Below are 108,679 nucleotides of genomic sequence, written 5' to 3'. Positions count from 1 at the left end.
AAACATTATTCAACATTATTTCCCTTTAAAAGAGCACTGAAAAAAATCAAGGCTTTATTTGAATAAATGTTACACAACATTCTTTATCATTTACTTCTCAGCAAACCTTAAAGGGTGAATCATATTTTCCTCATTCAAGTCTACAAAATGAAAGAGGCATAGTGACCATTCAATATACAGACAAGAAGGTAGCACGGAGCAAAGCTTAAATATTAAGCAACTAAAGCAAAAAAGTGAAACGCAATACATTACTGTAATTCTCTATCATTAGAATATCCCTGACAATTTCATTTCAAAATGAAAATCTGGTTTCAAACAAAATGGCTGCAATACTTTCTGTGAAAACAAACGCAAATACGGTTAGCTACCTTGTCTATTTTTATGCTATTTGCTTATATACCCATATTCTCCAATGCAGAGACCTGCATCTCTCTTAAGCGTATTTTTTTTATATTTCAGCTGCTGTGCACAAGTGCTCACAAAGGTGAGGAAATAAGAGCACTGGTTAAGAGTCAGATGTCACACAGGCAGGCACTACTGGCTTCTACTTACAACATCAATCAGTTTTCAATCCAATGTGCAATAACCCTGCTATTACAGTCCTGGGCCTTTTTCCTGAGCAGAAACTGGTTTGTGCCATGTTGTTTGGTGGCTCCTTTTTTGTTTGGGGTTTGTTGTTGGGTTTTTTTTTTTTGTGCGTGGATAAAACTGGAATTTGTTAGACTCATTCATTGCCAATACAATCGGGGTTTGGTCTCCGGAGGTGAAAGGCTAGTACATACACGACATCAAATCGCCTCTCCTTTCCTCAAACTGGATGTCTTAATTTTTCTAAGTTGTAGTCAAATCTCAGGCCACAAACAGGACCAGGCTGCTGATCCTCTTCGACTGGTGAAAAGGAAAAGTACCGTAGAACAAATATTAATCTCAAATGAAAAAAAAAAATATTTGTAGTTTATTATGAAAAATGGTACAATTTAAACCTGCTGTACAGCATTATACAGCTATTTTTTAAGAAGCAGGCAGTAAGTATTCGATTTCTGGCTTTATAAATCCTTTACCTCTGAAAAATAGAAACCGAACCAGCATGAAGCATGAACTGCCTCAGTATGCGTGTATCACCAATACACCCCTCCTGGATTTGGATGCCTGTCCCAGCCTCTCACTTCCCCCCTCTCCGATTGTTTAACAAGTATAAACCTGTTGCCAATATCAAAGCCAAACGATAGAGTTGTCCTAACTTCAAATTCTATGTGATTAGTTCAGGCTCCGTACACGAAGGCTGTGAAACTGTCTTTGTGCTGACACAGATGCCTCTCGGAAAGGTATCTCTGTTTTCTAATGATCTAGACAAAGACATTCAATTTTCTCCAATCGAATCAGGATATTAGTAAGGAGGAAAAAGAGTTTACTACAAGTCTTTTCACTTCTATAGAAACAAAAATTTGACTTTTAGTAAATTATGTGCACAAATATTTATTTTCCCAGGTTATATAATAAATCCCCTGCTAAGAACTTTGTAAGAAGTGATACTGCTGAGAAAGTGTGCACACAATGTCAAATAATTAGTGACAAATAAATTAATATTTCATAACTCGGTATTTCAGCAGTGTGTCCAGCATTCACAAGCTCCACTGAAATAAGTCTTACCAAACACCTTTGGGGGAGGGGAATAAAATGGATAAAACCCACTGGGTTTGGTTGGGTTTTTTTTTTGATTTACAGCTATTCAAAGAAGTCAATGCAACTCAGATCAACAACTATCAGAAACACTAATAAAACCTTTGCTCTACTAGTTACCTATCAGAAAAATATTTATGTCAAAAGGAAAAATTAACCCATGATTAGAAATAGAAATGCCATTCCATTTAATCACTCTCCATTCATGATTCCCATCTTGTTATAGGATTATAAGCAAAATGCTGCTTTCTGCGTTGTAGCCCTTTTTAACGTTATTCCACAATCCTCAATTCCCTAAGTGTTACAACAGCATAAATAAAATGCAACCATATTCACACAGAAGGAGCTTTCCCATAATACAGAGATACATGGAGTTTGTGGTCACTGTCCTTTGCATCACCTCTATGGGAAATATTGGTCTCATATCGCAGGACTGTTCATATTTTACAATACAATTGGTTTTGGACATGCTTTTGATCACAGATCACAGCTCTGCTAACACCTGCACTAAATACTAACTAAGCCTCATAGAATGGAAAATTGCAATGCTAAAGTTAAGAATTAAAATAAAAGTTCAAAAGTTACAGTCAACTTCCCAGGCAATTGGCTCCATCACTGGCACCTATCAAAACATACAAACGTGACTGTCACATTACCAAAAAACCCAGTTATTTGCAGTGATTCTTCATACTAATAATTCAAGTGGTTCCTTGCATGTAAGTGTCATATAGTCTTTAATAATTTCATGCGTCATTTATTGCAAAAAAGTTTTATAAAATATTTCCTAACATCTTTTTACATTTTAAAGAAAATGTACATTAGGTACAGGTGCCCTAACAGGGTGCGAGGGGGAGCTTTAACATATTTACCCCCTTGCCTCTTCAAAAAATGTTTACTACTTGGTGAAGATTTCAGAGGAAAAATAGGACAATTCAGTCTCAGATTTCTTTCAGTCCTGATGAGCTGGTGCTCTTCGTGGCAGTGTAGTGAGGTTCCATGAAAACAGCAGTTGACTAGTGTCTCTGAGCTGAAAAGGGGAGAGAAAGGGAAAATGGTTAAACGCCTTCCAGTATATATTGCAAAGGTAGGTGAGCAAAAGCTGAGGTGGCCAGAAAAGCTACCCGTTCACCTGCTTTGTGCACAGAGGACAAAAAAAATTATTTACATTATCACAAGACATACACAAGTGAACAAACTCCTCAGTTGATTGGAGTTTTAGGAGGAACTACCGTGCCAAACCATGTTATATCTCACCCTGTTTCAGCATCCAGAGAGAATTTCAATTCTTAAAAAAGTTTAAAGATAGCTAACCAAGGAGACAGATTAATATACAAAGTCTATACAATGATGTGTAATTCACAATACAAAGCTAAATCTGATACTGTAATGCCATTCCACATGCAAGACCTAAGTGTGCACGGCAGCACTGAAGTATAAAGCTGCTAATTGTGTTTCCTTTCCATTATTGCTTATGTTTTCCCATTTGCTCCAAAGAACTGGAATAAAATGATGATAAAGCAGATAGAAGCAGTCCAAGTCCAACTCTCTACGGCATGAGACCACCACCAGTCAGTAACCATTTCAGGTAGTGCAGAACCAGCACAGTCTGACCTGCCTCTTGAGGAGAAAACGTTGGTCTAGACTAACCAAAGTTGGAGAAGACCTCTGAAGATCATCTGCTCCAACCCCTTTGCTCAAAAAACACACAGGAGAACAGAAAAGGTTCCAACAGACCAGACCAGTCTTGTTGATTCCTTTTGAGGAATGGATTCAATTCATTCTGTTGAACTTTTGATTGCTAGGATTATTTGAGAGGTACATCTACATTTTCCAGTACTCACAACAGCATTGTGAATAACACAACTGAATTTTTAAAAAGAGACTCATAGCACGGACAGGAAAACTCTAAAGTTCTTTCTAAACAGGCAACTGTTCTAAATAATATCAAAAAGAAATATAAAAAATAAAAGAGAAGTACAGAGAGGAGTTTGTGGAAATGATCCTACCACAAGAGGAGTTGGAGAAGACAAAGGTGATAACTTTGGAGTTTCTCAATTGCTCAGTTACTCACCATGCCCCAAAAGGACAACATAAACACAGAAAAATAATTCATTTTATATCCTATAGAATGCAGTAGAATTAAAATAGGAATGAAATTTTGGGAAAGTTGAAACAGAAGCAATGAGAACTAATCATGAAATTTAACAGATCCAGGCAAAGATGCACTGAGCTGTTGATGCTGACAGTAGGCTAGCAGGCATGCATTCCAATACCCAATAGGTCCTCATTTGGGTATGATACTCAGAATTGATACATAATTAAACCTAATTTAGCTATGGTCCACTCCAAGATGCATGAGAGACACCTGCAGAGCCTCTACAAGAAGGATGCTAGACAAAGTACTGCTGTATTCAATAGTACTTACTGTTGGTGCAGGTAACTAAACACCACAGTATTCCAGGCTGCAAAACAACCGATATTGGGTATTAAAGCAGATGGCCAATAAGAAATTCTCCAAAATAAGATTAATATTAAATTAGCATCATGTATCCATGAAGTCTTGCAAAGAGAAGCTTTTGTAGTATATATATGAGAACCAAACTCTACTCAGAAATATTGAAAATCCCATAAAAAGTTGGATGACAGTTCAGCCAGTATGTCCAAACACCCGCACTTCCAAATTCAAGCCTTAGTGATGCTATTACTAGCCAGCAAACTTCTGTGATCTACAAAGAAATAAGCAGGATGACAATTTGGTTCAGTTATCTGAGCATGCATACAACTACTAGCAGGTCTAAGGAAACGGCCAGTTCGCTGTAACACTGGTGTTCCCTCATTCTGATGGCAGGCAGTTTTACTTTTCACACTCCATCTGCCAACTTAGCAATCGATGCAATTGCAGTGATTTTCAGAATCAATACTTGGCAAAGTCTGTTTGTTACAAACCTGCCTCTGGTGTTCCTGCCCATGTCAGGTCCTACGTCTCTCTTTTAGTCTTAAATTCTTACCGTTGAGAGACTCCTGAGGGCCCTTAGCGAGCACCAGGAGCTCCGCTTCTCTCACTGACATTTACACGCCATCCCTAGTGACTCCGGAAACGTTACCAATCTTATGCTCTGTTGGGGTCCAGTCTTCTGTTTTACCAGCAGCAAATCTCAGTTTATAAAAAACTGAAACCAATGCCTATCAAACTTCTAATCCCAGACCTAATGCAATAGTATAGTAGTGGATCATACTTTTTAATGTTAATAAAGTAAAAATTATGACTTCTTCATGTAAATCAAGCTCCCTTTACAGCAACTGTATGTTCTCCTCATGGCCCTATTTCCTCTCTCTGTCAAAAAAAAAAAGGTAGAAGAGATACACACACATCCATGACAGATCTAAGTCGTAAATACATATTTGAGATAGAATTCCCAACAATATTCAGAATCTGCTTGGCTTTCAACATGTGCTTTAAATCTCCTTATGGACGCAGGCACACACTGAAAATTAAGCATGCTTGTTAAGTGTTACTCCCTCACATCAGGGCTTTGGAAAGGAGAAAAAAAAACCCCAAACCCCAAACTTCACTTTCCTAGGAGAATGGCTCCCTAATTCTGGTCCATATGTCATCTGCGATTTTCTCACCAAGGTCTTCCTGCTCATGTTTTCAATTCTTTTCCTTGTTTCAGGTACTAAACTTCTTTAAAAAGACTAAAACGTTACTAAATTCTTTCCTGATTTTACTTGTACACGTCAGCAAAGGCAAGAAGCTGTGCCTACAATCACAGGCAGCAGATGAACTGCCCACAAGGTAGATCCTACTAAGATGGGATCCCCATAGCAAAAAAGTTTGAGGATTGCTGCTTTAGGGGCTAAAAAAATCTTTACTTTTTTCATATTTTTTTTTTAATGTTTACATTATACTCATCAAATTATTGCATCTGATCACGTAATGCAAACTTCAAGAGGCAAGCCTAAGGAGAAATTTAGTGTAGAGAAATTTAGTGTTTCAATAAAACCTATATCAATCCTGACATCAGGTTAGGTGAGGGAGAACAGCTGTATCTGAAATGTTCAAATAGAAGAGGGAAGTAAAGTAACAGGTAGCTCATTACCTCTGTTCTAACCTGCTCTACATATGATTAGTTGATAGCATAGTGCACCCTTCACTTAAGGCAGGGCTTAAACCAGACAGACCCGCCAATGTCACTGATAACTTCAGTGCCCCCAATGTGAATCCACAGAGGTCTGTCAGACACTGTAAGGGAGCAGCAGGACTCGTCAGTCTGATGTAAAATGCTGCCATTTGTTGAGACCTATGGTAGAAAAAATCCAGTTAACAGGAGTAAAGAATTGACGGTGGTTTAAAAAAGAAAACAATTAACCTCCTTGCCTGCCTGAATTCTTACTGGGTGTACTACTATTGCTTTTCAGAAAAGCGTATACCATGAAAAGATGCTAAAGACTCACAGAATACCAACTTTTTCGAGCTTCACTGGACTTCACAAGCAGAGTTAAAGGGAAATTACACATCATTTAGCAAACAAACTAGCAGAAAGCAAAACAAAGCATCTACCTATACAAACACCTACGCGAACACCGTACTGCCCACTGAAGAACTTGGTGCTGAAGCCAGAGTGATACTGTGAAATGGTGCTGGACAAAGTAACAACCTAGCATAAGTGGAAACTGAAGCAATGGGTTATAATTCACGGTGACCGTGACCTTTCTGTATTTTAGAGTAAAAAAAGCAAACTTAGAGCACTATCTATTCAACATTGATAGCATTTTACAGGCATTGTGCAACGCAGCCTGTGATAAAGCAGGTTTTTTCGTATACTGAAAAACGCAAACAAGTGTGACAGCGAGGCAGACAACTTGCCATTGCAGCGATACAACTGGTAGCCAAATCCAGTTAATCATTACTTTCTTCCATGTCTTAGATTTGTCCTGTTTTCTAAAACATTAAAACCACCAGCTCTTCCTCCCCTTTTTAGGACATGACTCGGATGAGACACCGGTTTTCCCCTCCCAGTAAAAACCATAAAGATGAGGTTGTGCCACCTTTTAGCTTTGTATCTTCACACAAAACTGTGTGTGTAGACTGTGTTTGTTATGGCCAAACTACTAAGAATTCCTTCATTATAGTAATTAAATTAGCTTAAAAGAGAAGCAGATGCAACTCTCACAGTTGCAGAGTATATTGGAGTTTCTCTGTATTTTGCTTGATTCTTTAGTCCAAGTATTATAAAAACTGTTCCTATTTGGTTGTTCACATAGTCTTTAAACTGAAATTCAAAGCCTTCTTGCCAGTGGCAACTGTTGAAGTGATTATACACTGGAAGAAAATGGAGATAACAGAAGGTGAAAAAGCAAATGGACCGGTTGCCTTCAAGGATGTTATGATTCGGAGGCAAAAATCCAGGGTAAAAAGTAGATTAAAAAAATAGAGGTTTATGAATTTCAAGAGAGTGTTTCCAACTATTGCAGAATCTCACAATTCCAATCTATGCATACTAACCATACACTTGTTACCTGCATGTTTGGCAAAATTAATGAAAATGAAATATTTTGTATGGGAACCTTTGAAGTCAGCCTCACTGGGACAATTCAGAGTGCTGCATGTGGATTTAGCCCAGAGCAGTGAGGAATAACCTTGGGCTGGATTGCTATAAGGTATGAAGACCAGCAGAGGATGACTGATCTGCCCAGTTAAAATATGACTTTTTGCATTGTTTTATTTGGATCAATAGCAGTGTTTTGTATAGAAAAGGTTTATGGCAGGAGCATACAAGATTAGGCTCCCCAGATACAGTGACTGAAAAAATAAAGCCCCACACGTGCAGTCACGTATCTTATTCTCCGTGGATTGTGGAGGAACATGTTGTACCCTGCGGATTTCCCTGGTGTGAGCCATGTGGCGCAGGACCAGAGAACAAAAGGTACAAAGAGCGGAATTGCCACAAAGGATGAAGTGTCCCTGAGTCCTCACAGGCAGCGCTTCCACACTCGCAAGCCGCCTCTGTCGGCTCAATATCCGCGTCATTAAATTCCCCAACCCTCACGAACACAGCCAGTTGTCTTTTTTTGCAATCATTCAGTGAGCTCGCGCACTTCATCGTGTAATCCACGATTTGTAGGCGAGTGATGGCAAAGCCTAATTCTGAGGGGACGGCTCTCCAGTGCTGTAGGGTATGCTCACAGCAGTCTGGACTCTGTTTTGAAGCAGTTTCATTCAACTGCTGGAGACTACGGAGGCATCATCAAAATTACCACCAGTAATAAACGTAAGCATGTGTGTCAGGACAAGCACTGATGTGGCTTACGGCCTTTCACCACTGATGTCGTGAACGTCTGCGCCACTCAACTGCATTTTACGCAGCCGCTTTCCTGGGAGTCTGTAATGTGGATTCTAATTTTTTTAATGTGAAAACTTTTGTGCTAACATCCAAAGAGAAGCACAGCCTTGGAGAGGATTTGTTTGTCTCTCCAAAGGAAAAGCAGAAAGACAACAGGCAGCCATTGAGAGGAAGGAAAGGCAACCCAGAAGGACAAGGAAAGTAAAACTCCCAGCAGCATCTCCCATCACATACTGTGAAGGAGAAGATACACAACTCTTTAAGAAGAGCACCCAAATTTAAAAATAGTTACAGTAACATATATGCAAATTCTTTAGGGGACTAATACTTTGTCTATATGCAAAACTATGTAACAGAAGAAGCAGCACATGTTATTTTACTGCTACAGATTCAAATTTTAACTTGTTAGGAAGAGTTAAAATCGGCTTCTCTTCCAGATAATGAATTACTAAAAAGCAAGCACAACTGTCGCATACCTCTACAGCCCAAGACAATCTTCAACAATAGGGCTTCAACTATGAGGAAAGCCAAGAGCAGTAACACATTCTTCAGTTTGCATGCCTAATTCCCTGAAATATATAGCACTGTATCAAGAATTTCTAAAACCTGGCCAAAACCAGCTTTTTCATATAAATGTATGAGAAGAGATTAGGTCCCAAAATCTCCCAACACTCGAGAAATCTCAAGAAAAGACTCCCCCCCCCCAAAAAAAAAAAACCCAAAATATTGCTAATGTGATATTCCAACCAAAAATTATTCAATGCTCAAAACCTTCAGCTATGATTTTTAACAGCAACTTGTATAGAGAAAAAAAAAACCACACAACCTAGTTTTGGTTTTGTTTGTTTTTCTTCTGATTTGGTTTGTTATTTTCCTTTGCAAAAATACAGGAAAACAGGGTTGCTTTTTTCTTTTTTTGGGAGCAAATGTGGAGAGAGGAACTATTTTTAGTACTAAACCTTCCTTCTCTTGTTTTTCTTGAAGGACTCAGGAATCTGGAGTGATTTGGGAGCTTTCACACACACATTCCCAATGTCTTTCATGATGTTCAAGTTAAGTGAGCATCATGAAACCATTAAGAGTAACCTGATATTATTCTTTTCCTATTGCTCAGATTTCAGCCACTTTTTATTACAACCCCTAGCAAACACATTTTTTTGTATTTTTACCAAAACAAAAAAGTTTGTGTGTCAGAATCAAAATCTCTCTCTACTACACAAAGATGGCCAAAAGAACACAACTTTGTCGTCAGTCACCTTCCAATTGATGTTCCACACGTGTCACCAACGGGAGAGCAAAAATAACTAGACCATTACTAGTACTAGCAAACGTAAGGACGTGTTCCTTACCACATTCATCTGCAATCCTGTATGAAGTACTAACTGGTTTTAGGGCTGATTTTAGTGGTTGATGATGTCTCTGAAAAGCTGACATGATATGCCCCTTACTAAAATCAGTATCAAGATGACTTCAGTTTTAGATGACTAAAGAACCAGATTCCAAGAAATGGCCCAGAATTACTTATGAAATGCCACTCATACAGATACTTATGTGTCAAATGAAGCATTTAATCAGGTCATACAGAGCAGCTTGAGGTTCCTAACTAAATTTCTTTGAAAAATCCAGTTTTTATGAATTAGTTCCTTTTCACCAGAGCTACTAATCACCAAACATGGCACCACATGCTTTAAAATTCTGAACCACTGCAGAAGTAAAATTAAACACTAGTGTTTCCTAAAGCCAAACAAAAATCCTAAAAGTTACTCAGTAAAAAATGATGCAAAATTAGCATTTAAGTAAATATTTGCTGGGAATTGTATCTGCTTCCTTTACTAACAAAGCAAGTACCTTCTTCCCCTTTAACCACTTGTTAAAAACAGGCAAAGACAATTCTGTCACCAGAATTATGCTGCGTTTTTGTTACAGAATCTTCTAGTGATGGTAACAAGCTAGTGAGAACACAGCTTGCCTTCTAAATCACAGATTCATAGCACATGGCTGGCACATATAAGAATATTTCTTATTCGTATTGCATATTTGACATCAAAACCATTAGTAAGCAAACATGAAAACTGACCTAGATCTATTTAAAAACAAACAAACAAAAAAAACAAACAAAAAACCCCCCTCTAATTTAAAATTGACATGCTATATAAATGATGTCATCCAAACATGATTTTGCATAGTAGAGGTCCCTGGCAGGAGATGCAGTGCAGTTTTACTACATGTGGAAGCTAAGACTGTTGTTAGAAGGCCATACTTCCGTTACACCAGGCGTGATTCCTGCATGATTGTGAACAGGACGTATGAAGCAGAATCCTTCATTACATGCCTATTTCTACAAAGATTCTGTTTTCCCAAAATCAGAATTGTTAATAACAAAATTACAGAAAACAGCACCATGACAGGGTGAGGATAGATCATCTACCCTATCCCATACCCAAATGCAGGATGAATTAAACCCATTCCTGACAGAGGTTAGCCTTATCTATTGTTTTCAAAAACCTGTGATTATTAAAACTATGCAACTCTCCAAACAACACCCAGGGTTTCACTCTAACAACTGGAATAAGTATTCTAGTGCCTGGCTTGTAATTTTAAATATTATTTCTTCTCCTAGTTGCAACTAAGCAGACGCATTTCCCCTTTGCCTCTGCACTCATTTGCAGACCCCGAATATGCTCAGCTCCAATAGCTCTTTCTTCCTTCTCTGGACTGAGGAATAAAATCATTAGGATAGAAGCTGCATTACAGTTCTTCAAAATATGCATGGTTCCGTTTTTAAAAATAACTTCTCAAACATGTAGCCCAAACAAACCCCACAGATTCATTTGTCTTCACACACTAAACGAGTAAAGTCCAAATTTAAACTCGCGACAGGGGATCCTGATTTGTTCCCTGTGTCAACTCATACCTGCAGCCTGTGTTGTTAACATCATTCCCTCGGACCACGGGTAGGTAGGTAGAGAAGATCAAAGCCCATACATCTCCATCGGCACAAGCGCAGGAAATCACAGCTTTCAGCCCTGTGCGTACAGAAACTATCTGGGAAGGTTATGCAGGCATGCAAGACCATCTCTTACTCCCATTTGTCTCACTGTGGGAGAGGTGCGAGGTGGCTCGGGTCTTCTCAGCTATAAAAGCCCTGGTCTTACCAATGACATTCATTTTCCACACTGCTGCTTATCCTACTTCACACATTGATTGCTTTTTCTTGGGGAAAAAAATGGAGCCCTGGATCTGAGTTCCCTTCAGGCACTGGTACCTGGCACTAAGCTTGGTTATCCCCAACTGCCCAATCTGGTACCAACAACAAAGCTGTGCAGGGAAAAAGCATGATAGCAAGCCAGTCACCAAATCACTGCCTCCACAGCCAGGCCTGGGAACTGCTCTTTTGCCTTGTGTTCACAGAAGGGCAGGTGTGTCACAGTTCAATTTAAGAAAAAAACATCATAAATAAATCTAAATTACAGTCTGGAAAGGTATACACATCCCAGGTATTACAGAAGAAAGATGGAAATGTATGAGTAAATCATAGGAAACTGCTGTTAGGATCTAACAACTAAAAACCAATAATCAGAGATATTTCTGATTTAGTGAAGAACCACTGCCGTTCAGTAAGTTTTGTAAAACCCCATCTACATTCCCGTAAACAGTTCTTGCCACCAATGTCAGAGAAAGATGAGTTCAAACTAGAACAGGTGCGTAGCAATGCCAGTAAGATGAGCAGGGAATAGAAAAGCCATCTTACAAGGGGATCTTACTTTATCTAGTTAAATGGCCACACTCTACAAATACACTCACAGGATGACACCATAGGAGGGAACTAGTTAAACTAAAATACAAAGTTGTCACAAAGAACAGGAGTTGAGGTATTTTGAATGTTGAATAGGAACTTGCTATCATAGTTGTTACGGACATGTATCAAAACAGAGGTTCTTCCCATTACAGATTAATTTGGAGCTGAATGCTTACATCCACATCTCACAAGCTTGGATCTAATGGATCTTTAGAGAGCTTGACAGCTACTACAAAAGTTTTCAATGCTACAGGCCTCTACCTGTCCTGACATTAAACATGGATGATCTCTGACCACTACAGTCATGTCAGAAGCAGCTTTAAGCAAGTTAGTTATGCAAAACCTCTGTTGTTAATTTATAGGTATAATTTCACTATATTTTTGCAAGTATAGCCTGTCTATATCCCCCAAAGGTATGCTACTATATCCTATCCTAAAAAAAGACACACACTCTTAATGTAAGCACAGCCTAAACTGACAAATACCTGTAGCAAGTCACTCCATTTCCATAAGCGTGAAGTAGATTCTAGATAAAGTTCAAACAGCTGACTGTGGGACAGTGACATACATTTCACCAAAATTCTCCTACAAACTCACTAAAATAGGAGAGCATTACTCCCTTCCACTAAACTCACAGAGTAACGTATTATTCTCAAACAGCCAACTCATAGTTCTCCTTCCAGTATCACATCTAGCTCACTACAACAAGTTTCCTCATTTCCCTACAAATGGAAAGCACCTCAACCTTTAACCACTATAGACTCTGGATGGCAAGATCATTTTCAAGTTTGTTTTTAAACAGTATACCTACACTTTTACCAAATGGCTTATGACACAAAATACTGCCATTTTACCGCCCTTTTAATCTTAAGCTCACTTGACTTGACTTCCAGTTCGCAGTCTTTATCTACAAATTAGTGTAGTGATCCCACTGCATTGACTGAATTTGCTTATTCTTGTAGACATTTACTAGAATACAATTATAAAGAACGAGATGAACTCAAACAGCCTTTCACTGATTGTCAGCCTCCTTCTTTCCAGAATTCTTCAGCCAAGAAGGCAGCTCTATTTTTTCACTGTACTTCACAGAACACACATGAGGACAGATGATAATACTACTGAGGACTAGCTACTAAGATTTATTTTCCAAAATTCATGTTCCTGTTCTACACTGACGACTTTAGCAAGATCTTAGAAGACATGAATGGAAATCGGTTTCAGTACGTAAGAGAGTGAACTAGAAACAAATCTAAGGCTAGCAATGCAAAAAGCAACTCTTACCGCTTCCTCGCTTCCACTGACGTGCTATTTCTTAAACCTGACCACATTCAGAAACTATTAAAAAAAAGTATTTTACAACATGCTGAAAAAAAATAAGTCTTCTCAACCTTGCACAGTGGACCTAAATCACCCCCACTAAACACACCTCTCCTGGTGACGCAGCTGTTAATTACATGGGTCTCAAAGTAAAGACAGCACTGTCTAAAAGAAAATACCATATAATCAGAGATGACTATCTCATTTAAGCGTTGACATAAAATTACAACTCTGATTAGAAAAATAACAAATATTTGTTCAATTTCCTGCAGAACTCCACTTCAGAGACATACAAGCATTTCACATTTGCTTCTAGCTTCACTCATGAAGGGATAACACCTTCAAACACTCTTGTTAAAGGAAATCTTTATAAGGTTTGGAATAACTACTCTCTCCCAAAACATTTTAACTGAACCTAGAGATCTTCAAAGGAAAAGCAGGCTTGTACTAAAAACTTATCACCACCTGTCAGGTTTTCCCCCTTAAATTCAAAGACCACATACATTCAACTACACTGTGGAATTTCATGAATTGAAAAAGACATCATTTGCCAGTTATTATACAAAGCTGATCGAAAACTAACACGCACTCTTTCCACTGGTGTTTCTCTTCTCAAGACACAGGCTACTTGCAACCATTGCAGAGCTTAGTTACAGAGAGGCACTATCCTGGCACTGTACGGGTGTGCTCCTGTCAGGAGTTGTTTGGTAAGTCATTTAAACTGCCAAGCTAACTCAGAGATGGTAGATGTGGCCCCAACTGCCAGAGCAGTAGTCCACACTCAAAGCGTAGGCATTGCTGCGAGCAGATAGGCACATAGAAGCGTTGGGGGGTTTTGCAGTTTATAGGTAAAACAGCACTAAGTTTTGTCTAAGTCTTCAAAGCTAATCTGCATGCAGCATCCATACTGCCACAACCAAGGTTACTTACTATAAATAGACTTTACATTAAGCCTAATTTTCTCCACTGTAAACTCTGTCTAGAGTGTTTGCTACTTCAGAGTGAAAGGAAGATCATGGACGATTATGAATAGGATATTTTCAACCTAACGTAACAAAAAAAAAGTCTACTTGAGAGTTGTTAAGTTTGAAGTGATAATGCACATTCACTACAAAACTTAAGACTTCTTAGAAGACTGATCAACTACAAATCAAAACTAAGACTCTTTAAATGCATAAACAGTTCTTTTGAACATAAAACCATCTAAAGAAATCCCTCTCATACTTGTTGCTCTCCCTTTTTACTATCGAACACCTGAGCAAACTTTGACTATGATATGCTTTAGTACTATTCTAACTTTATATAAGTTAAGAGTACAAGGCTTCCTGGTCTTTTAAAGAAAAATTAACTACGTAGATATTGGTTTTACCACTACTTGGCTCAGAACAACTAACTTATAGCCAGTTCACTTGAGCTTCTAAACCTCAAGGAACTAGTGTAGACATCTAAACCACGTTGTACGGGTTCTTGACTTCAAAAAGCAGTCTGCTTTAATAACAAAGTACGACTTATTTACTTAAATAAAGTAACTGTTTCTGTTTGCAGGAAAGAATACATAGAAGTGAAACAGGATTTTTTTTTCCCCAAAAAAGTTTTTTCACATTATTAAATTTATTGTGTGTTTATCACATTCAAAAAGCATTGACCAGTGGGTTTTTTTGGTAACTGTTAGAATGCCAAGGTAAAGCTGGTATATTTGGAAGCTTAATTAGCACCTAACAGAGATGACCGTAAACTTGAGGAAAATTTGAACGGCCATGTATTTGACACTTTAGACTTCCAATAGTTCTATGGGCACAAGAGAATAATTTTAAAAGGTAAAAAGAAACTGAATGCTTTGGAAAGACCAGACAGTATCAGGAACATAGGAAATTTAATCTTAAGTTAAAAACATTTTAAGGGTTTGATGATTAAATCCTTACCCCCATTTTCATGTCTGTTTAAAATCTAATTTCAGTCTAAGCTTAAATTTTTTACTTCTGTCATGATTGCCTATATGGGCAATTATGGAAAAAACAGGATGAAAACTGCTTTGGGATGAACGCTGAGAGATTCTTCACAAGGCATTGCAAGGCTGAAACAGGAGTGGGTTGGAGAAGAGACAGTAATTCACATGGTCAGATAAGGATCAAAACTAGAAGGGAAAAAAAAGTAAAGTGAGTTGCATGAAAATGCCCAACACTGAGCAAAAGACATGCAAGAAAAGCTGAAGTAGCAGTGCAGGGTGGGTCTGATTAGCTTTTGATAGATGGAGAAAACGGAAAACATTTCCCCACTGTGTGACATTATCCACAGTCTTTATTCAAATATATGGAACAAAATCTAATCAAGGGAAGAATTTGATAAACTTTACAGAAAGCCCTCTACAGAGCTAGTTTTGAAACAAAAGGGACAGATACTTGCTTAATCTCAAAATTAAGACTGAAGTATACCAATAGTACTTTACATCAAGCAGTTATCTTTAAGAATGCGTGAAAAAGGACAATTTACTTTTTAAAAGGATGTCCTCTAAATACGGCATACATATAAAGTACTCTAACATCCTGGGTTTTTTTTTTCAAAGCTTTTTGAGAAACACACACAAATAATTCAGATTTAGTCAATTTTATTTACAGTTTGTTTTTTTACATTTCAGAGCATTACACAATTACATATTCTCATTTTCTGACCTGCAAACAGATACCTTAAACGGAAATATTAAAAAAAATGAAGTTAGATACATCCAAAAATGCAACAATTACACATCTGACAATTCACAAAGTGTAATTTTCTAGGACGTATCCTAAGAATTTAGGAACAACCAGTCAGGAGAAAATCTGACCAATTTCAGCAATCAATTATTTACACATTCAAAACAAAGCCTCTCTTAATCTAAACCTCCAGGCAAATGGCCTGAAAGATTTCTTCAGGAAGAAAGACCAGAAGTTATGATTCACACCTATGCAGCATTAACAGCCCTTGATCCCAAATACTGAGCGACTTCTCAGCTTTGTCTTAGAGCTACAGGCATCCCTCTCAGCTTCTCAGACCCTGAAGTGTTATATTTGTGCCCCCATGTGCATAGAAAGGCTGAGTGTTTAAGTGGTCACTATGATAAAACCCCATTTAATCTGGTCTTTAAGTTACATGAATTCTTCTTCCTTAAAAATTTCAGCAAGTCGTCTAATGCCATTTAAACTGGCCTATGTGGATTGGGGCATGCCTCCTTAAGGTGTTTAAGCATGCTTTGAACCGATTTACGCTGGCCAGACTAAATACGTTAGAGACTATTTAAAATAATCTTTAAAGACCATTTAGACAAGGCTTACACTTCTACACTTCCCTGATGGGCCACCTAAAGAAAAAAAAAAAAAGTCACAGCTACTAACTTTCATCCCTTGTGTTAACCCTTCGCCACACAGCAACTAGTTATATACTGGGTAGAAACTACTAAAAAATTCCCTGCAAATAAGCTGCCTTTCAGCTGAGGCTATGGCTCCTATGCATTGGGTGTTTGAGGAGGTTTTTTTTCTTTAAAAAAAATTCTCACTTGAAAAATACTGAAGTTCTCACTTTAGGCTAATTTTGATTGCATGTTCAATTTGTTTAACTGTCAAGAAACCGCTACAAATGGAACAACTTTAGTATAAAAAGAGCAGTCAACCGAGTGCAACTTCTGACTTGGCAAGTCCTTCACGGTAGTTCTCTAACTAGGCTATGAATTTTGTGGAGCCTCCAGATTTCTTGCCTACCTTACTTTCCAAGTTCACGTTTCAAACTGTGTCAGCAGGGCCCGAACTTCGGGAGTCAGCTGCTTAGCAGCCTTAGCTGCCTCTGTGACGGCCTTGCGGTAAAGACCCTTTCTCTTCTTATTAAAGCGCAACTGGAAGCTTTCTAAAAAGGGGGACAGTTGTGCAAGAGCAAGAAAAGATGTTGTTGTGGAGCCAAACCATGAGATACGAGCCTCCTGTCGAACTAAAAGGCCATTATCTTTCCGGCTCACAGTTATGGTAAGAATACGGGCTGGCCACCAAGGGAAGCCATAAATCTTGGCCCAAACAATGTCCCCTACACATACGGTCCTGCCATCTGGTGTGACACATTTAGAGACGTTTTTGGAAAAGACTTCCGTTTTCAAGGAATTACTGAGCTTTTTCTCTTCCTTTGAAGAGGAGGAGGAGGAGGAGGAAGGTGCATGCATGCTGCCTGGAGGAAAATCAAAGCTTTCAGTAGAGCTACACTCAGAGTTGGTAGATTTCAAATCATCTGTGCTATCACTACTACAAACTGATGCACTGGAAGAGTCAGATTTCTTTTGATTAAGGGTCATGTAAACCGTTATATTGCTTTTGCTGCCTCTCTTGCCCAATGTCTGGTGTTCATCCTGATCAACAGTTACATGCACTTCACTTGTGTCCTGAACCTCACTGCCAGCCTCTTCAGGGCCTTCTGAGGGGCTCTGATTTTCTGAAGGGGCCTCACCTGCTGAGCGGGTGGAGGAGCAGCGAGACTGGGGCTTAGTTGCCATCTTGCCACTCCGTATTTTCTCAAGTCCTGTCTTGAGAGAAGAGTCATTTTCTTCATTCCGATACCTTTGTGGCTTTAAACGCAATCGGGGTGGGAGGGAACCTGAGCTGGTGTTCTGAAGACGCCGCGTGAAGTGGACCTTTGAATGTGCATTTTTGGAAGAGGAGGTTGCACTCTGCTTCTTTTGTGCCTTTTCTTTGGCCATTTTCAAGACTTCCCGAGCTTTTGCATGATCCATGTTTTTGCTCTGAAGAACTTTTTTTGTATTTAACTGCGCTTTTGAAGTATTTGCTTGTGCGGAAACTTTAACTACTCTGCTTCTGCTGTGGGCAATATTTGAAACCTTGACCACAGCATTCCTTTTCTGGCTTTCATTTTGGCTTTTTCCATCCACTTTATGATCAGTCTTAAGTTTTTTATTCACAGTAGTCACACTCTCATTTCTTCGTTTTTTATTATCCTCATATTTTGAAGAGTCACTTGCATTGCCACCTTTTTTAATTTCCTTTTTTTCTGCAACAACACTGTTTTTGCACTTGTCACATAAGACCTGCCGGGGTCGTAGTTTGATAGCATTCATGATAGAAGTGGGTTCCTCCCTGTACATTTTACGTTTGGGCCGCTTAATTTTCCGGGGTGGAGGCTGAGGTATTGACTGGTTATACGTGTCCCTGATAAACAAAGGAGGAGGATATGGCGCTCCCTCATGAAAGAGAGGAGGTGGTTTAGAAGTCCATAGGCTTTTAGCTATGCTAGGTTCTGACGGCTGCGCGAGGGAAGAGTCATCAGGGACTGCAGCATTAGATTCACACTTCACCTGTGCCTCGTCTTGGAATGGTTTGCTTTGGAGCTGCATGGCTTCAGGTTTATCCTTGTATTCCCTTTTAGGAAATATGGTCACAGGGATTCCATGGGGTCCAAACCTTAAAGAGAAAAAAAAATAAATTAAAGGTTTTGAGGGATCTTTTGCTGCATTTGTTAAAAAGCATTTGAAAACCTATCCACATTATGTAGCTGCCATTTGGAAGACATGAGTCCCAGGAAAATTAAAGCTTCATATCTAGCCTCGTGGCAAGCTTTGAAAAAGCAGGACACCAAAACCAAGTCAGCAGAGAACACGAAATAGACAACTTCCCTTATTGTTAGTTTCTCTTGCATCAACAAGTTGGCCTGAAAATGTAACAAAAAAAATATCACCTAGAGACAGCAGTAAAAGAATTAGCTTTATACTTTTAGAAAATGCTTATAAACATACAAACTACACACTCATCCCATCAACTCCAAATCTATCCAAGATTAATTTCCATAAGTCAACTTCTATTAAGAAGGCATCTTCAGTAACTTTCACAAAATTCTTCCATTTTTAGCATAGCACAAAAGGTCGAATATGTTTCAGATTTGATGCAAATATGGACAGCATAACTACTTGCACTGAATAGCGTGCCATCATTCTTCATCCACAAAACATTAGCACTTGATCATCTGATGCATTTCAGCCCAAACCTTGCTAGACTATTAGTTTGAGTTTCTTCCAGCAAAACTACCCTTATTACACCACAGTACAAGCCTTCCTCCCTGATTTGCGAGCAAGCAATATTTTAAACCTTTGCCTACTTTTCTCCAGACGGCTCTAGATCTCTGCTGCCCCATCTGACACACACAGACCTTCTCACCACCCTGATCAGCTCCAAGAGAAGAGAATGAAAAATCCCGGTACGACTTGGGCATTAGCTCAACTTTCCGAGATTAATTGAAGTAGCATGTTGCCCAAACAGGTAACCAAGGCTTTCTACAAAGGGTTGTGCTAAGGGAAACATTTTATCAGTTTGCAAGGTATTATGCCTGCCTTCTCCCCAGAGGAACTCAAACAATAAATACATTCATTTTACAACAATGTATCTTTCAATCCCCAGAACAGGGCAGGAGGGATTACAAAAGCTTGTTTAACCTTCCTTCTGTTCCACTCCACAATCCACCAGCTGAGGCACCAGCCTTGCACAGGGCTCTCACCAGGCTGCTCACTGCTCTGGAGCTCGGCCCAACTCCAGCTCCCATACACACACTAGCATTTGGCTTATATTAGTTGGTATTTTAATAGTTTGACCTTAATGCAGTAACAACACGATAGACAAGGTTGCAATTCAAATGCCAAGCCATCCATTTTGAATCACTAAACAATCACCATTATGTTTATCCCACCCACACCCAACCTGACAGAAGAATGAAGTAATTACCCAAGATTTGTCCTCAGGTTAACACTAGTTCATGTTGCACTGCAGCTGCTCAACTGCGACATCCTCTTAACTGACTGAACTGAAGCTTATATACAGTCTATGCTTGCCTCTCAACCTACGAGAAATGCTGAATATCGGTCTATTTTCCATTCACACTCCTGCAAGAAGCACGCAGTTTATACAAGCGTCTACATGTTGGCTTGCTTTCTTCAAAATCAGTTTTGAAAAAATGTCATCATATGTGTTAGAAGATTCTTTACACTGTCACCAACAAAAGCCGTCACTTGTTTGTCCTTTTGCTTATCTGCTAAGCCTCTTTTTACACTTAAAAGTTGCAGTTGAAGCAAACAACCCATCTAAGATTAAATTGTCCATCCCATTTGCACTTCATTACAAAAGGAGAACAGAAACAGCAGACAACATAAGCAAGAGGCAACCTAACGACTTTGTCATGATTAAAAAGAAGGGCAGTTGAACACAATTTACTATTTATTATCAACACAGGCACTGTTGTTACCCTGCACCTAGATGCTATTACATTCATACCTTTGAACTCCAGAGACAGAGGCAGGAGCCCAGGTGCACAGCTAGAGCAGGTCTGTCCTTATCCGCAGGCTGAGGAGGGCTCTTTACCACAACATATCCCACCACCCCACAAAAGTTCGTTTCTGAGGTTTGGACCCGCTCAGTTGAATTCCACATGTCCCTCCAGAAATGAGCGGCATCATTAAATGCAGTCTACTGCACTAGTGAAGGCTACAGTGAATTACAAACACTTAGCAGCTGATACAGGCATTTCTCCAGCCCACAGTCTGGCATTAAACCACAAGGGACTCACTCATAACCAAGTTTTAAGTTTTTTCAAGTGCCAGAAGTCCACCAGGTGTAAAGAAATTGCTTTTCCACAAACACTTTTCCTTCCACTAAGGATTAAGTTATTCAATTCCAAGTAGGGCTTTAAAAGAAACTATCAGCTGATAATAATTAAATTAGCAATATTTTCAGTGTTACTTGTATCAAGAAGTTCAGCTTCTTTAAGAGCAATAAGACCCAGATCCCATCTTTCACCACCCAACAAAGATTACAGGATTTGGGAAAGAGTTAGTTTAAGCGCTGAGAACAAGACAGGGCAAGATCTCCACTGTGCAGATTTCAATCCCTAACACCACAAAAGTAGAACCAGACAGGAGTGTGATATAAAATGGGCAAAACCCATGCAGATCATCATCACTTACATCTCTCTTCACTGTCTCAGGAACTGCATCTCCTAGCCCCACACAAGCCGTTTCCATAGTTCAATACACTAGCCTTTCTTCTAGAAGACATTTATGTTGACTCCATGTTAGGAAATGAAGCATTATTAGCAGTGACCAGGGAAGAAAGAAGTGGATAAAGAGAACAGCAACGAGGTTCTCCAGAATGATCCCATTTAAGTACTTCATCTTTCTTCCCTGGATTTTCATTCTACTGCCTCACAGGCAGAGTCAGCACAATTAGCACTCCAAGTGTATAAAAAAGCCTAATGGAAAGCCCAGCATATGACTAATACCATGAAGGAATCAATGATTAACACTGCACCTTAGAATATCCTTTCCTTCAAGCATCTGCATAATACACGGGCCAAACAGCTGAAGAACAGGACAGCTAAAGGGGAATTTTCATTTAAGATGCAAACCTGCTTTAGTAAGGCACAAAACCAAGCCAGACTGAAGCTCTGAAGCCAGAGTCTGTCTCACAAAAGGTACTGTTTTAACAAATGAAGTAGATCTCCTACCCCTGTCTACCTAAAAATTAATTAATTGTAGAATTAGAGAACGTTCACAGGTATCGTCTAGTGCCAGTTATGTAAGAGCAAATGAAGACACTATTCCTGTAAATGATGTGTCAATACATAAAGATATGACCAGTCAAGACATAGTCCAGCTGCAGTACAACATAAATTTGGTAAGCCTAGAGACTGAATATTACTTCCAAGAGCTGAGTGTGTGGTGCCTTCTCTTTGGCCTCCTCCAATAGCACGTTGCGTCCATAACCATTCAGTTTTTAGAAGACCTTTGTTCCTCCTTGGTGAATTAAGTTCTTCAGCATGCAACTTGGAAGAATAATATGAGAATTAAGAAGAGATAACAGCAGCAGAAAAACTTAGGAATGAAAAAGTAAACGATACAGGAGAGAATGAAAAGGTAAGAAGAGAGTGAAGGCAAAACAAAGAATGGCCTATTTTTCTTAAGAGAAGTAGAATAAAGATGTGATCTTAAACTTATTCAAGACAAGGCATGACACAGCATCTAATTAGCTCAACAGTGAACACAAGTATTTATTGCATATACTAGAATTTCAAGCCCTATTTTCATACCCCTTCAAGGTCCAACAACTAGACAAGTACTTCTCATACAATTACAGTAATTTTTGTTACACCAACTACATGTTTGAAATAGCTAGGAGTGCCATGTGTATGCAGGTTAGACATAAACGTTGTGAAAGCTAGCATTTGGTTCATCTGCTACAGAGATAAAGATGGACTAAAAAGCTACCATATAAAAAAAAAAAAAGGTTAGAAATCCAAGCAACATAACTCAGTTGTACCATGACACTTACTGATCCACAGGTCAGTCAATAACTGGGCAGTAGGATGTCACCCCTTAAAAGAAACCATTTCAGCTACGCTATATCAGTGAAACTACCTACGTATTTCATTTGTCACATATTGCATGTTTAAGTACCATAAGGAATCACCTTGTCTTTATTCTAACAACAAACTACATTATTTTTTAATCTATTGATCCTGAATATCACCCATCCCTACTATAATATTACTTTACTCCAGAAAAGGTTATTCTTGGAAAGACATACTCCAATTACTGTTTGCTTAAAAAAAAAAAAAAAAATCAATTTGTGCATAAGTTCCAGCTGTTCATTGTACAGCCCACTTATGCATAACATAATACAGTTCTACCTCAGACTATCACTTGAAGCAAAAGAAGGATTTGTTGGTTGGGAATCTAAAGTTGAAGTGCTAGGAAAATCAAAGAAACAGGTATTTCAGCCTAATTTAAAGCAGTTCTGGAAAGCAGTGGACTGCTGTTCCATACCTACTCAAAATTAGAACCAGTTTTCTATGTTGCCAGCTTCCTCTCCTGCAAAGGTCTCCTAGCTCTTTTTTGCTTTGAAAAGACACCTCTAAAAAGAGATTGGTTAAGATCCATCATAAGAAATTTATCTCCAAGAAGTTTTACAAGTAAACAGAGCAATCAGTAGGATCTAATCATACTTCTGCTATACATGTCACTTCAATATACATATGCATTAAAGACATAAATAGCAACAGGAATATCAGGAACTATATTTAAATAAGAGACTAATGGGGTAAACAAGGTCAATTCTGGTAGTCCAGTGATCTTCACACTGAGAAGAGCTTTCAATTGACTAGAGTATGCAGAGACAGAAATAAGATAAAAACAGGATTTGCACAGTTTGTTGAGTGCAAGTTAATGAATAAGTAACCATGGCATCTTTTGGTAATTAAGTAAGCTCTAGTATGGGTATTAAACCTAGAAGCCTTGTCACTTAAAGCCATTTGATTTGTATTACAGATATGTAAACTTAAGTACTTCAAGCAAAGTAAAACCACTTTTTCCAAATCTCAGTTTTAGAGCAGAATTACTACAATGAATACATATTACTATTCAATTTGTATGCTAAACATAGCACAGTTAAAGAGCATGTTTTAGAAAATAAACATGAGATAAGGAACAAATCCCATTTAAATTCATAACTGTATGTACATAAACATCTAAACAATACATCCTGGGGCAAAGTGTTTTTACATTACTATGTAAAGTCTTACGGTCTCATCTTCAGCCTCCACTGTCTAGCTTCCACTTCTCTATTAAAAGAAACAAAAATGAAAAAGCACCTTGTTCTGCTAAGAAGAGCCAAAGGACAGAACCCACTGAACTGGTTCAGAAGTATTTCACATTTGTCTGCAAACACACTGAATTAACGTCAAAGCACAGTAACTTCCAGTGTTAAGTGTTACATCAACTCCATTGTAAATGACTATGATCAAAACTCATCTTTACCACCAAAGTCAGACTACGGTAATCTCCGATTACCTTTTTACGCATTGCTCTTGTACTCAATATCATCCTTAATGTTTTGCAAAAGCCAAGACAAGCAACAACAGAAGCAATTTTTACTGCATGGATAAGAGTTCAAAGACTCTGGATGCTGGAAGTATAATAATATGCTGAAATAATGCAGAGCTAAGAATATATATTTCATGCATGTACCTAAACTAAGGGTTTAAATTATAATATTCAATGTAATATACAATTAGGTCATAGCTATTTGAAAACAAGGTATTTCAGAACTCCTCAAAATAACTTGTATTCAAAACACAGATTATGCAATAACCTATTTTTAAGTCTACAATTTACTTGGTGTGACAAAGCGCAATATGGAACACATTGCTTTAAGTGGCAGGCACCTTACTGAAAAAAAAACCCCAAACATATGCATAAGCCAAACTATCAACTCAATGGTTTACTCGCCTTCTGAGCAACGTAACACTAGACTAGACAGACTAGAATACACGTTTCACTTAGAGCTTTAAAAACATGGCAAAGGACTGCAGTGTAAGTGACTCTTTGGAAATAACACATCATCAAGAATAGCTGTTGCATCACCATCACAAACTCTCAGCACCAAGAAAAATTTGGTTAAAAATATGATAGTTCAGATTAAATAACATGTGACAATCCACAGCTAAGCAAACTAGCAGGAAGCTTACCTACTCAAAGACTTTTACTAATCAATGTTAAGCTCAGTGTTTTTCAAGCAGGTACACTTGCCTGAAATCCAAGCTCTTGTTTCTGGCACACTTTCAAGGCAGAAGACAGACAAGAGCAGGGTATGTGTAGAACTGGCTTTGAAAGAGTATTTCAAGAAAGCTGGTTAGGAGTATCCAGGGCAGCAGCTGATTCAAATCATTCCAAACCACTGGCAGCTGGATCTCCTTCAGCAATCAGTGCCAACTAATGGATACCAAACAATGTGCAAATATACCAAAGGCTGTACTGGCTTACAGTACACCTACCCATGAAGTCAGAAGCCCTTTGAAAGACTTCAACTTCCAGCAAACTGAACCACAGAAGTCCATGTAGTCAGGATGCTGATGCAGACTTTGAAGAATTATCCACTGTAGAGACAGAAGAATCTCAAAGTTGATAAGCCTGAAGAGTACACAGGAGGTAGTCCCATAATCACTGCTTTCCCCTGCCAGAGGTAGGAAGGTACCCCTCACCTTTTTGTTGGAAAGAATTTACAAGTGAATTCACAGAATTTCCTTCAGTTTTCTGTAACTTGGAATTCTATCAAGGATATAAGAGTAAACCTCAAAATATAGAATGCTTTAAGTTCCTGCTAACTACCACAATTTTACTAACATACTTATAAAGGTGAAAATCTGTTTAAATTGAAATTATCTTTTAATTATTACATCTGTTGACATTATTAGTTTCAAGTATCAGTTACATTTTAAAGTAGACATTTTGCTGATATATATTTGGAATCGCAAAACTTTATGATTAAGATAAAATACCTGAATATACACTTCAAGATCATCCACATGCCAGTCAGACCCAAGACACGTGGGAGAAAGATACCATTTATTAATGGATGAACTTTAAGCCAATTCAGTGTCAATATGGACAACATTCATCAGTCCCATAACAGTGTAAAGAAAAAATGTTATTTAAAGCATGCTGAAGATTTCACCTCCACCTGTCTCTCAACACTTCAAGCCAAGTCAACTCCAGCTACTCCTAGAAAGCACTGGCAACCCGTGCTGTTAGAATACAGACAAGCATACCAGGAGAAGAAAGGACAGTTTAATCTGTTGCATCACAGTCCAATAAAGAACAGTAGTAGACTACAGCTACTCTAGGAAAGTTTGAGGCATGATCCACAGATGCCCTATTTGCCAGCAAGATTAGAGCTTACTGGTTTGAGAAGGTGAAAAATAACACTTTATACTGGCTCAAAATCAGAAGCAGATTGGCAAGTGTTTTCAGTATAAGCAGCAGCTTTAACATGCTTTACACCTATACCAGCAACATCCTAAAAGCTAGTCCAGTTTTGTTTTGTCAGCCATTTTCACTTTCCAAGTGGAAACTTGGAATGAGTAAGCCTTTCAAAAAGTATTTGGTAAGTGACCACAAATAACACTCAATGGATGTAGATGGAGACAAGAGAAACTGTTCTCATACAGAAGCTGAAACATTGCAAAATCATAGAAAAATTTAGGCTGAAAGCAGTATCACAAGGGTCTTCTGATCCAACCTTGTTCTCTAAGTGAGGCTAAATTTGACACTATACTATTCTGTCAGCCACAAGCAAAAGTATATGTAATTGACTCTCTTAACCATACTCACATCACACTTATGCTTCCAGTGTTCGGGGGATAAAAGCAAATATCTAAGAAGTGTTATGGCTGTTCCTTAAATGCTAGAATTTCACCAAGCCCCTTTACACTTCTGAGAAACAAAAGAAGAGAACAGGTGATGAATTGTAGGAAGGAAAACCTTGGAAACTGAGTGTAAGTTAAAAAAAAGACCAAAATACATCAAACAACAAAAACCCAAAAAACCCAACCCACACACAACCCTAACAGACATTTCTTTACTGTTGAGAACTATATCTTAGAACATCAGTACATAGAACTTAAGAACACAGAACTTAAACCTTTCCCAGACAAGGACAACTAAATGTTGTCCCTATTTATGAAAGAAGTTATTAGTAGAAGAGAACATAAGAGCAGGGAGAAACATGCCACATTTTTTCAAGTCAGACTTCTGCTGTTTCCTTCTTGCATCAGCAGATCTTGAATGTCTCAACTTGGGAGAACCTTTTTTCCCCTCCCACCTTTCTTGGCGTATATGGTTACAACACACTAGATTCACCCTGTGGAGTTTAAACTAACAAAATGTGAGCGTATAGACTGCAAGTTTCAAGAAGTGCTACATGTAAACGATGTAAATAATCTAACAGATGTTCTGCAGATTGAGACAATACAAAGTAGGGAATGGACGCAACAGTTCATTATTTATCCTTATTCTTCTGCAGTAGAAAGTTCAATGAATAAATTGGGAAAAGCACAGGATTCAAGAGTCGCCAAGAAAGAATGCTGTTAACTGGAAACTGCTACTAGGTTTATAAGAATTTAAAGCTTCTATAAAAGTTTACTTTCATCATATAGTTCACGAATACCTTGCTGCAGGGAGTCTTCCCTTATCTGTCACAACCAAGCCCAATTAAGACAGAATTTCAAACACCTGCCTATAAGCAATACACTGGGCATATTTTTTGATAATCGAAGGTTTTTAGGTCACAAAACTTTTTGCTCTTCCTTTACCCTCTCAAGAACTATTATGATCACACACAAGTCAGAAGGAAAATAGCTTAGAGGAAAAAGACAATAGGAAGATGTATGTCCATCACATCTATAGGATTAGAAGGAAAATTTTATTCAAATGATAAAGCAATAGAAAGTCCAAGTCCTGACTGTTGGCAAAACAACAGAACATAAATTTAATCCCCCTCCTCCCCTTCATCTTTGGGAAGGGGAAAAAAAAAAAGCAGATATAATTATCCTCTCTCCAGAAGAGCAAACTAAACCCAGGATTTCTTAATCCTACATTTAAGATTTACAGATGCAACACTCATCAGGTATTTCCTTACTGTCTACTTCCTCCAGGTGCAGAGCAAGATTTACACTTAATTCAGAGCCAGCAGGTGGCATTAACATCTCACATACCCTAAGCAAACACAGCGTTAGTCAAATGCTCAATACAGGTAAGCTTACAAGCCCTATTTAAGCCCCATACCTAACAAGAAGTTTTCAATGACAATTTGTACAATGGCATGGAAAATTAACTACAGTCGTGCATGAAGCATTCCACCATCCACTCTGACAAAATAAGACAGGATTGCTTTTTTCCAGCTGATGGTTGGCTGCATTTCCCATCTCTCCTATCAACACGACTCCATCAGGCATACACTGAGGATCTCACATCCAGAACCTCATCCTAGCATGCAATAAGGCACTTAAAAGATAATGGCAACGGTAGCAATAAAGTTTAACAGTAGGATCACATTTTTAATTTGTGCAATAAGCCTCTAGAGTAACAAAAGCGGGGATATGTCCCTCGTTAACTGATGATTTATTGCATAAGAAATTGATTTGGGACTCAGTAGATGTGGGTTCCTTTCTTCTGCTGATTTTCAAAACTTCCTGTGCAGCTGCTGACAGGTACACAAGACTGCCATTAGTACAGGCAGGCAAAGTACTTTCTTACCTCAAATAAATGTAGGAATAAAGTTCACTGAACACTAAGGTGCTTGTATTATTGTGTTAGAAACTCCTAAATGGACATCCTGTTTACAGGAGCTAGGAGAGGAAGAGGAAATCATACCTTTAATACCAACACCACTGACTTCACATCAAAATCTACAAGAATAAAATGCAAAGTCAGTTCATCATTTCAACAATGGAAAGAGAATTAGGAAAAAAGAAAAAACCCCACAACAACCCATTTAAAACCAGAAATACATGGGGATATTTTTGCTTTCTTTCACCTTGAAGTTCAAGTAATTCAGAACATGACTTGAAAAGGCTAAAAAGAGTCCAGTGGACAAGTTTTTAAAACAGTCATTAAATCTTACTCTTCTTAGTACTGTACAGAAGTACAACCTTCATTGCCCTGGAGGGGAAAGCAGAAATTAAGATCCAAAAAGAACTAGGAATTATTTTCTTCCAAGTATATGATGAAACCACTATTAGCACGTGCAGTGAACACGAGCCACGTTTTGAAGCTACTGAATGAGTAAATTGTAATACAACATTTCACTTTTATTTAATAAGAACTGGCAGTCTTAAGATATTGATCCCCTTTGCATTAGGCAAGTTTATAAGATTATTCCCATGCACTTGAATAAGCTGATTGAGACAGCTTTCAGTAACCACTCATCTTCCATACTAGAAATCCCAGTGTTTTCACATAAATGCATGCTGGAATTTAGGTGGTTTTGATTTAAGCCTACCCTTCTTCTTTTTTTTCAGTCCAGTGGAAAAATTTCAGAATTCCAGGGCCTGCCACAGATACAGAAGGAAGTTCATGAAAAAAAGTTAGCGTTCTACGAGTCCACGTGCTGCTGCACAAAACAAAAATAAACAGATATAAAGAAAAGCTGATACCTAAGCAGTACTATCATTCAGTCACCACTAAAGTCAAAGTCTAGAATAAAATTTAAATCTTGGGCATTCATGTAACACCTGTTTTCTGACAATGCTTCAATTTCTTACAGGTAGCAAGTTCTTGGACTATTTCTAGAGTTCTGTTACCACTGCATTTCCTGCTTTGAGACATTTGAACAGAGACTCCTATTCATCTACACATATTTACTTGTCACCAACTAAATATTATTGACCTTATGTCTAAAAACTCAACTCTTCTTGTCCAGGCACTCTAAAGAACTTCGCTTTTAGAATTTAAACTTCACCTTGTGGATTCCCCATGTAATTAGCACCTCTGAAGGAAGTCCAAGATCATATGAATGGAGAGAAAGGAATAAGTGGTTCCACCGCTTAAGAGCATCTGGGAGTAATAGCACAAGCCTTCATGCATCACTTTTCCACAGTTCTTACTGTGAAGACTTGCCCCAGGGCCTGCGCCTAAAAGCAGGGGACATTGAGATGCACGTTTCCACTGAAGCCACAATGCAAAAGCAGCAGTTTGCCTGCTGCAGATGACCTTTACTGCAAAGGGCTGCAGTAGATCTGCTGCCTAAGAGAATCTGCCTTCAGTGCACAAGAAAGCCTCAGGCAAATGAGGGGATGTTTGTGGTCAACGTGTATCTAGTAAGATATGATCTCTTTCAGGAGTAAGGGAGAAGCTGGTATTTTCCTTCTTCACACACATAGACCCCAGAAGTACAGAAGCACATGCTTTGTCACCCTGCTAACCAGGGCAATGTTATAATTTTGCCAGTATAGCTTCAGACCTACAAAAGAATCGATGCTAACGAGCATTACAACTTCAGTTGCAACGCCTTCTCGCCTGCTTTGAGACATTTAATATTTCACAGGAGTACAGTTTGCAGGTCACATTTTAGTACTTGGCTTCAAAAGACAAACTGATAACATAGCATTTCAAACCACAACAACTGACAAATTTAAAACTTACTTTCATGACATTATCCAGAACTTGGGTTCCAGAAATGGCCTTCTGTTTCGAAAAACCAACCAAGAAGCTAGGCCGAGGACAAAAGTGCTGGTCCCTGATACCTTTCCTTTTAGAAAGCACTGACAATATTGATATTACAGGAAGTTATGAAACAAAGTAATGTAAAAGGGAGTGATAAAGACATATGACCACAGATGCAGCTTAAATTTTTTGGGGGAAAAAAGCGCTGCATGTTTCGCATACCAATTATTTTAAATAATAGCCCTGGTCAAATTTTGCTTTTCTCTCATGTACTTGCATAGTCCTTACATGTCTAGAAAACAAACACTAAGACAAAGAGGTATTTTCACCTGTAAATACTAGTTAGTTTATAAAATACACAGTATCACTGATGAACTCTGGCCTCCCAGGAACCCCTTGCTATAGGACGACAATGAAAAAAGCAAACCCTAAACTTCACAGTCTAACAAGCTTTAAGTTATTTTGTGATATGTAGCAGTTCCCCTCTCCCCAAAAACGGGTATTTAAGAACCATTAAACTTCACCCCATTCACTTCATACAAGGAGCAATCAGTACTAATAACTGTACTTCGGGACTGTAATAGCCTGGCTTGAAAACCATTATTCTGAAAAATAGTCTGTACTGAAAAAATAAGGTTACCTAGGCAATGTAAGACACAAGTCAACAGGGGGGGAAAAAAAAAAAAAAAAGATCTGTGGGTCAGTACGTTTGTACAAAGGTTGGAAAAAATGCCAACATCTGTAGCTCAGGTCCCTTTTCCCCGGCAGACAGGGATGCTGGAGGCCCGACACGAAGCCCGATCGAGTCACAAGGATGTTGCCCATGTGCTCGCCTCTCCCCCGGCTCTCCCATTGCCCCACTCCCACTCGGAACTACTTTACTTAAGGACAGCACTATAAATCGGGCGGCCGGACAGCCGCTGGCCGCCGCTCCCGGGAAAGGCCCGCTCGCCGCGCTGCCCCGTCCGCGCGTTCAGGCCGGGGGTGGGCGGGGAGCGCGGGGCTCGGCCCCGGGCGGGAGGGGGCCCTGCCCGCCCCGCCGCTCCCCCCACCGCCTACTAGAGGGGTCGAAGAGGAGGATGGGATGCTGCCTCCGTTCCCCGGGGAGGACGTGGGGGCAGGAGCCGCTTGCCCAAGGCGGACCCACGGCTCCGGGCTCCCAGAGTGAAGCAGCGGAGCGGAGGCTGCTGCCGTCGCACCTCTCGGCTCCTGCCCAGGCTGCTCCCCGTCGCGGGCCGAGCCCACGAGGGCCTCGGCAGGGGCCGGGCCCCACCCCCGTCGAGCTCTGGGCGAACTCGCTGCCCCCGTGGCCAGGTGGGGGCTCGGCACGGCTCCCCTGTGAGATCTCACCTTTTAGAGAGGTCCATGAGGACCCCAGAGAAAAGCTTCTCTCCCAGCCGGAACGAGACCACCAGGGCGTCCTCGATGATGTGATCCAGGGTGACCCGCACCTCGGAGCCAGGCAGCAGGGGAGCCTCCGCCTCCCCTCCGGCCGGAGCCACGGGCACCGGGGACTTGGGCTCGACGGCGGCGGCATCAGCAGCATCCGGCTCCTCCTCCTCCGGCCGGGACGGCTCCTCCCCGGGCTCCGGCTCCGCGGAGCCCCCAGTAGCCGGCGGGCAGGGCTGCGGCTCCTCCTCGGGAAGTTCAGGGTGCCCAGCAGGCGGCGGGCAGGGCTGCGGCTCCTCCGCGGACTCCGGGCTGGGCGCTCCCCGGTGCTCGGCCTGGGGCGAGCCCACCTCCGGGGTGGAGGACGGCAGCTTCTCCGTCCTCCTCTCAGCTTCCGGCTCTCGAGTCCCGGCCGGGCTCCGGGCGAGCTGCACAGGCGGCGGCTCCTCGGCCTCGCCGGGAGCAACCTTCCCCCCGTCGGCCTCCTCCCCATCAGGCACCACCGACTCCACGGCCTCGGTGACGGCAGGAAGAGGGTCCGCGCCGGCCTCGCTGCCCGGGATAGGCTCCATCTCGGGCTCAGCTTCGCCAGCCCCCCCATCGCCCGGCACCGCTGCAGTCGCTGCCGCCTCCGCAGCCATGGCCGCCATTTTCTCTGCTGCTTCACCGCCGCCTCCCTCCAGCAGCGGGATCGATAACCGCGGCCTTCCCCGCCCGCCTGGGAGGGAGAGCCCGCCCCCTAGGCTCGCATCCGGCAGCCTATTGGTGGGCGCGGCGCAATTTTCTACTTCTACTGGAGAGCGAAGTAGTCCGTCAAGCCCAGCGGGAACTTCTCTTTGGCCAGCGGGGACTTCATTCAATGAAGAGTCGGGAAGAGGAAGAAAGGGTGTGGCTTAGTGCTGTACAGGCCGTTACAGATTAGAGGGGTTGGGCCTCTAGGGCTGTTCCGCCATGTCATTGGTAGAAGGAGGAGCCGCTCCCGCGGGAAGCTGGTAATTGGCGGGGGCGAACGTCTGTCAGGGGGGCGCGAGGCAGGAGTTGCGCGGCGGCCAGCTGGCGTGCTGTGGGTGGCCGGGAGAGGGCGCGAGGGAAGGTGGCGAGGGGTGTTGGGTCGCCCCGGCGCGGGACCCCCGCGGGGCAGGGGCAGGGGCAGGCTCTGCCTCCCGGCTGGTACAGTGCCGTGTCCGCCGCCCCACGGGTGCAGGCGGGGGGGTGCTGCTGCTCCTCTGTGGCGCTACCTGCCCCCCATGCTGTGGGGGCGAGCGGGGCCCGTACTGTGGGCAGGAGGCTGAGGGAGAAACAGCGTGGTGAGCCGGCGGGTAGCTGGGGAGAAGGGAAAATGTGAGGAAGGCAGGGGGACTGGTGTCTTTTGTGAAGTAAATTAACACTTTACAATATTAAGTAGTATGAATTAGGGACATCGGATAAAGGTGAAAGATGCGGTGGTGAGAAGCGGAGAAAAGAGTTAACGTTTTCCCTTAACGTGTTCTGAACCAGTGTTTTTTCTTCCTGTGGGATCGACAGTTGCCACTGTGTGGGCATTTTTTTCCCCCAGGTAGGAAATCCTGTGTTTCCTAAACATAAATTAAAAAGGAAAGGTTTTAGTCTGTTATGTGTATGATTTTACACTTTGGGAAGCTGAGTCCTTTGCAGAAAGGAGGGATTTGTTGGAAGGAAGGATAGATGGGAAAGCAGGAGCAATTGGAGACAGAAAGACAAAAGTGGTCTTAAAGCATGAAGAGTTTTATTCTTCCTAGTGCTATTATGAGAGATATATTATTCGGCAACAAATGGATTTTTCTGAAAAGTAACAAATCTATTAAGATTTTCTTTAAAAATTAAGTATTCTTATTCTTTCATGTTAGTGACATTCGCAGACTTCGAAGTTGCTTCCAACCATATGCTTACAATAGAAACAGAGCTACACCCCAAGTTGTCAGGTAAAAAAACAACTTATAAATAATGGGCATGAAGAACTAATGAAATTTTTGCAAGAAGCATGAGAAAAAAAATCCATGATCAGATAATAGGGCCTGGTACTGCCCTCACCTTTTTTCCTGTTCATTGTGGGAAAAGTGAGTTATGTGTAGGTAACGGACTACAGTAATGCAAAGAATTTTGTTCAGTAATAATAAACGAGGACATGGAATAAACAGTCTTTTGTAACAGCAGAAAAGCTATGTATAACTCTATGCAAGTAAAACATGATCTTGCAAGCTGCTAGCTGTAGGATTTTAGTAAGTAATAAAGGCATGATTAACCTACACTGTTGTCCTGATCATAGTGGTCTGACTTACGTAACAGACATAAAGACTTCCTTTTGTATCTGATAGTGGTTTACTTTGCTGGTGAACATAATGTTTCCTTTATTGGTGGTATAAAGTGTGTAAGGAATATATAGGAAAATTAGGAAGAACAGCTAGACGCATTTCTGGAGACAAATACGTTAGAAATATAGTTAAATGATTTTGCTAAAGATAAAACTGCTTAATAATTTTTTGTATGTTTTACCATCATATCTGTTAAATGAATGGTTTGCTATTGTGGGTGTGTAGAATAGAATATATTTATCGGAGGAAGGAGTAGTAGGTACTGAATTACAATTTTTTTTTTCCAGCTACGCTTGCAGCTATGTCAGTCTGTATCACAGAGAAACAGCAGATGGATTCAGCGTATGATCTGTGCCTTAAAAGAAATCAGATTTGGTAAGCTTTCCCAAAACTACCTACCATTACTATTGCTTCCTAAATAATTTTGAAACAATTTTGTTAGACCATATTTGTAAAAGATCTGTATTCTGCGTCCCGAGGCCATAATGCTTTGAAAGATGGCAACTGTCTAAGAGCCCCTAAGGCTGAATATGCTCTTTGCCAAAATTCTAGAGAATAATGAGAAGATTTGTGTTTCTACTGAGTTACCTTAGTTTCAAAGCTATCCCTGTGCAAGGATTTCAGTTTTAATTCAGATCCGAGATTTCAGCGTTTTTCTGTATGTTCTGCCAAGGAGAATGCGATAGTGGCTCTGGAAGGTTTACAGAAGATGTGAATGATTTGTAAAGAGTTCTCATTGTGAAGAAGCTTGGTATCAAAGAAATAGTTGTGGGAGCAGAAGGACTCTGCTGTTCTCTAAGTATTTTCATTCTGTGTGATTATGGCAACATATGACATGTAGAAAATGAAGATTTGTTTCACAGAAACTTTTTACATTATTTAGATGAGTCCTAGGACAGATTAAAGAAACATATTAGTGAAGATAGCTCATATGTAACAACAGAACTGTTTTTACATTGCTCTCCTACGCAAAGAATTTCACTGTGCTTGGAGGTACTCCAACTGGATTTCAACAGTAGACCAAACCATACTCTGCATGCACAGGACTGTTCTGCACGTTAGAGGTATGATCATCTGTTTGAATGCTTGAATGTTGTTCTCCTTTTTAGTGTCTTACACTAGTAGCAATCTATTTGTTCATTCCAAGACTATTATTGTGAGGAAAAGGCATCGCATTAGCTAGAAGGGCTGGCAGGGTACAGGGATATGTATTGTCATATATTCTATTCCCTTTTTTTTTTTTAATTATTTTTTATTTTTTCTCAGGAGACATAGTACTATATTTCAGAAGCTTACGAACACTTGCACTCAGATACAACTTTGCAAAAGCAAAGTTGCCAGACAGCTTTTGTGCAGGGGAGGCCAGAACTGTCATGGTCCTTACTATAAAACAGCATCATTTGTGTAGATACTTTGTATGGTGTGTGATTTTAATTGTGCTAGCCAGGGTCAGTTCAGTTAGCCACAGTTCATTTCTCTGGTGCTACTGTGCCACCGCATAAAAGAATGGCAATAAATTCTGAGCCTACAAGAAATTACCAGCTACTACAAAGAGACTGCTAGGCCCTTGCGCTGATGGGACATTGAGATCCAATAGCTCAGCCCAGCAGGCTTTTTGTTATGTTAAGCCCAGACTTATATAGAGGATGCACATAAAATGGAAGATTTCCTCTTGCAAAACTTCAGCAAGGTTAACGCTTGCTGAAATCCACCTTGCTTTTCAGCAGGTATTGCTTGTGGCAGACAGTTGCCATTAAAATGCTAACTGTCATCTCTTACATCTGCTGGAGTCCCCAGCAATCCTTATGCTAAACATAGGAAACAAACCTGAGTGTATGGCTTGTTAACGCCCTGGATTGTTTCGTTGCAATAACAGAGGAGATTATGTGCTTGACCCAAGCAGTTTAAACTACTAGGGGGGTCTTAAAATAGAATGTAAACAGCTCTGTTGCCTGTCATTTTCATGTTGAAAGGTACTATATGTGCTTTTAAAAAGAGGTAAATAAGGACATTTGTATGCCACTGTAATGGCCAACAGAAATATGTTACCACAGGTAACCATTAAATGAAAGTATACTAATAGTAGGCATGTAGATGCAGATTGAAACTTGTAAGTTTCACAAAAAAGCGCTCGCTGTATATTTTTTTTTTCCCATCCCAATTTCATTTGATCGCCATTTAATTTCTGTTTATTTTAAATCAAGCCTGCAATCTCTTTAGGATAGGATTTGCCTTTCTGTGGCTGGTTTGCATAGTGATTGGCATAGCTGGGGCCTTGTTTCTATCCTTTAGAAACTGCCAAAATAAAATGAATTAAACTAATGAAATAAATTGCACTAACACATTTTCTGTAGATTAAAATTAGTCTCCATGTGTTCAGCAAGTGGCAGAAAGAACAGAAGTAGAAATAAAAACCTATGAATTAGGGAGAGGAACTGATACAATTGGAGGGACTAAAATGATGAATTTGAAGTCAGGAAAAACGCAAGGCTCTGTGAGGATGTGTTAACACCATATTGGCAGGCTGGATAGCTGAAGAAGTCATAGTAAGTTTGGGTTGAGTGAGTGAACAGATGAGATGTGGTTGCATGATGCCTGTAAGATGTATATATGATTGTATCTGTATGCATGGGTGTACATGGGTGAAAGAATTGTTTCTTTGTGTGTAAGCTGGGACACGATAAGGATCAGGTCTGGCAGACTTGACTGTTTAGAGGACTGTGCTGCTCAGTATTAGTGACACATTTTGGTCATGACAGAACAAATCAGTGTTATTGCACTGACCTAACTATGAACAGAAAATCTTAAAAGTCTGTGAATAGTCACAGCATGTATGTGTGTTTCAGTTAATAAGTGCATTGGGTTAGGGTCTGTATAGTTTAAGATGATGTATAGCAGTAACATCATTCTCTGGGCATCAAGTTCCATAAAAGTGCACTACCACGAAAGAGCCAACACAAAATGCAAGGTTTTAATGGAGCAATATACATAAACGGAGTATAATCAGGTTTGCAGTGAAGCCAAAGTGCATGATTGTAGTGTATCTACAAATACTCCGCTTCCTTGAAGCTAATTTAGCTACCAATAACAGTGAATCTGTGATAGCAGTCTCCAGAATGGGCTGCACCCTGGTAATTGCCTAGTAGCTGGAATTTGTGGCGTTGCTGGTATCCAAGCTAGCTGGATATGTTTAAGTTCACTATGCCTGTTCATGCTGCAACTGATCTGTCTTAGTGTAGGTATATGAAAGCTCTAAACAAGTGTGTGGATTTATAGGAAGTGTTTATAGTGTCTTGGTAGGTTGGTAGATATTTTTCCTAATATCTAGGCTGAGGCCTAAGGATTTTAGATTAGAGGTTTACAATTTGAAGTTCTAACAATCTTGCTGAGACTTTGTGACTCCACACATTAAAGGGATTGCAGTTTACATACACCCAATAGCTCCACTCTTTACTGGCTTTTCAGCTGCAACACTGAAGAATAGCGTACTGCAGGAAACATCATACTTTTTTCCCCATGTCAATCTGAATCATACTGGCGATAACTTCCTGTGATTCCTATAGCGACAATTTCCTGTGACCCTGAGGAAGATCTGAGGGTCTCACGGACACCTCCACAAGTCAGGGTTTAGGTACTGCAGTTTTATGCTGTGTTAATAAAGTAATTTTAACATTTTTCAGTGTTTCCAAGGCATGATCTGCTATTGCTGTGAAATTTTCAAAGTTTTCCTGTTTAAAAAGAAAAAGTGTAAACAATGAAAGCCTAAGTTTGTGAGCAATGAAGAGGAATATAAGCAAACAAACAAAAAGTAAAGATTTGGTCTTGATTGAATGCTGCACACTTATCGCTTCTGTAACAAGTTAGGAAATTAGTGCTCTTAAAACAATTTTTAATAACATTTAAGCTGTTTTGAAACTTCATTATTGATTTATTACAGAAAATTGGTATGAGAGGAGAAAATAATCGGTCATTCCTGTACTGTTTGGTAACTGATTTTTGTAGCCATAAGAATGTAGAGCTCATTTTGTTAGGTTTATGAATGATCATTAAAGGATTTGTAAAATCTCACTGCATGCACACATGCCCCAGAAGTCTACCCTGCAATTTGAAAAGTTAATTATATGCTAAATTTCTTGTGAACAAGAGATGAAGTCAACGATTGGGGCTTTATCTAATGTCCATATGGAGAATTGATTTAAACCAATTACCATAGTTGGGGTTGCTTAAAAAAAAATTGTAACTGTAAGTAAGCCCTTGGGGCGGAGCACTGGCATTAGCTCACTGCTGACATGTCTCACAATTATTTTGTAATTTTAAAGAAACATGAGTGTGAAACTACTTCATGTCTGACCTTGTAATCTGACTGATTTCTGCTATCTTCTGAAATTTGTGCACCTGTAGGTACTGGTGGTATCCACATTGTATATCCACAGAATTTTCCATTCAGATAAAATAAAACAACTTTGAAGATGCAAAATTGCTAATACTATTATTGTTTCACATTTTGGCATTTAAAACTTTTTCTCTAGTGTTGCATGCATACATTATAACTGTCTTTTTTATTAAAAGATCTTTCATTATTTTAGTATAAATAAAAAAAAATCATGCACTCACAACTAGGTCTATAGTGTCTCTCAAACAGTGATCATTGTTATTAAATGATTAACTTATTGATTATAACTAATTCTTAGTAGATTAAGTGCCAGTTCTTTTCCTGCACATATATGGTAGTCCTCTTCTACAGTTACTTATTATCAGTGTTAAAAGTTGTGGGTGTGGAATGAATTCATTAATTTATATGATACAATTACGCAGTATCTAGCTACGTAGGCACTGCCAATCAATTTTATTAAGTCTTGGAGACTCAGTAAATCAAAATTAGTTAAGATATGACAAAGACATCAGAGAGCAGATTTTGCAGGGTATCCTTTTCAAAAGTATTGTCAGGACAATTCAGCCTTCATAGTGCTGTGGGCCAGAGATGCACCAGTGTACCTGCAAGAGCGGGTTGGGCTAAGGCACAGCTCTGTCAGCACATGAGCTGCCTTGGGTCTGAGTAGGGTTTGAAATACTCCAGCTCCTTCTTGCTGGAGCTACAAACTGCATGATGGGCTGGCTGCCTGTCTGACTGCCTCTTCAAGCATGGCAGGCAGGGAAGTACCTCTTCCATTCCCCTGCTCTGATAGACCAGGTGGATTCAGTCTGCGAGATGCTAATTCGTTAACATGGGTCTAAATGACTAAGAAAGTTCCTCTTTGATAGTGATTTAGATATAGGGGAAGGTATTTACATGACCTAATTTAATGGCCAGTTTAGGAGCTCTGTGAGTAGAGAAAGGAATGGCTCTCGAGAGTGGTTCAGAAAGAGATGCTAAGCTAGCTCTGAGGAGATCTCAGAAGATCATCTGTCCTTTTGACTATATGGGTACTCTAGTTTCACAGTTTAAACATTGAAAGTGTGATTATCACCTGTACTGCCAAGAGTAAGGAAGACGTAACTCTCAAGAGGTAAGGAAGGTTCTACAAATGTTAACAAGTGTCTGGGCAGTAAGCGACCCATGTGTTGAGGCATCTAACTTCATTTTGTCTTAATTTTTAGTGCTAAATCTAAGTATTTTTGAAAGCATAAAGGCCTTAGACTCTCTGAATAATTTTGTAGCTATAACAATATTTATGTTTTCATATGAAACATAATGCAATTTCTGACTCTCTTCAGGAATCAAATTACTTGTATATGTTCTTTAAACAGACTTGAGTATTACCTATAGAAGTGTTCTTCCTCAACATTTCTTGATTAATTTTCCTTGATGGTTTTAGGAAAGTTTAATTTTCCTGTTCTAAAAGAATATGCTTTGGATTTTCCATGTTTTGCAAAGAGCAGAGCTTTAGCTAGTGTATTCTCTTTGGATGACCTCTTAGTGCCAAGAGCAGCACGCTTGGGGACAGTGTTACTGAATTTAAGATCTAGGGAAATTGAAAACAGGTTTCCTTCAGATTTTTTTTTTCCTTCATTTTTTCTGCCTGTTTAAAGATCTCCCTGTCTAAGACTTGTAGTGAACACAATAGGATATATTAGTCAAGTTTTAGATGATCTTTTAGCCAGAGTCTTGGTGTTTTAGCATAAATATAAGGTTGTATAAAAAACCTAATGTAAAGGAAAACATTTGCTTCAAGTAGTCTAAACCGTTTTGTTCTTTCCTGTGGGGAATGCAAGTCTTTGTATAGTTGGATATGGTCAGTTATTTCTAATTTTGTGACTTAACTGTAATGTATGCATTTTAATTTTTCTGACTTGTCATGAGTATTTATGAATCCTAGAATTGTATAGGTTGGAAAAGACCTTTAAGATCATCAAGTCCAACTGTTAACCTAGCACTGCCAAGTCCACCACTAAACCATGTCCCTAAGCACCACATCTACACGTCTTTTAAATATCTCCAGGGATGGTGGCTCTACTGCTTCCCTGGGCAGCCTGTTCCAGTGCTTGACAACCCTTTCCCTGAAGGGTTCCTTTCTGCCATATCTGGCGGCTGCTTTTGCACCTTGATCACATGTCCGTTCACAATTGCAGATTTTTGCAAGTAGAAACTTATATTTCAGTTTCAAGATGATGAATTTGTAGGAAAGTTATGTATGTTCTCAAAGTGTCTAAATATTTCTAATCAAGCTCCCTAGGTTTGATAATGGAAGGAGAAGCAACTGTGTCTTGCTAGACGTTTAGTCGTGTCTTACATAGACATTTAGTTGTGAAATTCAGCTGTAGTTTTTCAGATTCCTGTGTCTTTAGGTGTAACTTACTGCTCTAAAACACAGTCATGGCTTTCAGAATCTATACGGTTGCTGAAAGCTTAATTTAGCAGAGAGGTTGTTTAGTTTTGTGTCCCATGTTAATTTAAGAATTTACGCTGCCAGTCTCTGTGGTTGTTAGATTCCAACTCCTTTCCTCCTTAGGAGGTGGTACCATCATAGATCACTTTGACATTCTACCAGTAGTTAATAGATACCTGTTCTGTATTCTCTAAATCTTTACCCCTTCAATTGTAGATTGAAGAGAGAACTTTCTGAGTATAAGTTTCTTCATTCTTTATTTATATTTTGCAGTGAAGTTTATAGCACAGTATGTATCAGTTATTCATTGAAGTATGGTCCTGACATAGCAAGCAGGACTGGGTCTTACCTGACTTTGGGTAGGAAATCCCTACAGAATACTCAAGTGATTTACTAATTGAGTCAGTAACAGTCTTTCCCTGAATCATTGCTAAATCAGCATCTTACACTGACTAATGGCTCACATAGCAGAAGAGTTTGCTTGCAGAAACTATTACAGAATGATTCCCTTTATGGATACTCTGTTCTGATTGAGTAAGGCTTTCCGAAGTGAGGCTTGGCCACGCAACTTACAATTTTCATAGTGCAGTTTTTAACTGTGACTGTCTTTCACAGATACGCTTGCTGCTGTGGCATAGTCTCTTCAAGTACCAGTAGAAATGCCCTTGATGCTTTTTGGTGCTACAGCTGTCAGTGTGGAGAGCCCTGCAGTTGTGCCAGTTTTAATTGCTGAGTTATTTCTTTTACTTTACATAGCAGAAGAAACAATTCCAGGACTTGTTGTAAGGGCCAGTCATTGCTAATACTGGTATGTTATGTAGCCTTAGCTTGAGGTTTCATCCTTTAAATGGCTCTCTTTGAACCTGCAGATCTACTCTAGGACTAACCTCACTTTTGTTTTTCTGTATTTTTAAAGTAACTGTCCAAGAATGAAGAAAATAATTCCTTCGAGGAAGCTGTTCCAGAATAGGGATTGGGGAGTAGCCCTTGGAGTGTTCCTGGAGGTACTATCTTTAACTTGAAACGTAAAACAAGCAACTGAAGTTCTCCCCATACTTTTCCTAAGAGTTAGGATATTAGTCTTGATGACTTGGATATTTTCTTTTCAGTAGTGTGGTTTGTGTGTTGGGTTTTGGTTTTTTGGTTTTGGTTGGTTGGTTTTGGGGGTCTTTTTGTTTTGTCTTCCCCCCCCCCCCCCCCCCCCCCCAGTTAAATTGAATGCAGTAGCCTTAGGTATTAAATTGTGGTTGAAATGTCTTAAGTTCTGCTCTGGAACAGGGTTGAGGTTTAACAACTTTCCTATCTGAGACGAAGGTTTAGAAGCTTCTTTTTGGCTTTAATTCCCTGCCATCATGTCCTTTCTTATCTTGTGACAGGTATTACATCAAGCCACAATAATGTTTTTTAGAATCACTAGGATACTTCTGAGTCACCCAGATATTCATTTGTAAAAATGGCAGGTGCTGCAAGATTTGATGTTGCTTTATACTGTGAGCAATATAAACCAGCTTCTTAGGAACTGTGCCATCCTTCTTAGCTCCAAGACTGTATAATTTAATGAATTCTATGTGTTATGCATGGACACTTAGGTATTCTTTAGGATGAAAAGGTCTGTTTGTAATTAGGATTGTATAAGAATTTATGTTCTAAGCTCTAGTTCTCTCTCATTACTTTAGGACACCTGTGGGAGAGATTTCTAGATTTCTGTCTTAAAAGTATTAGGGGAATAAATGGAAATGAAAGAATGATTAATTTATCAAAAGCCAAACACTCTGTAGCTCTAAGTCTCAATCATTCCAGTTGGCAAAATAAAATTGCAGTGTGATTAAATCATCACAAATTATATTTCACATAACACAATATCTCTTATGAATATTTTGTATGTAAGTGAGTTTCAGAATATCTCCTCAGAAATGGAGAAATTTGTGTGGCTAAAGGTATGAAAAATGAGTGATACAGTACTGAAAAATGCAACCAGGTACTTAAATGCTATCTAAACAAATACATATTAAGGGACTAAAGATGTGTGTGCAAACATACTTCTGGCATTGCCTGACTCTTCTGTTCTTACCCATGCAACTGCTGTCTTTTCCTTTTCCTGTTTTTTTTTTTTTCTTCTTTTTTGTTTTTAAATTCAGGTACAAATACAATTTTTTTATCTGTGATTTTATCTTGTTCCATTAATTTCTCCTTTAATTATTTAAGAATGCTGTTTGTAAGTAAGTTCCTTGGAATGTTTGTGGCAATAAGTATTAGTCACATATGTGGCAGGAATATGTTTAATATGAATTTAAAATGTTAGAGCTATAAAAGATGAGTATTTTAACTCATATAAAGAGAACAGCAAGAAAGTATAGTATACAAATGTTTCCTGGAAATTTCCAAGTAAACTGAATCTTTCAAATTCCTTTTAGCTCATCAGTGTAGTTTTTTAACAGTTTGTGGTTTGGTTGTCTCTATCAGATCACATCCAACTTGATTTTCTTATTGGATGAGCACAGCAACTGTATTTCTTTGCACCAGAAAATGGGAGCTAGAAGTGTTTGGGCATCACCTCTGAAAACCATATTTACTATTTACTGATGGTCACCTGTGTTTTGGGAGAAGAAACTGTATTGAATGTCAGGGTACCTGGGAAAAAACAATAATCAAATAACAGTAGACATTAAACTTCCAATTACAAGTACTAAATATTATTATTTAACAGAGGATTCTGCACATAATTATATTACTCTTGTTTTAAAATATCTGACATCATATCTTTTGTTTAGGATTCTTCGCTGAGTATTTTGGTTTAATATTAGTTGTTTGCAGAGTGTCAATTAGATGTTAAATAATTCTTTTCATTGTTGCCAAAGAAGTCTATGCTACTGCAGGTAAAGAAATATCTACGATGTTCACTGTCCTTTTGAAATCTGGAGTACATCTATATTCAAATTTGTATTTCATGAAATAATAAAGGGGCAAAGATAGGGACAAAAAGTGTCCTATTTGGATAGGGTAGCCAGAACTGTTACTTACAAGTTGGATTATGTTTGATTTTGTGAGAAAATAGGCAATCAGTCAGTTACTTACTGTTGCATACGTGTCTGGGAGGGGAGTGGAGAGAAAATATCTTTCCACTTCATATGGAAGTGGAAAGAAAATGTTTTCAGAAGGATATAACTGTCACTTTGTTTTTCTTTCTTAGCTGATGAAGTTCTTGTGTTAAGAATGAAGTAAGGTGGGAAAAACACCATCTTGATAAGGAAGTTGAAAAGAAAATTGAGACTTTTACTTACCCTTTTTGATTTCCATTCCTATCTTTTACTAAGCCCATATACTACCTAATTCAAGTGGGACTTGTAAACTAACTTGTAAATTATATGGGCATATAATTAAGTAACACTGGTTTTAACACATTGCCCAGTGTAACCCAAGTTGCTACATATGTAGTAGCCTATATGAATCCACTCCAAGGGTGAGGTAGAACACCCTAAACATTGTTTCTCTTCTACAAGAGAAAGTTTTTCTACAAGCCCTCACAAGGGGGTGTATTTTACTGCTGTGTAAGCTATTATTATTCATTTTGTGACAGAGACAGACTGACATCCACTGTCTCATGCAGTGGTTTAGCTGACTAGTTGCAATCTGTTAAGCTGCTGGAAGTTGTTTGTGTTTGATCATAACTGTTTTTAAATGTTTTTGTTTAGAAAGGACCAAATTGCACTAAGTGAAAGTACTGTTTAAAAGTTTCTCAGGATTTTCTGTGCCACTCCTAAACCCTTCACCAAAATTATTTTTGCTGTTGAACACATGCATTACTATATATAGTATTATGTAGTTAGTGTAAAATACATGAACATTTACCTTTAAATTATATGCGATGTGCTTGTTTGCCTTGTGAAACAGGATATGCCTTCTTTTAAAGATGAGAAGTGAGTTTTTTGTTATATGAAAAAGCAAATGAATAAATTCTCTAATTATTTCGCCTTCATAAATGTTAGTGCATTGGGTACACAACAGATAAGAAACATTTTGATACCCCTCTGTTAAAGCACTGATATCAAAATACATTCTAAAGTGTGATGGATGAACACCTCCTTCCTTTAGGGTAGGAATTAAACCCGTTTACTAGAATATCATTATAGGCATTTAGGGCCTTTGAAAACAGACCTTAAATCAATTGGTGAAAATCCTCAATGTCCAAAGCAAATGGTAATTTTGAAAATTTAGAACTGTTTTTCCTCTGTAGTCACATAGCAAATCATTGACAGTGGTATAAACACCACCATGTTCTTGTAACTGCTGGAGGCAGTTACTCAGCAAGCCTAAGAGTAGCGCTCTCAAATTGATGACTTCAGTTTGTGTCTGCTGAGCATCAAAGACCCATTTAGTTTCTGACAATTAAATGGAATCCTTTTATTTCTGCAGTTGCACCTCTTCATCATTAATATCTCTTATTTTGTCAAGGCTTTTGTTCTGTTTTGTGCCTTTTGTCATAGATATTTCTCTTAGCCATCTATGAATAATATACAGGAAAATCATTGAATGAGAGAATCTTTTTCTAAATTTGACCATGGACTCTCAAGTATATTTAGTTCTTTTGTTTAATTCTTGAGCTGTTTATTCACACTATCCCTTTTATACAATTCTTTTTAATTTTTAGCGCTCCTAGAATCATAAAATGGTTTAGGTTGGAAGGGACCTTAAAGACCATCTAGTTCCAACCCCCTGCCATGGGCAGGGACACTCTCTGCTAGACAAGGTTGCCCAAAGCCCCATCCAACCTGACCTTGAACACTTCCAGGGATGGGGCCTCCACAACCTCTCTGGGCAACCTGTTCCAGTGTCTCACCACCCTCACAGTGGAGAATTTCTTCCTACTATCTCATATAAATCTACCCTCCTTTGACTTAAAGCCATTACCCCTTGTCCTATCACTACAAGCCCTTGTAAACAGTCCCTCTCGAGCGTTCCTGTAGCCCCTTTAGGTCCTAGAAGGTTGCTATAAGATCTCCCTGGAGCCTTCTCTTCTCCTGGCTGAACAACCCCAACTCTCTCAGCCTGTTTCTTCATAGGAGAGGTACTCCAGCCCTCTGATCATCTTCGTGGCCTCCTCTGGACTTGCTCCAACAGTTCAATGTCCTTCTTATGTTGGGGGCTTAATGGCTGTATTGTTCAACAATTAGTTGGTTTGCTGTAGGTTGTGGGTTGACACACATGCTACTGACATGCCTGTAATGCATTGGTCACATTATCACTGGAGCTAGGATAAACTGGGAGGCCTAAACTCAAGTATAGGTAAGTTAGCATGGTAATTAACTTAGAATTTCTAATAGCAGTCTTCTGAGCAAATGAAAAAAGTCTCTTTTGCCTTAAATAATATGTCAAAGCAACTCCTTTGTTCTTTGGTTGTGGAAACACAGTACTGTTTCTGAATTTGTTCTACCTCTGTAGACAATCTCTGTTGACCCCCAATCAAGAGAACTTATAGCTGCTGAGGTGTGACTTTTCCTTACCTATGGTCCCTGGTGATAAATCTCATGTCAAATAGGAATAACAGGAACAGTAAAATACTGACCTTAATTACAGAAATGGGAATCCTACATAGTCTGTTCTCATTTAGGATTTTATATTGACAGAGCTGAAGAAGATGGACAATAGAGGAAAAAGAATTAACTGATAATCATTTGGAACTGTTGTACTTTCCGAGCGGAAACAAACAGCTGCCAACACATCTCTAACATTGTGTCCTTCTCTTTGTCATTTATTTGTAGCCTCAGCTTTGCTGGCTGTGAAATATGGACAATAACTTTTCATTCACACAAGTGTAATGTGCTTTAATTATAGTGAATGTTTAAAAACAACTTGAGGATGAGAAGTGCCATGTAAGTACTAGATGTTATCCTTGACAAAGATGCAGTAACCAGATAATTAGTCTTTCAGATGCATCTAGTTATTCCATAAATTACAAATTATTTTCTCTCCTTAAATTAAGACTTATTGACACATTCAGCTTTCTTGCTAATTGTTTTATGTGACCAATCGGGTATATTTCAGTAAAATGGTTGGTGAAGGCAAATGTGTTTTCCAGCTAGACGTTGCCTTATATGCAACTATTATGTATGGATTGGCTACAAATCAGACCTAAGCACTGCAGTAAGGTTAACAAAATAGAACAAATTTGTATTGGGATTTTTGAGGTAGGTTTCAAAAGTGTGCTTATAATTGGCAGTACTCTTGAAGTCACCTTGACTTCATAGTTTACCTGAATAAGAGTGAGTAACTTTTGTCTTGCATCCTTGTCTTATTGTCCAAATGCCATTCATAACTGGTAGGTTTTGTAATTGGATTTTCCTTTGAGTTTGCTATCTACTGTCTATCTACTGCCCTAGGATTCCACACTAACTTGGTTCTTTCTGCCTCTCTCGTGATAGTTTTGAAACTGTTCAAAGGGGAGGAGTGTGGCATAAATGACAAGGTATCTAAGTTTTTCAACCTTTTCCTCCTTGCTTAAAAAGGCCAAACAAAAGTATTGAAAGCTGTAGCATACTGCTTAGTAATGCCATCCAGTTAAGCTCTCAGTTAAAACCACCACCACCAAACCACAAAAAAACCCAGCTGGTAATGAGATCTGCGGCTCTCATGTGAGGGGAGGAAAAAGCCACTCTGAGCTGGAATCTTCCCATACTATGTAATCACATCAATATAAAGATATGCAGGATAATATTTATTTCTGATACAATTCCACTGACTTTTTAAATAAATTACACTGATAATTAGTTTGTCCATCATGGTGTCTGCAAACACACTCAAAAAAAGCACTAACAACAATTGGGAAGGTCATGGCCCATTTGTATATGTGTGGAATGGGAGAGTCGTTGTGTCCTGATGTCCTTACTTTCCTTGGAATGCAGTACAAATTTTTAGCTATTCAAATTAAGATCCTTTTCCCCCTTTCACCTCATCCCCCAAAATGAGGACAAACTGGGAAGGCTGTCGCCATCTTGCCAGTAGCCTAGGGGTATGCATGTAGCATTCCACAGCTGGAGCTGAGTGCTGGCATCCCACCTCATCTTTAACAGTAAAGTCAGTCTTGCAAAATCTCTTCATTTGCCGTGTGCTGAAGAGCTTTTCATTTGGATCCAGAAATGTGTGGTACTTGGCATTTCAGGTGGGCAATACCTTCCTTCGCCTAATAAAGGATAACTATGCTATAACAACACTGTGTTGTCACATGCCTTAATTCCATCAGCACTTTTGTATTTGTGCCACTGTCTAACCAGGCTTGGTTAGCTTAAAGCTGTAGAGGCCTTTCTTTGCTAAAACCCTGTGAGCATTAAGTATGCAAGGGAGAAAATGCTGTACTGCTTTCAGGACACAAATGTTGCCCTGCACATTGACAGCAAAATACGCTTGGCATGCAGTGACTTTCAGTGTTCCCTGAAATAAGAGCACTTAAAAGACACAGTCTGGCCACAAGACTGCAGAGTTCAATCATTAACACAGTGAAATGAAAATGTGAAGGTTAGATCCTGATTACTAAGATATCTGCACTTCTGGCCACTCTAATTCTTTCTAGATCTTACACCATTTTGCTCTTTTCAATATATTATGTTGTGTTTGCTTACATATCTTTACTCTTGTTAGGGTCTCATGTTCTGTTTTCTTGTGGACTTGTTGTAGAACCTGTTGTGCTAAGTGTATTTCAAAACAAGGAAAAGTGTATCACCTGTATTTTATGCATATCTGATATGCATGTTTTCTTACCGTTACCTAATCAAATTCCAGGTAGGATCAATTTATGGCATATTCAGGCTCAGCCAGTCTTCCTGTCAGAGCTCATCAACAATACCCAGCATGGTCCTTGGCAATTCACTTCCTTTGATAAAGTCAGGTCACTTTTTAATTGCTCTTACCAGGTTATCTTGTAACTTCTAACTCTGAGAAAACACTGTTTGCAATTGGTTTGCACATCAAGAGGAAGAATCATTCAAGCTAAGAGCTTGCTCTATTATCTTTCAAGGATGTGCTTTTGATAGTCAATGGTTGGGAAATTGTGTTGCCTTAATGCGGAGACTCCCTTTAACTGAAGCTTTATAGCCATAGAAAAAACATTCCATCATCCCCAAAACAAAATAGGCTGTGGTTCTGATACTGTAATCAATAAACCACTGTGGCTTGTTGTGTCAGGGTAAGTACTTGGCAGCTAGTCCACAAAACCATGTCAGAGATGATTAACATAAGAGACTTGATTATCCTGTCAATGATAAGGACACATGGTGATTAGTGGGAAAATTTGCAAGATGGTGAGTGTGGCTTTTCCAAAGTTTTAGGAATGTAGAGTTGGAGTGATGCAGTCAAAATGGAAACTCTAGAAATCCTTTTCCTTGATCCTGTCACAGACAAGTCCATAACCTTACAAATGCCAAGGTATAACAACATCTCTCTCACTGTGTCGTTCAGCCTGTGTTTAGCCATGACTTCTGCATATCTATTTACTGGCAACTCTAAAGGCAGAAAATGAATGTAATTAGAACTAATCTTGATAATTTGCAAAACTTTCTTCCTTTCAAGTGCACCCTGCAAGATAAGAGTGGCTGGATCTTGCGGTTTAGCTCCTGCATTTGTTGTCATGATTGTCTGTGTTCTACTTGACAGTTAAAGTCAATGAAGTTTTGCCAAAGCATAATGTGCAGAACTGGATTCTTGGTTATATTCAGAGAGGGTTGTTTTGTTAGCAGGAATCCATGAAGAGTTTGGACAGGTGATTTTGGGACATTGACCAGAGTTTCAGAGCATTTCAATGAAATTTGAACTGTTATATTATAGGGGTGCGCATTACAAGGACCAAAGCAGGAAGGCTGTGTTGTATATCAGAATGTTTTTATCCCCATCACATAGTTCTCCAGAGCTGCCTGCAGTCTGTGCAGTCTGACAGCAGGGCTGAATTCAGGACTTTGTGAATGTGCCTCTTGTCAGAAAGCTGGAGTGGGGTTCAGATTTTTGCAATTCTTCAATTGGTCAAGTGACTTCTAAAGCTGCGAAAGCCCAGTTTTTATATTCTTGAGGTTATAGGAATGCTTGCATTTTTGTCATGTACCAAATTCCTGTCTTTTTCCCTCTGGTTAATATCAACTCTTGGTGTGGTATCTGAGGCTGTATAGTATTTTCTACAAAGTATCTTGGAGTATCTGTAGGCCAGGAATTTCAGTGCTGCAATTAAAGCATGTAACGTTGTATTTTCTAGGCAAATGCTTAATGTCACCACACTTTTTTGGGGTTTTGTTTTGGGTTTTTTTTGTTGGTTTTTTTGTTGCTGGCTAATTTAAATACTAGAGTGTAAGTTGTGAAGTAAAGTAATATCCTGCCTTAAGGAAGGCAACTTGAATAGTGGTGCTCAGTAGGTACTGCAGATTCTTAAAGGGTAGTAGAATGCATGAAAATAGGTGCAGAATGTTTAAACACACTATATTATTTCACTGCGGTAATAGCAATAATGTCTGATCTTGAATTACTTATGAAGGTCAATGCAGTATTAGAATCTTTTATAACACAAATTCTCTTATTTCTAGAGTTGTCCAACTGAAACTCTCCCCTCCCACCCCTCAGCAAATAATAAAAAGAAAAATGCAAGCCTTCAACAACTGTTTCACCATCCTTGTGAGGAAATATGTTGGTGTAGCTATGCTGCATTTCTCTATAGTTGTACTAATCTAATTCTCCATGTGGAGGCCTATCACAGAATAAGGGCCAAGTCTGCACTACCAAGGATATGCTGATGTGGCTGTATAGCACAGTTTATTTTAACAGATGGAGTTCCTTCCCCACTACAGCTAAAACCACCATGCTGAATAGTACATACGCTACTAGGAAAAGATACTGTTGCCAGCCTAAATTTATTTCTCTTCACTGGTATGGTTGGTTAGAAGTGTAGTTGTTTTTCTTCATGCTTCTAGTAGGCATAGGTAGACTGCAAAAACATTGAGAACTGATTTAAAATGTGATTTTCCCAACATAGTTTATACTAGTTTGAAAAACATAGAAATTAAACCGCGATAGAGATACTTCATTCTGAAAAGGAAGGACATGTTAACAACTGCTTTTTTGTAAGATTATAGTATTCCTCTATTTAGGCTCAACCTAACTAATGGAATAAAAAGACAGGGAAAACTGTTAGAAAAACAAATGAACTGTATCATGTCATTCTGTTTATTATGGGCGGGGAGAAGACTGAGAATGATTGGTTTAAAACTGCAACACTGTTTCCAAGCAATCTGCATTTTATACAAAACTCACTCTGTGTTTTTTGAGGCCTGCAGTCTAGATAATTAATGTTGGAGCACCACTGGCATTTAGTATTACTTTCACCCCCTCTGTCATTGATTACTGTGTCGTTGGGATGTTACGTTTACTGAATGTTCCATCACCGGTTCTTGTACTTCAGTCTAGTGTATAGAATCCTAGAACTGTTTAGGTTGGAAAAGACCTTTAAGATCATCAAGTCCAACTGTAAACCTAGCATTGCCAAGTCCACCACTAAACCATGTCCCTAAGCACCACATCTACATCTCTTTTAAATACCTCCAGGGATAGTGACTCCACCACTTCCCTGGGCAGCCTGTTCCAGTGCTTGATAAACCTTTCAGTGAAGAAATTTTTCCTAATATCCAATCTAAATGTCCAGCATGTCTGGGGGTGGTCAGTTTGGTCTGCTTTGGCATCCATTTGAATAAGAAAAATGTTCTGAAATGCAACTTGAATTTCATGATGTATCCTGTCAAGTGACACATTTCTGTAATAAATAAGGTATGGTGAATCAAACAATACAATGCAAGGGTATGTGTCCCAAAAGAAGTAAGAGAATTAAATCATGCTATTTCTTAATGATAATGGAGAAGTTGCAGTTAGAATTCTGCATAAAAGCTAAAGCAGCCAAATGTCTTAACAGTGCACGTGAAGGAACAGAAGAAGGAAGGAGAAAATATGTTATCCTCTTCCCCGATGAAGAATCAAAGATGTAAAAAACAGTATTGTTTAAAATTCAGTAATTGGAATATAATCAACCATCACATTATGGTTGATTATAAAAGCATCCTCCGTACCTTTGAGGAAGATGCATTTAAGAGCAACTTCTGATTGGATACATTTTTGTTATAATATGATTAATACAGTTGTTCAGTTGCCTTGTGCTATCAAATTACTTTCTCTGAGGCTCTCTTGAAAAAAGACAGGTAATTATAGGTTTTTTTAGGTTAGATGTCTAAACTGCTGATGGCTCCAGAAGAAAAACTACCTATTTAAGCTTTAGCATTACTCTGAGTAACTTCTCTTTTTCCCAAAGAGTTGCCTTCATGCAAAAAGTTAGGAAGTTCTTAAGGTCCTTAAAATGAGTAGACAGCACTTGGCGTTGACACCCTTAGCTGATGAAGTGCTGTGATCAAATTGTAAACAAATTCTTCTCCTTTAGGATTTGCATACTAAATTTTTCCAAACCTAAATCAATTATTTATTTTTCAATAGAAATTTTGTTTTGATTTTTTTAATAAAGAAATGTTGACAGCTTACACACAATAGTAGCATCTTATCAAATGTTGATCAGAATGGATCTAATCAGAAAAACCCCAAACACTTATTTTCACAACTTAAGCCTAGAGATTGCATGTCTCACTAACTGCATAATCATAAGTAGTATATTAGACTTTAATGCATTTTTTGTATTTTTAATCAACTTTTTTGTAATACATTTGTTTGCTTGTTTTTCAGTATTACATTCCTTGATCTCTGCTCAGGCAAAATTCCCATCAATTTCAACAGGAGTTTGCCTGGCAAAGAACTGAACAAGTACGCAGCAAATCCCTTGGAATTTTGCCCAATGTTTTTCACCTAGCAGTGTCCCTTTATGCATATTTCATAACCTGGCCTGCTCTGTATTTGCAGGCATAGAACAGACTTTGCAACTGTCTCATGTATGAAATATGAAAGTATTAAATGCTTGTGTAAGCCACTCAAATTTGATACAATTTCTCTGGGTTTTCATCATGGGTTTGTATATATGTATGAATGGGTTTCTTAAATTTTTAGCTCTGTGGTACAGTGAAATTTTTAATTGTAAGGGGTTTTTCCTCTGGTATAAATTTAATATAAAAGGGATTTACGATACTTATTATGTTTTTCCATCAGAATAAAATCAAATTGGCTGATTGACACAAGCTTGGACCAGTGATAAACCAGATAAATACTGCTTCTACGTTCAGACTGGAGGCCAGGAATTCTTTTTTTACATTAGTAGAGAGACTGTAGTTACAATTTGACTATAGTTTTGCTTTTTCTACACCAATCTCCATTTGATTATAATTTCTGAAGTCACCCAGGGTGAGTCAGATCTGGTCAAGCCAAAATAAGCTCTTGAATCATTCCCAAATGATGGGGAAAAAAGAGTCAATTCAGAGACCTAAGCAAGTAGAGACAGTCATTATAGGCATAAAGCAACCACAAAGCTTCATATGGTTCAATGGGAGAGAAGGTCCACCCAGTGAGTCAAGGCTGAATATAATTGGATTTCAGGGCTCTTCTGTGAAGAAGAGCTGGTGAATGGCGAGAAAAGAGGTACGAGAGCTATGAATGGGGAGGAAAAATGGACTGATACTTACGTTGTGTGATTGTTTTTGGATTAACGTAAAGCAATACACCCAGAAGGGAATAGATTTGAGTTGTGGCTTGGACTTGAACATCCTTTTGAGGGGAGGCTAGGATAATTAACATGGAAATAGGCAGTAGACTTAAAACTCTAAAGGTGATGAGGCTGTGACACATCTTACACAGTGAGAACACAATTCTTTGCATTCATTAGCATTTTTGTTGCCAACTGTATTGGCCTGGGTACACATATTGCAATTAATAACTGTGCTTTCTCAATAGTTCTAGGAAAATCTGTGCAACTGTCACATACCACAGGGAATAGTTACTATTTTGCACAAACTGTTGTTAGCCGTTTGTCATGCAGAGACCTAGAAAACAGGAAAACTTAATATAACACAGTAACATGTGAAAACTCATGTTTAAATATGCTTTAGTTTTTGATAGTAGTGCTTCCCGGCTGTTCATGATATAGGCAAAATACAGTGCATGTGCTGAGTCAAGAATCAAGAAGAGTTGCTATAATATAGAGTTGGCTCTATGAGTGTGGTTACAAAATTTGGTGAAAATTCCTTATCTAAAGGTAGGACCTCAGTGATAATTTTAATTTACAGTCAGGTATGTACCAAGACAAAATCCTTTTCTTTTAGTTCTTTTCTCCTCATTTGTAGCCTATTGCTGCTACCTCATTACTACACTGTTCTTTGCTAGTGCAGTAAATCTGGAGACCTAATGGTGCACAAGCCCCTTTGAGAACAGCACTGACTTTTAAAATATTCATTTCTATGCGGATCAGGGATATCCCAGTCTGGCTGTAATCAGAGGTAGAAGGAAGGAGACAAATAACCACTGAACATGACTGTTTAGGGAGCAATTTCTGTCAAAAAAACAATCAGCAGCAAAGGTGGATATGAGCTGGCCTTGCACCCCCAAGCACAAGTAAGAGTGATGTGGGCCTGTTTGATAGCCATAATAGTATAATTGCTTCTTTCTATTCCTTCATCCTCTAGCCAGCTGCTTCTCATTCACTGTGCTGAAATGCCTGTTGTTTCTCTCAGCTAACTGCTGAGTAATGTCGGGCTAGTGAAAGGTGCCAGACTGACAGCAGTGGGATCTGCACTTCTTTGTTTATATCCAAAGTGCAGGTATAGCAGGAGCCTCTTGCTGTACTGGCAGATACAGGCCTGACCTGCAGGGACAAATCACAAAGCAGAGGATCCTTCAGGGCACTTCAGTTCTTGGTTATTCTTTTGTTTGTCAAAATGGTGCCAGCTGTGGGAGTGAATTGCGTGTTTTGTAACAGCAGCACATCTCTGCTTCCAGCCAGGGATCCAGACAGAGATCAGTTCATAGCCTGAGTTATTCCAAATGGAATAGACATTTGTGCTATGAAATCAGTTTGCAGCAAGTCTCCAGCCACTGGGAGTTGAACTGACTACCAAATTTATCTCACCCAGGCTTAATGAACAGTCATCAGGTAGTAATGATCCTACCAATCTTGATTTAAATGTAAGTTATAGCAAGGGTTGGATTCCATATCCCTAGAGTAATTTCTTGTGCCATCCAAACCTCATCAAAGTGTCTTGGTGAAAATGATTTAAGCTAACATGTACTGCACGTTGGCAAGCAGCTGAGGGAACTCGTGTATCAGTTACTGTGGCTTGGTGGTAACATGTTAACTCACAGTAACTTCATTGTGTGCCTCAGTCCCGTGTTTTATTCAGACAGAGACATAACTCCAAGCTTTTTTTTTTTTTTTTTTAAATACCAGGATAACAACACTAGCAAGGGTGTGCCCATCAATGCAACCTTCAGGGGTAAAGTCTAGTTTGTTTTGGTTTGGTTTGGTTTGGGGTTTTTTGAGAGAGAGGGATATTTAAACACTCGTTATGATAGTGAGAAAAACAAACAAAAATTATATAAATTCATATCTGACCCTGTGCGAAAAAGTAATGCAAAGGCCACAGCAACTCCAGAGCTGGCTCAGCCAAGCAATGCCACATAAAGCTCTCTTTCTCTTTAATTTTTTATTTGGATCATGTCTGTATGTAGGTCACAATGATTTAAAAGAGGAGGCACTAACCAGGCAAAACCAAACCTTTCAAAAAAATACCATTATTGTAGGAGAAGAATTCTTTCTTAAACAGAAGATTGAAAATTAGTACTGAAAGGATTTCGTTGTTCACTGTTATTTCAGTTAGTTGTGATTCCAATTACCAGTGACTGAGCAGGGGGGGGACCTGCAGTCGTCGTGTTCTCAGCTTGCCTGTCTCCTGCTAGTAAGCTTATCCACTGCACAGCAGCAAGATACTATGAAGCTGGTTCAAGCCATTTTTCTTCCTGACTTTTTGTGCTGTGATGACTCCATATAAATCAATTCTAGCTTGGTCACCCTTCCTCAGGAATAGAAAAGAGATGTGGAAACCTCTCACTGCAGCTCCCCATACCGGTATACATTTCTGCTTTCCTTCAGTCCCTAATTACAGGGTCTGGACAAAAAACTCTCCTGCTGCTTCCACCCTTGTGAACATCACTCAGTGGCCAATAGCCACCCTAGTGATTCTGTGCTTCTCTGCAAGAATTACTCCTTTATGAAGGGACCTACATAGTCCATACGTCTTTTCTGAGCAAACTACTTTTCAGCTTTGAGGAGCCTGAAGAGGGGAGGGAAAGCACATCTATCTAGCCCTCTGGTCAGCCTTTGTGCAAGCACAAGAATAGCAGCATGTACAAATAATCTAATAAGCATTTCTTCTAGGAGAGGAAGCTGGAGGCAGTGATGCAGCTGTGAAGAGTTAGGGCACTGAAGGTCTAAATGCCTCTGGCCAAAGAGCTCTTAGTAACACTTGGGTTACAAATAGTAATGCTGTGTGGCAACAGTGCAGATAAAAAAACCCACCAAACCTATTACAAACTGGGCCTAAAAGTACAAATCACTTGTAGAAAAGCTGTGTAGAAAAGCAGAGTGATGTTTTTGAATCAACAGTCAAAACCAATAGATTCCCTTTGGCTTTAAAATAGATATTATGCACCCAGATTTTGTATGACAATCCATGCATGTGTGATTAGCAAAATTTAATTATTTTTTTTCTATGCCAGTTCCTTGAGATAGCAATAACTTTATGGCATTGTGCAGCAGTGGAGATGTATTTTTTTATAGTGAATCATCTTTTCACAAAGATTAGGACCTTTGAAACAAATATCCTCTCAGAGGATGATGTTCCTTTGCAGAAAAACATTTTTTTTCTTTTTCAATGAGGTCTTTTTCATACTTTTTTAAGAGTTCCAATGTATTTTTCATTTTCTGCAATATTTTCAAAAGATTGTGTTGATTTTATCATCTGACCGAATTACTGTTATAAAGCTACATTTTCTAGTAAGCTAAGAGTTTTGGTAAACTAACTTTGTCAATGTTCATTTGCATAGTTGTAAGAAAAAAGAATCAAGGTGATCAACACTATTTTGAATCCTTGGTAAAGGAATTAACTTTAGAAATGGTTTAAAACATTTGAAAATTATTTTCCAGGTTTGTGCCAAGTATAACTTCTGAGAGAGATGGGGCAAACAAGTGGAATCTATTTTATGCTTGTATTTTCCTACTACATTGTGAGTTTTATTTGTGGACAAAGGACATTTTTTACTTGGCTCAGTGGCCAAGGTAGAAATGGTTGATTATATTGTCATAGATTCATCATTTCTGTTGGAAGGGACCTCCAGAGGTCATCTAGTCCGACCCTCCACCCAAAACATGTCTAGTTAAAGGTATGATGCCTTAAAGATTAGATGGGCAGGGCCATGTCTCCTTGATGCCAAGGATGGAGATTCCACAGCCTCTCTGGACTACCTGTTCCAGCCTCATGGTTTAAAAAAAAAAAAAAATCATAATAGCTAATAGAATTTCTCATATTCTCAGTTATGCCTGTTCTTCCTCCTCTTATCACCATACCCCTGCGAAGTGTCTGACTCCATCTTCTCTCTTTCTTCCAGTGAGGTAGTTGTAGAATGCCATGAGGACTCCCCTTTGTTTTCATTTCTCCAAGCTGAAGAGACCCAGTTCTTTCAGCCTCTCCTCAAACATCGTACCCTTAAGTATTAGCGTTTCCACAGGTGGCAAAGAGGAAAGCTAGGCATCAAAATGTAGGCAAACCAGAGATTTAATCCTCTAAGTATAGCTTTCATTGCTGTTAATTATAAAGTGTTTTATTGATGGTTCAGTGGGAGACCTGGTCCCATTTTGTATTAGCTGTACTTTTTCCATATGTTAGCCTTCTTTCCTATCTTCTCTCCTTTGTTTCAGCATTTTTGTTTCTCCCCTATCCTGCCTGTCTACCAAAATGAAAGTCATAAAATGATTAGTATTGGTATGTAAGGCATCACAGACTTGCATGAGCCTAGCATTCAAAGGAGATGAATAGAGCAGGATAAATTATATTTATTTCTCTTCAAACAATTGTCTCAGCCTGCCTGTTTTACAGGCTCCAGAATATAGCAGGATAGTGGTTAATATCCAGCATACCATTGAAGACTATCCCATAGTCACAACAAACTCAACAATCATAAGAGAAGATGAGAGCTAATTTGCAGATGTGCTAATCAGTAGTGGATGCACAGACATCACTCTCTGTCCTTGAGAGAAGTACTAGCTCAATTCCTCTAGCATTTGTAACATATTATTTGTAAAGGATATTGATAGCTTCAAGAGAAAAGTACTAGAACTGTAAAGAATTAGTAATTAATAATCATAAAGGGCTGAATAAATTTATATTTCAATCCTCAGAGGCAGACCTTGCAGTTGAAATCAATATCAAAATGTCCTCATCACACTTCTCTGCATTAGCCAGTTGAGAGGGATTTTTATGATAGAGCCTGATCTTGCTGTCATCCTGTCTTTGCGTGCAGGAATCATTATCGTAGCTTATTCTGCATGAAGGACTCTGCATTCTACCAAAAAGCAAACTGAAAAAATGAAGCACAATGAAAGCAAAAGGCAGCCCACCTTGAACCAAGGCAAGGTTGTGTTGCAAGGCAGTCCTTAGCAACCCGAAGCCAAACAGAGCCCCTTTGTGTTAACAGAGAGTAAACTCAAGCAAAGATGATAGTGGCTTGTTTACAGAATCTCATCAGGTGCTTCTAGCAAAAGAAAAGCTTTGAAGGTGGGTGGAAGACCTGCTGTTAAACAAGTGCGGTGTAGCATTTTCAATTAATATATTTAGCAATCTGCCTATATCTCGAATTTTGTAAATATGACAAAAATTCCAGTATCATGCAGGAAGAGCTTAAGTATTTAGATTTCTTTAAATCACCTGTCTTTTAGGATACAAGCTGCAACTACCCTTATAAGTTACAGATTTTGGCACAGGCGGCCATTAGTCAGCTAAGAAGCACAATTAAGGCTTTATCACTAGATGGCAGTATGGCTTATGACACAGATGTCTCTACCTGATTTTCAGAGGCTGCCCTCAAAGGTCACGCCTACCCTGGAGAAACATTCACAGAAATTCAGACTGATGTTATAACTATCCCAGCATGCTCACCAGAGGGAGTCACAGCGATAATCCTGGGCACTATAATCCTGCATTAATGGTGGATGCAACTGGTTTTTAAACTTTGTGCAAATTTTGTCAAAGCGTTTTCTGTCTGAGGAACCAGAATATTGGGAAGTTGGCACCCTGTCCAGTCACTGAACTAAACATCCACATTTTTAAGCATCCTAAGAATAAGTGACCTGTATATGTTACCAAACTGAGCCATTCAAAAATCTAAGTTTAGGTTAAAAATGAAGTTTAAAAAATAAACAATTGTCACTGTTTAGGTTTTTTTTGTTCCCTGCTGCTTTCTCATCATTTCGGAGGGAAACAGCTGTTGTTTGGTACTTTGAAGTGAAGAAACTTTGAAATGGAAGTTCAGATTTTGAAGTGTTTTCCAGATTTTCCTTCTGATTCTGGAAGGAAGTTTTCAGAGAAATATGGCTTATTCCAGGGCTTAAGATAAAATCACAGATATTAACATATTAACAACATAGTCTCATTTTCCTAATTTTATATCAATGTGGTTTGATTAATAACAGCAAATTTATTGCTGACCAACTCAAGAATAAATAAAACCATTGAAGAGGGACACTAAAGGCTAGATGTAGTAAAAGCAGTTAATAGAACAAGCACATACAAAGATCTGCTTGTTTTGGAGATGGTGAAGAAATGGCATGTGAGATGTACGTATTTGCTCTGCTATAAAAGTATATTTATTTTTCCTGTTAAATGTATCTCAGGAAAGACAAACAATTTCAGATTGTTGTAAAATATGCTGTGAGATGTTACTGTGAATCATACACATGAAAGCATAGCTGAAGCCCAAAAAAGTACTTATAGGCAAAGGAAACTGGCTTTTCTCATATTTCAAGAAAAGAAATGCATCCTTCTCTGCTTCGCACATTTTGAAACTCTTTCTGTTCCTGCACAAGTAATCTGCATCAGTATTTTCAGTGTGGCACGTTATAAATACTACATTAGCTTAAGAAAAAAATCACTCAAATACCATTTTCTCATGTCTGCCTTTGAGGTTCTTTAAGACAAAATCCTTATTTGCTTGGCTTACTGGGGTAGCAAGTAGCTTATCACCATCACCAGATAGCTATCTGTTCCATCTAACTCTTCTCTCCAGGTGAGCTGCAGAAGAGAATAGAGAAAAAGCTTGAGAAAGTGAAGAAGATGGGATGGAACTAGTAAATGTGATTTTAAAATATAAGAAAAAGTCAACGGCAAAACAGTCGTGCCTTCAAAAAAAAAAGTAGTATCTAAATTTAATGTTCCCTTTAACAGAGATTCAGGAACTGCAACTGAAAGAATCCTTTGGAATAGCAGAATTTAACTGTGCATGGGGTTTATGGGCACAAATAAAGCAGCAGGCTTTAGAAGTGCAATAGATGGAGGTTAATACACTTCAGAAAAATCAGTGGAGATACAGGGCAATGTGCTGGAGAAACCATGATATCTAAAAGATGGAGGAGTGTCTTGTTTTAACAGACAGCAGTGAATCAGGATTTCTGGCTATTAATCCCATCTCATATGACCTGGGGCAAACTACATAATCTGTATTTAAAATACAATACTGTTGCTTTAATGATGAAGGGCTGAGGAGCAGCAATCTGGAAAGCAGGATGCATAATGAAGTATGCTGTGTTTATTCCATGCATACTGAACTCTGAGTAACCCTTTCAGTAGGAGTTCCCCTGGCAGGCCAAGTGGGGAATTTTGCCTTTCTTTAGCTCTGCAGCTTTGTGTATTTGCTTCAGCAACCATTGATGGTCCAGATACAGAGATGTTGACATTACAGAAGTAAAGATGCATGAAAATAAGTAAGTTGTGAAATTTCAGTATCTTAAGGAGGAAAAAAAAAAAGTTAAAAATTAATATCTTCCATGTTGGAAATAAGAAAATGTTGTGTTAGCATTTTCAGTGGAAACAGTTTGTTCCAAAATCAAAAGATGTATTTCAATTTATTGGAATGACCTAGAAAGTTTTCTTTTGAGACATATGAAACACATATCTGTATTTCTAAATGGGGAATTGTCCTACTGAAGCTGAAGTTAACCCCTAGCTCAGCACCCATTGCTAGCCTGCATTTTTCATCACACGTATCATGGAGTAAACTCTGCAATATATTAAAGAAAATGCTCTGAGTATCCCAAATGAGAGGGAAAAGGTGAAGAGGGTAGGACTGCTATCAAGGTACAGTTATTAAAAGGCACTGGTACATAATGCATTAGTGGATTTGAAAACAAACATTTTAGATGTTTTAAAAATGTGTTTGTTTTAGAGCAAAGGAAAAATAAATATTTGTGGTTTTTCCAGTATTAACTGTGATTTTAAAAAATCCAGAAGCAGCATGGTATGTAAAAATATTATTCCAACAAAAAATGTAAATTTTTTTATATGTAAGCTATGTAGAAGCTTGTGTGTTGAATAATGTAATTCAGCATCTACACCGCAAGTTAGAAATATTTTCTAAGGAAGCAGCTCGATAAAACTAGGTTGGCCATGGATATTGGAGCAATTTAGACTAGACGTAGTGCTGGGATTATTTGAGACCCTTACATGTCTCTCTGGATTGCTGTCACTCTCAGCACTTTGATTCCTTAAAATAAAGGAAAAACAAGGAAAAGACAGAAGCTTAAGAGCTTAAGTGTCTTTGTTCTTCCTCAAAATCATACTTAAAACTAATGAGTTTTTCTTTAAACGGTATAAGGCAGAAACAGAGACAAGTGGAAAAATCATATGTCCTTGTGCTTCAAAATACGGTAATTTTTTAAAATGACTCCTTGCCCAGGTGAAGAAATCTTTTGTGTTAAATGACACAAAGTTCTGTAAAATCCTGAACACCTTCAATTCCTGTTAGATTCTTAATTAATACAACAAAATACATTGTCTTGCAAGACTAAATAGTAGTCTTTGACTAAGTAGATAATGTTTGTTGCTAAATATCTGTCATTTCCTTTCTTATAGGCTACACACCAGTAGCCTATGCTTAATAAGCCAATACTGTGAGTAGAATTGAGAAATGCTAATAATTTGTTTATAATTTACTTTTTTTAAAGAACTTTCTCTTTTCAATGTTCCTTAAATCTCTGTAGATTTTGAAAACCTCTCTCTTCTGTATAGCAGATAGCACTTAAAAATTATTTATTGTTTTATAACATGATTTATTTAGGAGGAAACAGAGCAGGTCTTAGCAGAATTCCTACAGAAAACAAGTTAAAACATGGTGTTACATATTGTTCTTTACTGACTTCAATAAACTTAAAGGCAAGCTCTGTGCAGCATTTCTGCAAGAAAGCCTAAATCAACATCATGTACACTAAACCATGAGTTGCTTAGTTTCCTAGGTGGAGCAAATAATTCTGTGATTATTGCAGTGGAGTGAATGCTGCCTGCTAGAATGCAATTGTAGGGCGCTGCGGAAGAGATACGTGGGAAGTAGGGATAGCACTGGAAAATAGGGAGATCAGTTCAGTGCATGTGAAAACACAAGCTCTAGGACTGGTTTCAGCAGGTTGTCCAGCTACTGTGAGAGGCCTGCTGCCACCAGAGTCCATGCAGAACTCCAGTTTATGCTGTAGAAGCAGGATAGGTTCTTGAAACACTCAGTCCTGGCTTCATCCCATGTTCATCCTTCTGCCTTCTAAGCCTAATTTGAATAAGTTACCGTACAAATTTTGTAGATAACTGTAGCTGTAGAGAGGAGGCTTCCAGAGCATGATACCTTCCAAATACATTGTGGCTAAGAGAGAATTTGATTTTTTACAATTTTTTTTTTCTTGGTGGTGGTGCTGGTGTGTGGTGATGAGAGCATATTGCCTCCAGTTACCCTTTCTGTTATCGGTTCCCACTAATTTTATTTGCAGGTGCAGTGCACATGCATTTTGGTATGTAGCTTTTTCCCTCCTTTTGGTGATGTCTGAGGATTGCTTAGAGGACCACAGCCATGTGACAGAAATCTCCAAATTAGCCTAGATTACCTTGAAGATAAGCTCCCATTTGGAGCTATGTTGTCCTGATGTGTCAGCAAGTACAACCATGTAGGTACTCTCAAGTAATAAAATCTTTACAACACATCACATGAACTACATAGATAAAGGGGAGATGACTATTGGGTTTTGGTTAGAAAAGTCCAAAAGAGTAGTTGTAATGATTCCTGTCTTTAGGGTTGTCAGTTACTAACCTTATTGGAACTATAGTTACTTTCTGTTAGGGACTTTTAGTATAAATATATGGACAAAGAAATACATAGAGTATCTTTAACTCAGTTTGCTTTTGCCAGAAGACTCTGCTGATGAGGTTGAATTATATCTTTCATTTTAGCAACTTTGAAAAATTGTCTGTATTATACTAAAACCACTGAGATTCAAAATGTTCCATAGTGGCTCTTAATCCAAAGATGATATTTCAAAGAAATCTTAACAGTTTCGTCTGAGCCAAATTGATAGTAGCAAAAATTAGTTTTACTGTGCATTTTCAGATTACATGAGTCAAAACTGGCATAACAAAAATTTTCAAGTCTTCTGCTGGAGTTGTTACTAAAACTTAAAAATCAAGATAGCTTCCTATTTCTGCTGTCAGTCTCCATCACCATTGAATTGGATGCAATTGATAACGTTTAGTATTAGATAACTAATTAAAGGGAAGAATCCTGAAGAAAAAACAATTAGATTCACAAGAAGTTCCTGGTGTCAATCTTAGTGTAAAACCAAAACATTTTAGCATGTCCATTAATGATCTTAGTTTAAAAGGTGGGGACTGTACCAATGGAACTTGTTGTTGAGCTGGAAAATGTTATAGGTCCAAGTCACCTCTGTTCCAAAAAAGTTATCTGAAACTGAAGTGAAGAGGAATAATTGGATGATAATAAGAAGAAAAAAATCTGTCATTTCAGAAGTGTCTAACAGAGTTTGACATGGCTTAGGCCTATTTATTTACCTTAGCAAAAAACAGGATGTAACTGCTCTCTAAAGGAATTTGGGGTAAACTCAGAGAAGTTCTACTTAAGAGAAGGGGCAATGCTGGCACAAGTACAAACAGGCTTAGAATAACCATGTGTTAATTTCAACTAGAAATTAAAAGATTTTTACATACCAGGGACTAAACTGCCTGCTACTGTAACAAAGTCAAGAAATTGTATAGAGTGCTATCAATTCTCGAAGAGACTGAAACAGTAACAGAGATGTCCCTCCTAGTCCTTTCTTCTAGTGCTTCTGAGTCCAGCACTCCTGGACTGATTTGATTTACTTGGGTGTTCAACTCTGAAGAGACAATGGGAAATAATGAAAAAATTTGTACTGAGCCTTCAGCTTGCAAAAAATTTGTTCAGTGAACCTGAACTAGGCACACATCACTAGCTCAATTAGCATGAGCAGTTTTCTGCTTTTCCTCTCCAGAACCTTGTTTATAATTATCAGTTTGGACTTCTGTATTCTTTTAATGTAGATCATAAAGTATAGCTCAGACCATGATTACAGTGAGCGTTTTTCAGTGGCATAGCCACCTTGTGCCGATATTCCACCAGCTGCTTGTTCTCTTCTCCATGCCAATACTTGCATTATGGCAGTACAGCTGTTTGTGTGATCATGTGAAGAACTGGATCAGAGCACTGATCCAGCTGAAAAAACACTTTTTTATTTTATCTTTGGTATTTTTAATTCAAATCAGGCCCTCGCTCTGGTTGCTACCCTACTGCATAAAGGGTTGTGCCAGCACAAAGCAGGAGGTGGCTCAAGAACAGCTAGGAATGAATCACTTGAGCAATTTAAGCAGCACTGTCATATCCTCAGGCTGCTCTCGGTGGCTGTGTGGTTTGCAGTCACACCTAGGCCAGTGCAAGGGCTACATCATGATGATGATGGTGCCATTCATCTGCCTCTCCTCTCTTGTACCTCCTGCTGGCACTGGCAGGGCCTGACCATGCAATTGAGGCAGTTCAGAGAACCAAATCAGCTGAAAACTGATGAAACCACCTAAAAACTAAGCACTTCTTTTTTTCTGATTTTTTTCCTTAGGTTTAGCTTTCTGTCAATTTAGTTGCCCAGACTAGACCTCAGCAGTTCCACTGAGGTAGCACTCAGAGATCAGGAACACCAGTCAGGGGCAGCAGAAACAAACACTTCTTACAGAAGCTATGCCAGCTTGTACAGCTTGAATGAATCACTTGGTTATCTTGCTCTCTGGAAACTACCTTTCTGGAGATCCAAACAGACTAAAAATTTTCCTGATAGAGTGTTTTGGCAGGAAATAATCAAATTTCCTTTTAGGGAGACCCAAAAATACTGGATTTTTGGAAGATCTGTGCCTTTTCCCCTGCAAATGTTTCCATCTTTCAGCTTCTGGTAGGATCCTCTCTTTCCTGTTTTTGTCGTGCAGATCCTACCCATCAGAAAGTCACATATGGGGTGAGGACAGTCTGTACTGTGTTACCTGTAGAAGTCCTGTAGAGCTAGCTGGTGCATTTCTGTTAAATATTTGGACTCTGTACAAGCATTAGCTTTTCAATAATTCAGCCACATCTTGTTGGTAATTACTCTTCTCCTGCTTATGAGTTTAGAATAGTAACACCTAGTACTATACTAAATGGATACTTAATAAGGCAACATTATAATAGGACTCCCATGGAATTACACATTACATTAACACCAAATGAGTTCATTCTGAATTCATTATGAATGATTAGTCTGAATACCAAAGGAATTAATAATCATTAGCCATTTACTGTGGAGGGTTGCTGAATAATCATCAGAAACAGCTGTATTAAGAATTTACAAGCATTCATGATCAAGTTTCATTCTGAAAGAATCATTAAGTGTAACTTTCTTTTCACTGGAGAGTTCCTACTTTTATTCTGAATCTGTTCTCCTTGTTCAATTGCATTCCAGTTCTAAAAGCCCTTCAAAGATAGTCACTCAGCCTAGTTCATTCGCTAATGGAATTACTTTCCTTATCTCCATTTTGTCTTTGAGTGTATCTCAGTTGGCTTTATACAACACATCTGAAAGGTTAATAAACTTTAAAGCATGCTGGGAAACATTCAAGGGCAGGGTGACTCCAACATGACAAAAAGAATGCAAAAGCGTTATATTTATGACTTTGGCAAGTAAATTCTGAAAGTAAAGATATCCAAGGCCTTTGATTTGGTTCCTGAAAGTTCCCTCTGTTCCTACTAGCATTTGAAGACTCAGCTATTTTGCATATCAGAGGTAGCTGACTTGGGAGACAGAGGGAATTAACTGCTTGCTTTAGATGAATTTTTCCTTTGGGTATAAGCTTCCACAAGAGTTTTACTTCTTTGACAACTTATTAATGCTAACTCTCTGCAACAGCCACACAGTAGCAACTCATGTTGTCCTGATAAATTCAGTGTTGAGCCTTTCTGCATAACTTCTCATTGTTACTAGTAGTTTGATTCCTGCCCATAGTCCTGACAACATACATTCAAATAAGAGATTTATGATGTGTTGTTGTTAGATCAGTGACTCAGGTTTCAATGTTAGGTGACCACAACTGTGAGTGTGTTGTTTTGGGTTTTTTTCCCCGCTCAGTGAGACAAGTTCAGTGTAAAAAGCCTGTGTACCGTAGACCTCGCAAAATAGGGTTATGCCATTTCCTTGCATTCTGTCTGCAAACAGTGCTGCTCCATCGAAGCATGCCCGCCTTTATTTGTGTTTTGCTATGACAGCTGAATCCACTCAGTGGGTTTCACAAATGCCAGTCTGCCACAAATAGCATTTGTACATAGCGTTAGATTCATTAAATTGTGTTGAAGTGTTAGTTCAACTGCAGATGATTCCCACTGAATTCAGGGGAGCCAGCATTTGGCCTCTAATCTATAATGTTTAATTAAATCTGTATCAAGCAGTCCTGTGTCTTGGTTGCCAAGATAGCAATACAAATGTATTTGTGTTTAAGCAAAGGCTAATGCTGTATGATAGGTCAGTGATGCAATAAACCAATGCTTAGGAAATCACCTTCATTTAGAACTATGTTCCAAAATGAAACATATGAAGATAATTGCTTGTATAAATACCGATATATTTTTATATATTGTGTAAATCTTACATCTCTTATTGAGCTGATTATAACCAGCTCGGGGGGAATTACTTTTTTTTTTTTTTTTAATACAGTTAGAGAATGAGGGGATCGGCAATCTGTCTTGGAAATTCAGTAGTGGCTGGGGCTAGTTGCAAACCCTGACATGCTCTAACTGAAGTCAGGGGTTTACATGGGTGAGGTGGGCAGTCAGTGTAGGACACGCTGTCTGGCATGAGGGGCCCTGACAGTTGGCCACCAGATGGCAGACACAGTCTCCTACAGAATAAAGATATTTTCTTTGACCTACATAAAGAACAGCTGCATTTTTCTCCATTGAAAATGATAGATAGTGCCAAGTACACTGAAGATGATGACCACTTTCTGAGAGCTGTTTTCAGCTTTTACACCTGGAGCTTTTTATTCTTTTGCCTTTCTGTGTTACGATACTCACCTTATGCCAGGGAAAAATCTTTTCTTTTTCCACTGGTCTTAGTTATAGCTGTAAATTCAGTTGGATTTGAACTGAGTTCTGTTAAGCAGAAGGTTGTTTGCAGTAGTGTGCAGGCTCTACACTGTAGTAGTTGGAATAGATTAAGTACATGTAATGTGTTTAAAATACATGTATATGTAGACATAAATTTATTCTCTTTTTTTTACGGGATAATTCTGGAGTTCTCTGTGACATTTAGTTCAATGACCAGCCCACCAAGGATGAAGCACTGCTGTAGAGGTATATACAAAAGCAGCGTCACATGCTCATAGCTCTGAAGAGCAGGAAAATTATGAATATTGTAAATGCAAAGCGTAAGGTCATTAAATGGATACTGGTTTTAGCTGAAACTGAAGAGATCAGGACTTGGATGACTAACCTTAGCAACTGTGCAAGTGACCGTAACTTCAGTAAAGTCAGAGGCCCTCCATTCTTTATTCTTGGAATAAACATTGTCCTGACTCAGTATTTGGAAGACTACTTAAATGAATTCTTCATTCTCCAATACACTATTGAATTTCATTACATTTTATAACAAAAAAAAGGCAGGAATGAAAATAAGGATTTATTTCAGAATAAGTGAGCAGAAACATGGGTGCAAATTTGCAGTGCACATTAAAAACTCCTCTGCACAGACAGGTACAGATGATGTCACGTTTGCTCAAAATTTGTTCTAAACTAATTCTGATCCTGAGCAGCCAGGCAGAGTAAACAGATTTATTAACTGTGTAGTCTTATCTTTATGTTTGGATGGATGTTTGCAACCTGCTCTGGAACTCCCATGTACAGCATAGCATACAATTCCTTGGAGGTGAATAAACTCATATTTAGTGTGTGGCAAGAGTGACCCACCCAGTCAGATAGTTATTCATTGGTAATTTACTGTCCTACGCCCTGGCTCTAAGCCCACCACATTCCAACTGCAGGCAGGCTCTAAGTATTGTATAACTGTGTAGATGTCAGCATTTTATATCACATCACAAGAAAGCTATCAATAGAATTTGATCTTTAGAGAGAGAGAGAACATAAAAGCTCAAGTACTGTTCATATAATCTGATTATCTTTTTCCTGTTTCACAAACTGTGGCTTTTTCTTATCCAGTTTGATCTATCTTCCAAGGTCCATGTGGTGTTACTACGCTGGTGGTATTGTCCCCCAATAAGTGTTACGTAAACAGAAGAGTTTATGGCTTGAATTAATTTACCTTCTTCATAGGGTTACGCATGTCTATCTGGAGCTCTGAGAGCCCAGGGTGAGACAGAGGCCTTTGGTGCTCAGCTAACCTGAGGACAGTCTTGCTGGTCACCTGCTCTCCAAAAGCACAGTTGGGGCTGGACACTGGGTATCTTTCAGTACACACAGAGCCACACAGAGATGGCAAGAATCTTAACTAGGGATGTACTCAGCCAGTTGTGCTAAGCAGCTGTAAAGATTCTCACAGCCCATCAGTGGAGCAAGTGTAAAACTCCCTGGGTGACTGTTTGAAAGTAAACGGTTGCTCAGAGCTCTCATGGTTTGCTTCTAAGGGCTTCTTTATTATAAGAATGTTTAAATTAATGTGTCATCCTGTGGACGTTGGGTTAATGCCTGGACTTAGGATTTCTTACTGGCTGCATCATCCATTCACTATGTCATAAGCTCTGATAGCTCATTTTTTCTTAGTGTTTCAGCTTTCTCATGTATGAAATAGGCTTGATGATACTTTTCTCTAAATGGTATTTTCGAATTTGTGCATGACTGAAATTACTAGGGGTTTTGCCTCTATTAGTGGCATAGATTTTACAGTATGGTAGCTTAACTGGTATATACTTAGCTTTACCATAGCAATAAGAACTGAGGCTTCTATGCATGTGCAACCACTTCGTTGTTTTCCATGCTAATGCTGTTTTTCTCTATATAGATATGGCCTAGGCATCTGGGTCCAGCTGATAAAGTTTCCTTGTTAGTTGTCTGCTTCTGCACAATTGGCCATTGAGTTCGGCAATCTTGCTATTAAGCTGAAGGAGTTCTAATTAAAAAACTAAGTGTCAAATATGGTTGAGGGACAGTCAAAGTAATTTTGCATACACTTTTAAATCAAAAGTGCAAAGGAAACACTGGCAGTGAAACAAGTTCCTTCCCTGAATCTTACGTATTTGTAATTGATACAGAAACTCCCAGTTTTATACTTTTCTCCCACACTCCTGTGTTTTGAATGCTAATCACAGGACATGGAGAACATTCACAGAGGGAAGGTATATAGCTCTCTTCTATTTCAAGTATAGAGACATCCTTTTAATTGCATGCAGACAGCAGATGGTATGGCTTTTGTGGTGTCATGAACTCCAGCACAATATAGTCAGCCACTGCACAGCATGGTACAATTTAAAGCTGAGTAAATATGGGGAGAATGAAGGGTTAGGGGTGGGAAGGCAGTAGTTCCTAGGACATTTGTTCCATTTTTATTTTACAAATTGACCATGATTTTGTTATGCTTCATTCTTGTTCACTTTCTGCATCTGTTCTAGAAAACTGCTTTCCTGCCAGGAACATACACACAAACAAATAGTTCTAAAAGGATTGTTGTCAATTTCAAACACCACATCTATACTTGAAAGTTTTCTTTCATAAGAAGATGTAAGATTTTGAAGTTACTTTCAGACTTCAGAAGAGGAAGTAGGTTAAAAAAAAATCCAGAAATAGTATAAATTCCCAACTAATGAACATGAGGTAAGCTCTTTTCCAGTCCACAGGTGTAAACTCACACAAAAATGACTCAAAATTTTCTGAAGCTTTTTGTGATCAGAAAATTCTTTTCCATTAGAAGTCCCCTTCTCACCTGATTCAGACTTTTCACCAATTTGTCATTCTGGAATCCCTCTCATTTTTCCCCTGTAAGGAAAAGTTTTGAAACTCCAAAAATTTTCCTAAGACAGGAAACATTTTCCTATTCAAACGTCATGTGCCCTGTGTATTCTGTAATTGGTTTAATGGTTGTATAACTTACAGACAGCACAGGCTTTGCATAAAAGAAAGCAGCTTAGTAAGTGTAATAAAAAATTAATAGAAATTAGAGAGGATTTTTTTCATTGAGTTGCAACATACCCTGACAAGTAATATGCCATTAAATATATATGTATATATAGCAAATATATTTAAAGTTTAATAAAACCTTCACACACACACCAACAGATGCTAATTTAGGGAGTTATTGTGCACACTGGTATGCTGTGACAAAACAGTTGGGTACAGGCTGTCTTATTTCTAGCTCCTCTTGCATGTAATGCTGGTATGATATAATCTACATCCAGTCCCGAATCTGTGAGGCTACATCCAGACACAGCCAGTATGTGACCATAGGAGGGAGGATTCACTAAGAGGCACCATTCTGTCTCAGCTCGGTAGAACAGCTTCCAACTAATCTTCACTCTCCAACATGCAGGATTTAGAGCACAGGCTGAGGGAGTGTACAACTGACTGTGTGAACTCAAAGACAATGGTATTGGTAATACAACTGTTAGATGTAGCAATGCTTCTAATTTGTATAATTTTACAATAATGATGTACCATGATTTATGATATTTAACATTTAATGGAAATTTCTTCCCATTACTGAAATTTGTCTCATTCTTTGACAGAGTGGAATATGGATAAGTCTATTAATTAGAAATACAGAAATGGTTACATAGAATACATTAATTTGAGAGTAAACCAAGGAGAGCAGAGCAATAGTGAAGTTTAGTGGACTTTTGTTTTCCATGGTTTTAATCACCCAGCCTATGTTCCTGTTCTTCTGATTAGTTTTTTGATTCTAAATAGGCATGTTCTTGCATTAGCATGTGGGGTTAAATTAATTGCATTTAAGAAATGGAACCCGCTTTGCATACAGCAAAATGTTGAATGCTGTTATATATTTCTCCAGACTTCTCTAAACCCAGGGAAAAGTAGATTTTCAGCTTCTTCCCAAATTTATTACTTTTAATTAAAAAAAATAAAATTCCAATCTATGACACCATTTTCACATAAATCCTAGGAATGTTTTTGTTCAGATTAAAAATTGTTGGTCTATATCCTCAGCCAGTGGAGCTATGCCAATACACAGCAGCTGGAAATTTCCTACCCTGCTATCTGTGTGTAGCAATGGATTCATTAGGCATAGGACATCTCCTGTATGCATTCTAAATTACCCAGCAGACTCCCTGAATTTTAACATATAGTTATCTTAGATAAATCAGAGCTCTGCTTTTCCAAAATAAGTATATTTTTTGTACTTTGTGCAAACATTTGCTAAGCAATACAAAGCATTATTTGTCTCTTGATATTGCCGTGGTGCCATGTACTAAATCTAATGCACTTTACATCCAAGTAGTGTAAAATACTTCATAATTCTTTTTTCTGTGTGGAGATAAGGTAAGACATGTGCAGGTGCAGTAATTTACCCAGAATCTTGTCATTGCCCATATCCTACCCGAATTAGGAATCTGTGCAGCTTGTTTCATATTTTCATATTTTAACTAATATAGGGTATGCTTCCAAATAGAGCAAGGCTATGATCTCAGGACACTGCTTTGAAGCAGTTTCATTATAACATATTTTAGCATTATTCCATCCTGACTGCAATATCAGTGGAATCTGCATTATAACATATTTTAGCATTATTCCATCCTGACTGCAATGTCAGTGGAATCTTCAAGGTAAAAGTATATCACTTTGTTTAAATATGCACTAAAACCAAAACTGAGCTTTTGTCCTTGATTTCTGCTGATCTCCAGATTATTGTTAAGGATGTATAATTGAATTATAACCTTGATTTTCATACAGGTCAATGGCATCCAGGCTAGTGACTCACACAGATCATAAAAGTCTATTTCCAAGGGGTGTGGGTATAGGTGGGCTGAACAGCTTGGGCTGGTTTATAAAAAGGAGGGCCTCAAGCCATCTGCACTTATCCATTCTTCTTTGTTCCAGCTGCTATTCTGCTCTACCAGCCACATCACCAGGGCAACATGGCATTCACAGGCAAATATGAATTTGAAGGTGATGAGAACTATGATGACTTTGTGACGAAGATTGGTAAGTATGTCTTGGGGTGTCAGTCTTAAAGGTTATAAATTAGTTAAGTATACTTTAAAAAAAAAAAGGTTTTTTCCTGAAATGTACTGAGATCAACAGGGGCTGAGAACTGGTAGGAGTGCTCTGCACTTCAGCAAGGAAATGCAGTTTTCATTCTTACAAAAAGCACTATCAGCCATAGGAAACAGTCCTGTTCTACAGGAGTAGTATTCCTTCTCAGTGGCAGCAGAATGGTGGGCCAAGATGGGTGCAGTATAATGATCACGAAGATCACTTTTTGTATCCTTAGTATTCATCAGTGAGAGTATAAAGTTAATATGAATATGCTTGTCAAAATTGTACACAGGAACAGGTTTCTCTGAATGCTTTCAGAAGGCTGTGCAAACATGTTTCAGATTACCCTGTAAAGTCTCTTGGGGGGACACTATATGTGCGTAAGTTCAGTGGTTGTGTTCATTTATTTAAAGAACAATAGCAAATAGGTATGTGCAGCTACATAGCAAAGGCACCAAGTTTATACATATTAAATTCCACTCATTTGTACATGTCAATTAAGTAGAAGGGAATATTTATATATAGTTTGTATGTAAATTTAGTTTCTCAGGGAAAGGCATGCAAGACCAAAACATTATTTTAGCAGATGCATTGATGTGCCTATATCTTCTTTATACCAGTAATTTAAACTCTGAGCTTTGATACTGCTGTGTAAAAAAAAACAAAACAAAACAAAAAAAAAACCCCAACAAAACAGCTCAGATGCTCAGACATCGGTACCTGAGAACAAGCATCCTATTAGCATGCTTCAATTCAAATACAGTTGGTAGGTTATTAGATTTGATAAACTGTATGTTTCTATTGATTAAGGTCTCCCCAGTGACAAGATTGAAATGGGAAGGAATTGCAAAATAATCACTGAGGTGGTGCAGAATGGAAATGACTTCACCTGGACACAGCATTTCCCAGGAGGCCGCACCACAACCAACACATTCACAATTGGCAAGGAAGCAGACATGGAAACAATGGGTGGGAAAAAGTTCAAGGTAAATTAATTTAGCTCTTCAGTTCTGTGCTATCTCAGTTGGTTTTTAATTTAGGGTGAAAATCAAATATGTCTCAAGGACATATTCCTTAAATTGTTTTTTTTCCATGTATCATAGCTTAGAAACATATAATTTGCCCCCCATTTCTTGATGCCCCTAGCACAACATCTAAATCTGATTTTAAAGGAGCTAGAGCTTCAGAACTGTATGTACTAATAAAGAAAGAGGGTAGAAAGTCAAGCATCTACTGGTGTCACAGCTCAAGCAGACATAACGCTCATTAAAACTCTCAAGAGCTGGGTGGCAGCTGTGTCACTGACCAGCACCATACAGCAGCTGCAGCACACCAAGGAGGGTGCTGCAATTGCTGGCTGTGCCTGTGCCTGTCGGCAGTGCTAACCTTTTGAAGTCACCTATGCCTGAGCCTTAAACAAAAGGCTGTGTAAAGTGAAGGGGGGGCAGAATAATCTCTGTATCCTTCTTGCTGGACGTATGGAGCGACTTAAGCAGCCTCTCGTGAGAAGAAAGATTTCACAATATTGATCTGCTCCTGTTGTGGAAAAAAATCTTGATACAAAACCTACTGTAAACTGGTTGCTTTACTTACCTTATTCATTTCTCATCTATTTAAAGGGATAAGAGAGTTTGGGACAGGTAAACTCTGTATTTTTGAGGTGTCCAGAACCCTATAATAGACTCTTGGGTAAATGCTTTATACATATTGAAGAGGTAGAAAAAACAGCAATTGCATCAGGGAGCTGTGACAAACTGAGAATAGCAATAGCACTGCATGATTTCCAGAATGCTTTTTTAGTCAGACCTTTCTGATTATGACAGTAGAAATCCCATGTCTTTGGCTTTGAGAAATCTTTGTGAAACCTAACAGATAGAATAAGACACAATTCGACTTGGTCAATTATTAACAATTTTGAAATAATACAAACTCCATTCTCTTCTTTTCAGACCTGGGCAGTTCAGCAGCCCAAAGCCTATTAAGCAGCCAAAGATGGAGGCAGAGTAAATGACTCTCAGCAGAGAAACCACTGCCTCTTAGTACAGTGTTGCTAAACAGTACATAAACTAGTAAGATGGTTTTCTTGTTCATTTTGCAAATTACTTTCTCCTCCTCTAAATATGACTGGCTTATCTGTCTTTATTACTAAAAGCCAGAGGCAAGACTGACCAGTTACACAGACAAGACTCATTTTGTGATAGAACTACATACCTAGTTTTGGCAGTCAGTTGAGCTGCTGAAGTATTTGTGATCTTTATAGTAGCATCCTGGCATACTTCTTCCATACAGAAGCAGCTCTTACAGCAATTGGCACATATTATAATGTAAAGGTGTGACTGCAGACCATGCAGTTATGTTCATCTATACTTAAATGAGCGAGATAAATTCTCATGTAGTTAGAGGTATGAAACTCAGCATCTAGGGTAAAGATTTACATCACTTGTCCACAGTGACTTTTGTGCTGCTTGCAGGCAGGTTACTAGCATCTAAGAATGCTACTTCAAAATTAAACTCGTACAATCATGTCTTTTACTTCACTGTCAAAACAAGAGAACCACATAAAACACTGAGGACTGAAGGAGAAGCATAGTCTGTAGTCAGATCAGAGCTATGAATGAATATTGTGTAGATTATGAAACTTGCATGTATTGTTAGAGGAACATTTTCTATTTATCTTGTGAACATTTACGAACTAAAACGCAAGGATTTTAGTCTTGTTCATGAAGCTACATGTGTAATACACAACTACTACTTTAAAAGTAAAAACTTTAAGCATCAGGTGTACAGATGTTTACAATGTATCTGATAATATAAATGCCAGTAACCCCAGGGAACATTAAACCTTTCTCTATTACAGGCAACTGTTAAAATGGAAGATGGGAAAATTGTAGCTGATTTTCCCAACTATCATCATACTGCAGAGATTTCTGGAGGAAAGCTGGTAGAGGTAAGTTCTCAAATATCCAGGTTAGTTTATAAAAAAAATCCCTAAAATACTGTCGTCCCCCTCCAAAAAAAACCCCCCAAAAATCAAACAACAAAACTCAAGAGCAACAGGGTTAAACTTTTGAGTTTAGGAAAAAATCTTTAAAGTAAAGCAAAACTATTAAATAACTTTCTCCTTCACTCTAGATAATCTTCTACAATTTTTTCAGGTTTAATCCAAAAATTAAATGAACAAACTTCTCATCATATTTTTTAATAAATTTGAAACATAGATCTTGCATCTTGGGGACATACAGTTTTATAGCTGTAAGACTGGAATATTCCCAAGCTGCCATGTCTCTGACTGTATTTGCTGTGCCTCAAGAATAGAAAAGAATTATACATAAAACTTTTCACCTACTACTTACATGTTTCTATAAAGTTATTAACTTAGTTTTCTAAGAATTAAACAATCTAGCTGCAACTCCTCGCAGAATTTCTGCGGAACCTTATTTCCTTAGTCTTAACAAAGGAAAAAAAAAAAAAACCAGAACAAAACACAGAAGAGGTTGGATTTCAAGTAGTATTCTTTTTTATCAAGAAAATGGCAACATAGCTTTGTAAGATTACTGAAACTACAATACTTATAGTAAAACCTGTAAACTAGATAGGATTGTCAAACATGATTTCTGATTCTCAAAATTTTTCCTGCATTGACTTGTCTGTGCCAGTTACATGTGTCTGAGTGCATCTTCAACAGAGGCTAACCAGAAGTGACTCTGTGAAGCAAGAAAGAAAATTGTCAATCGTTTATTGCTTTTGGAGAATAATTATCTCACTTGTCTGAAACCCTGATAACTTGGAGTCAGTGAAGGCACCTCTAACACAGGATACATTTAAGTTATCCCTAAACCCCTGTTTAGAAGTTCTGCTTGTTGTCTAAGTGTATTTTTGCACTGTGTATTTCAGAGTTGACAAGGATGTTCAGCTTAGTTTCTAGCTATGTCATCTACCAAAGGATAAAGCGTTGCTTCAGTAAAGGACAGGTTCTGTAAGCCAGTCAGCAGGTCTTTTCATTTGTGACATTGAAGCTCTAATAGCACTGTTCAATCAAATTTTTGGTTTGATCTTTATTCCAGATTTCTACTGCTTCTGGTGCAGTCTACAAAAGGACCAGCAAAAAGATTGCTTAAGGCAGTAAAGCCAGTCTCTTCCAGTGTACTGAAAACCAAACAATAAAAATAAATAAAAGCGCTAATTGTCTTTCCCTCTCTTTCTTTGTATAACAAACACAAAGCATTGGTTTTGAGTCATGTTATCCTCAACATTAATGCTTACCCCATTCCTAAAGATCTGACAAATGCTCAGAAAAATCAGAACACAAAAATCAGAAGATACAAAGCATTTAATGATGTGGCTTCTCCAATCTAAGTGTTTCAGGATACGATGCATACTTGGCATATTCAAATGTTGTCTACCACCTACTTAATAGAAGCTCTATTCAGCTTCTCTCTAGAGAACAGGACAATACTCTGCCCAAAGCGTACATCAAAATGCAAGACCAGATGAAAGTCTTTTGCCCTATTGCTGGTTGGAGAGCAGAAATTTAGGAGCTTGGAAACAAGAGAAAGTCAGTTTATCACTCGTTAAAAGATATGCTTTCATACTGCTAGCATAGTTTTCTCATTCTCATGAGTATTGCCTCTTGACCCAAATTCTTAGAGGACATTTAATTTAAGGTTTTACAGACAGACTCCTGTGGGAAAACTTAGAGTGTCTTATTTTGTCAATGCAATCCTGTTATTTACATAGAGTGCATGTGAAAAGCCATTTTCTTGAACACAGTAGGAATTAAATGTAACACAGTTTTTGGATTTATTGTTCCAAATCACTTCTGGCCAACACCCTGTCCACAAAGCTCTTCCCTTTCCAACTCCCTTTTCCAGCTGTCTTGCCTTCCGGATCCACCTAGTGCTTGCCCTCACAAGCTAATCAGTAGTTAGCCAGGGCACTTGTCTTGTGTACACAAAACTTCATTGACTGATAATCCCAATCATTTCAAGTATCTTGAATTAAAAGAAAGGCTTTTAATTACTTTTTATGTTTTTCTTCAATAGAGATTACTAAGCTTTCCTTACTGCAACAAGGCTTCTTCCAGGCTCCATTGGTTTACCCAAAACAGGCTGCACATCTTACAACCAGGCGCTGCTCAATATATTACTTACCCTGTTTCCAAGGCAAAGCATAATGCTGAACTCTAATTAGAAAAGCACACATCACAGCTGAAACCTGTTCAATCTTGAGACATTCTTTTGGTACCTGCAACAAACAGATCTACAGACTTAAGAAAATTTTGTTGAAATTCAGCCTCTTTAGTTACATAGGGTCATACTGAGAAGTAAGGGATCTTTTCAGGCTTACTCCTCATTTCAGTTCAAGTCAGCTTGTGCATTCCTCTGAGAATAATAATGTGATATCTTGGAACATCTGGATTTAGAATGTGCCCATCACAGAATGACCTAGAGAGTTAGGCACAGGTAAATACTGGGCAAGTGTTACACAAAACTAAAGCTCATACTAGAACTAAGGGATAGTGGTGGTGTTTTGTCTGAACCATTCACACCCACAAGAAGTTGCTGTGAAGGAGATGATGCTGACAACATGGTGATTCCCTGCTTTGAAAACAAAACAGAAGCAGCCACCACTATTCCAGTTCTAGCAGCAACTACATTTAGTGGTGTGACACCAGCACATTTTGTTTTCATATTCTGCATGTGATCAAGTAACCCTCCATTATACAGACAACAAAGCTTTGAAAGGAAGGAGGGGATTTCAGAAAGCATGTAAGGGGTGCTTTCACATGAGAAAAAAAGCAATGCTGCCTTTTCAACTGGAGGACAGTCTTTAGGCTTGTCTTGAAATGGCAGTACAGAGAGCAAAATACACACCCCTTAAAAAAAAGAAAAAACTTAGTGATAATTTTGCACAAGAATCCATCAGTGTTTGGCCCACATTTGCTAGTGAAAAAAAAGCACTAAATTTTATTAAGCAACACCTGTACACTTTACTGATGAGTTGATTATACTGATCAAAGAGCATTATATCAACTTTAAACTGTTCGCTACAGTGTGTAAAACTTGCTACAACAAAAAGATCAAACAGTGACTGACAGCTTTGCAAACACCAAGTTGTGGCTTTCTCACAAATAGGGAGATGGTAGTAGCTTCCATTTCCTGTTTAAAAAAGCAGCAAGCTGCAGCTGTAATTTTTTTAAAATAAGTTCATTTTAACTTTTGATGCCTGATTAACATTAGCAGACTTTTTTCCATCTGTATCCCTGCTGCAGGTCTCATCAGGCTAGAGTTTTTTAATTTTAATGTCAGCTTTCTCACATTTGGTTACATCTGCAATGTCCTCCCATGTAAGGGGGTAACTAGTGCTATACCACGTTTTGTATTTCTAGCCACGTTTCACTGCATTTGCTTTTGTAGCAACCTTTCTTACTTCAAAGTCTGCCAGGGAATTACAAGTTAATCAGCATGTAAAAATTCTGATCTATGACTGTGCTGCAACTGACTGCATCAAACAGCACAAGGCTAAGGTGGAAAGTTTTGGATCCATTTGTGTAAAAATTAACTCAGCTTTGCGTGCACCTCTGCAGCTCCCTCCAAAAGTAATTGTGGCAAAACGTCTTCATAAAAGTGTCTTTAGGTTGGCTGAACTCTTCTACGTTTGCTCTTCCTGAGGAGGTATGTTTTCGCCAAAGGAAAAAAAAAAATTAGTCACATGAAAAAGTATTTGCCTGGAAATTAAATGCATGGAATTGCCACCAACATTTAAAGCATTCTGGGGAGAACTGTCAATCAAAGCAGTATTGGGCCAACTCAAATTCTCATAAATATTTTTTCTTGCAGAGTCTGGTGTTGGACTTAATCTGCCCCAACTCCACCCATGATACAATGAAACAAACAGAACCTAGAACTCAATGGACAGTTCCTGCTTGGTAGATACAGTCACCAGAAGATTGAACGTACAACCGCACAAAAGTACTGCCACAATATATTATGTTCTTTACCTGTCAAATGACACAAAAAATACACTGAAGTCTTCTGAAAATAAAGTTTAATATAAATACAAAGCCAAAAGAATAAAAGATGAACTAAATTCTCTAAACATCTAGATTAATATCTGAAGAGTACTGCCTCTTCATTTATAGTTTGCATTTAAAAAAAACCAACAAACAAACAAAACACCCAAACCCAAGAAGATTCCTCTAGCCTGCTGAATGGAAGAAATTATTAACTTGATACCGAAAGTTGCATTCTTGAAAGACAGTTATACAGACATGCATTAGCATGCAGGCTAATTTTTCCCCTCCATGCTAAAACACCCTGAAAAAGAATTCTCTAAAAATATAAAACAGCACTGTGACATGTGACTCAGAAAAATTGCCCCAAGTCAATAAAAGCATATTGCACTTCACTTGTATTGCTATCCTGAGAACCTTCAGAGAAAAGACAAACCAAGAGTACTGCCTTCAAACAAATTTACAGTAGTGGTTGCATATATCAAAACTGAAGTTTCACCTTTGTAGAAGTCTATTTCTTGTAAATATCTACTGTAACATAAGTCTGTAGAGTTTTTTGAACAATCATCCCTGGTTTCAGTTGAGAAAGAAGCCTTTGGATATGTGACAGTAGGGGTGTGTCTCATTGCAAAGAAGCAACAGCATCTGCCATTTACCAGCTATGTTTTCCAAGACAATGCTAAGATGGTATTCAAAACCAGTCAGCATTACTGTGAAATTAGGGTTTGATTGCAGTTCTAGGCAAAGTCAACCAATTCCATATCTTTGCCCCCATTAACACTGGTTCATCTGTCCTGAGCTACTGCCACAAGTCATTGAGCCCAAAAGATGAAATAACTGGAGGCAGTGAACCTTTCAAGAGCATTTCTTCAAGTAACATTAAATCCCTGATAAACCTTGTGAACAATTTTACTAACAATAATCTTCAGTCTCAAAAGCAGCAGCATGTTAAAGATCTAAGAGATGATTTAAAGTTTCACTTTTGTTTCTAAAATACTTGGAGGCGGAGTGATGTTCTGTTCAGTGCACCACATTTAGATTCCAAGAGAATTTTAAGTCAAAAATGATTCGATAGTCTTCTGGCCCATTTTTCTTTTTTCCTTTTATTCTAAAGCCTTACTCCTAAACTATCACTCCTGCTCAAAGCAAACAGAAAGGCTTCTACACATAGATTTTTGCATAAACGAAGTTCACGTTTAACTGATACCAATTTCAGTACTTTTTAGTAGAAGCTTCCAGTAGTATGAGCTGCCACTGTTCAAGCAATGCATCACAGAGAGAGGAGGAGAGCACTCCATGTTTCCCAACAACATCCTCTAGGTGCATTGCTACTTGGCTAGAAATTCAACAAACCTGCCAGCCTGACATAACTCTTCAACACAAGCTTTCAGTCAACTCTGACAGTTACTAACTGAAGACTAGAAGGAAGTAATCTCCACAGAGTCTCTACGCAGATGCCTCTCAAAGTGACACTGAGCGAGGTATATTAATGAATTTCTATTTGTCTCTCTCACTAAGAGCCAGAGGTACAACCCTTGGCAGAAAGGCACCCGGGTTTCAGCAATCGGTGGATCCAATCAACGTCCTCTGAATGAGCGAGTCAGAAGGATTCTGTTCCTTCGTGATTTTCATTCAGATACACATCTTGTATCACACACAGTTTCTTCTTTACCTTCTATTCATAACACCTTTTTCCATCGTTGATATTTATCTGTCAAAACAACCAGCTGCATATGAGTGATGACCACTGAAGTAACTACTGCCATAAGCTGTGGAAATGCAGTGTCTGGGCTCTGTTCCTAAGGCCACCTGCACAGCAATGGGTGTTTGGATGGGTAGAACCTGGGCAGACGGCCGAAGGCTGGCCTGAAGAGCACCGTGGGAGTCAGCACTCCCAGCAAACAGACCGCTGGGCCTGTGTGCCTGCAAGGAGTCGCGATAAGCGGAGCACAAATCTTGCACTGGTGACTGGAACTGGGAAAGCGTAGCTGAATGCTGGGCTAATGGATGATAACTAGATTGCTGGAAGAGAACTTGAGTAGTGGCTTGATGGCTCAGATTTCCCGCTGCTTCCTCTTCTCGATGTTGAATCGATACTTGCTTTTTTATGTTACTAGCTTCTTTGATATCATTTTCATAGTATCTGAAACAAATAAGTAAGATTTATCAGAGAGAGATGTTCTCAGAGCTTGCATATATCTCAAAGTTTTCATCAGTCAGACTACACCATCAGCTTTTTGGCTCTAGCTGTATATGGTAATCCTCAGTTGCTTTCACAATTTATTTCTAATTAGCCTGCTGCAATCTTCACACACTAACAACAGGTTTATGGATCATTTTGCATACATCACAAGTATGTTTTTTACTGATGGACTGGTTATCTTGGAACCTTAAGTCCATAACACAACAACATTTTAAAATAGTGTAAGTATTTGCAGAGTATTGAAGTGCATAGCTGTAAGGGAACAAGGGAAATTCCTGTTAGATATTAGGAAGAAACATTTTCACACTTTTGATTATCATGAAAAATGATGAAACATTGGAACAAGTTGCCCAGAGAGGTTTGGAAGTCTCTGTCCTTGGAGATAGTCAAAACTTGACTAGACAACACCCCAAGCAGTCTGATTTAACTTCAGTTGACCCTGCTTTAAGTAGGAATTCAGAAGTTACCACCAAGGTCCACTATCACTCCCAACCTAAATCATTTATTAAGCTTTTTAAATTTTCTGTTAAGACTACGTGCTCACATACCAGACCAGTACTGAGGCATTGCAGTCATGTCCTTTACTGGAGAAAAGACAAAGAATAGTTCTGAAATGTCACCCTACTTGATGCTAGAGATACACTAGTGTCTCTCTGCAGCAAGTATATTGCAAGTACAATGAGAAAACAAGGGGAAAAAAGCTTTCATCGACCATCTGTAAAAGCTTCCATCCAATCACATAGACAACCAGTACAAGAAAACAGTGAACACTAAAGTGTGTGCTCCATTACACATTGCAAACATTGTTAAAATACAGAATTTAGTAAAGTGACCTGATTTTTCCCTTTTATTCCTCTCTCCAACTGAAGATGGAGATTACCAATGTAATACTATACTACCTTAATTATAGCTAAACAATTACTTAAAAAAAAAATTGAAATAGAGTATTAACATCTTCCTAAGAGCACAAGCAGGTTACATTCTTTCTGATCTTACATGAGCATCATTTCAATGCACTGGGCAAGATGTTCCCAGGAATAACATGTTAGCAATTCAAGCTGTGCTGTCCAGGCAGGAGAAATCTGCATACAGATACGTGAGGCGCACACACAAGCTGCAGCAATCAGAGATGGACGAAAATGGAGGAAAGCATGATCTACAAAAGAAAAAAAAAAAGCAAGGATTATACTCTTACTAATCACTTAAGTAAGTCTATTATGCATATAAATGGCAAAATAGGACAAAATTAAATCCTCAACGTTGTTCCATACATCTCCAAGTATTAACTCATGAGCCGAAAAAAATCTCAAAAACTGGATGAAGCTTTCCTAAAGATCTCTGTACTACTTGTTTGTAACTATTATCAAGGCTTCTCTATAGCTTCTTTCATTTCAGAAAAAGCCACAAAATAGATTATGCTGACATTTGTAGACTGGTCTCAACTGAACCAGAGTTAGGTATTGACAATCACACACAGTTTTACATTACTGTTGAACCCAGATTATGAGGATGCTGCAGTTCGCTGCCTCTCACATGGACAGACATTGGAAGTCATGCTGCAAACCAAATCACTCAAAGTCACATCGTTCTAAATACGTCATGTTTTGCAGCACAGGATCCTCTAAAAAAATAGCATTTTAAAAGATTCATACGTTGAACTGTATAATAACATGTCTGCAGCTGACAGTATTTCATACTCCATGGCAGATCAATAATTAGATGCCATTTCTGACAGTCTGTCCAATTAGTGTTCTAAGCTGAAGAAAAAAATTGATCTCATTTAGAGACTTCTGAAAAGTGACAAGAGGCTTATGCGCAAGGAAAGGACACCATACCATTGACCATCTGAAATATCTGTGCAGAATGGTTTCTCTTCACAGTTAATTTTGTGCAATCCATATTATGACAAGTTTTAAAGCCCTTATCTCTCTCAGATTTGTGCCTTTTGCTAAATGGAAGATGATTCTAGCATAAAACTAAGCCTCTTACCTTGCACTGAGAAATCAAGGAAATAATATGCATATTTCTCCAGAAAGGCTTTGATTTTGGTCAGTGAGGTGATCGGCCAGCCGTTGTGAAGGTCATTCTCGCCAGTGGATGCATAGAGGTAGTAATCAATGTAGTGTGCTGGTGTTGGTAGACAGAGGTTCCAGTTGAAGTTTTCCAAAAGCAGCATTTCCATTCTAAGCAATTCTTTTTTGTTCAATACCACATTCACATTGCACATGTATGCCAGGTTATTTAAGTGCTCCAACTTTGGAACTTTATCTTCCTTTTCTTCAAATTTACCTGCCAGAAGAGATGGTTTTCAGATAAGAGTTATTGTTATGATTGCATGTCCAAAAGCCAAAGAACACTCCCCAAACCAGAAAGTCTAATGATAAAAGGTGCTTTTTAAAAGGACAGGAAAGTACAGTGACAGAAATAGGAAAGAAACCAGACTGGTCAACATATTCCTATATCCTTTTCATGGTTTTGTTTGTTTGTTTTCTTTTAATTGTTTGTATAGTAGTGATGCCAAAACCAAGATTATAAACTCATTAGGATGATAGATAGTTTTTCTGACAATAACTGGAAGCAGTTTGCTGAAGGGCATTCAGTCAAGTGTTAAGAAAGCAAGCAGTATGGGAAATATACAGCAAAAGAAGATCTAATATTGAGGGGAAAAAATGCTCCTTTGGGTATGGAAGCTAAATGAACAGGCTACAAAAAGGAAGACATTAAAAAACCCCAGGCAACACCACCTTTGCCCTTACTGCTTCAGAATTTCTCTTTGTTCCTTCCTGTCTTGGAGGGCCTCGTTAGCTAAGGTCACTGAGAGGCTAGGAAAAATACACTGTATCCAAGTGATTAACATAAATAATTCCTATGGGGTTAGGAGAGAGCATACATTTTCAGAGTCAAGATAGCTGAGCAAAGCTGCACCTTTTTCTAAACTGTATTTACCAGCCTACTGAAACAGCAGCAGTCTCTAGAATGACTCAATTTTCACCAAAGTGCTGTTGTTTTGTACAGAAAAAACGTCTCACTCTATTTACCCTTCTTTCATAAAAAGTATCCAATATCAGATTTGATTCCCAGGATTAGATCAATCAATAATAAAGCAACAGTGTCACTTTGCTGCAAACTTAAGAAAGCAATTAAGTCATCTTAAATTCACACTGTTGGTTTACCAAGCCAAAAATGACCTATCTACTAGCCACTCCTTGTCCAAGAGCTAGCAAAAATCAGTCACCAGTAATAAGTTTCCAGTACAGCTTAAAGAACAACCCTGCTGCAAAACCCAAACCCATAGCTACTTATAAGTACTCTGTAGTTATTTTTCCTCTTTGTTCTCGAGGGCGTATATTCCATAATTGATTCTTGCTTCAGTTGTCCTTCCGATGTATCTGTAAGAGTCCTCCTTTACCAACACAGACCAACTGACAAGATATTAGCATGTCATATGGCTTCAGAGTATTCTCATCAAATCTAAAAGCAATTAAAATTAGTATTGCACTAGAAAATTGTTTTAAAAGATCTTGCTATCCATTTAGGATAATTCCATCCAAAGCATCTCAAGTGTATTAAAAACCTGACAATTTTCTGTACTATTAGCAGCTTAAGTGTCTTTTTAACACGTTTAAAAATGGATTTTCCATCTTTGAACCTGTTCAGGTATCACGGATATGAAATGCATTCAAAGTGTAACATAGCAGTCACCCCACTATAAAAGAGCATAACAATGAAAAACAAAATTAATCCATCATATGAAATAGAACAGGAAAGGATTGTGGGCACTCTGTCAGTAGAAAAACCCTTAAAAATTCAGGAGTCTATATATACACACGTTCCTGAATCTCCTTGTCACCTGAATTTAAAACTGTTTAAGAAAAATGAAATTTGACAGAAAATTTCACCCTTTGATTTTTCCCCAAGGTGATGTCACAGCCTGATACAGCAATTTAAGGAGGATGCTAGCAGAAATAGAAGAAACCACAGCATGCCCAGGAAACTAAGGATGCGATCTGTCATTCTGGCTTCCGTAAGTTCTAGTTCCCTCTTTCTTCCCACTCAACCTTGGAAGTCTCAAAAGGTTACACTATAGTCTGGAGAGCAACACAGTAGTGTTGCAAAGGTATCATACTGGTGTAGGGCAAAGCTATTTCACTTGATCAAGATCATTTTTCTTTTAAAGTTAAAATTAATTGGCAACAGTTAAATTTAGTGATTTAGATTACTAGTTGTTTATTATTTCCCCCTTCTGCTTTTCAACAGACTAGTTCCTAGCTTTAATGTTAGATAACAGCAGCCACTGCAATAGATTGGAGACACGGAGTGTAAATGTAGCCAGGTAAGTTGAAGAAAGACTCCAAAACTGAGTTGGGAATGGGAGGGAGAGAACTGAACTCAGAAGTTCCACTTCAAATAAACTGTAAAATTTGAACATGAGCTACTTCCAAAGCAACATACAAGCAACTTTATCCCATTTTCTTTCCCAATTCCACCTTGCCCTAAACATTTTATTTCCAAGTTTATCAAGCACTTCCCACCTATTTTTAAGTTGAAATCTGGAGATGACAGCAAAAGTGTATTCCATCAGACCAAAGAGACCAGAGGCAAGCTGGGAAAGAACAAGTTTAAGATGTTTTTAAAATGCAGTGTGTCCTTTTCCAGTTCCCTAACGTGAACATATCAGAATATACTATTCCTATTTTTGTTCCTTCAGTTACATCAGAAACTGAGATTCTATGCACAGCATGTTTATGCTGAGAGAACCAGGACCTCCAAACACAATTGCTGCAAGAACATTAAAGGCTCAGGCAAGACAGTTGCAAGTCTAGCATTGACCAAACAAATAACACTGACTGGTTTAATCAACATCACGCTTTGGGAAGAAAACCAAAACTGTTTCACCTACATTATCACCCAGAGTCTGTAGTTTGAAATTCATGAGAACTGTCTACGACTCATTTGCATGCTTTTGAAACGCCACTGTAGACATCTTGAATTAAAAGTTTGCTGTTGTGTCCTGAGCTCCAGTTTTTAATAAAACCATTTAGTTGTCACTATTGCCCTAAAAAATAGTTTTGTTTGTAGGTAACAATCATAAATTAAGCATTGCATTAAAGGCTTAAGTAGTATATGGATGCTGCAAATTTTTATACAAGGAAGCCTACTGAGGTCAATAGGATGAATAAAATAAGAGGAACATGTAATATAGATTTACATTTGTGACCATCTTTCTTGTAGAATCTAAACAGATGGGGACAGCGTGGGACTTTTAAGAGTATGGAATATTACTGTAATTAATGATGCAATGATTTTCCAAGTTACTTTAGATCATGTTCTGTCCCACTCTGAATTCTACAATCAGATGCTCTCCCCCCCCAAAAAAAGTGAGTGCTTTTTATGTTACATATTCACACTTTTGTTTTGATGAAAGCCAGAGTTAAGTCCTATTGTCAAGGGGAACAGGCCTAAGTTATAAAGAGTACACTTCAATAGCACATTTGTCACATTATCAAAATAGCCTATCAATCCATGAGAGCTTTTCACTAGGAAGAACTAAGGTCTCAGAGGAGCATCACTGCTATCAAATGCACCCTGAAGAACTGATTAATCCCACTGTGGGATGCAAGAGTCCCTACATACACCTAGCTGTGCAGCATGCAGTTAAGACTGATAACTGGCAGTTGGGTAGATGATCTTCCTGAGGCTTTGCATAGGTAGCAAAACAAAAGCAGTACACGCAGGCAATTTATTACATGTTCAGAGTCCTTGTGAAGACTAAAGAACAAAAAGGACTGCAAATTTAAAGAGTCATTAAAGTGTAAGTACTTCTTGTTCCATAAACAATTAAAATCAATCCCAAAAAAAGGATCAAAAAGAGTCAAGCCCATGGAGCCTAGCATAAAGAAAAGACCTAGGGCTACATACACAGCTGAAGGACTACTTTTCTTTATTCCTACCTTGTTCCAGAAGGTGGTACAACAAAATTCAGACACTCTCTCCCATGCCACCCCCAGGTACAAACACAGCATCTAACTGTCCTCTTCGCAAAGCAAGAAAAAAGACAAGCTAGTTTAGAGACAGCCTGCGTAATTCCTTTTTCTGCAGTGTCTTGCAAAGTGAGCAGTCAGGGATTTTTCATCTATCTGTACAATACCTAGCACACATGCAAACCACTTAGCTCAAGTCACCCAAGTTTTTAATGCCTTACTATAGTAAAGTTTAATTACTGAAGAAAATATTCTGCATATGTTACAGCAACAGAGAAATAAAAAAAATTTAAGGCTACAGACTAAGTTTTACACTAATCTATATCCTGGACTGACACCCACTATTATCTTTTACTGAAAATAAAGCTCAGCTGTCTTTGTCAGAACAGTTACCTGCTCATGAAATTGGGACAATGGAGAACAGATCACCAAGCACAGTCATATAGAAAAGCTGCCTGATGTCTGCCAACAGCTCCACATAGTCAATGGGAAATTAGGTGACAAAGGATTACCCATGCCCTAAATTCAGCCCATCTAGCACAGACATCTTTTCTTGCTCCAATTTTATTTATTGTCCTAAGTTAACTCAGCCACTGATAAGCCACTGGCAGATTAAGGAGCTGGGCAAAATAAAGCCAGAAAAAACACAAGAAGGACCCAAGGACTCTGTGAAGCAATGCAGCACTGGATGTGCTGGACAGTAAGCTAGCTTTGCTTAAAACAATACTTAAATTTAAAAACTGTTACCATGTCTCCATAGCAGCAGAACCCTCTTGAGGAAGAGAGGCCATAAGAACTAGAATTGCCGGAACACTCAATGCCACTGAATGGCTGAGGGAGATGTGGCTTTTATCAGCTACTGAAGCACCTGCTAGAGAAGAGGGTCAGCTCTGCACGGAAGAGAGGAACAGCTTTTAAGACCCAGCAAGGATTTTAGAGCAACAAGCAGAAGCTGCACTCCTTTAACTGTGCTGATACACTGTAACAGGACAGCCCCTGTACACCCCAGATACAAAACTCACAGAAGAAACAGCTGCAGCAGTTTAAGCCTTACTCCCCGGGTGCTTGCTCTCTCCCCAGAGTTTACTGCTCCTGCGGCTGGACATCTGAACGGATTGTGTCAGTGCATCTCATCTACTTCGGGGCAGCTGGTTTGCACAGCTTTCAGCAGGCAATTTGAGCCAAATAGCACTAAAGCAGATGGGATATCTTTACGCAATCCTCTTTTCTAACAGAACACTTAGGGCTAGAGCACCTTAAAATATCACAATCATTTTCTGTAATAAATTGGCCGATGAAGACGCAGTTTAGAACATTACAACCTGCCGCTGCTCAACAGTGCTCCTCAACAAGAGGCTGCCTTCTCAGCTGCCAGGTGAGGTGAACTGAAAGTTCCTCAATTCCCTTCAGGCAACATGTTAAACTAGATCAATCCACTTACTGAAAGCATCAGCCCTCTGATTTTGTCTGGAGAAAAATCACAGCTTACTCAAAGTACTGGGGTGCTTTGGGGAAAAACAGAAGTGGTGACATTTTCAGTCATTCATCTGTTTCCAAAGCGAGCATCCGTCCATAGCCTGGAGCAGAGACAGCAATTCTGGCTTCTGTGCAGGTGTACTGGTAACCATCCTGCTCTAGATCCAGCTGGCTTGCCTGAAGCCCACCAGTCCCAGCTGCCCAGCATTACTTCTCACCAACAGCCAGCATCTCCCTGACCTAACAGCAGTCAACCTGAGCAATCACTAGTCTGCTTCAAGCAAGGGATAAAAGGATTGTCTTGAGCATTAAAACCACTGGACTTCACTAATGATCTTGCAGCAGCAGGAACCTACAACCTCTTGTATTACCACAGCTGGACCTCAAAAGGAGGTTCCTTGTCTTCTAATCCTGTACCTGACACATGGACCAGGTCTTTCTGTATTACAAAAAACATGTTTAGTTTATGATTCTGATTTAGATCATAAACTTTCCCTTAACGCAAGCGAAAGATACAGACTATTCCAAATACATTCCTAAAGGAACTGTAACATCAATTTTTCCAGCAACTTTTCTTCCCTCCGCCAATACAATTCACCTCTAGATTACTGTGAACAATTTTTACCATTCTTTTTCAGAACGGATTCAGAGGAAATAATAACCATCGATGACATTAGCAAACCTCAAAGCTTTTATAGTTTAGCTCTTCAGAACAGCTATCTGGCAGGAATTTCCAGAGGCCTTCTCCAATTATCCCACTGTGCATACGTTGCAAAGAAACATACATCTTCCGGCTAGTGAATGACTGGATGATTCCAGGGACACACACCCACATTCCTCTCAACGGCAGTAAGTCCAGGCTGAACATTACTTGGCTGCTAGTGCCATTTGTTTGGAACAGTATTATCTTCTCACTCCCTCATCTCTCTCTCAATTATTACTGAAGTAATCAGCATCTGGGGAATGTCTGGGGAAACTGATGAGCCAGTCAAAATGCATTTCTAGAACGTAGCAAGAGAAATTAGCTCCAGCTAACTAAAGGACATCCAGCAAAATGCTATGTTCTCCATCACGAAGAGCACTGCTGTTGTATGCTACCGAAAATAGGCGATGGCAATGTATGTAGGTAAAGGGAAAAAAGAGACAAGTTTTTGAGATCCTTTAGATCTGTGACAGAAGCAAACTTCAGAGCTAAACACAAGTTTACAACTATTTCTCTGAGTTTAAGAATTGTCCTCAACTTGCATTTAGCTTAGAAGTTTGTTGCTTCCATTTCAAAAGTTGTGTGTCTAAAAGCTTCTCTATTATGCCCCTCCCACTCCCCAAAAAACCCACAGAGTAATTAGCAGGAATAAGTAATCTTGCCTCTAACTACACCTCATCTTGCTTGTGGTCTAAACACTACCCTTAATCTCTTGCTCTTTTCTAAGAAACTAATCAGGAAGAAAACTCGGTTTCTCAAAATGTGTTTATAATTATTGAAAGATAGTTTACATTAAACATTCATCTTGATATAATGTAAACACCACAACTATTTTTAAAAAGATTGGTTTTTTGCTCTCTACAGTAAAGCTATACAATTTTTTAGAAGTGTCTGTCAACACAGCCTGAAGAGCACTTTTGCTGCAATCCTCTGCTGAAAAACTACACAACTTCCTACAGTAATGCTTTGCAGGAAGTTCTCATTAACAGGCAAGGGACTAGTTTTATTCTTCTTTGCTATAATGAGAACTTTCCAGGTGACTTCAAGTTGATACTTCTGATTTACTCAGAATCTTTTATTACAAAACATTTTAAAAAAATCATAGTACAAGTTTTCTTCTATTTCATATAATTTTGAAAGTAACAGACTAAACACAGGAATTGCCACTTACTGTAAAGTCGCTTTTCCTGACTTGACTTGCATCACTTTGAACTACACATACCCAAAAAAGAGTATCTTTATTGCACATTAAGATGGCCCAGACAGTAAACAACAGAGCTTACCATGCTCCCAATAGGCTCCAAACCGAGCCCTAGCATTTTAAACCTTATCTATACAAGCTAATGAGGCATTAATTTTGTGCAAAGCTGCTTTGTTTCATCTTTCAATGTTTTGTTTCTACATGTTGGTAGAAAAGCTGCCTTTGCACTAATAGAGCTTTCCTCTCCCTGTAAGGGATGATTTAATTCCAGATCAGGATGTATACATGCTACTGCATTGCTCTAATCTTAATTTTAGAAAGATTCTCACACTCATTGGCTCACTAGACTTCAGCTTGCTCTTTTAAGCAAATTGCCTTTTTTTTTTTTTTAAACAGACAGAAGTTGCAAAACATTTCCCTCTAGTGTTGTCACAGGGCAGTTTGTGAACTTCCTTTTGCTTCACAGTTGCATAGACCTGGCCTAAAGTTGCATTTTACTTCAGTCATTTACATAAGAAAAAATCTTGAAAGCTTTTTTGCTTTTTTTTAAATCCCAGAAGCTACAGAAGTCAGCAGTCCAGCTCTCCCAATCTCATACGTTGAACCTTTGCCCAAGATCTTACCGTATACCAACTCTGACAATTCATACAGTTTGAAGGTACCATTTTCATCCTATCTGCATTGCACTGGAGAGGTAAACTACAGCTATAAATTCTTCCTCTAAATGCAAATGAAAAGGTATTAGAAGAGCTGTTTAAGTATTAATTTTATGCTGGGGAAAAATAGAGTATATTTGAAAGTGTCAGATTTACCTAAAGAAAATCCTATTTTTTTTTCCTAAAGGTAACATTCATATGTGCACTTGGGAAAATAATTAAAAAAACCAATCCCAAAAACCTAGCAACGCTGCTAGGCATCTTGTAGTTATGAGGTTACCCAATAAAAGAAAAAGAGATGGTCTGAAAGCTGGAGTACACCTCTGAGCAGACAGCAGTCACCAGGCTACCTGAACCTGGTATTTCATTCAGTCTGATGTGTCTGAAAATAAGGGCACAGTTTCACAACAATCTACAAATCAGCCCTAACCCCTTCTCCCCTCCACTGCACCAGCCCGAAGCTTGTCTGACACCTCAGAAAAATATCTCACTGGTAAATAAAGAAAACACTTCCTCAGCTAGAATTGTTTTCTGCCAATCTTGTGGTCTGAAGGAGATCACCAAAGGTTCAGGTCAGCAGAACTACAATATCTGAGTCACTTGGGCTGCTCTAAGACTGCATGTACAGCAACCATTTACATTCTTTGTTCTGATTTTAATACTGGCCTTTTTTGCAATATCAACAATTAACTGCTCCACATAATTCACCATCTTCTCTGGATTCAGACAGCAATGCTTAAATATACTAAGTGTATAGGGTTTTTTATTATTTTGTTATCTCTGCAGATTAAGCTCTTCAGAACCACCAGCAAGGAAAAGCAGTAGCAATCCCATGTCCTGAGAAGTAAACATATAGTATCACCTTCTTTCCTCAATAGCTTCTCTACAGTGTTTTTTACCTTATTTTTCAGCCATTAATGCTAGAGTTTGCATAACTTTCGTTGTGCACAATAGTGCATTGCTCTGCATGGCTCCCATATGGCAGAATAATTTCTCTGTAACCTAGAAACAGAGTTTGTAAAGTCTGCAAGGGTAGACTGCAATTCCTTGAGACACCAGTCTTGCTTTCCTCCACTTACACACCCTTCTCTGGCTGCAGAGATTTCAAGAAAGCATTAATGACAAGTGTTCAAATTTGCTAAATGGATGCCAGTACTAAAACCTTAGTATTACACAGCAACGCTTATCTATTTGATAGGTGTCCAGAACGAGCGATAGGCATTCCAGCATCATCAACACATCCACTAAGTGCCTTGAGAAGCAAATTTTCCTTTGGTCTCTGTAGAAGTAACCTCTGATTTGCAAGGAACTGATCACAACAGAAGCACTGATTGCCCAAGGACAGATCTTCAGGAGAGGCTGCTTGTTACACAGACGTCATTCCCTACTACCAACTCTTCCTTGGAAAAAATCTCTCCCAGTCTTGCCACTTCCTTCTCACTCCATCACCCCCTCATCTTCATTATCTCCTTTCACTGACCCAGCTTCAGTTGCCAAAACTTCCCCTGCACATTAACACCAGCATATAGCTGTGTAGCGCTAGCTATGCAGTTGAGCAGTGTTTATTTACAGACTGCTTTATGTCTTGACTTGGACTTCATTGGGCCTTACCCTAAGTAAGCAGAAGCTGTTAACACAGAGAAAGCAGCACATGATATATAAGGAAAACAATCATCTGCTCAGAAAAAAAAAGCTTTAACAGACAGCAGCCAACTTACTTGCTAGGAGAAGACAGGCAAATGAAATGATGTGCAGCTGCTTGACAGTGATATCATAGCGATCCATAAAGAGGTCCAATAAATAGATAGCGAGATGCCGGGCTGTAGGGCAGAGATTGAAACGGTTGCTGAGGACAGTCAAGAGATCAATGAAGTATCGGCGCATCCCAATCTGTGGTGAATGAGCCTTATACGTAGGCAACTTAAGTTCCTAAGGGAAAAGAAAAAAAAAAAGGGGGGGGGGGGGGAAGAGAGGTACTGAAACAAATACCATTTCAGTGTCTGGAATCCCAAACCAACACCCACCACCTGCTACAGCAAATGCTTAGCAGCTACAGCACTATGATTGACATCAAAACAAGGCTGGATTAGTGCATGTTTTGACAGTCAGTTAACTTCTAATACTTCGGTCATCCACTTTCCTCACAAGCGTTAAACACGTGGTGAAATACTCTAAAGTTTAACCCAGAAACAAGCTGCTGTTGCTTTCTACAGAACACCAAACTTCTTGTCTATCTGCAAGATAAATGTGTTTTATAGCTGAATACAAAGCAACACAGGGCAGTTAATTCTACCAAATAAATCAGGATGCTCAGAGAAAGTATCTGCACTGGCTAGCCTTTTACAGAAGCAAGAGGTACCACCTTGCACAGCCAGTGCAGTGGCTGCCCACACTCCTTTCATCCCCTGGAAGAGGACATTCCATGAGGAGGTTCAACTTATCAGGAAAAAATAGCTACACAATCAGGCTCAGAGGGGCGCATATAACTGGAAACCAGGGAGGCTGCAGAACGAGAAGCAGCTTACAAAGACAGCAAGCCGAGCGCTGTTACGGATGATTGCTTCCCAGGCCTTTTTAAAGAAAGTCATTGCAAAAACACATTCCGGACTCAACAGACACATGCTGTGGACAGGCAAACAGCCCTTTGAAACCTAGGACAGCCTTCCCTGGGGGATTAAAAAGAAATCGCCCACCAGTAACACTTTATAAAGCAGTGAGACAATGGAACATGTTCCCCCCCATTGTTTTATACCCAGAAAACCCCCATAAATTTGAGTTTTTGATTGCCTTACATACAGAGATTCCAATCTGTCAGTACAACTGACATACACAGGTTCAGAGCAGGAATACATAGTATACCCATAACATGAATGTTCTAGCAGAAATGGTTTCAAGCTCAGTGCTTACATTGGTTAAAATAACCACTTTTTTTAATATGTCTATATAAAGCCCAAGCTATCGTAAGATCAGGTGGAAAGTCTACCTCTGAAATATTTTGTTCTTCCAGGTAGGAAGACTGGTAGGAGCTTCAAGTTTTATTTTTTAAATGGCCTTCCTGTTTTGAGTGCTAAGTCTCCCAGCAAAATTATACTCTCTATATACTCTGAGGTCAGCCTGTGTCTCAGCAGGTATATCCACCCTTATTCCACACCATCTACATCATGCCCAGGTTCTGTACTTCCCAACACATTCCAATTAACCACCATCACTTTTCCTGTCTTTTGATATGTACACACAGATATCATTCCCTTAGTCTGTGGGTCATCCCTCTAAAATGTCCATTGAGTTAATTTCACCCATGACTTCTGGGCTCCATCTGTTATAAGAGTCTCAGGGCAGGAAAGATGGTTTGATGTTGGATTGTCGCATGCTGCATCCAGAGCTTGCAGTCCATGCCCACAGCCTGTAGGTTGGCGATGTCAATCTCAAGGAAGTTGCTGAAGCCAGTTCTGGTTTCATCACCTCTGCACTTTGCTCGGTTTCAAAGTTCATTCTTCATTAGTCTGGGCAATTCTTACTGTAATACTGTTATGGCATATAGCAATCATAGTAGTGATGACATGCAGTATTATGTAGCAATTAATATCGTACAATTTAAATCATCGGCTATTCTCACTCAAAATCAAATCCCCTTGAAGGTACACATTGGACTGCCCTATCCTTCTGCATCACCCGCCAAGTGCATGTAGGTTCTTGAGCAAAAGGAACCCCACAGATGGGTTTGCCTTTGCCCGAGGCAGGAGTAACCCGGACTGTCTTCTGTAACACGTGCTTCATGGGCAGTATGGGGACTTTATCTCTTTCTACAGTACATGGAAGTTTTGATTGAGCAGAGCCAGGTCCATTGGCAGACCCCCTAGTGTGTTAACTAACCAGGTGGCCTTTGCTAAGTGTGTATCCTAATGTTTGAGGGTCCCACTACCCATTGCTCTCGGTGTAGTCCTTAACAGCCCATTGTATCATTCAATTTTCCCAGAGGCTGGTGCCTGACAAGGGATGAGATACACCCACTCAGTGCCATGCTCTTTGGTCCAGGTGTCTATGAGGCTGTTTTGGAAGTGAGTTCCATTGTCCGACTCAATTCTTTCTGGGGTGCCATGCCACCACAGAACTTGTTTTTCAAGGCCCAGGATAGCGTTCCAGGCAACGGCATGGGGCACAGGATACATTTCCAGCCATCTCATGCTTGCTGTGGCAGCACATACGCTAAAATCTGAACACTACAGAGAAGATTAGCATGGCCCCTGCACAAGGATGACACGCAAATTCGTGAAACATTCCCTATTTTTGCCCAGCTAGCTGTCGGTAGAGCACAAGACCCTAATCTCAGGGTTGCAGGTTCAAGCTCCACATTGGGCACTAAAAAGGGACTGTTGTGGTTTAACCCCAGCTGGTAACTGAGCACCAGACAGCCGCTCGCTCACACCTCACCCCCAAGGAGGTGAATGGAAAAAAACCAACCCAAACCCATGGGTTGAGATAGACAGTTTAATAGGATAACAAAGGAAGAGAATAATAGTAATAACAATATATATAAAACATGTGATGCTCAAATGCAATTGCTCACCACATGCATAAGGTGAAAAAAACAAATAATGCCCAGTCTGTTTCTGAGCAGTGATCCTACCTCCCAGGTAGGATTCTATACGTAGCATGACGTTGTATGGTAGGGAATATCCCTTTGGCCAGTATGGGTGAGCTGTTCTGGCTGTGCTCTCTCAGCTTCTTGTGCACCTGGCAGGGTATGGGAAGCTGAAAAGTTCTTGACTTAGCATAGACACTACAATTACTTAGCAACTGAAAACATCAGTGTGTTATCAACAATATTCTCGTCCTAAATACAAAACACAGTTAATTTTCTTTCTAGTAGCTGACATAGTGCTATCGGAGCCAAAGCCAGGACAAATATTTAATGTGAAATTTGCTTTTTAGACCATAACAAATGCAAGAAATAAACAGTAACTCCAGTTGTACATCTAGTCAAAGAATCTGACATGTCTTAACATTACAGTTCAGCGGGTGAGCATTAGAGACTCAGAATGAAAGCAGAGATCCAGACGCTTGCATCTGAACCTCAGATGCTCAGAAGCCAGAACTACCCCTACTCAGCCCACTGTGCTACAAAATTCAAAGACCAGTCAAAGCACTGAATTAAACCAGTAGCAGAATAATCCTATTGGCTTAAACCCAGACATTTACTCCCCTATAAGATATCTGCTTTTTAATATTTTTTTTTTTAAATTGGTTACTAGTTAAGGGCATAAGGGAAAGCCATTCTCATTGTGTTCACCAAAAAATCCCACGTGCGCTTCCATCTAACATTTAACAGCACAGATAAGGTTCAACTTCAGGATTAATGTTAGGAGGAACAGAGCCACATGCTGTGGTTTCTTACAAGATCAAGTTCCTAGGTATTAATTGATCCAGGGTAATTATCCGTGTATAGACAAGAGCTTTGCCCTGCACCACATAGCATGAGGCAGCTAACAAGTAGTTCAGTAGGACTGCTTTTACACCGACAGAGCAGATGAGATTTTCTTTTGAGGAAAGCCGGTGGTACATAGTTTAACAATGAGAGCTGCATAGCAAGCTTACAGTTATCAGCACTGCAGTGGGTATGCATCCCTGTCCATCAGCCCCCCACAGGTGGGTTCTTTAGCATAAGCTCATCAGGAAAAATAATTATTCCTTTGAATTAAAAAATGCCTTTTCTGCTTTGGGGAAACTGATGCAGGATCAGCAAACACAACTCTATGGAAAAAACTGAACTTTCAGAGAACAAGAATAAATCGTTTCCACTGCTTGATTTTTTCCTCTATCTCCAGTAAAGCACTAGATAAGAAACTGGAAGTCCTGCTGTCTGCTGACATTGCCCTTTCATATGCTGCTTCTGCTTATCTTTGACCTGTTCATTTGTATCTACTTCAACAAATTTGCTTTGGGCTACTGAGCAATTGCCACATTGAAATGCTAAACGCAGCAGCACAGAAGAGGCTCACAGGTGTCTCGGAAATTACTTTAAAAGCTTTGCTCAACATATTGATCAGTGTGTCTCCACAAAAAGCCTCCAGAAAGGCAGAGCACAGCATTTAAAGGGATCACCACCTAATCTCAAAACCTGAAAAGTAAGGCTTGGATTGAAAGTCAGTCTAAAGAGCGAAGGCAACTTTTAAGCCTCCACCTCCTACCAGCTTCAAGATCTGACTTTCCAAAAGAAGGGAATCAGTGTAAACATTTTTAAGCGGTGTTAAAGACGACAAACCTTTCTCAGCAATCACATCTGAAAGACAGCCAGGCTCCAGACATTAGCCACTCATTCAGCGCAGAGACACAGCTCATCACCAGTAACCTGACCACTTCAGCTGGCACCATGCCTTACCTGAGCTCAGGGGACAACGTTGGGATGGTTTTGTAACCGGACTGACCAAACGCACTTCAGAATGCATCCCTAGAGGAGACGCTAGGCAAACAAAACAAACTAAAGCTTTTGAGCATCTACACGAAGGTTAGGCTTTCACTGGCCATTTGAACTAAATCAGCCAAACGGCAACGAAGTGGAGAGGAAGAAAACTTCACAGGATCACTTCCTCCAGCTCCCTTGAGGCAGCAGCTGGTACAGGCCAGTCTGCCCAGCATTTATCTTCATCAGAGTACCACATCAGATGGTTTGGTGTTCAATGTGGCAAGAAATTCCATGCATACATTTTTTCCCCCTCCAATTTCTTCTCAGTAAAACCGTTTTCCCCCCTAATAAAAAGCCAGTAATGAACTGACAAGCAGCCAGGAGAAAAATATTAGCAGTAGAAAAGTTAGCAAGTGATGTGACATTATGGTAATAAGTCACACTAATAATGATCAGTTCTGGGAACAAAAGTACAATTCATAAATATATTTTAAAAGAACTCACAGGCTTTTTGACAAGGGAAAGGAAACACTGTAACAAATACGCCTCGGTTCTGGAATTCAAGGAGATGTTAACTGAATCTGGTTTTCTATCATGTCAGAGCACTGGGACCTCAGTCGGGATCTGTTCTGTGCCACGGGTCCAACATGCAACAGCTCCTGCGTTTCTTGCTGCCTTCCCCCTCTCTTAGCACCAGCCACCCCAGCTACTGCACACAGGCATCTCCTGAGAGCTGCATCCTCTGTGGAGAGCCAGGTAAATTACCTTCTCATTTCTGGAGCAAAATGAAGCACCTAAACCAGAGCTACTCAGTAACAGTAAAGCCCATTCATCTAGAAACAGCTGTTACAATACGCCACTACACACACACAGGCTCCATTTACTACTATGAACTTCATACTCCTCCTCTCATTATTGCTCTTTTAAAAATCTTATTATCTACTTTTTTTTCTGGATATATGAACAGAATCAAGAATATGGACTCTGCTACCACAGCTCACAGATCTTAACCACCGATCCTAACCCAAAATCTGAAAAAAGCTTCCAAATGATGAACAAAAATACCCAATGAAGGTAGTTAACTAAAGTTTCAACACAGTCTCCATGACTCTTCTTAATCCAGGGGGAAAAGTATATAAACCCAAGACACCAGTTGTGTGATGTTGCTATAAGGCACTTCAATTAAAAAAAAGAAAAGAAAAGGACAAAGACTACTAAGTATTTAAGTCAGAGAATAGTAAAATCCATGGTAACTTTAGCAATCATTTAGTTCTCTGTATGTTGCATGCTCTGGAAAAATAGCACGTACATGACCTGCACCAGATTCTTAAGAATTCCTGTTGTAAGAATAATGGATACCGTAAAGTTCTTGCCATTAGAACAGGAAGAAGAAATGCCTGTAGATGAAAAATAAAGGGAAAGCTTATCTATGGCAGGCTATTAACAGTTGTTCTTTGAGAGAGACAAACTCCTTCCTGTTTCGTGTTCTAACCAAACAGTCTTCCAGCTGTGGAAGAAAGGTGCCAAATTGATCTCTTAGAAACAGTTAGTGCACCACTCATGAGAAACCACTAAAAGCTACATCCTCTATAACACATTATTTATGTGGGCAAGAAGATGATACACAAAGAAAAATTTAGACTATACTATTTTGTTATAGGAGCTTGAAAATTCAGAGCCCCCTGCATGCTTCTTTGCAGTAGACTAGGTAGCATGTTACCAATTTAATTCTGCTACTAATGTCATACCGTTCTCTCCCCTCCAGAACCAATCCTCCTGCCCCCGCACAGACTGCGGCACTATGCCTTCCAGTAACACAGTCACTCGTATGAAACTTGCTGGTAAGTGTTTCTATGCTTAGGCAGCAGATTGCAGTTTAATTAATAGGTCCGAAAGGTTAAGAGTTAAGCATGTTTGAGAACAGTCTGATAGTAGAGTACAGCTGATGCATTTGGCTTTTACTAATCTTCAAATTGGCCATGCAGACTCAAAGGGAAGGGCAAAGCTAACTGTCAAGACAGCGCTCTTAGGGTATGGCCAGCAGGATGTGTTTCCTCACAGAGCCAAAATGTGTGGTGAAAGTCTCTGAAACAGCCACGCTGGCCTCGTCTGTGCAAGCATGAGCCACTCTGTCTTACAACGATTGTAACTGTTAGCAGATACAGCAATAAGGGACAGCCTAGGATTCACTGCACGATCTGTTACTCCTGTTTTCAGCCCTGCTGTAGCCATACCTCTCAGAGTCCTGACAGTTACGGTGTTTCCCGTTATTTAAGCAGCCTTCAGTTCTTTTAGGCAAGCCTTCACCAGGCCCTTGGAGAAGTCCCAGTCTTGCACAGCATCTGGACGCAGTATGTTAGAGTAAGAAACAAACCTGACAGAACCAGGTTCCAAAGAGGATGTCAGACAGTACCTCTCGTTAGTTCCAGTGCAAATTTAAGATCCAGATACTTTCTAATAAGGAAGGGTACATGGGTAATATATAGATTATTTTCCCCTTCATTCAGCATTGACCAAGCACGTGGACAGAGCAACCGCTTAAACTCTCTTGTTACACTGCTTAGATCAGTGCTGCCAGCAGCCTCCCTGACTGATTTATGACACATTCCGCTGATATGTGAATGAAATGCCATAAATTAAGATTTTCTTCAGTTACCACTGTTCCTGCACACTCAAGAGGAACAACAAATTCACGTGCATCTCCCACAAAGGGCCAGAACTCTAGCCACGTAAAACAGAACCTCAAGTTCCAACGTACTCAGTGACTTTGGCTTGCACCAGGTTGTTTCACTTACTCTTTCAAGAAGCAGCAGCACCTTCAATAGTTTTCCCCCTTCTACCTAGATAAAAGGCCATCTCAGACTATATTCTGTGCTCTCCATGCATCTCCCCTACCAGGCACCTCTGTCTTTCAAAATATCTACGGACAAGTGCAGACTCCCTTCCTTTGAGCTCTGAGCTTAGTGCAGACACATAAATTAAGCTTCAGGCATACTACTGAGATGTCACACAAAAAACCTGTGGCAGACCAAGACACTATTTCAACTGTATGTAAAAGCTTTTTGTGCTTGAATCCACTCCACCCTTCAGCATCCTCACACCAATCTCAAACATTCAAGATTTGCGGGAAAGTTTAACTAGTATTGTGCTTGAAAATCCATTATTTCACATGTTCTACTGTGGTATTTTATCAAGCATTTCATTAAGTCCTTCTTACACATTTCAAAGCATTCAGCAGTTCAGCAGCTAATCTGAGAAGGATCAGAGAAAGGAGTGCAAAAATTGAAATTCCAACTTTATGGAAAAAAAGACAACAGGTCATGAATAACCATGTACTTTATCAGGACACCTGTTCCTTTCAGCTCCACACACATGCTGCCATCTAACACAAGCAAATTACAGCTAGCAACGCTATTGTTACTAAGTTTCAAAAGCTAGAGTTTTTTGTGTATGTTTTTTTGTTAAGTGAACAGAATATGCTTTTGTTGCTGGGCCACCAGTCTCGGATAGAAAACCTAATATACCTCAATACCTGTTACACCTACTTTCTTTTACAGCCAATTCAAACTGGAAAGGTGCATCAGAAGGCAAGGTTAATGTTTTATCCTCCATGTTTTATTCCATGAAATGGAAAAGAGCCCAAAACCTTTTGCACGTCCACAGGTATCTGGGATCCCCGCAGTTCTCATCTAGATTTTGTTTTTAAAACAAAATCCAAAAGCACCACCTACGCAACACCCTAACGCCTTCCCATTCTTCAGAGTATGACTGTCTAGTCCGCACCAATCTGAATTTCAGGCTGTACTAGGCAGATCTCAAACTTACCATTTAATTAACTAAGCAATGGAGGAATGACCAGTTTTTAAAAACAACAAGGACAAGAGTGGACTTACAAGCTAAAAGATAAACCAGTACCTGTTACCTTCCTGCTATCAACAGGTCAAGTAAGCCAGACACTTTGGCAGAATTACAGAAAATACAGGGACATATGCTGGGTGCAGGGAGAAGAGAAAGAGGTTGTGTCTTTACTGAAGTTTTTACTGAACAAAATTAATAACAGGATCCTGCATTACTTCTAACAGGATGATTTAAAGCTACAAGAAATGCATTTATGGTGACAGTACTCAAAGACCAGTGAAGAAAAGGGCCCTTCACAACAAACGCTATATGGATTACACTCCTGCTTCAGAGACTGCAGTCCAAGCTGGCACCACAGACAAAGCCAAGGGAAATATTGCATGTCAAAATAGATGAAATACATAATAGTGGTAAACAGCATTTCCTCATTAAGATCTTTAAACTCCAAGAGAAGGTGGGAGACAGGTGTAGAAGAGCTTTCATCTAGATGAAATCACTCAGACATTTTTACTACTTAACAGCAAAGGACCGTTTGCTTCAGCAGAAAGAGGATCAGCTCTCCTCACCTGCCTGAAAGTAACTGCAGACAGTAATTTGGATTGCCTTTAAAAAGATCAAGTTACAGTTATTAACCTTTTGAATTCAAAAACAACAAGTCCTGTAAAATTTGCCCCTGCTCTGAGCAGCTATGCAAGAGATAAATAAAAAAGGAAATGCAGACAGATCTAGTAATTCTCATTAATTGCAGGAAATGAACATATCCTGGAAGGGAACAGCCCAACATAAGCACAAAAATGGGGGAAGAAGAGCAAGCAGACATCACTTATTTCTGGAAGGGACACTCAGGCTCCCCTCTAAAGCAAAGTCCTTCCTCAGCTTTAAAAAACAAAAAACCCAAACACTGACTTGTTACTCAGCTTTCCACACTTGTGGAGTATCCAGGGCTATGGAAGCAGAGAGAAGAGTTTTACACAGATGTTGCAGTAGTTTCACTTCCATTGAGATGGGTCTCTGATTTTTGACATGAAAGTCAGCTGCCTGGCACAACCAGTTCCATTCCGTTATCACTAACACAGGGACACTGGAGAAGTAGTTGAAGCTCCAGAAAATATCAGCATGTACACGCAGCACCTTTTTTGGGTTGGTGTGTGTTAGACTTTCCTAGTACAAACATACACAGTAGGCTCCAGTTCTGATTTTCCTTCCTGGCTCAGTCTTGCAACAGGTTCAATGTTATGGCCTATTCCAGGGGAATACTTCAACTTCTCATTTAAAGTCTAAGGATGCGTGTAGCACTTTTGGAATTTAAGCGTTTTGCTCCACTAGGCCAGCACGCTCAATAACTAACACAATACAGTCCCACTAAGCTGAACACTACATCCCAATAATCACAGCACGGATATTTCACTAGTCAGACAATTCAGGGGCTATTAATTTCCTCCACATTGAGCTAGAGCCTTTGGGAAGTCACAAAGCCTCACAGCATCTTTCAGCCCTCTCTGAATTGGAAGCCAGGTATACCACACGCATTCAGTATCTGCTCTCATGCAGAACACATCCATCAGATACAACACACATCATCTGTCACAAAGGACACCAACTTTCAGTGAGATTAAGAACAACTCCCAAGTCTAACTAGGGGGATGGCATAACATTTTTTTGCAGTTGTTAACATAAAACCTGGTTTCATAGTAGGTATGCATCTCCCTCCTGTATTTGTGTGTCTAAATTATTTTGGAAAAAAAGCGTTCCTAATAATCCTTCAGTTGTTTTAGGAAAAGAGTTTGTTATTTAAATGAGGCATTTTATTCCTCACTTTAAACCCAGACTTTATGGGTTCTTCAATAAAAGCAGGATAGCCTGCAACATGCATTTCAACCTCCTTGACAAGCATCTTTAAGTAACTTCCCTGTCAGAGTCACATGCTAAAACTAAAACCAGAGACACACACTGTTCCAGACTGGGATTCCTCAGCAAGGATCTTAAACCAGAGAGGTCATTTAGGCTTAAGGGTAGCATTGCCTGAATTTTCTGTGTCCCAGTATTAACATGGTCATGTACTAACACACTGATACCCTAGTGGAGATGCCACTACTGAACCTTATTTTGTTCTATGCCATTGCCATAGGCATCCCTAAAACATGGTCTATGCTCACAAAACTGACTTCAGTACCTCAAAACTACGTTTCTTCCCAAACTTTGACACAGGATCGTTTTGAGGAGTTCCACAATATTCTACAGTAAATTCTGACACTTTGGACATCAAAAAAGCAAACCTCAGCAATACACTTAAAAGTTGTTTCTGCAGAATTACTTGGAGAAAAAAAAATAATCGCAGAAAGTGAACTGAAAACAGTCTTAGAGGGTGTGATTATTTTTCCTCAATATACTTGCACTCTGGATTCTCATATAGTACTTCCTTCAAAAAGGAAAATCATCCTTACAAGGCGGTCACAATTAGTATAAAAATTGTCCAGGCGGAAAGTCATAGACCTTCCTCAGAGCAGAAAAAGAGCAGCCCAGAGACCCTTCTCCCTCTTTGCAAGTTCTTTAAATTTAAATAATTCCTGTCACTTCAGCTGGCCTAAGTTAGTATCCATATACAAAGAAGAAGTCTCAGCAATCTGGAGTCATCACATGCATCACAAGCAGGCTGAAGAATTAAGTAGTTGATTAAAAGGTAGTGGACACACTTAAAAAAAATACAGTAAAAATACACACACACACACACACACACACACACACCCCTTTTAAGGCCCTGTCAATTGGATTCTCTCACTTATTCCTCCCCGCACTGCAGGGCCAGGAAACCTGCCTCAGCTCTCAGCTGGAGGACATGAGAACAAACCAACCGCCTCGCAGACCTGATAGCAATTAAATCACCTGACATAATTTATTGCTAAATGCCTGTAAAGATAACAAGAGGAACAGAATGTCCAGAGTGTTAACTTTGCTAGCCATAACTCTAGTAACTTAAAAGCTGTGTCAAGTGCAGGGAGTCAATATTTGCTGAGGGCTCTCTCCTGTTACCCAACTAACTGCATTTAGAGCTTCTCCAGAGCTGGAGGTCTACTGAAGGAAATGTGAAAAGTAACCAGACAGCCTCAGTTCTGCCTGCTCTCCTTACACCAGTTCATCAAACACCGACCCGACTATTTTGCTTATTGCAGGACATTTTACTGGGTTTCTAATCCATGTGTAAATGAAACACTAACTTCTAGAAAAGTCATTACAAGCCTTGTCTGTACATCTTTCAGCTCCTCTACAGTCTGCCAGGGAATAGGATCCTACCTTTTACTGGAATGTTAGCATTTATCTGTTGGAAAAGCAGCAATGCTCTTTCTCCAGGTCCTACAATACACAGATTTTTTTTTACGGGCCAACATCAGCATCCTCTTACATGTAATGCAATGAGCCACAAGCGCCCCAGCTAAGTTAAAGCCACTGAAAAGTCGCAGGCATGTATTTTTAGGTAGCAGCTTTCACAGGTTTAGGTTGGCACAAGTCCGGATCAAAAAGCTGAGTACAGGGAAGAGCTCTGTGCAAAGCTGCTCCTTCGAGACCTGCCGAAGGCGTGTTTTCCAACACCCTCAGCCCGGGCAGTGGAAGAGCCTTTCCTCCGCGGGCGGGTGCCCGGGCGTTTCTGCAGGGCAGGAAAGCGCGGAGGGGAGAGCGAGGAGGAGGAGGGAAAGGAACAAAGTGGGACCCAACCTTCGTCCTCAAGGTCTGATGGATGTCTGCCGCCAGCTCCCCTTTCCACCACTGCTCCTCCATCCTTTTTCTTCCCATCCAGACAAAGGTCTGGAAGAGAGACGGGGCCGCTCTGTTGGGAGGGAGAACAAACCGGACAAGTCGCCCGAAGCCCCGCGGCTGTTTCCGCCGGCCCTCCCCGCGGCCCCGCCAGCCCCCGCGCCCCACTATTACCGCTAACCCTCATTAACGTACTGAGCTATTTACTACCTTCAGGGCGCTGCAAAACGCCCCCACGGCGGGTCGCCCCCGTCCTCCGCGCAGACCTGCGGGCCGCCGCGAACGCGCCGGGGCCCCCACGCCGGGAGCGGGGCCGCGGGGGGAAGCAGCCCCTCGGGCCAGGACGGCTCCTCAGCGGGCGCCCAGCGCCCACCTGGGGCCGGGGGCAGCCGCCGGAGCCATCGCTCGGCGCTTTGTGCCGGCGGAAGCGCTGCCCGCGGACGCGCAACTCCGCGGAGCGGCCCAGGCTGAGCCCCGGAGCCGGCAGGAGGAGGGGGCGGGAGTGCTGCTGCCCCCGCCGCCGGTGCGGCTCTTAGGTTAATTGGCGCTAATTAACAGCTGGCTGCCCCAGGCAGGGGCATTCCCCCCCCCCCCCCCCCCTCCATCAGCTGTGGCACCTGTACGCGCTCCCTGCAGCCCCCGGCCCCCCGGGGCGGGATGGGGGGGCGGGCGAGGGGAGCCCCCCGACCTCCCTCCAGCAGCTGCCGGACAGGGGGGCGTTAGGGCAGAACAGCAACTCTCGGCCGCGGCTGACTTGGGTCTTCCTGGCTGGACTGGAAAGGGTAGTGCAAGCAAAATTGTCGGAGAAAATGAAATACAAAGCTTCTCCCAGTAATGAAGGCTCTGAATACTCAATAAATATCCTCAGTATTAACAGAAGAGATTGACTTTTTCCTTGTTTATGATTCCCAATGCAAGACACCTTATCTTAAGCTGCCAGAAGCCTGTAGATAGAAATGCCTGCTTATGTCTGAGCGTGGGGTTTGGCAGGAGCACAGCTCCCTTTCGGGCCACATGTCAAGGTTTCCCTCTCTCAGTGCCAGAAAGCAAGTCTGTCCTGTGCAGGCACTGAGCCGGGACTTACCAGAGGACGGGTCCCATCCTTGTTACGCAGCAGTGCGCAGCACCAGCTACAGTGGGACCCTGACATGCTGCCACAGGACTCGGAGATTCATGGTTTGCCATCGGAGCTCAGCCTGGCTAAAGCTTCAAGGCTGCGTCTCAGTCGCTGCTGTGCCTTGGGAGCCCAGGGACCCTCATCCTTTCCAAGCTTTATACCCAAAGAGCCCAAGAAACCGTCAGGCACCGCATAGCTTTATTCCCAAGCCTCTGAGGGCCGTGTTTATAGTCCAGTGGATGTTTCAGCAGATTGAACTGACGTCTTTCAGCAAGTCTTTCTTAGCACTCTGCTTCTGCAATTCCAGGAACCAAAAAAGTCACCACGCAACCTGATTTATACCCAAATCTCACTGTTGATCCATTAAGAAAGAAGAATTTTCGTGAGAAAGTTTACCAGGCCTAACAATGGCTTTCCCATTTAGAGAACTAAATTACATTTTTAGAATTAGGTGTTTTGTTTGTTTTTTTAATAATTGCCAGTGGTTCTGCACTTGAATTTGCAAAAGAATATCATAAAACATTTGTTCCTCGGTTGGTTTCTTAAAGGAAAGGAACAACAAAAATCTGCCTGCTTCAGTAAAAATAAATATTTATGTTGATTTTAGTGTTCCTGGGGAAATATTTCTGTGATCAAAGAAAGTTGTTGACCAAATCTTCTGGGGAAAGCATACCCCTGTTGTTTACAGTCTATGTTTGCTGGCTTGTCCCCTGCTGTAAAAGGGAAGCAGTGAAGTTAAGTGGCGATAGCTATTAAGCCTACAGATAAAAGCTGCCACCAAGTGTCCATCAGAAATAATTTTCCTCTATTTTCTTTTAAGCACATCCTGGTGTCCCCTAAACAAAGTACTTAGGTGCTTTAAATTAAGGCAAAGAAAAATCTATCTTGTCTTTTTGCTTAAAACTGAGCACACGCTTAACTATTGTGTTGAGTAACAGGGAGAGCATTTCTTTACAAGTAGGCTGTTCATGGTTCATGCAATAATGTATTAATTTTCTGTAATGGTTTTTATATATGTGTGTTATATTGATATAATTCTCAATTTTTTTACAGTGTAAATCAAACCAATAGAAGTATTTGAAAGAAAGAGTATCAGTTGTTTGAAATAAAGTTTCACTAAGGTGAACATGGTATGGATTTTCAGAAACTCATATCCATAGCATCTATTGATTTAAAACTCTTATATTTTTTAAAATCTGAATTATTTAAAATCTTGAGATTCCATGTGAAATAAAAAACTGTTCCATACAACATTGGTTTTAATTTTGTGGCTAAATGATTTTATTTCTCCAGAATATGGTCCATGTGTTTCACTTGTTCCATTTGAAAATAAATTAAATATGATGTATCAAAAGTTACCTTCAGTAACTGCATTGATATTAAAACTGGAAACAAATACTGAATAAGGTTCTCCTTTCATAGCATGGCTGTTAGCAGGGCTCAAATAGATTGCTCTGTTAATTAAAAACAACAACAAAAAAACCCAACCCAACCAACATTGTCTTTGCTATCATAAAACATTCACAGTAACAAATTAGAGACAGCAGTAATTCTGGACTCGATAAGAACTCAGATATAGCCTTGAACCTTGGAATTGCTTTATTCTGAAGGAGGGAGTGCCAGCAAGGCCACCTACATAAACCAGGGAATCCAGTACTGTTCCGCCTGATAGTCAAATGAACAACATACAACATTATTATTAACTCGATGTTGTAAAAGTTGACTACAGCTACAGTATATCTTTTTCCATCCAATGGGAACATCCCAATCCTCATCAGGTTCTGATATAACGGGTAAATATGAGCTAAAATAGAGGCTTTAACCACAACAGAACTGTGTT

General features: G+C 39.4%; 3 protein-coding genes and 1 non-coding gene across 13 annotated transcripts; 2 read left to right on the top strand and 2 right to left on the bottom strand.

Annotated features, from left to right (window-relative positions):
• Nucleotides 1–629: 629 nt before the first annotated feature.
• PWWP2A (PWWP domain containing 2A) lies at nucleotides 630–32,184 on the bottom strand. Of its 3 annotated transcripts, none has more exons than XM_075766754.1 (3): nucleotides 31,496–32,184; nucleotides 16,872–18,569; nucleotides 630–2,707 (listed from the first exon to the last, which is right to left on the bottom strand). In XM_075766754.1, exons 1-2 carry the CDS (start codon nucleotides 32,182–32,184, stop codon nucleotides 16,886–16,888), a joined length of 2,373 nt encoding a protein of 790 aa, XP_075622869.1. In that variant the 3' UTR covers nucleotides 630–2,707; nucleotides 16,872–16,885. The 3 variants fall into 3 exon arrangements, with proteins under 3 accessions (XP_075622869.1, XP_075622870.1, XP_075622868.1); XM_075766755.1 differs by having other exon boundaries at nucleotides 17,602–18,569; XM_075766753.1 differs by lacking the exon at nucleotides 630–2,707 and having other exon boundaries at nucleotides 15,729–18,569.
• A 135-nt stretch (nucleotides 32,185–32,319) lies between these two features.
• On the top strand, nucleotides 32,320–86,760 carry FABP6 (fatty acid binding protein 6). 7 transcript variants are annotated; one of them, XM_075766760.1, is made up of 6 exons: nucleotides 32,320–32,420; nucleotides 34,152–34,239; nucleotides 72,321–72,425; nucleotides 73,290–73,465; nucleotides 75,337–75,426; nucleotides 85,613–85,734. In XM_075766760.1, exons 1-6 carry the CDS (start codon nucleotides 32,394–32,396, stop codon nucleotides 85,640–85,642), a joined length of 516 nt encoding a protein of 171 aa, XP_075622875.1. In that variant the 5' UTR covers nucleotides 32,320–32,393; the 3' UTR covers nucleotides 85,643–85,734. The 7 variants fall into 7 exon arrangements, with proteins under 7 accessions (XP_075622875.1, XP_075622874.1, XP_075622878.1 ...); XM_075766759.1 differs by lacking the exon at nucleotides 85,613–85,734 and adding an exon at nucleotides 79,319–79,542; XM_075766763.1 differs by having other exon boundaries at nucleotides 32,398–33,089; nucleotides 85,613–86,760.
• CCNJL (cyclin J like) lies at nucleotides 80,241–106,184 on the bottom strand. Of its 2 annotated transcripts, none has more exons than XM_075766757.1 (5): nucleotides 105,933–106,184; nucleotides 93,430–93,640; nucleotides 83,684–83,983; nucleotides 82,691–82,850; nucleotides 80,241–81,634 (listed from the first exon to the last, which is right to left on the bottom strand). In XM_075766757.1, the coding sequence occupies exons 2-5, from the start codon at nucleotides 93,593–93,595 to the stop codon at nucleotides 81,199–81,201; spliced, it is 1,062 nt and encodes a 353-aa protein (XP_075622872.1). In that variant the 5' UTR covers nucleotides 93,596–93,640; nucleotides 105,933–106,184; the 3' UTR covers nucleotides 80,241–81,198. The 2 variants fall into 2 exon arrangements, with proteins under 2 accessions (XP_075622872.1, XP_075622871.1); XM_075766756.1 differs by lacking the exon at nucleotides 105,933–106,184 and adding an exon at nucleotides 105,684–105,792.
• LOC142603927 (U6 spliceosomal RNA) lies at nucleotides 95,898–96,000 on the top strand. Its single transcript, XR_012837816.1, has one exon. It is a non-coding gene; the product is annotated as a U6 spliceosomal RNA (small nuclear RNA).
• Nucleotides 106,185–108,679: the final 2,495 nt, after the last annotated feature.

This window comes from Balearica regulorum, chromosome 14, assembly GCF_011004875.1.
Source record: "Balearica regulorum gibbericeps isolate bBalReg1 chromosome 14, bBalReg1.pri, whole genome shotgun sequence".
NCBI lineage: Eukaryota > Metazoa > Chordata > Aves > Gruiformes > Gruidae > Balearica > Balearica regulorum.
This window is presented reverse-complemented; position numbering and strand designations above follow the sequence as displayed.

What these genes read in the sequence shown, in the direction of transcription:
- FABP6 (XM_075766759.1), top strand. Translation starts at nt 32,394, where the DNA reads ATGAAGAGTCGGGAAGAGGAAGAAAGG. An exon ending in TGGGTGGGAAAAAGTTCAAG is followed by an intron (nt 73,466 to 75,336) that starts GTAAATTAATTT and finishes TCTCTATTACAG; the next exon opens with GCAACTGTTAAAATGGAAGA. An exon ending in CTGGAGGAAAGCTGGTAGAG is followed by an intron (nt 75,427 to 79,318) that starts GTAAGTTCTCAA and finishes TTTTTCTTGCAG; the next exon opens with AGTCTGGTGTTGGACTTAAT.
- PWWP2A (XM_075766754.1), bottom strand. Translation starts at nt 32,184, where the DNA reads ATGGCGGCCATGGCTGCGGAGGCGGCAGCGACTGCAGCGGTGCCGGGC. An exon ending in CTCATGGACCTCTCTAAAAG is followed by an intron (nt 18,570 to 31,495) that starts GTGAGATCTCAC and finishes TTTCTCTTTAAG; the next exon opens with GTTTGGACCCCATGGAATCC.
- CCNJL (XM_075766756.1), bottom strand. Translation starts at nt 105,761, where the DNA reads ATGGGAAGAAAAAGGATGGAGGAGCAGTGGTGGAAAGGGGAGCTGGCG. An exon ending in TGCCTGTCTTCTCCTAGCAA is followed by an intron (nt 83,984 to 93,429) that starts GTAAGTTGGCTG and finishes CTCTTCTGGCAG; the next exon opens with GTAAATTTGAAGAAAAGGAA. An exon ending in TGCATTGAAATGATGCTCAT is followed by an intron (nt 81,635 to 82,690) that starts GTAAGATCAGAA and finishes TATTTGTTTCAG; the next exon opens with ATACTATGAAAATGATATCA.